The 143,111-nt window shown below is 40.6% G+C and overlaps 2 protein-coding genes, 1 non-coding gene and 1 pseudogene across 8 annotated transcripts; 2 read left to right on the forward strand and 2 right to left on the reverse strand.

Annotated features, from left to right (window-relative positions):
• Positions 1 to 2,545: 2,545 nt before the first annotated feature.
• Positions 2,546 to 88,021, reverse strand: ZYG11B (zyg-11 family member B, cell cycle regulator). Of its 6 annotated transcripts, none has more exons than XM_055341817.1 (14): positions 87,728 to 88,021; positions 68,646 to 68,811; positions 52,037 to 52,791; positions 42,148 to 42,288; positions 41,084 to 41,260; positions 39,312 to 39,376; positions 35,476 to 35,575; positions 35,166 to 35,216; positions 32,411 to 32,572; positions 32,254 to 32,301; positions 24,871 to 25,068; positions 24,685 to 24,737; positions 23,053 to 23,150; positions 2,546 to 5,272 (listed from the first exon to the last, which is right to left on the reverse strand). In XM_055341817.1, exons 1-14 carry the CDS (start codon positions 87,728 to 87,730, stop codon positions 5,082 to 5,084), a joined length of 2,208 nt encoding a protein of 735 aa, XP_055197792.1. In that variant the 5' UTR covers positions 87,731 to 88,021; the 3' UTR covers positions 2,546 to 5,081. The 6 variants fall into 6 exon arrangements, with proteins under 6 accessions (XP_055197792.1, XP_055197793.1, XP_055197791.1 ...); XM_055341818.1 differs by having other exon boundaries at positions 87,675 to 88,020; XM_055341816.1 differs by lacking the exon at positions 87,728 to 88,021 and adding an exon at positions 87,243 to 87,449.
• On the reverse strand, positions 17,030 to 17,136 carry LOC129520965 (U6 spliceosomal RNA). The gene has a single exon (XR_008666728.1). It is a non-coding gene; the product is annotated as a U6 spliceosomal RNA (small nuclear RNA).
• Positions 88,022 to 112,698: 24,677 nt separating the features above from the next.
• Positions 112,699 to 125,755, forward strand: LOC129520479 (cytochrome c oxidase assembly factor 7). The gene is made up of 3 exons (XM_055341480.1): positions 112,699 to 112,851; positions 116,087 to 116,227; positions 124,487 to 125,755. The coding sequence occupies exons 1-3, from the start codon at positions 112,746 to 112,748 to the stop codon at positions 124,933 to 124,935; spliced, it is 696 nt and encodes a 231-aa protein (XP_055197455.1). The 5' UTR covers positions 112,699 to 112,745; the 3' UTR covers positions 124,936 to 125,755.
• LOC129520439 (importin subunit alpha-1-like) lies at positions 120,746 to 123,947 on the forward strand (annotated as a pseudogene).
• Positions 125,756 to 143,111: the final 17,356 nt, after the last annotated feature.

The raw sequence follows: 143,111 nt of genomic DNA on the forward strand, positions 1-143,111 counted from the left end.
TTGGGGTGACTGGGTGACAGGCACTGAGGGGGGTACTTGATGGCATGAGCATGGGGTGTTATGCTATATGATGGTAAATCAAACTCCAATTTAAAAAAATACCAGAAAGAAAACAAATTTCTTTTTGTGTTTGAGTTCTAGTTTCAAAGTGTTTCCAAGTGTTGTGGTCCCCTGAAACTATGCCGAGGACAATCCCAGTCTTTTGGTATCCATTGAGACCTGATTTGTGACCCAGTATGTGGTTTATTCTGGAGAAAGTTCCATGTGAATTTGAGAAGTTGTATATTCAGTTATGTTTGGATGGAAAGTTCTGTGTATATCTGTGAAATCTATTTGGTCCAGTGTATCATTCAAAGCCCTGGTTTCTTTGGGGATGTTCTGCTTAGAAGGTCTGTCATTGGCTGAGATTGCCGTGTTGAAGACTCCTACTATTAGTGTATTATTATCTAGTTATCTCTTTACTTTGTTATTAATTGACACACTGGTGGCTCCCACTTTATGGACAATTCGGCAGTGTGGCAGGATACAAAAATCAATGCTCAGAAATCAGTGGCATTTGTATACACTAACAATGAGACTGAAGAAAGACATATTAAGGAGTCAATCCTTTACAACTGCACCCAAAGCATAAGATACCTAGGAATAAACCTAACCAAAGAGGTAAAGGATCTATACCCTAAAAACTATAGAACACTTCTGAAAGAAATTGAGGAAGACACAAAGAGATGGAAAAATATTCCATGCTCATGGAGTGGAAGAATTAATATTGTGAAAATGCCAATGCTACCCAGGGCAAGTTACACGTTCAATACAAATCCCTATCAAGATACCATGGACTATCTTCAGAGAGTTGGAACAAATAATCTTAAGATTTGTGTGGAATCAGAAAAGACCCCAAATAGCCAGAGGAATTTTGAAAGATAAAACCCATGCCTGAGAGCATCACAATGCCAGATTTCAAGCTGTATGACAAAGCTGGGATCATGAAGACAGTGTGTACTGGCACAGAAACAGACACATAGATCAATGGAACAGAATATAGAACCCAGAAATTGGTCCTCAAATCTATGGTCAACTAATATTCAACAAAGCAGGAAAGACTATCCACTGGAAAATGGACAGTCTCTTCAATAAATGGTACTGGGAAAATTGGACAGCGACATGTAGAAGAATGAAAGTAGAGCATTCTCTTTCACCAGACACAAAGATACACTCAAAATGGATGAAAGATCTAAATGTGAGACAAGAGGGGAGCCCTGCGTGGTTTAGGGCCTGCCTTCAGCCCAGGGCCTGATCCTGCAGTCCCGGGATCGAGTCCCACATGAGGCTCCCTACATGGAGCCTGCTTCTCTCCCTCTGCCTGTGTCTGCCTCTTTCTCTCTGTGCCTCTCACGAATAAATAAATAAAATCTGAAAAAAAAGAAACATAATGAGATACCACCTCACACCAGTGAGAATGGCGAAAATTAACAAGAAACTAGACGATGTGGATAGCAAGGGGAACCCTCTTGCACTGTTGGTGGGAATGTGAACTGGTACAGCCACTCTGGAAAACAGTGTGGAGGTTGTTCCTCAAGACATTAAGGACAGAACTACCCTATGACCCAGCAATTGCACTACTGGGTATTTACCACACGGATACAGACGGAGTGAAACGCCTGAACGCCTGCACCCTAATGTTTATAGCAGCCATGTCCACGATAGCCAAACTGTGGAAGGAGCCTCGGTGTCCATTGAAAGATGAATGGATAAAGAAGATGTGGTCTAGGTATACAGTGGAATATTACTCAGCCATCAAAGTAGACGAAAGCCTACCATTTGCTTCAATGTGGCTGGACCTGGAGGGTATTATGCTGAACAAGTCAATCTTAGAAGGACAATCATCATATGGTTTCACTCATACGTGGCATGTAACAAATGTGAAAGGGATTATAAGGGAAAGGAGGGTAACTGAGTGGGAAAAATTAGAGAGGGTGACAAAACATGAGACACTCCTAACTTTGAGAAACAAGCAAAGGGTTGTGCAAGTGGTGTTTCGTGGGGGGATGGGGTAACTGGGTGATGGGCAATTAGGAGGGTACTTGATGGTTTGAGCACTTGCTGTTATACACTATGTTGGCAAATTTAATTTAAATTAAAAAGTGTAAAAAGAAAAATAGTTAAGAAATAAAAGCTTGTTTCTCACATTTAAGTACAGTGCATTTCCAAAGTCTCTCCATACCTACTTTTGAGAGATGTCCTAACTCCCGTATGTGAGAGGCTAGGCTACTTGAAAGCTGCATTCAAGGAAAGCTCAGAGTTAAGTATATCTGATATCCACTGCACCTCCACATCTACTGTTGAAATAAGTTTTATCTCCTTTAAGTGAGAGGATAATGAAAGCTGCATTCTAGGAATGCTTGTTTCTCAGAGTTAAGTACATCGCATTTCCATTGTGCCTCTGCAGCTACTGTTGAAAACGATCTAACTCCCTTATATGAGAGGCTAGGGGAAAGCTTCACTCAAGAAAAGATTGTTTCATAGAGTTAAGTACAGCTCATTTCCATTGCACCTTCGAGATACTTTATTTTTGCTTTAATTTCAGACCATTCTTGTTTTACTCAATGATACCAACATGCATCATTATACTCTAAAAAAAAAATGTAATTCCATTTCCTTTGGTAGATCTAAACCTTGCTGCTGCTTGTGGACTGGAGTAACATTTTACCATATCTGAATGTACCAATGATTTGAGCAATGAGTGGTTCAACCCTACTCTTAAATTGTGCTTGAAACAGCACCTCTAAACCACTGAAGAGGTAACCTTGAAGGCACCAAGTACTGTTACATTCCAGTATACACATGTAAAAGGGAGGCCTAATAGATTCTAACTGTGGACACAGGTCAATTATGCCTCATAATTTTAATATACACATCTACTATATTTTAGCCAGATTCAAGACCTTACAGATGATTCTGTGCCTTAAGTTAGATACATAATTTTAAGAACTATCCCAACCACAAAGGCACTACAATGTTTCTATATGGGATGTGATCAATTATTTTGCTTTTAAGAAATATTCCACCATTACCAATGCTCAAAGTAGTAAATTTAAAATTAATTTTAAGTATTTTTGAGTCTTCATCTATCAAGTTATTCTGAATAATGGAGTTATTATTTTCTGTATCTTTTTAGCTATTTCTGAAAACAATTTGTAAAGATAAAAACCTAAGATTAGCCTCTAGGGAACATGCATTTTTGCCTTGAACAGGATGTAAGAGAAACTTCAAGCCAAACTTCTCAAACAGGTTTTCCCTTAACTATACTAGCTAAGAGACCTGGAGATAGTTAACATAGCTAGCAATTCCAAGCTAGTGTAGGCCATCCTATTTTCTAAATTTTGCCTTAGACATTAAAATCTGGAAAAAGGGGGGAAAGTTAGAAGAATTTTCCACTTCCTCTGAAATAGACCATCTGTGAAAATTTCTTGTGCCTATAAAAATTCCTTAAACCAATTAAGTCAGAAATAATCCAGAATATAATATGGTTTTTAATGGTTCTAAATACCTGTTTTCTTTTAGTTTAAGTTTTCATCCCTGTGAAGGAGTATGAAATAATTCAAGTATGATTTCTGTGATAGTGGTTTGAAATACATATATCAAAAATGTTATCAGCGTACTAATAAGCCAGCTCCTCTCTAAATAAAAATGCTTCTGAATAATCACCATGATTTAAACATACCATTTAAATCTCTATTGAAAACATTTTGGCCATCTATGAAGAAAACTGTCATCTGAAATTGTCACTAACCTTATTCACAAACTAAAATTTTAAATGGAAATTAAGTTTCTTGGTGACTTGCTGCCTCCCAGCTGTCATTATTAATATAATGAGAACTGATTCTTTACTATGCTGTAACAAGTATCATAAAGGAAAGGCAACTGTCTAAAAAATAACCCATTAAAAAATATTTCCTCTTATGCACCACAACTAGAATCATTACATTTAACAATAGCCTAGTGCTTCTCATTCAATTTTGGCAGTGAGATATGGACATCTTTCTCTAACATGAGAACGTTAAGATACATGTATTTTGAAACAAAAGAAAAATTTAACTTCTTGTGACAGAATTTACTGTTGTTAACTGTATTTTAACTGAGCAAGTAATACCATGTGTAATCTCTATTTCACTGAACAAAATGACTTTGAAATAGAGGGAAAAGAAAGGTCAGTTTTAACAAGAGACAATTTTATAAAAATTCACATTTTCACAACAGTATGATGTATAGAGATTCAGACAGTTAATCTTTAACACAGAATGCTGTAATATTTTACACTGTGATGCCTGGGGAAATATTTCTAGAGTAACCAGCAGTCTGTGTAGGAAGCAGCAGCCCATGCTCCCAGGAGTAAATGTGAAGAACAAGCTATTGCTCACTACCTCAGGAGAGGCAGGCTCTGGAAGGATAGCTTGTCCCAGTTTAAAAACTATACTATAAGAGCAGACCTTTCTCCAGTTCCTAATCTCCCCTTACTAGTTTTCTTTCTAATATATATTTTCCTGCCAGCTACCCAGGCTCCAGTCAGTGAGTAGCTTTCAAAGAGGACTCAGATTTCTGTTCTTTCATACTAAGAAGGACATCTTATAAAAGGTACACAGACACAGAATAAAGGCATTTTATACAGAAGCAGTATAAAACTTACAACTGAAGCAGTGCCAGAAATCAGGTTAACAGCTTATCTGAAGCTGCAAATTGACTGGAAGGGACCTTAAGATCAGAAAAGTCTGGCCTAAGGGTTCATGCAAACTTTATCATAAAACTGTAGAATTCCAAGCACAGATAAGTTGAAACACAGAGAGATGTGGGAAATTTCCTAAAAGGCAATGATGAAGGAAGAGATCCTTCTTGCCCCAGAAGTTAAAAATCACAAGACAAATTAGAGACTGTTCACATGGGCAGTACTGTACACCATCAATCCCAAAATGATCTTATGACTCTTGTCATAGAAACCCCTAAAACATCACAGAGGATAAGATATTGCAAATGAACCTATCACAAAAAGGATTCCTGTGGTTCAATTATCCAATTACCTATGGCTATCAATTTAGTCTAGCCTGGGGCTGCTTTTTACAGGGAGGAGGTCTCCCATGGCGCACAATGTGTTTTTCTAAGCTGTCCAGAATGGCCACAGCAATCTGTTGGACATGGGGATCAGTCTGTTCATGTTCTTTGATGTTGTATAAATGCTGCAATCCTCCTTCCTCAATCAGCATGCTGCAATACCTTGAGGCTGAAAAAGAGGAGAGACACTTAAAATTTTATTATCCCACATGCAAAAAAGTTTTTTTCATTTAAATTTTAGATATTTTGTTATTTACCACTAACATATGCTACAGCTTGATAAATACCTTTGTAATGGTGTTATGTCTATATTGCGAGGCTCCACAAATAATAAAGATTTTCTCATTCCTATATATATGTGTGTGATTCTCATATTCATATATATATATAATGGTTCTCTTATCAAGGCTACCATAACTGGGGGCAGGGGCTGTTGGTCCCTCACATCCACAAGTCTCTATTTGGTAAGAAAGGAGAGCAGAAAACTGCTTAGAGAGCTGTTTCAACCAAATTTCCTCCTCCGTATCCTGGGATGAGGAATACAACTGGGATGGAGGAAATAATGGAGGTATGTGCAAATTTAAAGCAGTTATATGGAAAAGCGTAGGCAATTACTTTAGATGGTAAAAGAAGTACTTGTATGTTCTTAAAATCAGTTTGATAAAAGTACCTTTCCATGGGGCAGGTAGTATGTTGATTGGTTAGGTTGGATAGATTTCTACCATGTATTTTACACAAAAATGGAATTGATAAACCATTTTTTATCAAAAAAATAAATAAAAATCATAACCTTAAAGTGCAGACAATCCAGAAAAGAAGATTTCTTTGATCTCAAATCACAGGTAAGATAGGTACTGTTACACTTTTATGCATTTCCTATATGTTTTTTTTAATGGTATTCATATTACACAATGCAGTACTCTTTATTTTTAAATATTTTCTTTGCCTTGTTTTCAAGTATTTCTTCTTCCATACATGACTTTTTGAAGTTTTTTAATTTTGGGGTGCCTAGGTGGCTCATCTAGGCAGTGAACCATCTGTCTTCAGCTCAGGTCATAATCCTAGGGTCCTGGGATTGAGCTCCTGTCTCTTCTCAGGCTCCCTGCTCAGCAGGGAGGCAGCGTCTGCCTCCCCCCCTGCTCATGATCTCTTTCTCTCAAAATCTTAAAAAAGATTTATTTTTAGTTTTAGTCATATTTATTAAAGCATAATTTATACACAATTTACCCAATTTAATATATAACTTGATGACTTTTGGCAAATGTATACATTTGTGTAACCACCACCACAATCAGAATATAGGATATTAAAAAAAAAAAAAAGTTTCCTTGTGTACCTTTGAGGTCAATCTCTTCTGCAGCCTTACCCGGGCAATGACTTTTCTAATTTCTATGATATAGACTATTTTTTGCCTGGTAAATAAAATCATACAGTAAACATTATTTTGAGTCTACTTTTGCTCAGCATGATGTTTTTGAGATGCATCCATATTGTTACATATATATGTAATAGTTTTAGGGTTTTTTAAAAAAGTATTTTTAAAAATTTAAGTATTAAGTACAAGTATTTTAAGTATTCCAAAGCATTAAATATGCTACATGCTTTTTATGTTCTTGTACAAATGAATATTTGTTGCATTCTAATCCCCCAGTGTTTCGTTACAATGAGTAAATATTAATTATAATTATCCTTGCACAAGGTTTTGCAGGCTTTTCAATGATCTTGAGGAAATATTTAGAATGCAGGGCAAATGCTAAACATATGCTTAACTTTATGGGAAATCACCAAAATCTTTTCTAAAATGGCTGTATAAGGGAGGAGGGGCAAGATGGCTGAAGAGTAGGGTCCCCAAATCACCTGTCCCCATCAAATTACCTAGATAACCTTCAAATCATACTGAAAATCTACGAATTCGGCCTGAGATTTAAAGAGAGAACAGCTGGAATGCTACAGTGAGAAGAGTTCATGCTTCTATCAAGGTAGGAAGGGGGGGGGGGGTGAAGATACTAAAGGCATCCAGGGGGAGGGGCCCCGCGAGGAGCCGGGCTAAGGCCTGGGGAGTGCCCCCAGGACAGGAAAACTACGTCCAGAGAAGCAGGAGTTTCCCCAATCTTCTCGGGCGGAAAGGCGCTTGCAGGGAGTTAGAGCAGGACCCCAGGAAGGACGGGGATGCCCTCAGGCTCCCTGGGACACTAAGAGCAACTGCGCACCGGGGAGAGTGTGCCCAGCTCCCTAAAGGACGGCAGCGCGCACACGCATTGACCCAGGAGCAGCTCTGAGGGGCTTGGGCGGCGGCCGGTGGAGAGGCGGCTGCGTGCCCCGGGACCAGCTCGGAGGCGGCTCTGGCAGAGGAAGAGGCTCCGTGCAGAGGGGGCTGCGCGGCTCCGGGAGCAGCTCGGAGGGGCTCGGATGGGCTCAGATGGCGGCTCCACGGAGGGGGCTGCGTGGCCGGGAGCGCGAATCCAATAGCACAGGCCCGGGAGCACAGGGCGCCGGGACACAGCCCAGGATCCGACCTCGCCCCGGGACAGGCAGAGGCCGGGAGGGCACAGGACAGCAAGGACGCTCCTGCCCCGAGCTGAGCAGATCAGCGGCCCCGCCCCGGAGCCTCCAGGCCCTACAGACGGAGAGCTCCGTAGTTGGAGAGCTCCGTAGTTCCTGCGGGGGCTGAAGCCAGGGCTCCAGAGCTGGCCCCGCCACTGGGGTTGTTCCTCCTGGGGCTTCACGGGGTAAACAACCCCCACTGAGCCCTGCACCAGGCAGGGGGCAGAGCAGCTCCCCCAAGGGCTAACACCTGAAAATCAGCACAACAGGCCCCTCCCCCAAAAGACCAGCTAGAAGGACAAGTTCCAGGTGAAGTCAAGGAACTTAAAGTATACAGAATCAGAAGATACTCCCCCGTGTTTTTGTTTGTTTGTTTTGCTTTTTGATTTCTGTTTGCTTCCCCCACCATTTTTTTCCTTTCTTTTTCTTTTTCTTTTTTCTTCCTTTTTTCTTTTTCTCTTTTCGCTCCTTCTTTCTCTCCTCTCTTTTTCTCCTTTTCCCAATACAACTTGTTTTTGACCACTTGCAATGAGCAAAATGACTAGAAGGAAAACCTCACCTCAAAAGAAAGAATCAGAAACAGTCCTCTCTCCCACAGAGTTACAAAATCTGGATTACAATTCAATGTCAGAAAGCCAATTCAGAAGCACTATTATACAGCTACTGGTGGCTCTATAAAAGCATAAAGGACTCAAGAGACTTCATGACTGCAGAATTTAGATCTAATCAGGCAGAAATTAAAAATCAATTGAATGAAATGCAATCCAAACTAGAAGTCCTAACGACGAGAGTTAAGGAGGTGGAAGAATGAGGGAGCGACAGAGAAGACAAGTTGATGGCAAAGAGGGAAACTGAGGAAAAAAGAGAAAAACAATTAAAAGATCATGAAGATAGATTAAGGGAAATAAACGACAGCCTGAGGAAGAAAAGCCTACGTTTAATTGGGGTTCCCAAGGGCGCCGAAAGGGACAGAGGGCCAGAATATGTATTTGAACAAATCCTAGCTGAAAACTTTCCTAATCTGGGAAGGGAAACAGGCATTCAGATCCAGGAAATAGAGAGATCCCCCCCTAAAATCAATAAAAACTGTTGAACACCTCGACATTTAATTGTTAAGCTTGCAAATTCCAAAGATAAAGAGAAGATCCTTAAAGCAGCAAGAGACAAAAAACCCTGACTTTTATGGGGAGGAGTATTAGGGTAACAGCAGACCTCTCCACAGAGACCTGGAAGGCCAGAAAGGGCTGGCAGGATATATTCAGGGTCCTAAATGAGAAGAACATGCAACCAAGAGTACTTTATCCAGCAAGGCTCTCATTCAAAATGGAAAGAGAGATAAAAAGCTTCCAAGACAGGCAGGAAGGAAAGAATATGTGACCTCCAAACCAGCTCTGCGAGAAATTTTAAGGGGGACTCTTAAAATTCCCCCCCTTTTTTTAAAGGCTTTATTTTTTTTTAAATTTTTATTTATTTATGATAGTCACAGAGAGAGAGAGAGAGAGAGAGAGAGAGAGAGAGAGAGAGAGGCAGAAACACAGGCAGAGGGAGAAGCAGGCTCCATGCACCAGGAGCCCGATGTGGGACTCGATCCCGGGTCTCCAGGATCGCGCCCTGGGCCAAAGGCAGGCGCCAAACCGCTGCGCCACCCAGGGATCCCTTAAAATTCCCCTTTAAGAAGAAGTTTAGTGGAACAATCCACAAAAACAAGGCCTGAATAGATATCATGATGACACTAAACTCATATCTTTCAATAGTAACTCTGAACGTGAATGGGCTTAATGACCCCATCAAAAGGCGCAGGATGTCAGACTGGATAAAAAAGCAGGACCCATCTATTTGCTGTCTACAAGAGACTCATTTTAGACAGAAGGACACCTATAACCTGAAAATAAAAGGTTGGAGAACCATTTACCATTCAAATGGTCCTCAAAAGAAAGCAGGGGTAGCCATCCTCATATCAGATAAACTAAAATTTACCCCGAAGACTGTAGTGAGAGATGAAGAGGGACACTATATCATACTTAAAGGATCTATCCAACAAGAGGACTTAACAATCCTCAATATATATGCCCCGAATGTGGGAGCTGCCAAATATATCACTCAATTAATAATCAAAGTGAAGAAATACTTAGATAATAATACACTTATACTTCATGACTTCAATCTAGCTCTTTCTACCCTCGATAGGTCTTCTAAGCACAACATCTCCAAAGAAATGAGAGCTTTAAATGATACACTGGACCAGATGGATTTCACAGATATCTACAGAACTTTACATCCAAACTCAACTGCATACACATTCTTCTCAAGTGCACATGGAACTTTCTCCAGAATAGACCACATACTGGGTCACAAATCAGGTCAGAACCGATACCAATAGATCGGGATCGTCCCCTGCATATTCTCAGACCACAATGCCTTGAAATTAGAGCTAAATCACAACAAGAAGTTTGAAAGGACCTCAAACACGTGGAGGTTAAGGACCATCCTGCTAAAAGATGAAAGGGTCAACCAGGAAATTAAGGAAGAATTAAAAAGATTCATGGAAACTAATGAGAATGAAGATACAACCGTTCAAAATCTTTGGGATGCAGCAAAAGCAGTCCTAGGGGAAATACATCGCAATACAAGCATCCATTCAAAAACTGGAAAGAACTCAAACAAAAGCTAACCTTACACATAGAGGGGCTAGAGAAAAAAACAGCAAATAGATCCTACACCCAGCAGAAGAAGAGAGTTAATTAAGATTCGAGCAGAACTCAATGAAATCAAGACCAGAAGAACTGTGGAACAGATCAACAAAACCAGGAGTTGGTTCTTTGAAATTATTAATAAGATAGATAAACCATTAGCCAACCTTATTAAAAAGAAGAGAGAGAAGACTCAAATTAATAAAATCATGAATGAGAAAGGAGAGATCACTACCAACACCAAGGAAATACAAACGATTTTAAAAACATATTATGAACAGCTCTACGCCAATAAATTAGGCAATCTAGAAGAAATGGACGCATTCCTGGAAAGCCACAAACTACCAAAACTGGAACAGGAAGAAATAGAAAACCTGAACAGGACAATAACCAGGGAGGAAATTGAAGCAGTCATCAAAAGCCCTCCAAGAAAAAAAAAAAAAAAAAAAAAACCTTCCAAGACACAAAAGTCCAGGGCCAGATGGCCCCCCAGGGGAATACTATCAAACGTTTAACGAAGAAATCATACCTATTCTACTAAAGCTGTTTGGAAAGACAGAGATGGAGTACTTCCAAATTCATTCTATGAGGCCAGCATCACCTTAATTCCAAAACCAGACAAAGACCCCACCAAAAAGGAGAATTACAGACCAATATCCCTGATGAACATGGATGCAAAAATTCTCAACAAGATACTAGCCAATAGGATCCAACAATACATTAAGAAGATTATTCATCATGACCAAGTAGGATTTATCCCCGGGACACAAGGCTGGTTCAACACTCATAAAACAATCAATGTGATTCATCATATCAGCAAGAGAAAAACCAAGAACCATATGATCCTCTCAAAGATGCAGAGAAAACATTCGACAAACTACAGCATCCATTCCTGATCAAAACTCTTCAGAGTGTAGGGATAGAGGGAACATTCCTCGACATCTTAAAAGCCATCTACGAAAAGCCCACAGCAAATATCATTCTCAATGGGGAAGCACTGGGAGCCTTTCCCCTAAGATCAGGAACAAGACAGGGATGTCCACTCTCACCACTGCTATTCAACATAGTACTGGAAGTCGTGGCCTCAGCAATCAGACAAGAAAAAGACATTAAAAGCATTCAAATTGGCAAAGAAGAAGTCAAACTCTCCCTCTTCGCCGATGACACTATACTCTGCATAGAAAACCCAAAAGCGTGGCAGCCCCGGTGGCACAGCGGTTTAGCGCCGCCTGCGACCTGGGGTTTGATCCTGGAGACCCGGGATCGAGCCCCAAATCGGGCTCCCTGCGTGGAGTCTGCTTCTCCCTCTGTCTGGGTCTCTGCCCCTCTTTCTCTGTGTCTATGAATAAATAAATAAAGTCTTAAAAAAAAAAAGAAAACCCAAAAGCCTCCACCCCAAGATTGCTAGAACTCATACAGCAATTTAGTAGCACGGCAGGATACAAAATCAATGCCCAGAAATCAGTGGAATTTCTATACACTAACAACGAGACTGAAGAAAGAGAAATTAAGGAGTCAATCCCATTTACAATTGCACCCAAAAGCATAAGATACCTAGGAATAGACCTAACCAAAGAGGTAAAGGATCTATACCCTAAAAACTATAGAACACTTCTAAAGAAATTGAGGAAGACACAAAGAGATGGAAAAGTATTCCATGCTCATGGATTGGCAGAATTAATATTGTGAAAATGTCAATGTTACCCAGGGCAATTTACACGTTTAATGCAATCCCTATCAAAATACCATGGACTTTCTTCAGAGAGTTAGAACAAATTATGTTAAGATTTGTGTGGAATCAGGAGGAGCAAGATGGCGGAAGAGCAGGGTCCCCAAATCACCTGTCCCCACCAAATTACCTAGATAACCTTCAAACCATCCTGAAAATTTACGAATTCGGCCTAAGATGTAAAGAGAGACCAGCTGGAATGCTACAGTGAGAAGAGTTCGCGCTTCTATCAAGGTAGGAAGACGGGGGAAAAAGAAATAAAGAAACAAAAGGCCTCCGAGGGGGAGGGGCCCCGCGAGGAGCCGGGCTAAGGCCGGGCGAGTGCCCCCAGGACAGGAGAGCCCCGTCCCGGAGAAGCAGGAGCTGCACCAACCTTCCCGGGCGGGCGGAAAGGGGCTCACAGGGAGTTAGAGCAGGACCCAGGAGGGCGGGGATGCCCTCGGGCTCCCTGGGACACTAACAGACACCTGTGAGCGCAAGAGAGTGCTCCGAGCTCCCTAAGGGCTGCAGCGCGCACCAGAGCACCTCAGAGGGGCTCGGGAGCGGCTCCAGGGAGGGGGCTGCGGGGCAGGAGCGCGAATCCAACAGCCCAGGCCCCGGAGCACAGGGCGCCGGGACACAGCCCAGGATCCGGCCTCCCCCGGGACAGGCAGAGGCCGGGAGGGCCCAGGACAGCGAGGACGCTCCTGCCCCGAGCTGAGCAGCTCAGCGGCCCCGCCCCGGAGCCTCCAGGCCCTGCAGACGGAGAGCCGAGAGCCCCGAGCCCCGTAGTTCCTGCGGAGGCTGAATCCAGGCTTCCAGAGCTGCCATAGCAACTGCGGCTGTTCCTCCTGGGGCCCCACGGGGTAAACAACCCCCGCTGAGCCCGGCAGCAGGCAGGGGCAGAGCAGCTCCCCCAAGTGCTAACACCTGAAAATCAGCACAGCAGGCCCCTCCCCCAGAAGACCAGCTAGACGGACCAGTGATACTCCCCCGTGTTCCAATACAACTTGTTTTTGGCCACTCTGCACTGAGCAAAATGACTAGAAGGAAAACCTCACCTCAAAAGAAAGAATCAGAAACAGCCCTCTCTCCCACAGAGTTACAAAATCTGGATTACAATTCAATGTCAGAAAGCCAATTCAGAAGCACTATTCTACAGCTACTGGTGGCTCTAGAAAAAAGCATTAAGGACTCACGAGACTTCATGACTGTAGAATTTAGATCCAATCAGGCAGAAATTAAAAATCAATTGAATGAGATGCAATCCAAACTAGAAGTCCTAACGACGAGGGTTAACGAGGTGGAAGAACGAGTGAGTGACATAGAAGACAAGTTAATGGCAAAGAGGGAAACTGAGGAAAAAAGAGACAATCAATTAAGGGACCATGAAGACAGATTAAGGGAAATAAATGACAGTCTAAGGAAGAAAAACCTACGCTTAATTGGGGTTCCCGAGGGCGCCGAAAGGGACAGAGGGCCAGAATATGTATTTGAACAAATCCTAGCTGAAAACTTTCCCAATCTGGGAAGGGAAACAGGCATTCAGATCCAGGAAATAGAGAGATCCCCCCCTAAAATCAATAAAAACAGTTGAACACCTCGACATTTAATTGTTAAGCTTGCAAATTCCAAAGATAAAGAGAAGATCCTTAAAGCAGCAAGAGACAAAAAACCCTGACTTTTATGGGGAGGAGTATTAGGGTAACAGCAGACCTCTCCACAGAGACCTGGAAGGCCAGAAAGGGCTGGCAGGATATATTCAGGGTCCTAAATGAGAAGAACATGCAACCAAGAGTACTTTATCCAGCAAGGCTCTCATTCAAAATGGAAAGAGAGATAAAGAGCTTCCAAGACAGGCAGGAAGGAAAGAATATGTGACCTCCAAACCAGCTCTGCAAGAAATTAAAGGGGGACTCTTAAAACTCCCCTTTAAGAAGAAGTTCAGTGGAACAATCCACAAAAACAAGGACTAAATAGATATCATGATGACACTAATCTCATATCTGTCAATAGTAACTCTGAACGTGAACGGGCTTAATGACCCCATAAAAAGGCGCAGGGTTTCAGACTGGATAAAAAAGCAGGACCCATCTATTTGCTGTCTACAAGAGACTCATTTTAGACAGAAGGACACCTACAACCTGAAAATAAAAGGTTGGAGAACCACTTACCATTCAAATGGTTCTCAAAATATACCCTAAAAACTATAGAACACTTCTGAAAGAAATTGAGGAAGACACAAAGAGATGGAAAAATATTCCATGCTCATGGATTGGCAGAATTAATATTGTGAAAATGTCAATGTTACCCAGGGCAATTTACACGTATAATGCAATCCCTATCAAAATACCATGGACTTTCTTCAGAGACTTAGAACAAATTATTTTAAGATTTGTGTGGAATCAGAAAAGACCCCAAACAGCCAGGGGAATTTTAAAAAAAGAAAACCATATCTGGGGGCATCACAATGCCAGATTTCAGGTTGTACTACAAAGCTGTGTTCATCAAGACAGTGTGGTACTGGCACAAAAACAGACATATAGATCAATGGAACAGAACAGAGAACCCAGAAGTGGACCCTGAACTTTATGGTCAACTAATATACGATAAAGGAGGAAAGACGATCCACTGGAAGAAAGACAGTCTCTTCAATAAATGGTGCTGGGAAAATTGGACATCCACATGCAGAAGAATGAAACTGGACCACTCTCTTGCACCATACACAAAGATAAACTCAAAATAGATGAAAGATCTAAATGTGAGACAAGATTCCATCAAAATCCCAGAGGAGAACTCAGGCAACACCCTTTTTGAACTTGGCCACAGTAACCGGAGAAGGACAAACAGTGTATGTTCTCATTCATTTGGGGAATATGAATAATAGTGAAAGGGCATATAGGGGAAGGGAGAAGAAGTGTGTGAGAAATATCAGAAAGGGAGACAGAACATAAAGACTTCTAACTCTGGGAAATGAACTGGGGGTGGTGGAGGGGGAGGAGGGCGGGGGGTGGGGGTGAATGGATGACGGGCACTGAGGGGTACACTTGACGGGATGAGCACTGGGTGTTATTCTGTATGTTGGTAAATTGAACACCAATAAAAATTAATTTATAAAATTAAAAAAAAAAAGATTTGTGTGGAATCAGAAAAGACCCTGAATAGCCAGGGGAATTTTACAAAAGAAAACCATATCTGAGGGCATCACGATGCCAGATTTCAGGTTGGACTACAAAGCTGTGGTCATCAAGACAGTGTGGTACTGGCACAAAAAACAGACACATACATCAATGGAACAGAATAGAGAACCTAGAAGTGGACCCTGAACTTTATGGTCAACTAATATTCGATAAAGGAGGAAAGACTATCCACTGGAAAAAGGACAGTCTCTTCAATAAATGGTGCTGGGAAAATTGGACATCCACATGCAGAAGAATGAAACTAGACCACTCTCTTTCACCATACACAAAGATAAACTCAAATGGATGAGAGATCTAAATGTGAGACAAGATTCCATCAAAATCCTAGAGGAGAACACAGGCAACACCTTTTTTGAACTCGGCCACAGTAACTTCTTGCAAGATACATCCACGAAGGCAAAAGAAACAAAAGCAAAAATGAACTATTGGGACTTCATCAAGATAAGAAGCTTTTGCACAGCAAAGGATACAGTCAACAAAACTAAAAGACAACCTACAGAATGGGAGAAGATATTTGCAAATGATGTGTCAGATAAAGGGCTAGTTTCCAAGATCTATAAAGAACTTACTAAACTCAACACCAAAGAAACAAACAACCCAATCATGAAATGGGCAAAAGACATGAACAGAAGTCTCACAGAGGAAGACATAGACATGGCCAACAAGCACATGAGAAAATGCTCTGCATTACTGGCCATCAGGGAAATACAAATCAAAACCACAATGAGATACCACCTCACACCAGTGAGAATGGAGAAAATTAACAAGGCAGGAAACCACAAATGTTGGAGAGGATGTGGAGAAAGGGGAATCCTCCTGCACTGTTCGTGGGAATGTGAACTGGTGCAGCCACTCTGGAAAACTGTGTGGAGGTTCCTCAAAGAGTTAAAAATAGATCTGCCCTACAACCCAGTAATTGCACTGTTGGGGATTTACCTCAAAGATCCAGATGCAATGAAACGCCAGGATACCTGCACCCCGATGTTTATAGGAGCAATGTCCACAATAGCCAAACTGTGGAAGGAGCCTCGGTGTCCATCAAAAGATGAATGGATAAAGAAGATGTGGTTTATGTATACAATGGAATATTACTCAGCCATCAGAAACGACAAATACCCACCATTTGCTTCGCCGTGGATGGAACTGGAGGGTATTATGCTGAGTGAAGTAAGTCAATCGGAGAAGAACAAACATTATATGGTCTCATTCATTTGGGGAATATAAAAAATAGTGAAAGGAAATAAAGGGAAAGGGGGAAAAATAAGTGGGAAACATCAGAAAGGGAGACAGAAAATAAAGACTCCTAACTCTGGGAAACAAACTAGGGGTGATGGAAGGGGAGGAGGGCGGGGGGTGGGGGTAAATGGGTGACGGGCACTGAGGGGGGCACTTGACGGGATGAGCACTGGGTGTTATTCTGTATGTTGGTAAATTGAACACCAATAAAAAATAAATTTATTAAAAAAATAAAATAAAATAAATTAAAATAAAAAAACTTAAGAAAAAAACAAAAAGGAAATAAAGGGAAAAGGAGAAAAAATGAGTGGGAAATATCAGAAAGGGAGACAGAACATGAAAGACTCCTAACTATGGGAAATGAACTAGGTATGGTGGAAGGGTAGTTGGGCGGGGGGTGCGGGTGCCTGGGTGGTGGGCACTGAGGTGGGCACTTGACGGGATGAGCACTGGGTGTTATTTTGTAAGTTGGCAAATTGAACACCAATAAAAAATAAATTTATAAAAAAAAAGATTATTGCTGGTACATTATCATGGTTCTAGGCATGAAATCTATAGAACACTTGACAAATTTAAGTGTCATTCTTGTGTGTAGGCCATGCTAATCTTCTCTTTATCTTTCTAATATTAGTATATGTGCTGCCAAAGTGAGCACTTAAGTTACTTTTCTATTATTATCATCACTTGGGGTGGTCTACTTCAATCGTCTGATTTTTCTCCTGGTTATAGGTCACATTTTTCTGATTCTTCTTTCATCTAGCAATTTTTTAAAAAGATTTTATTTATTTGTTTGTTTGTTTATTTATTTGAGAGAGAGAGAGAGAGAGAGAGAAAATGCATGCGTATAAGCAGGGGAAGAGGCAGAGGCAGAGGGAGAGAATCTCAAGAAGATGCCCCACTGAGCACAGAGCCCAACATGGGACTCAATATTACAACCTAAGATCATGAAATGAGCTGAAATCCAAGACCAGATGCTGAAGAGACTGAGCCAGCCAGGTGGTAACTTTTATCAGATATCAAACATGTTAAGTTTCTAGATTTTGTTGTCTTTATTTTACAAAAAAAAAAATAGCTTCCCACAATTATATGGTCAACTAATCTTCAACACAGCAGAAAAAAAATATGCAATGGAAAAGTCTCTTCAACAAATGGTGCTGAGTCTGGGAAACTAACAAGAGGTAGTGGAAAGCGAGGTGGGCAGGCGGCTGGGGTGACTGGGTGATGGGCACTGAGTGGGCCACTTGGCGGGATGAGAACTGGGTGTTATGCTATATGTTGACAAATAGAACACCAATAAAAAAAATTTTAAAAAATACACACAAAAAAACAAATCGTATTGAGAAAACTAGACTACTTTCTTATACTACACACAAAAAATAAATTCAAAATAGATGAGGGACCTAAATGTGAGACAGGAAACTATCAGAATCCTGGAGGAGAACACAGGCAGCAACCTCTTTGACCTCAGCTCAAGCAACTTGTTACTAGACATGTCACTGGGGGCAAAGGAAATAAAAGCAAAAATAAACTACTGGGACTTCATCAAGATAAAAAGCTTCTGCATAGTGCAGAAAAAAACAAAACGAAAAGCCTATGGAATGGGAGAAGAGATTTGCAAATGACGTATCTGATAAAGGGTTAGTATCCAAAATCTAAAAAGAACTTATCAAACTCAACACCCAAAACACAAATAATCCAGTTAAGAAATGGGCAGAAGACATGAAGAGACACTTTGCCAAAGAAGACATTCAGATGGCTAACATACACATGAGAGCATGCTCAACATCACTTATCCTAAAGGAAATACAAATCAAAACCACAATGAGACAGCACCTCACACCTATCAGAATGGCTACAATTAACACCACAGGAAGCAACAGATGTTGGCAAGAATACAGAGAAAGAAGAGCCCTCTTACATTGTTGGTGGGAATGCAAACTGGTGCAACCACTCTGGAAAACAGTACAGAGGTTCCTCAAAAAGTCAAAAATAAAACTACCCTATGATCAAGCAATTGCACTACTAGGTATTTACCAGAAGTATACAAAAATACATTCCAGAGGTGCATACACCCTGATATTTATAGCAGCCTTATTAACAATAGCCAAACTATGAAAAGAGCGTAAGGGCCCATCAACTAATGAATGCATAAAGAAGATGCGATACACACACATACACATACACACACGCACACACTGGAATATTACTCAGCCATCAAAAGTAATGAAATCTTGCCATTTTCCATGACATGGATGGAGCTAGACTGTATTATACTAAACAAAGTAAGTCAGAGAAAGACAAATACTATAGGATTTCACTCATATGTGAAATTTAAGAAACAAAACAGATGAACGTATGGAAGGGGGAAAAAAAGAGCAGAGGAAACCAGTTGACGCAGGAAGGGGGTTGAGCTACATGGGTAATGGGTATTAAGGAGGGCACTTGTGATGAACCCTGGGAGCTATATGTAAGTGATGAATCATTAAATTCTACTCCTAAAACCAGTATTACACTATGTGTTAACTAACTAGAATTAAAATTAAAATTTGGGGGAAAAAAGGTTAATTTATTTTCAGAGCAACTTAACCATTAGCTATTTCAAGACTTGTTTTTAAGCTTTGTTAGGACTGTCCTAGAGAAGCCTTTATTTCAGGGCTCATTTAATCTTTTCTACCACCTGTATTGAATGCCTGTGCTATTAAGTACTCTAATACTAGAGTTTCAAACAGTATTGGAACTCTAGTATTTCTAAACCCTGTGTGAGCTCCAAGTGTTATTTGGTTAGCATCTCCTTGGTATTTGTTCTTTCTTAAACCTCAAGGAGTCTTACCCTAGGCATTCACTGCTCACTAATCAGCCAAAGACTCAAGAAACACTTAGGAAGATTTCTGGAGGCCTTTCTAGATGTAGCTGTCATCTCTGCATTACTTTGCCTCATAAATTCCATAAATTTTGTCCCATACCGCAATCATACCAAACTCTTGATTTCTGTCTCCTCAGTTCAATGAAATTGCTGCACTGTATACTTGGTTCTCTTTCAGGGATGGGAATCTTTGCTTCCTTCTGCATAATGCCTAGAAAAACTTGTTTTGAATCTTTCCTACCCCACATTTTCTATTACAAATGGCTAGAGGGTTAGTCTCGTATAAGTGACTATGTCATGGCTCCAAGAGTGTAAGTTTCTACTTATATAATTTTCTATCATGTCTTTTTCACTTATAATAACATGCAAATATACTACTGTCTGGTTATTTCAACATTATTTAACATTTCTCTATTGCTGGATCTCTTGGTTAAAGTTATTTCTATTGTAAATAATAGTGTGATGAAGATCTCTTAAACAAATGTTTGGATATAATTTTAAAATTAAAAAGGTAGACTACTTAAATGTTTATTAATAGGGAAGTTGCTATTTAAATTACTCCTACATTCATTTATTATTAAGTATAGAGGCATATGTTAAGGGTTGAACTATGTCTCCTAAAAAGAGAGGTTAAAGTCCTACTAATCTCCAGTACTTCAGAATGCGACCTTATTTGGAAATAGAGTTGTTCCTACTGTAGTTAAGATGAAGTTATTAGGGTGGACCTTAATATAATAGGACTGGTGTTCTTTGATGAAAGGGGGAGATTTGAACACAGATATAGAAAACAGTGTAAAGACACACAAGGAGAAGATGGTTATCTGACAGGAGTGATGCATTTACAAGCAAAGGGATGCCAAGGGTTGGCAGCACATACCAGAAGCTAGAAGCAAGGAAGAACCCTCCCCTACAGCTGTCAGAGAAAACATGGCCCTAATAACACCATGATTTTAGACTTCTAGCCTCCAGAACTGAGAGACAAACATTACTGTTGTTTTAAGTCACCGGATGTGGAACTCTGTTATGAGCACTAGGAAACTAATATGTCATACAATAAAGATCAAGTGATTATTAAAAATCATGTTAAAAAACTTTCTAAAATATGGGAAAATGCTCATCACAATGTCTGAAATAGGTACTATTATTATTCCCATTTAACAAATATGAAAAATGAGGTCCTAGGCTTAATAATTTGCCTAGGTTGGCTGCAACATGATTTGAATCCAGGTTGACCCCTATGTGCACTTAACTTCTATGCCATACTATCTCTTAATTATTAAAAGTTGTAAACAGCATTAGAACTCTCAATGCAAACTGAGAGGTCAGTTCTATTTAAATATAAACAAAATAAGCCTGGGAAGCAAGAATGCAGAAACCTGAACTGAGCTGGAGATAAAATACTCTAACATTCGCCAAATACAGTGCATTTTACTCATTGTCTTTTTTTTTTTTTTTTTTAAGTAATCCCTATTCCCATTGGAGGGCTTCAACCTATGATCAAGAGTCTCATGCTGTACTTACTGAGCCAGCAAGGTGCCCCTACAGTGCATTTTATTTATTTTATTTTAATTAGTTTATATTAGTTTTTTTTTTTTTTTAAGTAATCTCCACACCTAATGTGGGGCTTGAACTTACAACCTCAAGATCAAGAGTTACATGATCTACCAACTGAGACAGCCAGGCACCATCTACAGTGCATTTTATTTTTTTAATTTTTAATTTTTTTTCAAATATATATATTTTTTAAATGCATGAGAGACAGAGAGGCAGAGACACAGGCAGAGGGAGAAGCAGGCTCCATGCAAGGAGCCCGATGCAGGGCTCAATCCCAGGACCCAGGGACCAGGGACCATGCCCTTGGCCGAAGGTAGATGTTCAACCACTGAGCCACCCGGGTGTTTTTTTTTAAGATTTTATTTATTTATTTATGAGAGACAGAGAGACAGAGAAAGGCAGAGGCAGAGGGAGAAGAAGGCTCCCCATGGAGCAGGGAGCCCAATGTGGGACTTGATCCCAGGACTCCAGGATCACAGCCTGAACTGAAGGCAAATGCTCAATCAACTGAGCCACCGGGTGCCCCTACAGTGCATTTTAGAATAAATTTTTCAGAGTGGCCAATCCACAGAGTAAACTTAAAAGAACACCTATACCTAAAAAGTAGTCAGAATAATAAACACTTCTATGAAAATACACTATTCTTTGTTATGTTTTATTTTCTCTTATAAAACTGTGAAAAGTCCATTCCTTGAGTAACGAGGAAAAAAGCCTAGAGATTAGAGGCTGAGTATACCATGGGACAGGCTGTTAAAAAAACTAGAGTTCTCAGAACCTGTAGGAATAAAAAAAGGAAATTTTTCTATCACAGGCAGTTTATGTTTATAAATGAACTGGGAAATTAGTAGAAAGGGTCAGAAAAGCTTCTAGGTAGAAGTTTAGTTGAGAACAAAGCAGTTTTATATGTCACATCCCATTCCCTAAACCCTCCTCCCCTACCAACTGGACATAAAAGAGCTTTTACTGAGTTGTCTTTTTGAAGTATGCACTGAATTTTCAGCAAAGAGTAAGAAAGTATCTAATAAAATTTACTGCTATTTCTTACAATACTATTGTTAAAAATAACGTTCATGTTGAGGCCGTTTTTAATATCATCCCTACTGAGGTCCTATAAAAGAAATTTATCTTCCTATGAGGATACGGAATGGTTTTTCCTCCTTATATAGAAAGAGAATCATGTAGCTGATTATTTGCAGCCCATCACAAAAAGAACATGAATTACCATGTATGGTCTACATATTTACATTCTACTATTTTCCTTATAGACTTTAAATTCCTTTTCAAATTATTTTTCCTTGATCTTGATTTCTAATTTCAAATATTGTAATTAATACTCAATTAAAGTGTTTCTACTATTAAAATGTTTCTTGTATAATATTTCAAATCATTTATGGAATAAGTTTTTACTAATAACCAACCAAAGAGTTGTAGCACAACCTTCAAAAGAGTGATACAGAATCTGATCTAAATTCTTGCTACTCTAGGGATGCCCAGGTGGCTCAGTGGTTAAGCAGTTTGCCTTTGGCTCAGGGAATGATCCTGGAGTCCCCGGATTGAGTCCCACAACAGGCTCCCTATATGGAGCCTGCTTCTCTCTCTGCCTGTGTCTCTGCCTCTCTCTCTCATGAATAAATAAAATCTTAAAAAAAAAAAAAGTTTAAATTCTTGCTACTCTAGAGACCATGGGTGCTGAGAGCAATGTCTTAAACAATGGAATTTTACATAGATGAGGGTTGGGCACTGGAATGAACCATAAACATTGGATCACCATAAAATTTTTGCTTAGCCTATGGGTCCACTGTAGGCTCCTAATCTTCATATTCCATGAGGTCAGAACAGTGCCTCATTCAGTGTCATTCAGTACCTAGTATTACTAAGCTAATTCTAAAAGAATAAATTTAGTTTATACGCTAACATTCTCTTTTTAAGTAATCTCGCTGCCCAATGTGGGGCTTGAACTCATGACTCTGAGATCAAGAGTCACATGCTCTATTGACTGAGCCAGCCAGGCACCCCTGAAGATTCTCTTATACTGTATCTTTTAAAATCTGTGTCCTTAAAAAAAATCACTTCAATATACTATTTAAAAATGGCTTTCCTGTCTAAAGAGAATTTCACCAGAAAAAGAAAAACATAGTTCTTTTTGGTACATACGATTCTTGCTGCAGACATGTTGCATGGCCCAAACTGCCCATAGCTGGACTCCTGGTGTTGTAAAACAGCCAAGTAACGGGAAAAATGGATTAAAGGACCTAAAATTTCAAAAGATAAGAGAAAAGTTATATCCTATACTTAGTGTCATTTTCTAAAGCAATAATTCCTAAGCTTTTCATTCTAGAAATTTCATCCTACCATTATACTAATATAAGTGAACCACAGAACATCTTTTCTTTGTCTTAGCCATTTGAGAAAGAAGTATATTTGGATAAAAGACTTGGTACAAAAGATGGAAAGTGATCAGAACAAGGTACTCACAAAAGTTTTTCTTTTTTTTTTCAAAATTACTCTTTTGGGGCACCTGGGTGGCTCAGTTAAGCGTCTGCCTTTGGTTGAGGTCATGATCCCAGGTTTCAGGGATCGAACCCCACAACCAGACTCCCTGCTCAGGGAGAGTCTGCTTTTCACTCCATCCCTCCCTCTGCTCATGCTCTCTCTCTTAAATAAATAAATAAATATCTTTAAAAAAAAAAAAAAGACTTTTTTCTTTGGTCTTGAAGATAAACATTTGAAGAGTAGCAGACCTTGATTTGGAAACTTAGAAAAGGAGAAGTCAGTTGATAACAAACTGATAGAGAACACCATGACGGTCTAGAATTAGCCTATTTTTACTGGTCTTCTGGTCCAAATAGGTAGAACACAAGTTGGGGGAATCAAAAAAGTTGGCAGTATCAGCATTCATGAAGTAGAGAACAAAAATAAGAATAATATTATTTATGCAGCAATATGGAGTACTTCAGGTACTCTGTAACTTAGCTATCAAGTCACCTAATTGTCATAAAGAGTTAGACATCCTATATGCACCTTAAGAAATTATTATAAACTGTTTCCCCAAACTAACCTGGTGCTACTTCTAGTCCTTTCAATGTGTCATCTTGTCCTGGACCTCTTTTCATTAACACATTATTTCTTCTTCCTAAAATCTCCTGCCTCTTAGTTATCTCTCAAAACTCAGCTCATAATCTACATCTTCTGGAAGCTTTTTACCACTTTCCAGTGCATTTAAGTTCTGTCATCTTTACTTTCATAGAATTCTATTCATATAACTAGCTTAATAGTGAATTATATCTGATTCACATTTTGTTGTCCCTCACTAGACTGTAAGGTTCTTTTATTTTCTTAAAAAAGACTTATTTGAGAGTGAAAGCATGAATGGGAAGGACAGAGGGGGAGAGAAAATCTCAAGCAGACCCCACCCTGGCTCCTCACAGCTCAAACTCACAACCCTGAGATCACAACCTGAGCTGAAACCAAGAGTTGGAAATGCAACCGACTGTGCTACCCAGGCATCCCAGCTGTAAGGTTCTACTGTGTAGGCAACATATCTTACTCATCTTTGAATTTCAAGAGCACAGAGCAAGTCCTTGGCACTTGGCTTCAATAAATGTGGAATGAAGGAAGAATTAATGAATAATAGGTAGCAGAAAAAAGTAAAAATACTTTGATCTTTTTAAAAGCCAGTAAAAGGAGAGATGCCTGAGGGAAAATGCATTATACATCTAGTAGGAATGATCTCTAAGCAAGCAAAATGACAGTTACTAGCTTTATATTAGTTTTCTTGCTAATTACCTGTATGCTACCATCTCACACTCTGGAGTTGGCCATTTCAAAATAGCTGAATGCTGCAAGACATAAGACACACAAAAAAAGAATACAATATTTATTTGGCACTGCATTATTGCATTATGAGACTCTGATAGTTTAACTATTATTAATGCTGTTTGTATGCTTCTAGAAAATACCAAATGACCCTACCAGATCATCCAGAAGAGAATTCCTCTGGCTACGGCTCAATGTCCAAGCTTGTTCCCCTCTAGATATTAAATGGGCAATAATTCCAGCTGCGAAGTAACTAACTTCCACTTCAACACTATGTAGGAGGCTACTGATGTGGTCTATAAAATCTTTCCACATTAATTCAGAATGCAATTCTTGTACTTCAGCTATATTATTCTGGAAAAAAAGAAGATATAAAAATTAAAGTCATATGAATATGATCCTCTGCATTCTAAGAAAAATCCTGCTCTACTAAAATAACTTCACCTTTTGTGCATATGCCAATACATGTTTAAAGCATTGCAATCTCTGTTCCTTCTTAGAATGGCTTCCCTTGGAAGTACATAACAACATCTCTATTCACATGGGAAACAACTGAAGCGGCTTCCAATTTATACTGTGGTTGATCTTCCAAAGGATGTAACATCTAACTTACTACTCTGGAGATTAATCCTCATTCTTAAAACTTCATTTGATCTACTATGAAATAGTAATTTTCCTCCTAACATGTTGATTCTATTTCTTAAGAGCCAACACCCTGAACCTTTGATTGTTGAGACTAGTCACTCCCTCACTTAAGTCATTCTAGAATAAATCAAAGTGAAAGGCATCTTTCAAGTATATACTTTGTAAGAACTAACAAGTTTTCTTCTTCAATATGAAAAAGAGTGAAGGTAGAAGAGACAAGTTTAACTCTAAGCGTTTTTGAATGTGTATAATCTATTTAAATGTGTATAATCTATTTTCTACCAGCATCAACAGTTAATCATTGCCCTTCTCTAATCTCACATATTCAAATAAGAAAAGGCATTTCAGGGGCACCTGGGTGGCTCAGTGGGTTAAGCATCTGCCTTTAACTCAGAGCCCTGAGATGGGCTCCCTGCTCAGCAGGCAGTCTGCTTCTTCTTTCTTCTCTGTCCCTCCCCACTGCTTATGCTCTCTCTCTCTCTCTCTCTAATGAATAAAATCTTTAAAAAAGAAAAGAGGTGCCTGGGTTGCTCAGTCAGTTAAGCATCTGCTTTTGGCTTGGGTCTTGATTCCAGGGTCCTGAGATTGAGCCCCATGTCAGACACCCTGCTCAGCAGGGAATCTGCTTCTCCCTCTCCCTCTGCTCATGCCCTCTCAAATAAATAACTAAAATCTTTTAAAAAGGGATTTCACATTCATTTTCCATATTCTTCCCTATTCATATGTTTTACACAGGATTTTTTAAAAAGATTTTATTTATTTATTCATGAGAGAGAGAGACAGAGAGAGAGAGAGAGAGAGGCAGAGGGAGAAGCAGGCTCCGTGGGGAGACTGATGTGTGACTCGATCCCAGGACCTGGCGATCACGCCTTGAGCCAAAGGCTCACCACTGAGTCACCCAGGTGCCCCCATAGTATTCTTATAGTGACAAAAAAAAAAAGAAAGTAAAGAAACAAAGACCCTATGAGAAGGACACACTTTGAACTTAAAGCCCCACAGAAGATGATGCATCACAGTGCTAAGTTACAATTTGCAATGAAAACATTCCATAATAAGTAAGAATCATCAAACATAATAGTAGACTCCCCTCCCCAAACCTCATATGGCTGCAACTCTTTTTTTTTTTTTTAAGATTTTATTTATTTACTCATGAGTGAGCACAAGCAGAAGTGGCAGAGTGAGAGGAAGAAGCAGACTCCCCATTGAGCAGGGAGCCCAATGCAGGGCTCCCTCCCAGGACCCTGGGATCATGACCTGAGCCGAAGGCAGACATTAACTGACTGAGCCACCCATGCACCCTGGGCATGCAATACTTGATCTTGGGATTCTAAGTTGGAACTCCATTTGGGGGGTAGAGATAAGTTAAAAGAAAAATAAGGTTCTTAAAAAAAAAATTCTTTCCTGCCATAAACAAGTTATTAGAAAACCAGACAAAAATATATGGAGAACTATTTTCTGACAGTGAACAAGAGGTATATAAATAAGCATGTATATATCTGGGAGAAGGTACTCATATGGGGCAGTTTCCAGGATTGCTGTGCAAGTAAAAAGAGCCGAAAGAGAATATGGCAGTTACTGCCATATTGCCAAGTTGCTGAGTTGAAGAGACAAAGATCTGTGATCAAGGTGGCCAAGGCAGCAAAAATATGTAGAACAGAGTACTAGAAAGGAAAAAGCTCCAGAGAGAGAGAGAGAAAGACACCTATAGAGGGATTCCCTCAGATCTTGCTGAATAATGAGGCAGTGAAGCTCCATGAGGCTAGGGAAAGAACTATCAGAAAGCATACATGGGGATCCCTGGGTGGCGCAGCGGTTTGGCGCCTGCCTTTGGCCTGGGGCGCGATCCTGGAGACCCGGCGTTGGATCCCACGTCAGGCTCCCTGCATGGAGCCTGCTTCTCCCTCTCCCTGTGTCTCTGCCTCTCTGTCTCTCTCTGTGTGACTATCATGAATAAATAAATAAAATCTTTAAAAAAAAAAAAAAGAAAGCAATACATGAACACATCCCCAATCACACAGTTCACATTCCCATGAGCCAGAGAGAAGACATCACATAGTAAACAAAGCATTGCATAGGAATGGAGCTAAATTATATATCAGTTCTAGGGTAAAGTCTAATATGGAGCCCTATAACAAAGCAAATAAATAAGCTTTGAAAAGAACAACTTGATCTGTGAGGAGCTTAACCGCATGCCAGAAAATAGTCCAAGACTCTTTAAAGAGAAACAATAAAATCCAGTGATAATCAATGTAAATTCCACAATGGCATCCAGCCAAAAATTATCAGGCATACAAAGAGTCAGGAAAATATGATCCAAAAAATATATATATATGATCCAAAACCAAGAGAAAAATTAATCACTAAAAATGGACTCAGAAATGACAGGGATAATAGACTTAGCATACAAAGACTTAAATCAGCTACTACAAATGTTATAAATATGATTCAGGATGAAAGGAAAAGATAAATGTGAAGAGAGAAAATGAAGCTATAAAAAAAGATTTAAAGGTAGCTTCTAGAAATGAAAAGGATACATATAATCTGAAATGAAAAATAGGCCAGATGAAATTAGCAACAGATGAGATGCTTCAGGAAAAAAAACCCCTAGTGAACTAAAAATCATAGCAATAGGAAACATCCAAGCCAAAGCACAGAAAGAAAAAAAAAACTGGGAGAAAGGCCAGTAGGTTATTTCGCAACCAATGAGACAATAATAAGCAATCTCACATACCTTTTATTGGAGTCCCAGAAAGAGGAGATGAGACAGGGTACCAAAGCAAAACAAAACAAAGCAAAACAAAACAACCCACATATATATTTAAAGAAATAAGGGCCAAAATTTTTCCAAATTTGATGAAAATCATAAGCCAAAAATCCAAAAGAAAAAAACAATGTCCATTTAAATCTCAATAGTCAGCAGATATCCCATGTCCTTTTTTTTTTTTTTAAGACATGTATCTTTTGAAAATAAAGCAAGGTTCTTTTTTATACAAACAAAACCTGAGTGGAAAATTCATTGCCAGCATACCTACACTAAAAGAAATATGTAGGTAAATAGAAAAGACACATTTCTCGTTTTTAATTCTATTTGATGGAAGACTAATGAGGATACCTACTTCTGGCCAAAATGAAGGGGGCCAGAGTTACTTTTCTATCTGAAACAACTGGAAAAACAAACATCAAACAAGTTTTCAAGACACTGGACATTAGGTAATAAGGTATATTGACCTTTAGATATGGAAAACAAGGTGAGATCTGCTTTGAGTTCCTAGGCTGTGGCATATGGATGTAGCACTGAAGCAGAACCCATGGAGTTGAAGAGATGGAGCTGAGAGTTCAGGGAGACCAAGGCAATTCATAGGACAGAATGCCAGGTAGATGAGAACTACACAGAGACAGAATCCAGAGAGCCACAGAGAACACCACTGAAACCATCTGAGAGCAGGAAATGATAAAAATTTACCCGTAAGTGACACAGGTGCTATAATTAGCAGAGTAGAACAGTGAAACAGTTATTGTATTTCTTACATTCAAAAGTTAAGCAGAAACATGAAAGATATAATAAAGACCCAAACTGAACTTCTAGAGAAGAAAATGACAATGTCTAAGATTTTTTAAAAATCCACTGGATGGTATTAATAGCAAATTAGACATTGCAGAAGAAATGATTACTGAATTAGAAGGCACAGCAATGGAAACTATCCAAATTGGAACATACACAGAAAAATGAACAAAGAAAATTAAGAGCACCAATGAATTATGAGACAATTTCAGGCAATTTAATATATGAGAAACTGTAGTCTCCAAAGTCTCCAGTGAGTTGGGGGCAAGAAGAGCAGTACAAAAAAATTTTTTTTGAAGAAATAAGGACCAAAAACTTTTCAAACCTGATGAAAACTATAAACCTATAGATCAAGAAGCTCAATGAATCCCAAATACAGGAACCACGATGTAAATTACATCAAGACACATCATAATCACATTACTCAAAATCATTGTTAATCTATATCTTAAAAGTAGCCAGAGGAAAAATCATGTACATAGAGAAGAATAAAGATAATTATGACATTAAAATTTTCATTGAAAATGAAAGTAAGAAAAAAGGTAATCAATATCTTTAAAGTCAACTTAGAATTCTATATCTGGCAAAGATGCCTTTCAAAGATGAAGGTTAAAAAAAATTATTTGTAGGGACACCTGGGTAGCTCAATGGTTGAGCATCTGCCTTGGCTCAGGGCATGATCCTGGAGTCCAGGATCGGGTCCCAAACTGGACTCCTTGCAGGGAGCCTGCTTCTCCCTCTGCCTATGTCTCTGCTTCTCTCTGTGTGTCTCTCATGTATAAATAAATAAAATCTTTTAAAAAATAATAATATAAAATAAATGTAAATGATCCAAATAGCCCAAATAAAAAGCAGATTTTTAGACTAGATAAAATAGTAAGATGCAAAGTACATAGCTGTCTACAAGAAACACATTTTTTTTTTTTGAGAGAGAGAGAGAGAGAAAGACCGTGTGCATGTAGGTGTGTATATGTATGTGTGTGTGTGACACATCTGGAAGGAGGGGCAGGGGGGAGAGAATCTTCAGTAAGCTCCATGCCCAGCACAGAGCCCAACAATGTGGGGCTCGATCTCATAATCCTGAGGTCATGACTTGACCTGAAAGCAAAAGTTGGACACTGAACTGACTGAGCCACCCAGGTGGCCCTCAAGAAACACACTTTAAATTAAAGGCATATACATGTTAACAGTAAAAGAATGGAAATATTAGTATTAGTTAATATTAGTCAAAAGAAAGCTGGGAGGACTATATTAATGGAGACAGGAGATTTCAAAGTAAAGAATATTGCCAGGGATAAAGGAGGTCATTTCATTACTTAATCAAGAGGGCATACAATTCTAACAGCTTAAGAACCTAGTAACAGAGCTCAAAATACACAAAGCAAAAATTGATAGAACTGTAGAAGAAAAAGATAAATCAACAATTATAGTTGAAGATCTCAAATTCCTATCAATAACTGCTAGAACAAGCAGGCAGAAAATCAGTAAGGATTCTTGAACAATGACAACCAACTAGACTGACTGACATTTATAGGACATTATACTAAGAACATACACATTCTTCTCAAGTGCACATGGAACATTTACTGAGATAGATCATATTCTGGGCCATAAACAAGTCTCAATAAATTCCAAAGGATTCTAATCAAAGTAGTGATTGGAGGCTGGGGATAGAGCCTTAACCTTTTTAAATACACTTCTGTACTATTTTGTTAGTGATAAAAGCATGTATTCTTTTTGGAATTTTTTTTTAAAGCATTTTTAAAGCCTTATGAAAACTCTCTAAATACTTAAACTCCACTTCTCCTCTTGAGTGACATGAACCAATTTTTGTATCTAATAATCCTGTGAATCCTGAATAAAATGATCAAATACTATGATCTATTTAATACTTCCCTATTTCTGGGCATTTAGGTCTTTTTATATTTTCTACTTATATAACTAAAGCTATAGTGAATAGATAATTCCCTATAATTCTTTTTTTTTATTTTTTTTAATTTTTATTTATTTATGATAGGCACACAGTGAGAGAGAGAGAGGCAGAGACACAGGCAGAGGGAGAAGCAGGCTCCATGCACCGGGAGCCCGACGTGGGATTCGATCCCGGGTCTCCAGGATCGCGCCCTGGGCCAAAGGCAGGCGCCAAACCACTGCGCCACCCAGGGATCCCCCCTATAATTCTTTAAATGCCAGCCCTTAGCTTTCCCAAAAATCCACTCATTGTTCAATATTTCATACTCTTACATCTGTAAAACAAACATTAAATCTATATCATTTTTTACTCATTCATCTATGCCTTCTATTATCTAATGCCTCAAGAGCAGAGAGGTCTACTCTAAAACAGCTTTTACCACACAGGCACTTTTCCTATTGTAGTGATTAAAATTAATGAAATATTTGATTCTTCACTTTTGCCTCAAAATCCTACAGGGCTCCCTTTAATCTATATCCAATATATTTATGAAATGTCTAATTTGTTAAGCAGTCTTTTAAGTAGTGATTATTAATTACCAGACACAGCATGTAAGAATATGCATAGGTTGGTGACATTTTTAAAAAGATTAATCATTTATTTGTTCATTTGTTTGTTTGTTTATTTATTTATTTATTTGCATGGGGGCGGGTGAGGGGCAAAGGGAGAGGGAGAGAGAGAATCCCATGCAGACTCCTTGCCAAGCATGGAGCCAGGCATGGGGCTCAATCCCATGACCCTGAGATCATGTTATGAACTGAAATCAAGAGTCTGATGCCTAATTGACTGAGCCACCCAGGCACCTCAGTTAGAGACATTTTATCATGAGATTTTTTTCTTCTGTTTATAAAAGTAAAATTGTTCACAGTGAAGCTTTGTATTATACCAAAAAATATATATAATAAAGTATATAACATATTTTTCCTTTTCATGTGCTGAGAATCTTAAGTGTACACATTGCTTAGAGTCTACTTTTATTTTTTTTTACTTTTTATTTTTATTTTTTTTACTTTTCTTATTTTATTATATTGTGTATATTTTCTAATGTCATTAGGTGTTTACAAATAGAGAAGCAACTTTTTTTCCTTTTTCAGATTTATTTGAGAGAGAGTGTGTGTCAGGGTGAGGGGGTGGTTGAAGGGCAAAGGGAGAGAGAAACCTAAGTGGACTCTACGCTGAGCATGGAACCCCACATGAGGTTCAATCTCACAATCCTGAGGATCAACCTGAGCTGAAACCAAGCGTTAGTCACTTAACCAACTACACCACCCAAATGTCCCAAAAAACAACTTTCAGTGTATTGTCTCAGAAGAAGAATTAATTACAGCTTGGAATTTAGCAGGAAATGTTTATATCTTACCAAAAGTCCTAGGACTTTCTGTTGAATGGATGACTCAGTTGGGAAAGACTATAAAAAGAAAGAGAAACCTATAACTACCTAAAGAATCAAATATGGTAAGTGAATACTTAAATCAATCAAGCAATGGCAAAACTATAGGCTAAATTCCCATTCTAACCTCTAGAACCCGCATGAAGAGTTCTAACCCTTGGTTTTCAATAAAATGTCTGCAAGTGGTTGGAGATTCATCTGTGAGGTTCCAAAGTGCACTCAAAGTAAACTTCAAAGTGGTGTCCACTGAATTTTGATTGGTTTTTTGCTTCACTATTTGAAGAAGTTGCTGAAATAAGGAAAATAAAATGAATTTCTCATCATGAAACTCTTATTATACTTAGTAGGGATAATGATGTCATGAGGATTGGTCTCATGGCTTAAAACATTTCCTATAAAGGTTATTTTAAGTACAAGAAACAGCTTCTTAGATCAGATTTTTCCTTCAACAAGAAAAAAGTAAGGGATCTTCAGAAATATTTTATCACTCTGATGATACCTATAATCTAATACCGTGTAAATAAAATAAAAAGCAAAATGATTAAATCTTAGGAAAACTATCTTACCCCATCAGTCAAAACATATATTCAGTTCAGATCCTGGGATAAAAAAAAAATTAGAGGGGCAGAAGAGGAAAGGAAACTAACATTTATTAAGTATCATATATATTAAAATATATCCTATATTATAGTATTGTTATGTCCATTTTGGGGGAGAGGAAACTGAGTGTGAGAAATATTAAGTAATTTGATCCTAGTCAACTTAGTAAGAGAAAATAAGAATTGGAAGAACTACTTCTAATTCCAAGTTTTCCTTAAGAAAAAAAGGAATGGACAAGTTACATACAAATAGTAAAAGAATTAAAGTCTATATTGAATTTGAAAAGACAACAGCTTTGAAATTCCATTTGTAAATTATTTCTATCATAGCCTTAACCTGAGAAATTTAAGTTTCAAAGATAAATGTTTTGAGACCTAGATAAGGCAACCATAATTCCATTTTTAGATTATAATTTGGGGGGTAAAAGGAAGTTCTGCTCAAACAGATACAAGAAAACATCAATGATCACTATTACTTAAAGTTACACACAATTCAGGAAAAAAATTTTAAGAAATGAAAACACTTAGGTGCAATTATTTAACGCAATAGCACAGTGGCTAGGAGTGTGGCACTAGAATCTGCATCTGCGTAATCTTGTTTGGCAATTTAATCCTTTGTTTCCTCATCTGTAAATTGTGGGTGAAAATTAAGAGATTAAAAAAGCTAGTGATCATCATAATCACTACTACTACAGCTGCTACTAATTCCTGCTTAAACTAAATTTTCCCCAAAACCATAAGTGGACTACTTCCTTAAAATCTTTGAATAAAAAAAAAAAATCTTTGAATATATCTCCAACCAAAATTACTAAAACAACATATAGAGCAATAAAAAGCTATATTTAAGATTAAAATGTCATCCCTGAAAATAGTAAAAAATAAATAAAATCCCTTTTTATTATATTATATATTTATTATTATATTATATAATATATATATTATATATATTATTATATTATATAATATTATATATAATATATATATATTTATTATTATATAATAAAAAGTATCCCTTTTCTACTTATCTAACATATTTTGTGCTAAGCACTTAGCATATATTACTTCAATTAATTTTTTTTTTTTTAAATAAGCTCTATGCCCAGTGTAGGGCTTGAACTCACGACCAGGAGATCAAGAGTCACATACTCTACTGACTGAGCTAGCCAAGTGCCTCCCCTTCAGTTAATTTTCTTTTCCTTTTCATTTAATCTTCTATAAGGACTGTATAAGGTAGTTTATCACCCCTAAGTAAATTTATGTGACTGCCCAAGCTAGTAAGTGATAGAATTGGGAATAAATCCAGACACACTGGCTCCACAATTCCTACTCTTTCCATTATACCACCATATCCTTCTCCTCTCTTTACATTACTCTGTTCATTCATATTGCTATTATTATACTTATTAGACCGTATTACAACCATCTACATAGCTATTCTCTCTAGTACTTCTTATGGACAGAAACTATAGATATAATTCAATGTGAATCCCTAACATCTAATAAGGTGGTGGGTACCTGATAAGTACTCTACACATAATTATCAAAGAAATTATCTTCTCATTACAGACATAATATATAAATCATAGAAAAAGGGAGCCTTTTGGGGCACCTGTCTGGCTCAGTTGGTGGAGCATGTGACTTTTTGATCTCAGGATTGTGGGCTCAAGCCCCATGGTGGGTGTAGAGATTACTTAAAAATAACATTTAAAAAGAAAAAAGAGAGAGTCTTTCATTTGACTTTTCCATCTATCATTATTGTTCAAACACTTCATGCCAGGATTTAGCAAGAAACTCTGAAGTGGATTTTTTTTTTTCCTCCAGTCCTCCCTTGTTTAGATTTATTCTCTTTAAAGCTTTTTAACTTTTCACTGTTCATTGTATCATCTCCTTAACTGTAAGCAAATAAAATAATTTGTCAGTTATTTAAATCCTCTTTCTCCCCAAAGCATCTAGAGCGATTTTATGCCTACAAGAGTCTCTAAATTTTCTTCACAAATAACAAAATAACAGAATTTTAGGTCTAGATAAGATCTTAAGGCTTATTTAGGCTCAGTGGTTCACATAATTTGAATAAGTACACAAACTGAGGTTACAGTTAGATCCTAGGTCATCTGACTTCTACTTCAGGGCTCTTTCCATCTCAGTTAAGGAATAAAGTTGCCTCTACAAAAATAAACGAAGATAATGTTTTGAAATATGAAATGTCAGAAGATACACAATACTCCCTGAAAACAATGAAAATGAAAACTGTCTAGTGGTCTGCACAGGAGATAATAGACTTACCCTGACAATGAAGAGCTCAGCACCAAGCTGTGCAGTTTGTTCTGTAGAAAGCTGAAAGCAAGCAAAAGATAAAGTAAATGTCCAAGAACTCACTAGCGTGACTTTAATACCATTCACTGTAACAGACTCCAAAGGTCAAACTAAAATCTCTGATCAACATGGAATTCTGCAATATTGAATGGAGCTTGAATAAACAGGCTGGCAAAAAGGCTTACTAACTTTTCCTGCACATAGATTTTGAGGAAAATAATAATTGTTAACAGGAAATAGTTGCCTATAGAAAATTGTTCAATAATAGGAGTTCAGGTACCTTGGCAGCCAAGATGGAAATGATAGCAACAGCCATCCTTTGCATGTTTTGATCTTCATGGTTGCAGAGCCACTGCATGACAAGCTTGGCAGCTTCAAACCTAAAAATACACAAAGGGTTTCATGAATGGATCCTGGAGGTACAGGCAGTTTCATAGCTCTAGCTGGGAACTGATGCTACAATTTAAGTAGGTAAAAAGAAAGTGGAAACTCCTCTTAACCAATAAAGAATAACAATTATACTTGAGTGTTTTGGAGATGGTGCCTCACTGTTAATTCTGACATTTTGTAAAGCAACAAGATTTTGGGAAATATGATTAAAACTATCTGGCATTTATCTTCTAGAATTTTAACATATTTCTATTCTATAGTAATTTCTATATTGTATTATTTTCTGGGTCCTTATAGTACCTATCACAATAGAAATATTCATTTATTCATTCAGATTTATTGAGTCCCTGCTTTGTGCCAGATAATGTTCCTGACACTAGAGATATAGTGAACAAAACACAAAAATCTCTCTACTCTCATACAGCTTAGTATGGAAGACAGATAATAAATCTAACAAGTAAGTAATATATGTGGTATATGCTATAAAGAAAATAAATTAAGCAGGTAAAGAGAGGAAATGAAATGTTGAGTTAAAAAAAAAAAAGAAATGTTGAGTTTTAGGTAACGTGACTAGGCAATGCCTCACTGAAACTTCTGAGAAGTAAGAGAGCTGACCATGTGGCCATCTAGGGAAAAGCATTCTAAGCAGAGGGTTAGAGACATAAGAGACCCTGAATTGGGAGTATGCCTGAAGGTTCTGAGAAATAGCATGGAAGCCAGTGAGAACCAGAGCAGAGGGAACAAGAGTAGTACTAAGAGATGAGGTCAGAGGTAAAAGTGAAGCCAGGTCATAGAGTCTTTGTAAAGAATTAGCTTTTACTTGGAGACAGAAAGCCATAGAAAGATTCTGAGCAGATATATGGCATGAACTGACTTATGTTTTTAATAGGATTATTCTATCAGCTGTGTTTAAAATAAACTTGAAGAGGGCAAAGAAAGAAGCAAAGAGAGCAGTTCAGAGGCTACCACAATAATTTAGGAGAGAAATCACTTTTAGTCTAGTCCAAGTGGTAGAAATGGAAATGAAGAGAAATGGTTGAAATTCATGATATATTTTGAAGACAGCTGGATTTGTCAAAGGACTGAATGCGGTGTATGAGATAAGGAGAGAAATCAGGATGACACCAAGGAATGTATCTGATTGTCTTATCCATAATTTCATCTTTCAAGACTTGGCTCAAATATCACTTCCTCTGAGAAGCTTTCCTTGACAAGTTTATCACTGCTTTCTCACTGCTCCTTAGCATTTTTATGTAACTCTGTCAGAGAGCTGTAATTATCTGTAGCCCCACCTGAATCCCCCATTGGCCCATGAGTTCCTTGAGGTAAAGGACCATATCCTATTCAGCACTCATACCAAGAACCCAATACAGAGCTTTATACATGGATGGTATTAATATATGTTGGCTGAATTAGAGAAATATAAATTACTCCTCTGCAAATTTCCTCAAATTTACTATTACCTCCTTTCTAGTCTCAAAGCCACCTCAGATTCTTTTACAATAGATTCCTAAGGAGCCATTCTGCCTCCACTGTTTTCCCTTCAATTTGTGCCCACACAGTGGTAATATATAAATCTGTCAGAGAATTTAGGTAGGATTTCATTCCTGAAATCACAGTATTTTTGGACTCTAACAATGGGCCGGTACTTTCAAACTTTTTTCCTGCCTACCCTGTGCTTACTGCAAAATGCATTGCCCACAATTATGATTAAGATAGTCTGACTGTTAAGAGCACGGATTCTGAAGCTCCTTGTATTTTGGGGTTTGAATTCTCGTTCTACCTAATGTTGTTGATAATAATAAAATACATTATTTTATCACAGGAAGCAATGCAGGAAAGTCCTTAAGAACATCACACACTCTGGAGACAGACCAGTTTTAAATATCACTTCTACCACTTACTAACTTTGGGAACCTGAGGCAATTTCCTTAATCTCTCTAAACTTCAATTTTCTCATCTGTAAAATAGTAAGATCTATTCAATAGGATTGTTGTGAGGATTAAGTAATATTACACAGAAAACTTAATACAGAACTTAGCACATACCAAGATTTTGATGAAGGTTTTTTTTCCTAGTATTATTATTAACTTCCTCTGTGCCTATAATGGTGCAGTTCCTATAACATAAAACAATTCAACCAGCCCTCATCTTCAGAGCAACACAGCAGGGATGTAAAAAGTAGAGGTTCTAAAGTCATTCTGGATTTAAATCTAAACTCGGTACTTCCTATCTTATCACCTGGAGAATTACTAAACCTCTCTGTGTCTCTGTTTCTTCATCTATAGAATGAAGACTACAAGAGTAACAATTTCACAGGACTGTTGTATGGACTGAATAAGCATATATAAAACACTTAGCACAGTGCTTGGCAATAGGAAGTGCTTTATACAGGTTAGTCGTAATCTTTATGATCTCAAATGCCGTCACTAACATGAAATCTTTAATGATCACCAATCAGATGAAATCTTTCCCTCCTCGTTTGGGGGCCCAATGCATTGTGTCATCCTCTTCTATGAAAAATTCTGTCTTCTGTCATACTCATTTTTCATTCATTCATTCCATCAAACATCCACTTAAGCACTAGAGACAAAGAGATTAACCAATCACAGTCTCTGACCACAAAAAAGCTCAAATCTAGCAGAGTGTATTGGCTATATCAGAGGTAAGTAAACCACAGCCTACATATAGTGATTTTATAGCTGTGGGGCCAGCTGCCTCTCTTCTAAAGTTTTATTGGAACATAGTAAAACCATTTGTTTATATAAACTTCATCTACTGTTTTGGAGGTACAATGGCAGAGTTAAGTAGTTGCAACAGAGACTCTATGGCTAATAAGCCCAAAATATTATTAGTTAACCCTTTAAAAAGTTTGTCAACCCCTAGATTAGTTGACAAGTTTCTTTAGGAGAGTGACTATGTCTTTCTTACATATAATTTCATGTAACCAGTACAGATGCTCAGTATTTATAAAATAAAATTCGTAACCTGCATGAGATATATGTAGTTATATTTTTAACCAAACTATTTATTTCAAATAGTACATAGTAAACGAAACACTTCATTCCTCAGCTGTGTCAGGTAACAGTGTACTGTTACCCAAATAAATCACAGTAACATTGCTGCTTGAGAAATACACTTTTCATGAAGTCATATTTTTTTAATACCATCATTAAAAATTACATTTAAACGAGTAAGATGACAAAAATCCCTTTTAGCTCTCAAATCACATCTTAGACAAGGGAAGAACACTTTATACTTACTTGAATCCAGCTATATAGCCTCCCTTAACCTCCATTTAAAATTTTTCTTCTATAATTCAGTATCAAATAAAAGTAATAAGAGGTATGATACAGAGAAATGACGCTGGACCTAGAACTAGAAGACTTGAGTCTTTCTAGCCTTGCAGTTACTAGACACAAAACTGTGGGCACTGACATTGACTCTATATGCCTCAGTTTCTTTAGCCTACAATAGTGTGTGGATATTCTAAAAACTGTAATATAAATTTTTAGGCAAAGGGCTATGAAAACAGGGGTCAATCTGCTATCAGGAATGTCAAAGCACTAAATTAAAGAAAATAGTCAGTATTCTCTAAGGTAATGCAGAATCCCACCCACTTGATTAATTGTGGACCTGAGACACCAAAAATATGCCAACTGGTAAGAAATGGCCCAAGACACAGTTCTGTTTTGCCCCATTTTAAGTTCTAGGGCTATCACTTGCCTGTTGAATGGAACATCTTGAAGGATCCGGTCACTGCAAAGTGAAAGGAGGCAATTCTTCTGCAACTAAAGAACCAAAAGGAGAAAAAAAAATCCTGAATAAAATACTGTTTTGTGGGTTTTATTGTTTTTGCTTTTTTTAAGATTTTATTTACTTATTCATGAGAGACACACACGGGGTGGGGGGAGGTGCGCAGAGACACAGGCAGAGGGAGAAGCAGGCTCCACACAGGGAGCCTAATGTGGGACTCGATCCTAGGACTCCAGGATCACGTCCCGGACCAAAGGCAGGCTCTAAACCGCTGTTTAAAGGCTACCCAGTTTTGGTATTTTTTAACTAGGGGGTAGCCTTTTATAAAAAAAGGAAGATCAGTGATGAAACACCAATAATTTCTTACATATTTTGTTCTGCCTACCTACTATTGAAAGATTGACTTCTACTGGACCCATATAAGTTTACTTGCACATATTCTTTGTCTTTTCTATTTGATGAGACAGGATAATAAATAAAATATCAGCTTATCTCCTTCCCTTCTGGTGGTCTTCGGGTGGGTCCTGCTTTGTCCTCTATCCACTTGTCATGGTCTCAGGGTCCTGGGATCAAGCCCTCTGTCGGCTGCACTCTCAGCTGGGAGTCTACTTGAGGTTCTCTCTCTCTCTCTCCCTCTGCCCCTTCCCCCACTTGTACAGACACATGCTCACTCTCTCTCTCTCAAATAAATAAATCTTTAGGGACACCTGGATGGCTCAGTAGTTGAGCATCTGCCTTCAGCTCAGGACGTGATCCCAGGTCCAGGGATCGAGGAACCTGTTTCTTCATCTGCCTATATCTCTGCCTCTCTGTGTGTGTCTCTCATGAATAAATAAATAAAAGATTTAAAATAAAAATTAAAATTAAAATTTTAAAAATATCTTTTTAAAAACCAACCCAAAAAAAATAAAAGCTTAAAGTTCATCCAGTTTGGCAAACTACCCTCAAGAGGGAAGCTGGCTTTAATGATCCACTCATCAATCTAGATTGCCATTTTCAGTTGGTTTTTGGCCTCTATTTTTTATTAATTTGCCAACTGGCTGCTAAGTTTTAAGAATTAAAAATATAATTTGGGGGATCCCTGGGTGGCTCAGCAGTTTAGCGCCTGCCTTCAGCCCAGGGCATAATCCTGAGGTCCTGGAATCAAGTCCCGCATCAGACTTCCCTGCATGGGGCCTGCTTCTCCCTCTGCCTGTGTCTCTGCCTTTCTCTCTCTCTTTCTCTCTCTCTCTCTCTCTCTCTCTCTCTCTTCTCTGTCTCTCATGAATAAATAAATAAAATATTTTTAAAAATAAAAATATAATTCAAGCAGCATTTTTATTTTTCATCCTGAGGATAGAACAGGTTATGTAGTACCATACAGCTAGAAGTAGAAAATCCACGTCTTGCTCATTTCTGTATCCCAGTACTCGATAGTGCCTGACCCAGAAAAGATGTGCTATGGCTATTTGCTGAAAGTACCACAACCTCAAGATTGAGGTGGAAGATGAGTTTTTTTATGGTTTGCACTATTTCCCACCAACATTTGGATTTAAATACTTTTAGGCAGGAAGTATATTCTTTACTTTTCTACTTATCTGTTTTCCTATACTCAGTCATACCATAAAATTATTACTTTACAACCTGCAAAAGCATTTGAATTTCCAGCCTTGGTCTACTAAATTGAACTATAATGGAGGATGGGACAGGATGGGTAGGGGACATTAAAAGGACTATGTGAATAGGAATCCCCACATGCTTACCTGCTGGTGATTGGGAAAATGTTCCATGGCTTTGAGCAGCAAATGGGTCACATCAGCCAGGAGTCGGACAGGCATTCCTGCAGCAAGATCCTGCTTAGTTAAGTTAAACACACAGGCACTTGCAGCAAGTTGTACTGGCAAATTCATAGGGTGGTTTCTCATCCCAGTAACCACAAGCTGGAAAAAAAATTAGTTCTCTTTACTCACATTATTAATACAAGATAACAGGGTGGTTAAGTCACTTCTGGCTCTGCCACTAACTTACTGTTATTTAACCTCAAAGATCTTTAGGTACACAATTTGTAAAATAAAAGATAAAACTATTTCTTGGGAGTATTGTGCACACTAAATGAGGCTTCAAATATAATACAGTCCTACTACATTCACTGGTTTCAAATGTGTATTAGGATTATCTTGGGGGATTATTAAACATGCAAATTCCTGTACCTCATCCAGTCCTACTGAATCTAAATTTCTCAGAGTGGGATTCACAAATATGCTTTTAAAAATAAATAATATTCCAGGACCACATTCTGATAAACACGGCCCTAAGCAATCAACAAAAATTAAGAATCTTCCTTTCCTGCCCTTCAAAAGCTATCTTGGTTAAAAGATTTTAATTGGGAAATATCATGAATTAATTATGAAAGCACAGGTGGGTCATAAGCAGCATGGGAAGGTACCTTATGGAATTCCAATATTATACTTCTTTTAAAAGTCTATATGGAAGCAATAGAATGCAGCACCATGATTCCAGTCCTAATACTTCCATTTTCTACTGTAAATGGTGAAAAAAAAAAAATCACAGTGGTCACTGGTTTTAGGTAAATATGAAGTGGAACGCATTTATATTGCTTACTGAGACTACTATAAAACGTTAATAACACTATACAACTATCTTCTCTCTCGTTTATGGTTAACAACTGAAATCATACATCATCAATCTCATTATCAAAAAAAAGCAGAAGACTAAATTCAAATTTTCACTGATTTTCTTCACAAAGCCATCATGTGTATCTCGGGAAATAATTTCAAAATTTTCATATCCAGTTTCTTATTCTTACCTTTAAAATTTCTGGCTTTGTTTTTTCCATCACATGAGTCAGGCTAAAAAGGTGAAATAGAGCTTCCCGGACGAAGAATGCCCGTTCACTGTACCGCTTCAATGCTTCTGCAATTTGAGTTTCATTGGCTTCTCCAGACACCTTTGAACACAGCCAGAAGATTAGCTTTTAGGATTTCTTCTGCCTTCTAACTTTCTCTATGTGTATAGATGGCATCCAGAATAGCTATGTAAGGCTTGAAACAAATGGGAATGATTACTTTTTCAACCCACCCAGAATAGTCATCCTATCAAGGTATACATATGCTAAAGAGATGTATGTTAGATAGGCTTAGACTCTGCTATAAGCTTGTGAGTAACATTTTCTATACTGCACCTAAAGAATTTTTTTTTTTTACCTAAAGAAAATCTTAAGATATTTCACACTATAAAGCCTTACCACATGATTAGGCTCTCATCTGTCTCAAGGTAACTCCTTAATTCCCCTTAACTCATATTAAAGCTACATTGGCCTTTTTTTCCTGATCTTTCAATAAACCAAGCTCTTTCCCAGCAAAAGGCCATTGTATGTTTGTTTTTAAAGGCCATTATATGTAACAACCCTCTCTGACTGAAACCTTCCTCTCTCTGACTAATCTCTACTCATTCTTCCCAATTCAAATGAAATGACACTTCTTTAGAGAAGCCTTCTTTCTCTGACCCACCAATCTAAATCAGGTCCCCCTGAAACATCTCCTTCATAACTATTATCATAATCCCCCCCCCTCAACTGACCCACTTACCACTGTACCAGAACAATTAGCAATATCTGTGGTTCAGAATAATCACTCATTAAATATTCATCAAATAACTGTTAATTAACTCCCCCAGATTTATCTAGCTCCCATCCAGCATCAAGATTCTGTTCAGGGACACCAGGCTGTTCAGGTAGAGCATGACTCTTGATCTCAGTTTTGAGTTTTAAGCCCCACATTGGGTGTAGTGTTTACAAGAAAGAAAAGAAAAAACGAAAAAAGAAAAAAGAAAAAAAAGAGAAAGAAAGAAAGAAAGAAAGAAAGAAAGAAAGAAAGAAAGAAAGAAAGAAAGAAAGAAAGAAAAAAGAGAAAAGAAGAAATTCTGTTCAAAATTAGGTCTATCAGGCAGCCGGGTGGCTCAGTGGTTTCAGCCCAGGACGTAATCCTGGAGACCCAGGATGGAGCCCCACATCGGGCTCCCTGTGTGGAGCCTGCTTCTCCCTCTGCCTGTGTCTCTGCCTCTCTCTCTCTCTCTCTGTGTGTATGTGTCTCTCATGAACAAATAAAATCTTTAAAAAAAAATTAGGTCTATCTAAGGAATGTCCCATTTCACAGATTCATACATTTATCTTAAAATTGTGGTTCACATAGTACTGAGTAACCAAATGCACATAATGGAGAGTGACTTTCCGTAAATATAATCCAACTAGAAAGTGAAAAATAAATTATTAGAATATCACCACTGATCTCTAATGAATTAATGGAACTAGTGTCAACAACCACTAACATCACATAATAAAAAAAAAAAAACCATACATTATGTACTTCCTTACTGAAAGAGCACAATACCTAACAGAGCTGCGAAAGTGATCAAATATGAGTCTTAATTAAGCCTCCAAATCTAGCTACTAATTTGCAGAAAATACAAAGACACAGAAAGATGAATCATGAGTATACAATCAGGAATATCCAGGGGGTGGGGATCCTTGCGTGGCTCAGCGGTTTAGCGCCTGCCTTTGGCCCAGGGCATGATCCTGGAGTCCCAGGATCAAATCCTCTATCAGGCTCCCTGCATGGAGCCTGCTTCTCCCTCTGCCTGTGTCTCTGTCTCTTCCTCTCTGTGTCTCTCATGAATAAATAAATAAAATCTCAAAAAAAAAAAAAAAAAGGAATATCCAGGGGCTGGCTCAGTTGGGAAAGCATGCTACTTTTTTTTTTTTTTTTATTTCATTCATGACAGGCACACAGTGAGAGAGAGAGAGAGGCAGAGACACAGGCAGAGGGAGAAGCAGGCTCCATGCACCGGGAGCCCGACGTGGGACTCGATCCCGCGTCTCCAGGATCGCGCCCCGGGCCAAAGGCAGGCGCCAAACCGCTGCGCCACCCAGGGATCCCATGCGACTCTTGATCTCAGGGTTCTAAGTTCAAACTCCTCACTGGGTGTAGAGATTACTTTAAATAATAATAATAGTAATAATAATAAAGAATATCCAGACTGAGACAAAGTCTACAAGTCAAAAATGCTGGATTTTTTTTAAGATTTTATTTATTTATTCATGAGAGACAGACAGAGAGAGAGAGAGAGAGAGAGAGAGAAAGGCAGAGACACAGGCAGAGGGAGAAGCAGGCTCCTTGCAGTGAGCCTGATGTGGGAATCAATTCTGGGACCCCAAGATCACACCCTGAGCCAAAGGCAGGCGCTCAACTGCTGAGCCATCCAGGAGTCCCGGGCTGGATTCTTTAATAGACAAATTATAAGGAAAAGAAGGAATGGAAAGGGAATCTGTAAATTAAAGGATATTCAAAAGACATACAATTTTGAAAAATAAGATTAACTAAATAAATGCCTAGAGATAAACAGACGGGTCATAAATCTATTTAAAAAGCAAGACATGGGGGATCCCTAGGTGGCGCAGCGGTTTGGCGCCTGCCTTTGGCCCAGGGTGCGATCCTGGAGACCCGGGATCGAATCCCACATCGGGCTCCTGATGCATGGAGCCTGCTTCTCCCTCTGCCTGTGTCTCTGCCTCTCTCTCTCTGTGACTATCATAAATAAATAAATAAAAATTTAAAAAAAAAATAAAAAATAAAAAGCAAGACATGATTATTATTAATATCAGGACAGAAGTACTTCTGTGGAAGAGAGAGCTGTGATCAAGATGGGGCATGTGGAAGAACTTTAGGGCAGCTGAACGTTCTATTTATTAACCTGAGTAATGGCCTCAAATGTGTTCATCTTATTTGCCAATTCTTTTTTTGAGGCGGGAGGTAGGGACAGAGGGAGAAGGAAAATCTTAAGCAGGCTTCATCCTGGATGTGGGCCCCACGCCATGGGGGCTCAATCTCAAACCCTGAGATCATGACCTGAGCAGAAAAAATCAAGTCAGATGCTTAACTGACTGTACCACCTAAGTGTATCTTTATTTGTACTTCTTAAGCTACACATTTGTTGTTTATGATCTTAGCAATTATCTTATTTATAAGAAGGTTAAAAATGCAAAAACAACAACAAAAAGAAACCTGTCATTCAGAGATATAATCTCTAAATTGGAAGACTCAGACTACAGTACAGATGTGTGCCAACTGACACAAGAGCACATATTAAGTAAGCATATGTAAGATTGTAGAAATAACAATGGAAGTTTTTTTAAAAAGAAATATATATTTTTAAACAATCTGTGACCATTCTTCTGTTTCTCCTCACTCAAATAGCTAACACACGTCACCCTTGTAACAGCTGCAGAAGCTGACTGAGTGGGGTAAATGAAGCTGGTACTGGGGGTATGGCTGTTCAAGGACCAGGTTAATGTACTACGAAGACAACTCAGTGACCAGCGAAGTCAGCCCTGAAATGCTATGCCCTCAGGCAGACACCCACATCCTAGCCTAGACAATAATCATTCTTATGTTCACACACCAACTACTAACTGGGTGCTGCCTGGCTGTGAGAAAAATAACTAGTGGTCACTTGAACTGCAAAGCATCTTCTCTCCCTGAGGGCAGAACAATGGATGCTTCTTGACAAATGCCTTTTAAACTATGTGAAATAGGGGCACCTAGGTGGCTCAATCAGTTAAGCATCTGACTCTTGGTTTTGGCTCAGGTCATGATCTCAGGGTCATGGGATGGAGCCCTAAGTGGGACTCCTTGCTCAGCACAGAGTCTGCTAAAGATTCTTTCCTCCTCATTCCCCCTCTGCTCCTCTACCTGCTCATGCTCTAATATAAATAAATAAATAAAATATTATAAAACAAAAACCTATGTGAAATATACATACATACATATTGGTCTTGATTATGTATTCACATTGTAAGCATATGATTATTATTGAATAATAAAAATTTCCCAAGTGTTCAGTTCTTTTTAAATTATCCTGAACTTTTTGTTAGATTTTCTTATATTTGTAAAGACACTGAAACATTATGTGAAATAAAAAAGATTGTAAGAGGGAAAATGTTTAACAATGATCTCTGTAAGCCTTCATTTACCTATATTTGGTTGATTCAACTGCTTTATAATATCTATATAAAATACAGTCTCAAGTTATCTTTGAATATAAAATTAAAGAAGTTTTGTTACTGGAATGTTAATTACTCTAAACAAATTTCATTGCATATATGTTTTATTCAGTGATCAATACTTCTCTAGCCAGTTATAAACCCCCACATCAAGTAGTCTGGCTCCACAGGACACCTGGGTGGCTCAGCGGTCGAGCATCTGCCTTCAGCCCAGGGCATGATCCTGGAGTCCCGGGACCGAGTTTTAGGCCACACTAAGGAACTCAGGAAAGAGAGACACTGTGACTCCCCAGTATTCTCCCTCTGCCTGTGTCTCTGTCTCTCGCTGTGTCTCTCATGAATAAATAAATACAATCTTAAAAAAAAAAAAAAGTAGTCTGGCTCCTCAAATTACACGTATCTTCATTTCAACCAATTTCATATGCTAGATGTTAAAAAAAAAAAAAACAAAAAACAAAAAACAAGTACCTGCATGTACTACTTACTGCAAACAATTTAAAACAGAGATGGGGCACCTGTGTGGCCCAGTCAGTTAAATATCCAATTCATGGTTTTGATTTAGGTCATGATCTTGGGGTCATGAAATCAAGTCCTGTGTCGAGCTCCATGCTCAGCACAGTCTGCTTAAGATTCTTTCCCTCTTCTTTTGCCCCCTCCCCTACTCGCCCTCTAAAACAATAAAAGAGAAAATTCCATAACCACTAAATTAAGCCTTGTTAATATTTAATATACTAGGTAAAAATACTGGGAAATATACTGAAAATATATTTAAAATAAATATAAATTTATTTATTATTATTATTTATTTATATAAATATAAATAAAATTAAAATATATAAAAAATACACTGAAATACTGGGAAGTCACAGTGTCTCTCTTTCTGAATTCCTTAGTGTGGCCTAAAATACCAAGGCATATAAAACCAAAAACCCATCCTCAAGTACTTTTTTTTTTTTTTAATTTACTTATTTATTTATTGAGGAGGGGGTGACTCAGAGAAAGATGGAAAGAAACCTAAGTGGACTCTGCACTGACCGCACAGCCAGATTTGGAGGCTGGGGGCGGGAGGGGGGTTGATTTCATGACCCTGAGATCACAACCTGAGCCAAAACCAAGACTCTGACACTTAACTGCCACTCAAGTGCCTCCTCAACTAATTAAAAGCATTACAATACTAAGACAATCATTTCAGACAAGTTTTTCAACAATTTTGCTAAACTGGATGATTTTTAAAAAGGAGATGTGGAAATCTCAGCTCTCCTCCCTTAACATGACTATTTTTCATTCTCAAATCAGTTGTTAAATGATTTAAAAGGAACATCGATTTTTGTATATAGTTGAACAGGGAAAGTTCCAATGATCTCTTTTTAAGTTTAGGTTTTGTTTTTTTAGTAATCTCTACACCCAATGTGGAGCTCAAACTCACAACCCTAAGATCAAGAGTTACATGTTCTTCCAACTGAGTCAGTCAGGTGCCCCGAACGATCTTCTTTAAAAAAAAAAAATTTTTTTTTAAACAATGATTCTCAAAAAAAACAAAAAACAAAACAACAACAAAAAAAAACAATGATTCTCAACATTGGCTGAATATTGTAATCACCTAAGGAGATTTAAAAAACACTGATGACTAAGTCCCACCTCCCCGTGGTTCTGATTTAATTGTTCAAGCTCCACATGTGATTTAACTAAAAAATTTTCCCAAGGGTGTGTGGCTGCCTCAGTTGGTAGAGCATGTAACTCTTTTTTTGGTGGGAGGTGGGGAGGAGAGAGAATGGGAGAGGAGGGAGGGGGCAGAGAAAGAATCCTACGTCCAGTGGGAAACCCCATATGAGGCTCCATCCTACAACCTGGAGACCATGACCTCAGCTGAAATCAAAAGTCGGAGGCTTAACCTTCTGAGCCACCCAGGTGCCCCTAGAGCATGTGACTCTTGATCCTGGCATTGTGAGTTTGAGCTTCACAGTGGGTAAAGAGTTAACCTAAAAATAAAATCTTAAAAATAAATAAATAGATAGATATTTCCCCTTGCTTAATCAAGATATAATTGACATATGACATTATGTAAGCTTAAGATGTACAACATGATGATTTGATACATGTATATGTTGCAAAATGACTACCATGATAAGGTTGGTTAACCTATCTGTCATCTCACATAATTACACCCTAGGTGATTTTAATTGTAGTCTAGGTTGAGAATCACTACTTCAATGTTTACAGAGGTAGAAACTAGATAATGATAGCAAATAAAAGTCGGTGTTTCATATTGCCAAGACTTCAAACCAGTAACAGTTCCATTTGTGAAATCAAACTTGTTTCACAGAGGCATTGTGGAATACAGATGTCTTACTAGCCTCAACTTTGTAACTTAGGCTAATTCAGCGGAGGGTATGTTGGCTGTAAGAAGAAATCAGCAAAAACTGTATTGCTTCTGAGATCATACCTATTATAGGATCTTCGCCTTGAAACCATTATTTAGCTTAACATACCAGGGACACATTCCTTTAATCTTTCAGGACGAAGGTCAAGATCACCTCTTCTGGGAAATTCTCCCTCAACTCCCAGCACACAAGGATTTCTTCCCCTTTTAATATTTATAATTCTTTACTACTAGACCAATTTGTTAGGCAGTTAAGTAACATTACAATTTACATTTTTATACTTTCTTCATCAACAAGCCCTATGCTAAAAAAACTGTCTTGTTCAATAACAAGTTGTTAAGTAAGGTCTTGACACTTCTTTTTGCCCTGCACCTGGCTTATGCGACCTTCAAGCCTGGCCCTGGTATCTACTTTTCCAGCCCCATCTCACTGCTCTGTGACTTCCTACGGTTGAGCTCTAGCTACAGTGCCCTTTCTTTCAGTTCCTTGGATATGCCATGTTCCTTCCTACCACACATATTTTTGCATATATTATCCTCTCTGCCTGGAATGTTCTCTACCAAGCTACTCACCCTTAAGATCTCCACTCATTCATCAATTCTTCAGAGAAGCCTTAAGTCTATTAAACATTCTCATATATAATATTGTGTATCTTCTAGATTGTTAGCACAATACAGTTTAAAGCATATATATACAGGTAGGTATCTATAATATTCATAAATATATATGTATGTGATGTATATTTAAATGTATTATATGTGTGTACATATTTAAAGCACATACACTATTGGCACATGGCATTTGATTGATTGACTCTCTCTAAATTACAGGCTCCATGAGGACAAAATCATGCCTGTTTGGCCTCACTATCAAATCCCTGTGCCCAGCACAGTGCCCAATGCACACTCTCACTTGATAAAATATTGAATGAATAAAAAAGAGTAACTCAAAATCATTTTCTACATTCTATTTTTTAAGGTCTAAGTTTACAAATAACCTAAGAACTGAGATGTATATATTTACAACTAACCTTTTCTTCTCCTTTTTTGAGTCAGTCATGATTACTCAAAAAAAGATACCATGTGGGTCACAATATCTACTTCTAGGCCACCCCTGACTCTGCTCAGGGCAGGATCAGAGGATGCGTCCACTCAAGCAGTGTAGGTAGTAGGGGGAAAAATGGGGCTCTGGAATTAGATGTAAATCCAAATGTTCGCTCTAATTAACTGTAAATTGTCAAATTTATTTTTAAATATTTTATTTATTCATGAGAGACAGAGAGAGAGAGAGAGAGAGAGAGACAGAAAGAGAGAGGCAGAGACACAGGTGGAGGGAGAAGCAGGCTTCTCACAGGGAGCCTGATGTGGGACTCAATCCCAGGACCCTGGGATCATGCCCTGAGCCAAAGGCAGATGCTCAACCACTGAGTCACCCAGGCGTCCTGTAGATCATCAAATTTCTGAGTCTATGTTTTTCATCTATAAAATGGGGGCTACTACGACCCAGCAATTACACTGCTGGGGATTTACCCCAAAGATACAGATGCAGTGAAACGCCTGAACACCTGCACCCCAATGTTTATAGCACCAATGTCCACAATAGCCAAACTGTGGAAGGAGCCTCGGTGTCCATCGAAAGATGAATGGATAAAGAAGACGTGGTTTATGTATACAATGGAATATTACTCAGCCATTAGAAATGACAAATACCCATTTGCTTCAACGTGGATGGAACTGGAGGGTATTATGCTGAGTGAAATAAGTCAATAGGAGAAGGACAAGCATCATATGTTCTCATTCATTTGGGGAATATAAATAATAGTGAAAGGGAATAGAAGGGAAGGGAGAAATGGGTAGGAAATATCAGAAAGGGAGACAGAACATAAAGACTCCTAACTCTGGGAAACGAACTAGGGGTGATGGAAGGGGAGGAGGGAGGAGGGTGGGGGGTGGGGGTGAATGGGTGATGGGCACTGAGGGGGGCACTTGACAGGATGAGCACTGGGCATTATTCTGTATGTTGGCAAATTGAACACCAATAAAAAATAAATTTATTATTAAAAAAAAAAAGAAACGACAAATACCCACCATTTGCTTCAACGTGGATGGAACTGGAGGGTATTATGCTGAGTGAAATAAGTCAGTTGGAGAAAGACAAACATTTTATGGTCTCATTCATTTGGGGAATATAAAAAATAATGAAAGGGAATAAAGGGGAAAGGAGAAAAAATGAGTGGGAAATATCAGAAAGGGAGACAGAACACGAGAGACTCCTAACTCTGGGAAACAAACTAGTGGTGGTGGAAGGGGAGGAGGGCAGGGGGTGGGGGTGAATGGATGACGGGCACTGAGGGGGGCACTTGATGGGATGAGCACTGGGTGTTTTCTATATGTTGGGAAATTGAACACCAATAAAAAATTTACAAAAAATAAAAAATAAAAATAAAAAATAAAATGGGGGCTAATACCTATCAAGGTAAAGCATTTAGAGTATATAGTGTATATTAGGAAAATACTAGTTTTTCCTTAAACTTGTCGTAATTCTATCCTTTAAGATCTGACTCAGGTACCACCTTTTCCATCAAGCCCCAAATTCTCTAGCTAGAAGAAATTTCTCCTACTCTCTTACAGCAATTACACTGATCTTTGGCTTTATACTTATTTATGACTGTATCATCATCACTCCTATCAGACTAAGCTGCTTGGAGGCAGATCCTATATCTTTTTCATCTTTGAATCCCAAGTACCAAGCAGATGAATTTAAACTATTAAGCATGGAAAACCTTAAGAAAAGCAAAATTATATCATTTTTACAGAAAAGATCTCCTTGGAGAACTTGACTTCTCAATATATATCAATTCAACAAGGTGTATCTGATCCATTAGAAATGGCATGTTTCAGTTGTTCAAAATATCGAAATATTACCATCATGAGAACTATCATTTATCCAGGGCCTACTAAACGACCTGTACTTTACACATACAATTATTAATCTTTAAAAGAATTCTATGCAATAGAATATGTTTTATAAATAAAGAAATGGAAATCCAAAGTGACATCATATCTTGGTCTGGGTCATGAAGCAGGTAAGCTAGGATTTTAATTGGGACTCTCTGACTCTAAAGAAGGTTTTTTCCACAATACAATGCCATCTTTCACAGACATGTGCCATATGTTGTTAGACATGCAGCTTAATGTAGCTTTATGCACCTAAGACGTTGGTCAGCCTGATATAATAATACATTTTTAAAGTCTAACCTTCAAATGTCCTTCGCCGGTGAGGATTTCAGAGTAACCTGCATCAGTGGCCAGCAAACCTACAAACTGCATGCTGGGCCGTTGTTGTATAAAGGCTTCAACAGCTTTATCTGTCACATGCTTTCTCCCAGAAACATCTAGGGAGACGAGGTTGGGTAGGATGTCCTTTTGTTCTAGTAAGCGAAGAGCTATGTCTGATGTAAACTGTTTATCATCTGAAATATCAAGATGATTCAGATGTTTTAGTTCCCGAACAACATCCAGTATTTGGGTAGTTGTCATTTTTAAACATTTCAAGTGGTGCATGGTTAGAGACTTGAGTCGGTCTTTGCAGGCCAGCAAAGCTGTGATGTCGGTGATCGAGGTGTTAGAAATATCCAGGCTCTCTAATCTTGGCAATGAGGCAACTTCAGCCAGGTCTTCATTATAAAAGAGAACATTGGTGATGCTTAATGCTCGAAGGCCAGAAAGCCGGCTGAAGCACCGCTCATAAGGATCTTCGAGGGAGAGAGTTAATGAGTTCAGCACTAGGCACTGGAGATTTTGCTGGATCCATTTGTTACTGCCAAGCCCACTAATGATGTCTGTAATTGTGATGTCTGCATTCACACCTGTAGCATCAAGTTCCACTAACTTGTGATGGCAGAAGGCTTTCCGGAAAGCAACAGCAGAGATCTTGGCTTTGCGAATACAAGCACGCTTTAAGCGCATCTGGTTGCCCCTGAAAATACCTACAGTTCCATCATTCAGTAGACCTGGAAAAAAATACAAGCAGCACTTTAATTTCAAAAAATGATTAAAGAATAGCTAAAATTTCCAGCATACTTTACACTTTCAGCACATCCATATAACAATACTTCATTTAATATACATAACGATTCCATGAGGTTAGAATATTATTATCTACAAATTTTAGATGAATAAACTGGGACTCAGAAAAGTGGCTTTCCAAGATCACAGAGCTCGCAAGTGACTGTAGTAGACAGTACAGATATTCACTAACATCTAGTTCCACTTGCCTTCCTGGACATGCAGACAACTACATTTCCCAGCCTACCCTTGGAGTTAGATGGGGCCATATGCCTAGTTCTGACCAACGGCCTATAGATTAAGGCACCTGAGAGTCAGTGCATGATTTCCTATGCTATCTTTTCCTGCTATGACAAATAAAGAGTCTTCAAGTTCTAGACAGTACAGATTTCTGAGAGTAGAGCCTCCATCAGCTTGGATCCAAGAGTGACTGAAGCAGAACCCTCCATGGACTTGCAGCATTTATGTACCATGAGCTAGGTATAAACATACTTTGTGTTAAGCTATTGAATCTGGGGATTACACTCTGGAAAACTGTGTGGAGGTTGCTCAAAGAGTTAAAAATAGACCTGCCCTACGACCCAGCAATTGCACTGCTGGGGATTTACCCCCAAATACAGATGCAATGAAACGCCAGGACACCTGCACCCCGATGTTTATAGCAGCAATGTCCACAATAGCCAAACTGTGGAAGGAGCCTCGGTGTCCATCGAAAGATGAATGGATAAAGAAGATGTGGTCTATGTATACAATGGAATATTACTCAGCCATTAGAAACGACAAATACCCACCATTTGCTTCGACGTGGATGGAACTGGAGGGTATTATGCTGAGTGAAATAAGTCAATCGGAGAAGGACAAACATTTTATGGTCTCATTCATTTGGGGGAATATAAAAAATAGTGAAAGGGAATAAAGGGGAAAGGAGAAAAGAATGAGTGGGAAATATCAGAAAGGGAGACAGAACATGAAAGACTCCTAACTCTGGGAAATGAACTAGGGGTGGTGGAAGGGGAGGTAGGCGGGGGGGGGGGGGGTGACTGGGTGACAGGCACTGAGGTGGGCACTTGACGGGATGAGCACTGGGTGTTATTCTATATGTTGGCAAATTGAACACCAATAAAAAATAAATTTATTAAAAATTAATTAATTAATTTTTAAAAAGAGAGAAGAAAAGCAGATCAGCTAGGGGCATTGGGACCCAAAAAATGATGTGGTGAAGTTTCTGAGTTTTTCCTGCTCCATATAACTCAGACTTAAAGTTGAAAAAGTTGGTAACCCAGAAATGCTGACATAGACCAAAAACCCCCACAAAAAACTAACAAACAAAAAAATACCTCCAAAAAAACCTCCTCATTCTAGCTAAAGAAACAAGAAGGAAGCAGTTTAGCAAAACAGAAAACATCTAGACAAGAACTACTTTACTTCAGCAAACACCACAGAAAAGATTGTGGTCTCATCTTCCCCCACACCAGCAAATGCCAAGAGGGGAGTCCAGACTTTTACCCTTCCTAGTTGTAACTAGTTGCTCCAATCTCCCCTTAGGGAGGTGTTAGAGAAGGCTGAGTAGGGAGCCAGTACTTTCATCTCTGGTGGGTGGTAAGAACCACTCTCCCCTGTACTGTCAACAGATACAATGTGGGGGACCTGGACTTTCACATTCATTTGGCAGTAATGAGGTGCTCCTCCTCCCTGCTGGGTTTCATAGAAAGCCTGATAAAGTCAAGACTTTTACTACTGCGCAACAGTAATGAGGCCACCTCACCCCAATATGGTGTCAGTGGAGGCCAACTGGGGAGAGAAATAAAGTACTCACACCTAGGGAGTAATTCTGTAAAATCCTAGTGGGGAACCAAAATGCCATCTGCTGCATCACAGTAAGGAAAAGCCCCATGTCTTGGATGTCAACAGAAGACAAGTGGAAACCAGAACATTTACCCCAATCTGGAAATAACAAGGCAATGCCGCTACCCTCCACTGCTAGAGTGGTGTCAGAGACACAAACTAAAACAGAAAGGTCTCAAAATACCCTAAATGTCCAGATTAAAAAAAAAAAAAATCACTCATCATACCAAGGACCAGTAAGATCTCAAAATGAAAAAAAGATTATAGATGTCAACACTGAGATAACAGAAATGTTACAATTATTTGACATTGTAAAGAAGCCCTCATCAAAATGCATGTGAGCAATTACAAACATGCCCAAAAGAAATGAATAATAGAAAGCCTCAGCAAATAAATAAAAAATACAAAGAACCAAACGGGGCACCTGGGTGGCTCAGTCAGTTAAGCGTCTACCTTGGGCTCAGGTCACGATTTTGAGGTCCTCGGATTGAGCCCTGTGTCGAGCTCCCTGCTCAGTGGGGAGTCTGACTGTTCCTTTTCCTCCGCTGCTCCTACACCTCCACTCCTGCTCGTGCTCCCTCTCACAAATAAATAAATAAAATCTTACAAAGAAGAAAAAGAAGAACCACCAAAGGCAAATCTTAAAGCTGAAAATAAAATAATGGTTGGATTCAACAACAGAATGGAAAGAATAATAGAATCAGTGAACTAAAAGATAAAACAATAGAAATTACCCAAATCTAAATAACAACAGAGAAAAATAGACTGAAGAACAAATTGAACAGAGCTACTTGTGTCACTGAAGTCCCAGAAGAAGAGAAAGAAGGCAGGGCTTAAAAAATACTTGAAGAAATAATGGCTACCTATCAGAATGATTCAAAAAACAGTAATAATAGCAAATGCTGGCAAATCTGTGGAGAAACTGGATCAGTTATATATAGCTGGTAGAAATATAAAATGGAACTGGGACTCTGGAAAACAGCTTGACAATTTCTTAAAACTTAACATCCAACTACCGTACAATCTGGCAATAGTATTCCTGGGAATTTACCCCTCTACATTAATACAAGACCTGCAAATGGATTATTTTAACATTATAATATTCATAATGAGATATTATATTCATAATAGCTAAAAATTGGAAACCCAGATGTCCTTCAGCAGATGAATGTCAATACAAATCAATGTATTCCAAAACATGGACTACTACTCTGCAATAAAAAAGAATGGACTGACAAACTATATTATTTATTACAACTCCATGTGAATCAACAATTATCTAAAAATACAAAGTTTAATGGGACACCTGCCTTGCTCAGTTGGTAGAGCGTGCAATTCTTGACCTTTGAGTTATAAATTTGAGCCCCACATTGGGTGTAGAGATTACTTAAAAACAAAATCTTGGGTTGTCTGGCTGGCTCAGATGTGGGGCATGCAGCTCTTGATCTCTGGGTCATGAGTTCAGGGACCCATGTTGGGTTTGGAGATTGCTTAAATAAATAAACTTAAAAAAAAAAAAATCTTGGAGATCCCGGGTGGCTCAGTTGGTTAAGTGTCTGCCTTCAGCTCAGGTCATAATCCCAGGATCCTAGGATCAAGCCCCAGATCAGAATCCCTGCTCAGAGGGGAACCTGCTTCGCCCCCCGCCCCCCTCCTGCTCTCTCTCAATATCTCTTTGTCTCTCAAATGGATAAAACCTTTAAAAAGAAAAAAAATCTTTAGGAGGTGCCTAGGTGGCTCATTGCTTAAGTGTCTGACTCTATATCTCAGCTCAGGTCTTAATCTCAGGACCGCGAGTCTACCGTGAGTCTAAGCCCTGAGTTGGATTCTATGCAGGGCACGAAGCCTACTTTAAAAAAAAAAAGAAAGGGGGGGGGGGCAGGACAAGATGGCAGAGGAGTAGGAGTCCTCAACTCACCTGGCCCCACCAACTTACCTACATAACTTTCAAACCATCCTGAAAACCTATGAATTTGACCTGAGATTTAAAGAGAGAACTACTAGAATGCTACAGGGTTTTCACTTCTAACAAGAATCATCTAGGGTGAAATTTACTTAGGTCGTGGTTGATATTCTTGACTCAGCCCGCTCATACAGCCACTCTGCACAAAGCAAAAAGACTAGAAAGAAGAACTCACCACAAAAGAAAGAATCAGAAACAGTACTCTCTGCCACAGAGTAACAGAATTTGGATTACAATTCCATGTCAGAAAGCCAATTCAGAAGCACAGTTATAAAGCTACTGGTGGCTCTATAAAAAAAAAAGCATAAAAGAATCAAGAGACTTCATGACTGCAGAATTTAGATCAGGCCGAAATTAAAAATCAATTAAATGAGGTTCATCCAAACTGAAGGTCCTAACGACGAGGGTTAAGAAGGTAGAAGAAAGAATGAGTGACATAGAAGACAAGGGCTTGGCAAGGAAGGAAGCTGAGGAAAAAAGAGAAAAACAATGACAAGATCATGATGAAAGGTTAAGTGAAATAAATTTCAGCCTCAGAAGGAAAAATCGATGTTTAATCAGGGTTCCAGAGAGCATCAAGAGGGCCAGAGGGCCAGAAAGCATATTTGAACAAATCATAGCTGAGAACTTCCCTAACTTGGGGAGGGAAACAGGTATTCAGATCCAAAGATACAGAGGTACCCCCCTAAAGTCAATAAAAAACGTTCAATACCTCAACATTTAATAGTGAAACTTGCAAATTCCAAAGATAACAAGAAAATTCTTAAAGCAGCAAGAGACAAGAGATTCCTAACTTATATGGGGAGAACTTTTTTTTTAATAAGAAATTTAATTTTTATTGGTGTTCAATTTGCCAACATACAGAATAACACCCAGTGCTCATCCCATCAAGTGCCCCCCTCAGTGCCCACCACCCATTCACCCCCACCCCCCGCCCTCCTCACCTCCATCACCTCTAGTTCGTTTCCCAGAGTTAGGAGTCTTTATGTTCTTTCTCCCTTCCTGATATTTCCTACCATTTCTTCTCCCTTCCCTTCTATTCCCTTTCACTATTATTTATATTCCCCAAATGAATGAGAACATATAATGTTTGTCCTTCTCCGATTGACTTATTTCACTCAGCATAATACCCTCCAGTTCCATCCACGTTGAAGCAAATGGTGGGTATCTGTCATTTCTAATGGCTGAGTAATATTCCATTGTATACATAGACCACATCTTCTTTATCCATTCATCTTTCGATGGACATCGAGGCTCCTTCCACAGTTTGGCTATTGTGGACATTGAAACATCGGGGCGCAGGTGTCCCGGTGTTTCACTGCATCTGTATCTTTGGGGTAAATCCCCAACAGTGCAATTGCTGGCTCGTAGGGAAGATCTATTTTTAACTCTTTGAGGAACCTCCACACAGTTTTCCAGAGTGGCTGCACCAGTTCACATTCCCACCAACAATGTAAGAGGGTTCCCTTTTCTCCACATCCTCTCCAACATTTGTGGTTTCCTGCCTTGCTAATGTTCCCCATCCTCACTGGTGTGAGGTGGGATCTCATTGTGGTTTTGATTTGTATTTCCCTGATGGCAAGGGATGCAGAGCATTTTCTCATGTGCGTGTTAGCCATGTCTATGTCTTCCTCTGTGAGATTTCTGTTCATGTCTTTTGCCCATTTCATGATTGGATTGTTTATTTCTTTGCTGTTAAGTTTAATAAGTTCTTTATAGATCTTGGAAACTAGCCCTTTATCTGATACGTCATTTGCAGATATCTTCTCCCATTCTGTAGGTTGTCTTTTAGTTTTGTTGACTGTATCCTTTGCTGTGCAAAAGCTTCTTATCTTGATGAAGTCCCAATAATTCATTTTTGCTTTTGTTTTGCCTTCGTGGATGTATCTTGCAAGAAGTTACTGTGGCTGAGTTCAAAAAGGGTGTTGCCTGTGTTCTCCTCTAGGATTTTGATGGAATCTTGTCTCACATTTAGATCTTTCATCCATTTTGAGTTTATCTTTGTGTGTGGTGAAAGAGAGTGGTCTAGTTTCATTCTTCTGCATGTGGATGTCCAATTTTCCCAACACCATTTATTGAAGAGACTGTCTTTCTTCCAGTGGATAGTCTTTCCTCCTTTATCGAATATTGGTTGACCATAAAGTTCAGGGTCCACTTCGGGATTCTCTATTCTGTTCCATTAATCTATGTGTCTGTTTTTGTGCCAGTACCACACTGTCTTGAAGACCACAGTTTTGTAGTACAACCTGAAATCTGGCATTGTGATGCCCCCAGCTATGTTTTTTTTTTTTTAATTCTATATGGGGAGAACTTTAGATTAACAGCAGACCTCTCCACAGAGACGTAGCAGGCCAGAAAGGGCTGGCAGCAATCGGAGAAGGACAAACATTATATGGTCTCATTCATTTGGAGAATATAAATAATAGTGAAAGGGAATAGAAGGGAAGGGAGAAGAAATGGGTAGGATATATCAGAAAGGGAGACAGAACATGAAGACTAACTCTGGGAAATGAATTAGGGGTGGTGGAAGGGGAGGAGGGGTGGGGGGTGGGGGTGAATGGGTGACGGGCACTGAGGGGGGCACTTGACGGGATGAGCACTGGGCATTATTCTGTATGTTGGCAAATTGAACACCAATAAAAAATAAATTTATTATTAAAAAAAAAAAGAAAGGGCTGGCAGGATATATTCAGGGTCCTATAGGAGAAGAACCTGCAGCCAAGAATACTTTATCCAGCAAGGTTCTCATTCAGAATAGAAGGAGAGATAAAGAGCTTCCAAGATAGGCAGAAACTGAAAGAATATGTGACCACCAAACCAGCTCTGCAAGAAACCCTAAAAGACCCTGACCCTGTAAAAGAAAGAGGAAGCCCAAAGAAATAATCCACAAAGAGGAACTGAATAGGTATTATGATGACACTACATTCATATCTTTCAATAGTAACTCTAAATGTGAATGGGTTAAATGATCCCATCAAAAGACACACCGTTTCAGACTGGATAAAAAAGCAAGACCCATCTATTTGCTGTCTACAAGAGACTCCTTTTATTTTTTATTTTTTTAAAAGATTTATTTATTTATTCATTCAGAGAGAGCGAGAGAGAGGCAGAGACACAGGCAGAGGGAGAAGCAGGCTCCATGCAGAAAGCCCGATGTGGGACTCGATCCCGGGTCTCCAGGATCACACCCCAGGCTGCAGGTGGCGCTAAACCTTTACGCCACCGAGGCTGCCCAAGAGACTCCTTTTAGAGGAAAGGACACCTATAGCCTGAAAGTGAAAGGTTGGAAAACAACCATTCAAATGATCCTCAAAAGAATACTGGGGTAGCCATCGCATATCAGATAAATTAAAGTTTATCCCAAAGACTGCAGTAAGAGATGAAGAGGGACACTATATCATACTTAAAGGATCTATCCAACAAGAGGACCTAACAATCATGACTATTTATGCCCCTAATGTGGGAGCTGGTACATTATATATCAATCAATTAATAACCAAAGGAAAGACATACTTAGATAATAATACACTAATAGTAGGAGACTTCAACATGGTTCTTCTGCATAGGACAGATCTTCTAAGCACATCACCAAAGAAACAAGAGCTTTAAATGACACACTGGACCAGGTGGATTTCACATATATTTACAGAACTTTATATCCAAACACAATTGAATACACATTATTCTCAAGTGCACATGGACTTTCTCCACAATAGATGACATACTGGGTCACATATCACGTCTCAATGGATACCAAAAGATTGGGACTGTCCCCTGCATATTTTCAGACCATAATGCTTTGAAACTAGAACTCAATCACAAGAAGAAATTTGGAAGAACCTCAAACATGTGGAGTTAAAGAGCATTCTGCTCAACAAAACCAGGAGTTGGTTCTTTGAAAGAATTAATAAGATAACCCATTAGCCAGTCTTATTAAAAAGAGAAAAGACTCAAATGAATAAAATCATGAATACAAAAGGAGAGATCTCAACCAATACCAAGGAAACACAAATGATTTTAAAAACACATTATGAGCAGCTATACACCAATAAATTAGGCAATCTAGAAGAAATGGACACATTTCTGGAAAACCACAAATTACCAAAACGGAACAGGAAGAAACAGAAAACCTGAACAGGCCAATAACCAGGGAAGAAATTGAAGCAGTCATCAAAAACCACCCAAGACACAAAAGGCCAGGGCCAGATAGCTTCCCAGAGGAATTCTATCAAAAGTTTAAAGAAGAAACCATACCTATTCTACTAAAGCTGTTCCAAATGATAGAAAGGGACAGAATACTTCCAAACTCGTTTTATGAGGAAAGCATCACCTTAATTCCAAAACCAGACAAAGACCCCACCAAAAAGGAGAATTATAGACCAATATCCCTGATGAACATGGATGCAAAAATTCTCAACAAGATACTAGCCAATAGGATCCAACAGTACATTAAGAGGATTATTTACCATGACCAAGTGGGATTTACTCCTGTGATGCAAGGCTGGTTCAACTCGTAAAGCAATCAGCATGAGAGATTATATCAGCAAGAGGAAAAACAAGAACGATATGATCCTCTCAATAGATGCTGAGAAAGCAGTTGACAAAATACAACTATTCCTGATCAAAACTCTTCAGAGTGCAGGGATAGAGGGAACATTCCTCAGCATCTTAAAAGCCATCTGCAAAAAGCCCACAGCAAATATCATTCTCAATGGGGAAACACTGAGAGCCTTTCCCCTAAGATCAGGACCACAACAGGGATGTCCACTCTTATCACTGCTATACAACACAATAGTAGAAGTCCTAGCCTCAGCAGACAACAAAAAGAAATAAAAGGCATTCAAATTGGCAAAGAAGTCAAACTCTCCCTCTTCGCAGATGGCATGATATTGTACATAGACAACCCAACGACTCCATACCAAGATTGCTAGAACTCATACAGCAATTCAGCAGTGTGGCAGGATACAAAATCAATGCACAGAAATCAGTGGCATCTCTATACACTAACAATGAGACTGAAGAAAGAGAAATTAAGGAGTCAATCCCATTTACAACTGCACCCAAGACATAAAATACCTAGGAATAAACCTAACCAAAGAGGTAAAGGATCTATACCCTAAAAACTACACAACACTTCTGAAAGAAATTGAGGAAGACACAAAGAAATGGAAAAATATTCCATGCTCATGGATTGGAAGAATTAATAATGTGAAAATGTCAGTGCTACCCAGGGCAAGTTACACGTTCAATACGATCCTTATGAAAATACCATGGACCTTCTTTAGAGAGTTGGAACAAATCATCTTAAGATTTGTGTGGAATCAGAAAAGACCCCGAATAGTCAGGGGAACATTGCAAAAGAAAACCAGAGCTGAGGGCATCACAATGCCAGATTTCAGGTTGTACTACAAAGCTGTAGTCATCAAGACAGTGTGGTACTGGCACAAAAACATACACATAGATCAATGGAAATAATAGAGAACCCAGAATGGGCCCTCAGCTCTATGGTCAACTAATATTCGACAAAGCAGGAAAGAGTATCCACTGGAAAAAGGACAGTCTCTTCAATAAATGGTGCTGGGAAAATTGGACATCCACATGTAGAAGAATGAAACTAGACCATTCCCTTATACAAGACACAAAGATAAACTCAAAATGGATGAAAGAGCTAAATGTGATACAAGAATCCATCAAATTCCTAGGAGAACACAGGCAACAACATCCTGTTTGAATTTGGCCACAGCAACTTCTTGCAAGATACATCCATGAAGGCAAGAGAAACAAAAGCAAAAATGAATTATTGGGACTTCATCAAGATAAGAAGCTTTTGCACGGCAAAAGAAACAGTCAACAAAACTCAAAGACAACCTACAGAATGGGAGAAGATATTTGCAAATGACCTATCAGATAAAGGGCTAGTTTCCAAGATCTATAAAAAACTTATTAAACTTAACACCCAAGAAACAAACAATCCAATCATGAAAAGGGCAAAAGACATGAACAGAAATCTCACAGAGGAAGACATAGACATGGCCAACACGCACATGAGAAAATGCTCCGCATCACTTGCCATCAGGGAAATACAAATCAAAACCACAATGAGATACCACCTCACACCAGTGAGAATGGGGAAAATTAACAAGGCAGGAAACCACAAAATGTTGGAGAGGATGTGAAAAAAGGGGACCCCTCTTGCACTGTTGGTAAGAATGTGAACTGGTGCAGCCACTTTGGAAACTGTGTGGAGGTTCCTCAGAGTTAAAAATAGAACTACCCTATGACCCAGCAATTGCACTGCTGGGGATTTACCCCAAAGATACAGATGTAGTATCTGTATCTTTGGGGTAGGATACCTGCACCCCAATGTTATAGCAGCAATGTCCACAACAGCCAAACTGTGGAAGGATCCTCGGTATCCACTCGGTGTCCATCAACAGATGAATGGATAAAGAAGATGTGGTTTATGTATACAATGCAATATTACTCAGCCATTAGAAGAGATGAATACCCACCATTTGTTTCAATATGGATAGAACTGGAGGGTATTATGCTGAGTGAAGTAAGTCAATAGGAGAAGGACAAACATTATATGGTTTCATTCATATGGGGAATCTGGGAAAGAACAAGAGGTAGTGGAAGGGGAGGTGGGTGGGGGGGATGGGGTGACTGGGTGACAGGTACTGAGGAGGGCACTTGACGGGACGAGCACTGGGTATTTTATGTTGGCAAATCAAACTCCAATTAAAAAAAATACAAAAAATTAAAAATAAAAATAAATAAAGCTTTAGAAACAAATACATAATACAAAGTTGAATTTAAAAAATCACTCTGAGGAAAATTTGAAGGCATGCTGACATGGAGTTCAGGCAATTTCATCTGATGACTTCAATTTTCTTGCTTAGAGTAAATGATAGAAAGTCTATGAAGAGCAAAGAACATATGAAACAACTGTTAGGGGATCCCTGGGTGGCGCAGTGGTTTAGCGCCTGCCTTTGGCCCAGGGTGCGATCCTGGAGACCCAGGCTCGAATCCCACGTCGGGCTCCTGGTGCATGGAGCCTGCTTCTCCCTCTGCCTATGTGTCTCTCTCTCTCTCTCTCTGTGTGTGTGTGACTACCATAAATAAATAAAAATTTAAAAAAAAAGATTTATTTATGAAACAACTGTTAGGAATACTGAGTTGCTAGCTGATCAGGGAAAAATCAAAAACTCCTGGGCAGTGCTGAGAGGCCCTATCTTTTATTATTAACCTGCCTCTTCACCACACAGGTCTCAGCCTAGTTATCACCTCCCTGAAGAAGCTGTCTCTGACCATGCAATCTAAAGTAGACACCTTCTCTTTATTCTCCATGAGAGAACTATGTTCTTTTCTCTCAGAGAACTCATCGCAAGTTGTAATTCCATTAATATTTATTTGCTCCTTAGCTATAGTTAAGAAAGAAGTCCCACTGAACTATGTATGATCCACAAGAGCAAGATTCCTGTGTTCAGTATTATACACTCAATACCTAACATAGTGCCTAGCACACAACAGGTGTTTAATAATTTTCTTCTCTGGAGCTTCCTTCCCATACATTTTATTTCTATTGGGCCTCTTCTGAACTCACTAGTAACTCCTTCCACACATACATTAAGGATTTTGAAGAAGCCTTGTACAAACCAAAAATGAAAACAGACCCTGAGTTAGGACCAACATTTTCCTGTTTACACCACAAAACATATTTACACATATTTTTAATGTTAGTTTTGTCTTTTAAGGATGAAACTTTATAGACTCCTCAGTTAATTAAGACTGAATTTAATCTTATAGTGACTATCACAGAGTCTTACAAACTTTGTTCTCAAGTCTGATATCATACACATACATGTAGTAAAATAATAGGTTATTCCTGGCTTCTCAGGGTCAATCTACATTAAGTAAATTTTTCTAGTAACTAAGTTTTAGTTTCTACATTTAAGAGTACTAGGATTAAAAGAGCAAAAATCTTTTAAAAGAGCATGAGATATAGAATCAGTCCAATGTTAAGCCCTGGTTCCAACATTTATTTCCTATTTCACAGTAGATAAATTATTCCACAAGGCTAAGACTCCTTATCTGTAAAAGATAAGATTCTTTACCTACTGTGTGCCATGCACCTATCCTAGGTTTTGAATTTCTCTCACAGGGACTGCTGTGAAGATTAAATAATATATATAAAAATAATCTTGCAAAGTGAAAACACTACACAAATGTCATTATTATATCTGAAGGAAATCTTTCTAGATTATCTTCCCCTTCTTTCAAAAATAAACATACTGAAGAATCACTTATCTTTTTTCTAAGTCCAATAATTGTACTTGCTACAATGTATTTAAGCTAAATCTTCCATTACTGTCATATTATCTAGTTGGGCTGTTAGCGGTCTGTGCCCTTTAGATTATTGTTTCTTAATTTGTTATGGTTAAAAAAACAAGGTAATTAGAACCATGTACACCTAAGAATATGCTCTAGGTTATCTACACTGATATGGGTGTTACTAGATTATCTGTGGGATGAGGTGAGCTTTAGGATCCTCCTATTCTGCCATCTTTCTCAGTACTCTCATTTAATAATATGCTCTAAATGAGGGTTCCTCAAGAGCTTCTTTCAAGGAGTGAAGTACAGAAGCCTATATGTAAGGATTTTGCCCCAAAGTATTTTTTATTTCTTTCTGGTTTAGGCTATAAACAGCTGAGATGACCAGCAATGTGACCTCCAGAGAAGTAGGGTACTACTTTGGGAGTATAAGCCCTCAGTTACCTAGAAAATCTAGTTGACTATTCAAGGAGGCAATCCATAATATTTCAAAAGATATTACTCTTTTTTTCCTCCAAAAAGTATTACTCTTTTCAATTTAATCCCAAAACAGAAGGCTAAACACGTCAAGGTGTATCAATTTAGGTTAGGTATACAATATAACACAGAGGCATTATCATTAGATGGCAAAAATCTGGGGATCCCTGGGTGGCGCAGCGGTTTAGCACCTGCCTTTGGCCCAGGACGCGATTCTGGAGACCCGGGATCGAATCCCATGTCGGGCTCCCGATGCATGGAGCCTGCTTCTCCCTCTGCCTGTGTCTCTGCCTCTCTCTCTGTGTGACTATCATAAATAAATAAATAAATAAACAAAAATAAACAAATAAAATAAATAAATAAGTAAGTAAATAAATAAATAAAAATTAGATGGCAAAAATCTTATTCTGATTCCTAGCTCTTACACATTTCCTGGAGAACTTTTAGCACCATGACACAGAATAAGCAATGATTGTGACATGAGAATCAAAGATCTTATAAGTAAAACTCTTTAGCATTGGGCTTATTTTAATAAAAACTGCTACCAATATCATTACTCCTTTGAATTGGGCAAATACGAAAAAAATCTTGAATGTAATTAAGTTAACATTTTCTAAAATTATGCAAAAGAACATACTGCCGATTCTTGTCACAATTTTAAAAGTTGTTTCACCAGTTTTTTTTGTATTTGAAAATTTTCATAATAAAATGGAAAAAAGTTCTATGATTACTTTTAAAATTTATAATATATTTTTCTATACAAAAAAAACTGGTGAAACAACTTTTAAAATTGTGACAAGAATCGGCAGTATGTTCTTTTGCATATTGTCAGTAGTATCTCTACTCTTTTTTCAATTTTTTATATTTTAATTATTACCGATCTTAATCTACATCTGACAAATTCCTAAATTGAATTTCAAACTTGTTATGTAAGAGTTACCATAAGACTTTATTTTTTCACAAATTGCTTTTTTAATTTTTATTTTTACTACTGAAGTATAGTTGGCATGCAATATTATGTAAGTTTCAGGTGAGAAGTACCTACTCTTGCTTCTTTTGCAAAGAGATTAAATAACTCAGAACACTTTTTGGTGAATAAGGCAGGAAATCACATTGGTATGATACAACTGGGGGCAGCCACTTATTTCTGACTCTCAGTTTCCTTATCTGAAGGCAGCTTGAAAGAGGTATTTCTGACCTTCAGTTTCCTTATCTGAAGGCAGCTTGAAAGAGGTAGAAAACACATTCTAATTATGCATATAGTCCCTCCAGGAAACCATCCTGGAGGATAATTATTTAGTTACACTTACTTAAAAACTACTTCCATTATTTTACCCATATAAACCATTTGCCACAGTGCTAGTAAATAATAAGTATTCAATAAATGTTGGCTACTATTATTAGCTATCAATAGTTATATTTCAAAAAGAATCCGGTAAAGTTAGACTTTAGTTAACACTTATTTTTTTTACTTATAAGATTAACATCTCTATATGTATATATATTTAAAATGAATATGTTAAGCACAGTCATTAAATTGAGACCAGAAAGAAATTAAAGCAGTGGCATAATCTCTTAAAATTGTTGTGCAGCTTTGTAAGGGGACTTTTAACCTTACCATATATAGCACCTATTGAAATTAACCCAGTTTCTTTGGCAGGCTGAAAGAATTTAAAAAGACTACAGACTTGAGCAATTTAGTTAAAATCACGGAGTACAAATGTCTTCTTTCCAAAATTATTCCAAAATGTCTCTACAGCCTTACTTCTCCCACCTTTCCTTGGATTCATACTTTATATGTATATATATAGTCACAGCAAAAGTGAAAGTATACAGCATTATCTGGCATCTAGGAACAGGGATAGCTCTAATGGGGATGTATGAAGATTGTGTGGCAGTGAAAACAGCAAAGATTTGGAATCACACATACTTTCATTTGAACTAGACCTCTACCATTTACTAGCATTATGACCTTTCAGTTACTTTCTGAATTAGTTTCCTCATCTGTATATAAGTAGGATAAAAATGCTATTTTACAGGATTTTTGAGAAAATTCAAGGAAAACATAAAATGCCTGCCATGTAACAGGCAATCAATAAATGACAGTTATTATTATTGCCACATTTTCATTCCATTTTATAGCTGTGAACTAATTTTATTAGTTAAGAGAGTATAGAGTTTATAAACCAGAAATAAAAAAGACATTATCTCAGGATGCCTCGGTCGCTCAGTGGTTGAATGTCTGCCTTTGGCTCAGGTCATGATCCTGGGGACCTGGGATCAAGTCCTGCATCAGGCTCCCCACAGAGAGCCTGCTTCTCCCTGTGCCTGTGTCTGACTCTCTCATGTGTCTCCCATGAATAAATAAAATCTTTTAAAAAAATGGCATTATCTCTTTTAACTTAAAACTTAATCAGAAATAACAAAAATCCTCAATATACATAAACAGAATTTCACAGTAAGAGTTTTCCAATTTATTTTCAAAATTTGTTTTTGTTTTGTTTTGTTTAATAAATCTTTAAAAGATTTATTTATTTATTTATTCATGAGACACACGGAGAGAGAGACAGAGACAGGGAGAGAAGCAGGCTCCTCACAGGGAGTTGGATGTGGGACTCAATCCCAGGACCCCAGGATCACGACCTGAGCCAAAGGCAGATGGTCAACCACTGAGCCACCCAGGCATCCTTTGTTTTTGAAAACAGAAGTACTGAATTAAAACTATGCTTTCCCAATTAAAAGGTCAAAAGCAGAAATTAGTTTTCCCATAATAGTATTTACTTATTTTTCCCACTGCCAGATGAGGATGTAAAGTATTTTATACCAGCAAACTTCTAAACGGATATTTTGAAAGAGAAGTTATTTTTGCCATGAGAAAAGTCAAAAAGAAGAAAGAGAAGAAAGAAAGAAAGAAAGAAAGGAAAGAAAGAAAGAAAGAAAGAAGAAAGAAAGAGGAAGAGAAGAAAGAAAGAAATGTTCCTAGATTAGAAAAGAAAAATGCTTATTTCAAATTACATAGTAAGTAGCAGGACAGACAAAAACAAATGCATTCCTTTTCCTGGAATTAGGCTCATCTGTCCTTTTCTAAGAAAATGATTAAATGGCCACAGCAGCACTTCAAAATCCAATACCAATTAACAGCACATAATTCTGGTTTACGCTGCTTATTTTATTTGTTACCATGAAAAGCCATGGTCTGAAGCAGTCGATCAGCCACTTCCTGTGGGAATACTCCAGGTTCCTGCAGACACAATGTTCCATCCTGTCTTGCTGAACAGAACTTCTCAAGGTGAGTAGTCAGGAAATTCAAGCAGATATCAAGTAAGGAATAGGGAGATGCCTCCTCCTTGGAGCCCAGGAAAAAACATAAAGGGAACACAAAAGCCAACAAGTTAGTTTCCAGAAAAGTAGAGAATAAAACATTCATTTACTTATTCAACAAATATTTTTACTCAGTGTCTACCATATGTTAGATACTATGTTAGGCAGTGAGAATATAACAGGTGACCCATGTCCTCAAAAAGAAAAGAAACATTTAAACAAGTATTTACATAACATTTATAAGTATTATATTACATACTATATTAGAGAAAGTAATAGGTAGTATGTAAGTAGAAGCAGGGTGCCCTAATCAGTCAAGGATGGTCAGGGAAGACCTCAGAGGTATAGCAGATTAATCTTCCTAAATTACTACCCATGACCCTCCCCTGCTCAAACCTTCCACAGACTTCCATGGGCCTGAAGACAAAAGATAAAATTCTTAGACTGTTAGACGATGCCTGAGTCCTTCCAACAGAGAAGTATTGAGAGATCAGTGCGCTCCTACTTTATTTTTATTTTTTAAAGACTTACTTACTTATTTATTTATTTATTCATGATAGACAGAGAGAGAGAGAGAGAGAGAGAGAGAGAGAGAGAGAGAGGTAGAGACACAGGCAGAGGAAGAAGCAGGCTTCATGCCGGGAGCCCGAGGCGGGACTCGATCCCGGGATTCCAGGATCACACCCTGGGCGAAGGCAGGCGCTAAACCGCTAAGCCACCCAGGGATCCCCTCCTACTTTATTTTTAAACAAATAGCAGCACAGGAAGACTAAAAAAGAAAGGACAAAGCAGAAGCTGGAATTCAGTGTCTAAATAATTCATCTCTCAGAAATTTCTACAGAGATTTTCCTCTTTACCAACTAGGTACACTCCAGCCAGAATACAAATACTGCTCCTAGTAAAATAGCAAAAGACAGAGGAAGGAGGTCAAGTCTGACTTCATTTGGATCATTAAGTAAAAGTTCTTTTTAATTAACTGTAATAATGCATTTTACTCAATCCAGCCTAACCCAGGTCTTTAACACACAGCTCTTTTTTTTTTTATTTTTTTTTCTTTATTTATGATAGTCACAGAGAGAGAGAGAGAGGCAGAGACACAGGCAGAGGGAGAAGCAGGCTCCACCCACCGGGAGCCCGACGTGGGATTGGGGTCTCCAGGATCGCGCCCTGGGCCAAAGGCAGGCGCCAAACCGCTGCGCCACCCAGGGATCCCAACACACAGCTCTTATTGGTACACTAAACTGTTACTTAATGCAACCCACCACTTAACACGGTTCCTTAAGCAATGTAACAGGCACTTTGACACCCTAAGCCTTTTTCTAGATTAGTACTTTTATGTGAAAAAATCTCACATGACCTTCAAAATTCAGTCAAACATTACTAGTTCTGTGATGCCTTTGTTGATTTCAAGGCAGAATTTTACTTTCAGCACCTGACAAATTTCAAATTTCACCTAATAGCTATTAGGTACTGAATGAAAGCTGTGTGGTACTAGGCACTAATGTAGCTTTATATATGTTTGCAATCTTCAAAAGAAGTTTGTGTGGGGGATCCCTGGGTGGCGCAGTGGTTTAGCGCCTGCCTTTGGACCAGGGCGTGATCCTGGAGACCCGGGATCAAATCCCACGTCGGGCTCCCGGTGCATGGAGCCTGCTTCTCCCTCTGCCTGTGTCTCTGCCTCTCTCTCTCTGTGTGACTATCATAAATAAATACAAATTTATAAAAAAAAAAAAAAAAGAAGTTTGTGTGGAACAAGGTAGGCTCAGAAAAATTAATGTAGGGATCCCTGGGTGGCGCAGTGGTTTAGCGCCTGCCTTTGGACCAGGGCGTGATCCTGGAGACCCGGGATCAAATCCCACGTCGGGCTCCCGGTGCATGGAGCCTGCTTCTCCCTCTGCCTATGTCTCTGCCTCTCTCTCTCTCACTGTGTGCCCATCATAAATAAATAAAATTTAAAAAAAAATTAAAAAAAAAAAGAACTGCAAGTTTAAAAAAGAAAAGAAAAGAAAAATTAATGTACATGTCAAAGATAAAACAGCCAGCAGATAGCAGAGCAAGGATAAAAATTGTAATAGCTATTTTTCATAAAATACTAAGCCTTAGGTTCTGGTTCAGAGTTTGTTAGATACCTCAGTTCTTTCCATTTCTACATGCTATGAACCAAGCACCATTACAAGAAGCATTTTAAAAATGAGGAAACTGAGGTTTAGGTTAAATATCTTCCTTTTATTCACATGGCCAAGAGATTGCTAAACTGCGACTCCCAATCAAGAATGAGGCAACAGTCTATATTTTTAAGCTTTTAACCTCTATGCTATCATATCATAATCATATATGCTATATGCTATAAACTATGTTAAGTGCTTTACATAATTTTTTTCATAATTTCATTTCCTTCTCATAAAAATTCTAAGTTAAATTCTATCAGTATCCCCATTCTACAAAGATGAGGACACTGAGGTTTTGAGGAGTTAATTTACCTACACTGATACAGCTAAGAAATGCCAGAGCCCGGATGACACCAGGCAATCTGATTGTAGAGTTATTTGTGCTTTAATAAATCACTACATAAGCTTCCATTTATATCTGACTCCAAATTTAGGTTTCTTTTACAATCCCATGTTAACCACTGTTTTTTATGACTGCATGTCTCCCCCACTAGACCATGATGTTCTTCAAGTTCAAGGAACCTAGGGCAGCCTGGGTGGCTCAGTCATTTAAGCGTCTGCCTTGGGCTCAGGCCATGATCTAGGGGTCCTGGGATCCAGCTCCACATCAGGCTTCCTGCTCAGCAAGGAGTCTGCTTCTACTCCTTCTGCCTTCCCCCACCCACACCCCTCTCACTTGTGTTTTCTCAAATAAATAAAATCTTTAGAAAAAAAGCGGGGCCAAGACACAACCCAGATCTGTTGATAATGAAATCCATACATTTTCCACTATACCATACCATCTCTCAGAACAATTATTAGTTCGGCACTGATATAAATTCCAAAAAACAATTGGGACCCATTGGTTGTTAACAATGGCTCAGACATGAGGTGATGATGCTGTGGATTAGGGTCGATGCAATGAAAATGGAAAAATAAATCAACGGTGAAAAATAATTTGCGGGAAGAATTAACACGAGGTGAGCATTTCTGAACCCCCGTACCTAGCACAATGAGCACAATGCCTAGCTCAACAGGCGAATGTTCTTTGAAGGACTGACCAACACTCATACAGCATACTTTTGACACATATTATCTCAGCCCTCACAACATGGTGTAGTGGACATCATTTTGTACAGGAGGACACCAGAGCTCAGAAAGAGTAACAGACCCAAACTCATCAAGTCAGAATGTGAAAGAATTAAGCCTTGAATCAAGATATTTAATTCCAAACATTACACTCTTCTTCTCATCTCATACAGCACGCTCTAGTGAGGGAGCAAGGGAGGTGGAAGAGGGGAAGCGCAGATAAAATAATAATAATAATAATAATAATAATAATAATAATAACTCCAAGATTTAAAGTAGAAGTTAACCAGGGAGAAAAAAGTGTGTGTGTAGCAGACGAGCAAGATAAAGCAAATGGGATAAAATGCTACACATTTTAAGCAATTTTGGTGATTGCTACGTGAGAATTCTTTGTATTATTTTTGCCATTTTTTATGTCTGAAATTGTCAAAATGAAGTTAGAAAATAAAAATTTAAAGAAATGGTGATTAATACTCCTATAATCTCACTGACAAAACTGGTAAAAAAAGACTAAGCAAAGGATTATTTCTTCAGAGGAAATTTGTTGTAGTCATGGAGAGTCCTGTCTGCTCAGGCAAATACAGAAAAGGAACTAATGCTCTGGTGAAAGAACTAAGCTGAATGTGCAGATTTAAATAGCATCCCCTAGTGGTGATAGCTGAATGGTAAGAATAGATAAATTCTCAGGAAGAGTGATCTCTTGAGGTAACTAAGCCCTGTAATTAACTATCCCAAGTACAGCAGGCAGAATGACATGGTTACTGAACAATGGCTAAAAAAAAAATACCCTACAGCAAATAGGAAAAACAATTCCAGTATGAAACAGCACAGCTCTTTTTAAAAATTTTTAAAAGATTTTATTTATCTATTCACGAGAGACACAAAAAGGCAGAGACACAGGCAGAGGGAGAAGCAGGCTCCATGCAGGGAGCCCATGTGGGACTCGATCCCAGGACTGCAGGTCATGCCCTGCCTGAGCCAAAGGCGGATGCTCAAACTGCTGAGCCACCCAGGCATCCCTTTAATTTTTTTTTTTTAGTTAATGTGGTGTTATCTGGAACAGGATATAACCTTGACATAGTGAGTTAGCCCAGAATGGTCCTCTCAAACACTATTGGTCAGAGTGTAAACTGGCACAATTTTTCTGGATATGAATATTTTAATAATAATCTTAAAAACACCCACACTCCAATACTTCTTCATCTAAGAATTTACCTAAAAACTAATAGATATTAACAACAGTATGAGATATTAACAACACAAAGGGGATAGATCACTTTTTCTGACAAAAAAATCCATACAAATACCTAAAATAGGAGGAAATGGTAAGCAAATCATGGTATATCAATTCTATATAATACTACACAGCAATATGTATGTTTCTGATAATTTTCAATGACACAGCAAAATGCTAAGAGTAAAATATTATTAAGCCAAATAAAAATTATATGTAGCAGGATTTCAGTTAAACATCTATACAATTATAGGAAATTATATTGTCTGAAAATCATTTCAGAAGATTAGAAAGCTACCTCTGAACTAAATATGTTGTGGTATATCTATAAAGAAGAGCAAGGGAAAGATATGAAATAAAAAAGGATAGAAAATAGCTTGAGGTCGTAGAAAGGGAGATGGGCAGAGGGTTGGGGTGACTGGGTGACGGGCACTCAGTGGGGCACTTGGTGGGATGAGCACTGGGTGTTATGCTACATGTTGGCAAATTGAACTCCAATAAAAAAAGAAAAGTATGACTTAAGAACCCAAAAATAAATAAAGAATAATAAAGTAAAAAAAAAAAAAAAGATACCTTGAGGGTAAGGGCATGTGGCATAGAGGAACACAGATGGCAGAGGTCATGTTTTACTTCTTGAGATGGGATGCCAGGTTTTTACATATTTGTTATATACCACTGAGCCACCCAGGGTGCCCTCAAAAATATTATTAATGCAAATATACATCACCACACACTAGATTAACCAAATAAAACACAAGTGATACCAATAATAAACTTAAATTAATAACAATTCATAATTAAGATACAAAACTAGCACCCATAAAAAAAAACTACCAACTGAAGACACTGGCTGATGTACTTACTACAAAGCTCTAAGAAACTACAGGAATTCCAATAAGCTACATTCATACATCTACAGTAGGAGCTTTGCAACAGTTGCAAGTATCAAACTTCTTCATAAAAGACTGGAGTCTTGGGCAGCCCTGGTGGCTCAGCGGTTTGGCGCCGCCTTCAGCCCAGGGCATGATCCTGGAGACCCAGGATCGAATCCCACATCGGGCTCCCTGCATGGAGCCTGCTTCTCCCTCTGCCTGTGTCTCTGCCTCTCTCTCTCTCTGTGTGTGTCTCTCATGAATAAATAAATAAAATATTTTTAAAAAAGACTGGGTCTTCAATAAACTCTTAATCTGCTAACTTTAGCTTTATGATTACTAAATTGTAGTAATTCTTAGTAACTTACTAAGTAGTTCTCTAGTATGGAGCCCTTAGTATATAAAAATTAATGTTTGAGGGACAGCGCCTAGGAGGTAGAAAGGATTTTTAGAACAGTTTATCATCTATCAGAAGGAGCTCAATGCCCCATATACTAAAAAGGACTGGGGTTAAGACTCGTGCCTTATCCATTTTTGCGTCCCCTACTCTGGCACAGAGCAAAAGATCAGTGTCTAGTAAGTATGTGAATAAATGAAGTACCTGATAAGCAGATTCCTTGCTTTTGAAACACTGCTTATTATAAGAACAGGGTACAGTTAGGGGTATGGGATAATGAAGACAGGGCAAAAAAAGAATAGCTCCTCAAACCAGCTTTTCTACTTGACTACTTTCTAACAGCAAGGAAATGTCTTACTGAGATATCAACTCTCTCTCTCTCCCTCTCTTCAGAAACGACATGCATGCAATTATAGCAGTATATCTTTTTGGATGGCTTTCCATTTCTTCAGAACCCAGCTCCATACCTCCCCAACAACTAAAAGGATCTCTTCCTTATCTTTTATTCATTAAAATCCTAGGTCCAGTATTCCTTCTACTAACTACAATGCCTCTGGAAAAGTCATTTCATTTTGTGCCTCGGCTTCCTTTTTCTGTAAAATGACATTTGTAATATTTTCCCCTTCACTTCCTAAGTTGTTTTATCAAATAAAATGAAGGATTTGAATATGCTTTAAGACATTCTTACCAGGGACTATTCCACAGTCTGTTGGAAGGGACTGGGGCTTCCACTGCTGCTAGTATGACAAAAAATGAAAGAGATAAGGCATCTTCTATCCTTGAAAATCCATAAAGTGTATTTTCTTTGTAATTAATCAAAAGAGAAACCTCATTACTGAGAGATTCTGGAGGCCACAGGGTCTGGTCTGTCTTTGAAGAATCTCATATTGACCCTCATTAGCTCTTCTTAAACCTTCTCATGGCTTTCTTTTATTATTAATTAAAAAAATATTATTTATTTATTTATTTGAGAGGAAAAAGAGAGCACAAGCAGGGGGAGCCAGAGAAGGAAAGAGAGAAGCAGACTCCCCACTGAACAGAGAGCCCAAGGTGGGGCTCCATCCCAAGACCCTGGGATCAGGATCTGAGCTGAAGGGAGATGCTTAACTGGCTGAGCCACCCAGGTACTCCTCGTGGCTTTCTTTTAATCATTCTTAATTTTTTTCTTTTTTATATTCTCTTTCTTTGAAGTATTTAGTCATCTATACAACACTCAGCTAAAGACATTTTTAGTCATTTCCCCATGACTTAGTTATCTATTTTGTAGGTTGTTTCATAATTTTTAAAGTTTCATCAATTACTATATTGCCAAGGTCATGGTAAAGCAGCATTTCAATACTTTAAGCAATGGCTCATCTATTTCTACCAAGCGGGGAGGTGGAGGACACTGGGAATTGTCCATATATCACAACAGACCATTCCACCGTCTGTTGGAAGGAACTGGGGCTTCCTTCCACTGCTGCTAGTATGACAAAAAAATGAAAGAGATGAGGCATCTTCTATCCTTGGAACTGAAGCCCAATAAAATGCATCCAAAAAATTATTTCTTGAATGAATTAGTAAATTACTAGATTGTAACATGTTTCAAAACTCATTTTATTTCTCCTATTGACACTACTTCAGGAAATATCTGGTATTAAAAGTATTAAAATTGTCTCCTCAGGACAGACCTTGTGGGATTCAGGATCCCTGAATATTGAGGTCTCTCTTTTGGTTAATAATAAGAAAAAAATAGCTTATGGATTATACTGGTAACAATGTCTTACAGTAAACAGAGCGAGCTCACATCCTTTATTTCATTTGATACAATAATCTTATGAAATGAAAGGAGAAATATTACAAATTTCACTTTAGAGATAAGGAAGCTGAGGCACTTTGGGACTTTCTGAAGTCCCTTTTCCAGAGGCATTGTAGTTAGTAGGAAGAATAGACCTAGTTTTGAATTCTAGGTGGTGTTACACTACAAATTATCTAGGTTTCCTGATCCTCAGTTCTGTCCTTGGTAGAATGGGGATAATATTGGTACTTATCTCATGATGCTATTATCAGGATGAGGTGAGAAAGTGTGTTTAAAACCTGTAACAGAATGCCTGACAGAGTAACTACCCAGTAAGCACTCCTTTCCTATTAGCAACCATCTCACATAAGTAATATAAATTTAAATTTCAGACACATAGGACAGCAGGTTCATGGTTATAAATTCTCAAGAGAGTTTTCCCATCCAGAGTCCATATCAAGACAAATAAGCTATTTTGTCTCCCTATACCATCAAGCAGACATTTTTTAGTCTACCTTTTGGGATCCTGGCTTTTTGTAGTTGTCTCAGTTCTAATTCATGTGAAACAGGCTCAAAATCTCATCTCCTACCTGAAATGTTCTTAAACCTGACAAATCCTCCAAGAGAAGAAAAAGCTCTAATAGTGTTTTGTTTTGTTTTGTTTTGTTTTTGTATACCTGGATGATTTTTTTTCTTAAGACTGAGCCAGAAACCAGTGAATACAAAGATTACAAACTTGATACTTTTATGATTAAAAACAGTTTATCAACATTTATCTGGAGAATTGTGTAATATTGTTCTGAAAAGTGATGGTATGGGAATCAGCCTTCCTAGTTTAAAGTGCCAGCTCTATTACTTACAAAATGATATAAACTAAGGGAAAGTACCTAATCTCCCTGCACCTCAGTTTTACGATCTGTAAAATGCAGACATTAACAGTATTTACATCATAGGATTATTGTCAGAATTAAATAAATTCTAAGTGCAAGACACTGAGAACAGGGATAAATTAACTACTCAGTAAATACTACCTATTTTTATAGAATATAAAGTCTATAGAACAAAGCTGTGTTTTGTTCACTGCTGTATTCCCAGAGCCTAAAATAATGCCTCCAACATAGTGGGGACTCAATGTTTATTGAATGAACAAATGAACAGTCAAGCACAAATTTATTGATAAGTATATTTAAAATACTTTTTCCCCTAGATAAAAAAAAGATTGTGTGTCCATAGAGAAATATTAAGTCCTAAATCTAGCCCTGAAATTAAAGCATGGGAATGAAAGACAGACAAGTGTCATGAGTTCATGGGTATAAGAAACTTCAGGTATTGGACAATCTTTGACTCCTCATTTTAGTAGTAGTCCATGGGAAATCTCTTGTTAGTTTATTGGTTTGGGCCTGGGGGCCAGGGGAGAGGAGGTGTTTTGTTTTGTTTTGTTTTTGTATTTTCTACTACTGATTCAACCACCTCAGACTTCTAGCAATGAACATCTAAGATAACCTTAGATACGATCTAAATCCTTGATCTTCTCCTTCCCCAAACACAACCAATATACAAATAAGGAAGAAGTTCAAGAAAGTAATACCAAATGCACAGATATATTGTGTTCAAAGGTACAGATATATCAAACTATGGACTATGGGGACTTATTTTTTTAAAAAAAACCATCAACTACTCCTAAAAGATCCCTAGATGCTGATAAAAATGCACGTAAGGCAAGCTTCTTACATTATCAATTCAAGGTCTGGCCAGTGTGACAAGCAGCTATGTGCTAAAGGGCAAGGAGCTACAGTTCTATCTTTTTAGATCAATGCCTGGAAAGGTAAATAAATTCCCTTCCCTTCCACCTTAACTCATGTAATAAAACAATCTAAGAAACAAAATAAAAATTCAGGTCAGTAATCACTAAGTATATGAGCAGATCATAGGAATGGGAAACTCAGAGATACTTCAGCATTATTTTTCTCTTAACTGATAGCATGAGTTTTGAAATACAATACGGTAAACAGAGAAGCCAGGTTAATAATGGAAAGAACTGGGCTTACAGTCAATTCTGGCTCTGCTACTTACTAGCTGTGTGATCTTAAGAAAATAAATTAACTTCTCAGTTTTCTTATCTGTAAAACTGGTGCTAAACTTGTCTTGATTACTTCACAAAATGGTAATGAAGAATAAGTGGGATATGCATATGAAAATGCCTTTAAAATGCTAAAGTACTATGCAAATATTAACATAAAAATTTTTTGGTGTAAAAAGTTATGTAATATATTCATGGAGATCAGAGCTCAAGTACCCTGTTCCCACAGTACCATAGGTAATAGAATGTATCTACTATAATAACTTACCTTTATCTTGCTAGAATCTTGCCATATTTTTTGAAGAGGTGTAGGGGATCATAGAGAAGAAATTTAGTACAATTTTTTCATTTTATAGATTTTTATATGGAAGCATAGTGAAATGATTTGCCAAAGGTTAGAAGTTCTATGAAAAGAGAAAAACTGATATTATATAACCAAGAACATTCAGACTTTAAAAATGTCCCTAGCAAAGGAGAATACTACATTGCACAGGTATTAAGATGCTAGAGAGCTAAGAAAAATGTTTGTACAAGGGAGAACTAGAGAGTTAAAAAGAAAAAAAAAACAGAAGATCTTTATACAGAGCTAACAAAATGTCTAAATAATTAACTACCCCTCTAGATTTACGAGTAATTGATTCTTTACTGTGTTTAAATATTCTATTCTCGGGAACCCTGGGTGGCGCAGCAGTTTAGCGCCTGCCTTTGGCCCGGGGCGTGATCCTGGAGACCCGGGATCAAATCCCACGTCGGGCTCCCGGTGCATGGAGCCTGCTTCTCCCTCTGCCTGCCTGTGTCTCTGCCTCTCTCTCTCTCTGTGTGACTATCATAAATAAATAAAAATTAAAAAAAATTAAAAATAAATAAATAAATATTCTATTCTCTGGAAGGACATCTCCACAAATTAGACAAATAATTTGAAAGTGGGCAGCCCCGTGGCTCAGCGTTTTAGTGCCGCCTTCAGCCCAGGGCGTGATCCTGGAGACCCAGGATGGAGTCCCGCAACGAGCTCCCTGCGTGGAGCCTGCTTCTCCCTCTGCCTGTGTCTCTCCCTCTCTCTCTCTCTCATGAATAAATAAAATCTTTAAATAATAATAATAATAATTTGAAAGTGTTTATACAAAAACATTGCTTAGCAATTCAACTCAAAATCATTTGGCTTCCTCCCCAACTCTTCCTCCTTTTTTTTTTTTTTTAAAGGAATAGGGAAGGTGGTGAACAAGCAGCTTTCTTTTTCTTTTTTTTTTTTTTTTAATTTTATTTTATTTTATTTATTTTTTGATAGTCACAGAGAGAGAGAGAGAGGCAGAGACACAGGCAGAGGGAGAAGCAGGCTCCATGCACCGGGAGCCCGACGTGGGATTCGATCCCAGGTCTCCAGGATCGCGCCCTGGGCCAAGGGCAGGCGCCAAACCGCTGCGCCACCCAGGGATCCCCCAACTCTTCCTCCTTAATTAACTCTTCTAGACAGAAACATACATATATCCCAGATCGAAAGTATCACTTGGACTAGTAAGAGAAACTATCTGATCCAAAATTTCTTGCCCACCAAACCTCTTTTTTCCCTAAGGGGATCTGCACAAGAGTATTCACCTTTTTTTCTCTCTTTCATAACTCACATCTCAGTTAACATTACCTTATGCTATTCTCTACAAAGTGCACACACTCTTTTACTAAACAAATATTTATCTACTTCTCAGGCATTATGCTAAGTGCTTAAAACATGAAGTTAAAAGGAACCCTGGGTGGCGCAGCAGTTTGGCGCCTGCCTTTGGCCCAGGGCGCGATCCTGGAGACCCGGGATCGAATCCCACGTCGGGCTCCCGGTGCATGGAGCCTGCTTCTCCCTCTGCCTGTGTTTCTGCCCCTCTCTCTCTCTCTCTCTCTCTCTTTCTGTGACTATCATAAATAAATAAATAAATAAATAAATAAATAAATAAATAAATAAATAAATAAATAAATAAATAAATAAATAAATTTAAAAAATTAAAAAAAAAAAGAAAACATGAAGTTAAAAAACACAGTACTGTCCTTGTCCTCAAAGAGCTCACAATCTGAAGAGATAGCCACTTTCCTTAACAAACAATACGAAGTACAGGAGAAGCATATAAAAAGGAGCAACCCAAGGCTGCTTGGAGGTAACCGAAGGCTTTGCAAAGATAGGCCTTAAAGGGATTCTGAAGGTTTAATAGTCATAGGCCTTAAAGGGATTCTGAAGGTTTAATAGTCAAAGAGTCAAAAAAGGGAGACAGGGATCCCTGGGTGGCGCAGTGGTTTGGCGCCTGCCTTTGGCCCAGGGCGCGATCCTGGAGACCCGGGATCGAATCCCACATCGGGCTTCTGGTGCATGGAGCCTGCTTCTCCCTCTGCCTGTGTCTCTGCCTCTCTCTCTCTCTGTGACTATCATAAATAAATAAAAATTAAAAAAAAAAAAAGGGAGACAGCATTCTTGACAAAAGAAACAGTGTAAGGGGGGGGAGGGAGAAACAGTGTAAGCTAAATTTAAGGGCACAAAAAACTCATAATGTATGCTCAGTGTTACAGAGCAGAAAATGCAAAGACTTTTTTCATAAAATGATTAGGTCATTAGATTAAAAGATTAGATAAGAGTCCTAGTATACTATGCAAAACAATCATTTTACAACTATTTGCTGAGCCCCTACCACGTGCTAGACACTGCCAAGAACACAGGATACAGATCTTTGTAGACCCACTGTTGTCCACATATATGGTTGCCACCTGAGTTGTGCAGTACAACCTGTGTGGCCCTAGCAATCCTATAAGGCCTCTATAAGCTAGGAGGACTCAAACTGCAGGCTCCTTAGTATGGTAGAGTGCACAATACCACACACATACCAAGTATGCTCTCTACACAATAAAATTTTGAAATATACACAATTTTCAATGTTGTTAAAATTAAGAGTGCAGTATCATTTTAAAAGTTAAAAACAGAACTATCATGTTATCTAGCTATCACACTACTGGGTATCTACCCAAAGAACAAAAACACTACTTTAAAGGGATACATGCACCCCTATGTTTACAGCAGCATTATTTACAATAGCCAAGACATGGAAGCAGCCCAAGTGTCCATCAACTGATGAATGGATAAAGAAGATGTCATAGGGATGCCTGTGTGGCTCAGTGATTGAGCATCTGCCTCTGGCTCAAGCATGATCCCGGGGTCCTGGGATTGAGTCCCACAACAGGCTCCCCTTTGGGGAGCCTGCTTCTCCCTCTGCCTGTGTCTCTGCCTCTCTCTCTCTCTCTGTATTTCTCATGAATAAAATCTTTAAAAAAAGATGTGATATATGCATTGTGTATATATACACACATACATACACAATGTAATACTATTCAGTCATTAAAAAAAGAAAATCTTGCCATTTGCAATGCCATGGATGGAGCTAGAAAGTATAATGCTAAGTGAAATAAGTCAAAGACAAACACCAAATGATTTCACTCAGTAAAATTTTAGAAACAAAACAAAGAGACAGTCAAAACAAAAAACAGACTTTTAATTATAGAGAACAATCTAATAGTTACCAGAGGGGAGAGGATCGGTGTATAGATTAAATAGGTGATGGAAATTAAGGAGTGCACTTGTGATGAGTACCAGGTGATGTACAGGAACTGTTGCCATTACAATATTGTACACCTAAAACTGTTAATTATTAAAACAAAGACTTAAAAATGAAATTAAAAAAAACTAAGAAATGCAGTGATAAAAAAAAAAAAGAAATGCAGTGATAGTTACATCCAATTTGACTTTAAAAAAAAAAAGAGAGATTTTATTTATTTATTCATGAGACACGTGAGAGAGGCAGGGACATAGGCAGAGGGAAAAACAGGCTCAATGCAGGGAACCTGCTGTGAGACTCAATCCTGGGACTCCAGGATCACACCCTGAGCCAAAGGCATCTGCTCAACCGCTGAGCCACCCAGGAGTCCCCAATTTGACCTTTCATTTATTGAAAATGAACGGTTTAGTCTTCCAATATTTTATTTGTGGAGACAGGCCTACAAGTAGCAGCCTAAAACTATTCCTTTTGTCATACAGAAATAAAACAGAATAATTTAAAAAAACCTTTTGATGTTTTAAGTATAAAAATGCGAGAAATTCACATTTGTTAAAGTCAGTTATCTATTTTAATGCCATAAACATAGTTAAATTCAATCTATATAATAATATATACTCATTTTAAAATATGACAAATAATGCTTTATCTTACATTAATGTGTCTTGTTAATAGAAAAAGGCTGAAATTTGTTTTATTATATTTTGTTCAATATACTATTAAGTGAAGTACATAAGTAATTTAAAAGTAAAGTATATTTTACTTAAAATTACTCCTTATACCAGAGAAAATCTATTTAAAAAAAACAAGTAAGTTTGTGAAGTGCTGATTCTTTTTACATGACCTAATATATGACCTTTGGGAGACCTGTTTGCAAATAAAAGACTTTGTATAGTAAATTTTCTTTAGTATTTGCATAAATCCCTAATAGCAACATATATGAAAACTAAGGGAATGCCTGGATGGCTCAGCGGTTAGGTACATCTGCTTTTCGCTCAGGGTGTGATCCCAGGATCCGGAGGCATCTGCTTTCCGCTCAGGGCATGATCCCAGGATCCGGAATCGAGTCCACATCGGGCTCCCTGAATGGAGCCTGCTTCTCCCTCTGTGTCTCTGCCCTCTCTCTGTGTCTCTCATAAATAAATAAATAAATATCTTTAAAAAAAAATAAAAAGAAAAGAAAACTGAGGCCCAGTGAGCAAAACTGCAAAAGCTATTAGTGATTCTGTGCTGCTTCTACAACTCCGTAATAATACCTCTATGGAAGATTCACTTAGCCAAAAAGTGGTGTACTTTAGCACCACTCCAACTTCATATTTTTTTTCCTTATATTCTTCCTCCATTTAAATCACCACCACCAGGGACACCTGGGTGGCTCAATGGTTGAGCGTCTACCTTTGGCTCAGGGCATGATCCTGGGGTCGAGTCCTGCATCAGGGTCCCCGCAGGGAGCCTGCTTCTCCAACTGCCTATGTCTCTGCCTCTCTCTGCATCCCTCATGAATAAAATAAATAATAAATAATTAAAAATTGAGAAACAAATCACCACCATAACAAGCCTAGGGTGAAAGTTCACACACTTATTTTCACCTGGAGTAGTGTAAGCTCTTCCCACCCCAAACCATGTTTCATATTGATTTAGAGTAATAACCTTCAAAATCTCTTATTATATTCCTTCAGACAAGAAAACCTTCCAAGATACTTTGAGTCTTTACAGTGAGGCCAAAACTCCTAAACCTAGGACTTTTTTTTTTATTTTTATTTATTTATGATAGAGAGAGAGAGAGAGAGAGAGAGAGAGAGAGAGGCAGAGACACAGGCAGAGGGAGAAGCAGGCTCCATGCACCGGGAGCCCGACGTGGGACTCGATCCTGGGTCTCCAGGATCACGCCCTGGGCCAAAGGCAGGCGCCAAACCGCTGCGCCACCCAGGGATCCCCTAAACCTATGACTTAAGGTCCTCCATGATCTGACCCTAGCCAAAGCTCAGCTAGTCTCATCTTCTCCCGTCCCCTCAATACTAGAGCCATCCATTTCCCAGAATACATCATGCCTGTTCTGGTCCCAGTTTTTATGCTTAAGCTGGTCCCTTTGCCAAGAATAACCTTCCTTCCCAAACTCTTAGCCAAACTTAAACCCCGCTTGTTAAAACCCCCAATTCAAATGTTCCTTTTTCAACAAAGCCTCCATGACTTTCTGATCATCCCCAAAGTCATTCATTCACTTAGCAAATATTTATTGAGCACATATAATGTACCAGGCACTATGTGTTTTTCTTTTAAGATTTTATTTATTTATTCATGAGAGACACAGAGAGAAGCAGAGACACAGGCAGAGGGAGAAGCAGGCTCCCCACAAGGAGCACAATGTGGGACCCGATCCCAGGACCCCGGGATCATGACCGGAGCCGAAAGCAGATGCTCAACCACTGAGCCACCCAGGTGCCCAGAAGTATTAAAGATACAATGGTGAGCCAAACAAACATGGTCTCTACCTTCACAGAGGTAGTATTTTTCTCACTGGGTTCCTATGCGGGTTAAATGACAGAAAATAAAGCACTTAAAACAGGGCCTATATATATACAATCTTGTTCAATAAATATTAGCCTAATCATACTACCTAAAAGAGTTGCCACTCTCATACCTTTGACCCTTAAACAGCACGGGTCTGAACTATGTCCGCTTATACACAAGAGTTTTTACAATATGGTCCTATAAATGTATTTGCTCTTCCTTATGATTTTCTTAGTAACATTTTTTTCTCTATCTTACAAGGATACAGTTTATAATACATATAACATATGTATTAATTGACTATTTATGTTATTAGTAAGGTTTCTAGTCAACAGTAGGCTATATTACTAAAGTTTTTGGGGAGGTGAAAGTTATACTGGGATTGTTAATTTTTTTTTAATTTTTCAATTTTTAATAAATAAGAATAAAAAGTGTGAACTACATCTTAAGCCTGTGTTCCTCAAAGTGTTGGTTACGGAACAGGAACATCAGTATAACATTAGAAATGCAAACTATCAGGCCCTATTCCAACCTAATAAATCAAACTCAGGAAGTGGTACTACAAGCCCTCCAGCTGATTCTGATTTATGTTAAAGTCTGAGAACCCTTGTTTTAGATATCTTACCTATCTTACCTACTCAAAACACAATAATGAAAATTTTGAAAAATATAAAATACAAAGCTTTAGAATAATGTTTAACTCTATTTACTGAGCACTTATTACATATATTGCACAAGGAAATAAAAAAAGAGTAGCCTCTACCGGTAATTCTCAGTTCATAATAAGCTAATATTATGCATTCTCTTCACTTCTCCCAGACATATACTCTTATTCTGCATGTATATGTTTTAACAAGTAAAGAAAATCAAGTGAGTTGCAGGCAAAGTTGAAATTATAGTCCTGCCTAATGTATCTTTTTGGTCAAATTCTCTACTATACATCCTCATTTCCTCATCTCTCCATGCTAAACAAAGGTAATCTGCTACCTATAATACATCCTAATTACTTTCTACTCACATTCGCAACAAAGCATTCTTTGCCTTCCCAGAATGATCTATACAAATCATATTTCTATTTCAGGCCCAGCTCAAAAGACACTTTTGGATCCTAAATACTCAAAAACAGTTTAAATCTTCTCCCTCGGTACTCATACATTCATTCTCAGTGGAAAGGCCAATGCTTCCAAAAACCTAGAAATTTGGTATCTGAGGCAGGACAATTTACTTTATTCTAAAGAGATTATCACATCTTACTAAACTTATTTTTTGCACCAAAAACAAAATTCTCCAATTCAGCCTTTCTATGTAGTCCCCTAGTTGTCTCAAATTTCAGTTTAAGACCATACTTGTCAGATAGGGGAATAGATCACGCATCATTCAAGCACGTGTATGGCCTGGCGCTGGGTATATCAGGAATAAGCAGGGACAACGGCTGCCTGGAAAAACCCACATTTCAGAGGGAGAAGCAGGTTACCACAGGGACAGTGTGCTGGATTGTTAGTGAAGGGCTGTTGGGGAGACAGGCACAGAAGAACCTAAGAACGCAGTCAGTTAGGGAAAGTTCACCGATAAAATGATTTTATAATAAACCTAAATAATAACCTAAAACCTAAATAATTTCCTAAAAATTAATGAGGTAAGAACAAAAATTGACTAACCTCCTAGAACACAATTACCAGGGCTTGGTTTTGATCAGAATAATCGTACTGCTCCCCGAGGCCAAAATGTAGATTGCTGTCTATGACAGAGCGATGTATTCATCAAATGTACAGCAAATCATGTGCAACCCAACTCCACAAAAAACCAACTGAAGCCTCCACTTACTTTGAAACTGGGAGGAAAACATTTGCAAATATTCGAAGTGCCCGTCAACTAAAGGCAGACAGAGCAAGACAAACAGGTGTCGGAAGGTATCGCAGACACACACTGTCACAATCGGGCCGCCAGCCGGCTTTTCGGTCTTCAGATGCCCTGGTCGGCCTCCCAACAAAAACAAACCGTTTGTTCTGAGTAATAATTAAGCCTGAAAATAAACATTCTTGAATTTCCCGACATGTACCTCTACATTAAAACACGCTCAAAATAAAAATACATTTCAAAACATGTTTGATTATTCTTCAAAGGCTAGCAGCTATCTCAAAAGGTCACGGGACGGACGCGGCCGCCACCCCGCCTCGCTCCTCGGCGCCGTAGCCCAGGATCGCCACGACCCTGGGCGGTAAGCGTCCAGGCCCTCCCGGCGCCGGCGCCCGCGCCCCTGCCCCTGCCCCTGCCCCTGCCCCTCGGCAAAACCGCTGAGGAACAAGAAAGCCTACGACCGTCTACGTGCCCGCCCCTCTGTTCCTGGGACGCAGCCGCGCTCGAGTTGCTCCCGCCCGGACCCCGGAGCCGCGGGAGGCCGCGGGGCGAACACCGAGGGACGGGAGCCGGGCAAGGAGCAGCAGCGAGGGCGGGAGGGAGGACCGCAGGGAGGACCGCAGGGACAGAGCCCAAAACAGGCGAAGAGGCAAGACGGTAGAGGAGAAACGGAAGGTCAGGTTAAAGGACGAGGAGGGGCGGCGGGGGGACACGAACGCGGCTGTCACCGGGGAGCGCTGGGCGGGGGCGCGCACGCACCCCGGCAGGCCCGGAGCGCGGGAGGACGAGCGGGGCGCCGCGGGGGGCAGGGGTGAAGTAAGCGCTGGCCGAGGCGGCCCCCGGGCAGCGACGCGCAGGCCGCGGGCCGCGGGGCGGGGGCGGCGGCGGCGGCTCGGCAGGCCGCGCTCCCTCACCATGGCTGCGCCGGCCTGGTCCTCGGGCACGCAGCCTCCGTCCTGGGCGCGGCGGCGGGCCGGACCCGAGCCCGCCCCCAGGCTGAGCCGGCGCGGGGGCTCCAGGAGGCTCCGGGCGGCGGCGGCGGCTCCGGGCTCGGCCCAGGCCTCGGCCTCCTTCCCTCACAAGCTGGAAGTGCGGCAGCCGCAGCCGCAGCCCGAGCCCGAGCGCAGACTCCGCCCCCGCGAGGCCCCGCCCCCACTGGCCAGCCGGCGCTTGGCCCCGCCTCCGCCCTCACTGCGCAGACTCCGCGGAGTCCCGACCGCGCGCCTGACCTCTGGGTTCTGCCCCTTGCCAGGCCCTTAAAGGAGCCACAGCCCCTCCAATCCTAGCTTCCCTCTAAAAATTATAGCCTTAGACATTACGTCATAACAGGAGATCGGAGCACTCACTCGTTTAAGTAACCTATAGCCCCTTGCGTTTCCGGTTCATTGTCTTTCGTTACCATTGTCAGGATTTTTGGAGACTTCCGTTCTCAGATAATTCTTGAAGCGCCTTCACACTTCAGGTGGGATCACCCGTCCTCAGCCTCTCGGTGCCCTGCTCTCAGCCTGGCCCTCGTTACCTACGGTTGCGGCCCCTGCGTAACCTCAGCTTTAGTCATTCACCCCTCCCATCACAGCCCCCTTCATTTCTAGCTTTCTTCTTTAATACCCCAGTCCAAACCTTCCTCGACTCCTCCGAGACTCAAAATCCACGGATCCTACTACCGTTTCACTACTCCTTGCGGTTCTAAAGCTCTCACTTCCGTCCTTGAAGGTCCTTGGGTTTAGACGGTCGTCCAGGGCAGCCCGGGTGGCGCAGCGGGGTAGCGCCGCCTGCAGCCCTGGGCGTGGTCCTGTAGACCCGGGATCGAGTCCCGCGTCGGGAGCCTGCTTCTGCCGGTCTGTGTCTCTCACGAGTATATAAATAAAATCTTAAAAAAAAAAAAAAATTCTGTCGTCCATCAGGAAAATAATTCCTAGGTATTAGCCTTTCTTCCTCCAATCCTGCTCTCCTTTCCTTGTGCTCACCTGATGAAACTAAGCCTAAACGTGCAGCAAGACCCAAGGACGGTGGGGAGGAAATCCAGAATTATACTGACTCGGCTCTCTTTAAATCTGATGATCTGCTATCCTCAAATAGTCCTCCGATGCTTAGCTGCATTTCTCCAGTTTTACACACCGTCCCACCCTACTAGATGACTATCTCATATCTCTTTTCAAACCTTCCTCCCTCATCCTCACTTAACTGGTAATTTTGTTACTAGTTCGCTGAGAAAACGAAGCCCCCCCCACAAAAAAGAGAGAACAGCCACAAGTTCCCCACCAGCCACCAGGACTTCCAGCCTACCTCTCCTGCTCTGCCTGTAGTTCTACTCCTGGGTTCTGCCTTCCTTTCCTTAGTAGGCCTGAGCCATTTCGCTTTTAATTGAGGTCGGACTCTTAGTTCTTCTCAAACTACCTGTACTAAAATACTTTTTTTCTCTGACCTCAAACCTCATTTTTATAAAATGCAATAAAAATTAATGACTAAAGCAACTTAAATTTAAAAAGAGACATACAGGGCAGCCCTGATGGTTCAGCGGCTTAGCGCCGCCTTCGGCCCAGTGCGGGATCCTGGAGACCCTGGACGAGTCCCACGTCCGGCTCGCTGCGTGGAGCCTGCTTCTCCCTCTGTTGTGCCCAAGATTGCGAATCCGAGAAACTACCAAGGAGCCGACACCGATGCAAGCGCACGAAGGTTTATTAGCAAGCTCGAGCTTGGGTCCAAGTATACCCGACACAGCGGAGCAGGGACTTGGATCCCGAAGTGGGTTACAGCTGGGTTTTTTATAGGCTGGTCTAGGGGACTTTCAGAAGGGATGGAGGAATTTCTCAAGTTCTGTTTACATTCTGAAATGGGGCTTTCAAGGGCATTGAGCTCTGTTCTCATTCTAATATGGGACTTTCTACCACGGGTGTGGACTCTGTTGTCTTTCTGATGTGGGATTCCCTGCCGAGGACATTGAGGACATTCTGCAGTTTTTCCTGTAAAGTTCAGCTCTTATTCACAGGGGCCTAAGATGGCTGTACTTGTGCTAATGCTAAACTTGAGGTGGAATGGCCTTGATTTTTCTCAGCCTCCACACCTCTGCCTGAGTCTCTGCCTATCCCTCTATGTTCTCATGAATAAATAAATAAAAATCTTTTAAAAATAAATAAAAATAAAATAAAATAAAAAATAAAAAGAGACATACAGAATGCAAGCCCAGATTTTTTTTTACCATATTCACCATTTTTAACTGTACAGTTCAATGGCATTAATTAAGTACATTCACATTGTTAAGCCACCACCAAACACCATCCAGCTCCAGAACTATTTTCATCTTGCAAAACTGAAACTCTGTACCCATTAAACAATAACCCCTTATTCTCTCCTCATCCAGCCCCTGACAGCCACCATTCTACTTTCTGTATCTATGAATTTGATAACTCTATGTCAGACTTTTTGTTATTAAATTCCATAGACAAAATTTTTCTGTTAAATTGCTCTAAAACCTTATAAATATTTATTCTGTTTCTACTGTGAATTGGTAACAAGCTGTCCACAGACCATCTCTAGTCCACAGATCATACATTCAGTAGCATAATGCTGAGTCCCACATGGTTTCATTTCTTTAAAGACATCTATCCAGGAATTCATCCTATTTTCTACATCATAATTTTGTTTTTCTTTCCCATTGACATACCAACACAGACTTATTTCTTCCATATCAAAAAAGTAAAAACAAAAACACCTCTCTTGACCCAGTTCTGATTCTCCAGCCTGCCTCATTTCTCTGCCCTTCTTTACGCCAAAATCTCATAAAGGTAGCCTGTGCTGTGCTGCTCAATGTCTTGATTTCCTTTCTCCCATATTCTATGGGCCCATCCTCTACCACTCCACTGAAACGTTCTTATCAAGGCCACCAGTGACATAATTTTTAACATCAATTTTCACTCTTACTTGAAACAGTTTTCAAGAGCACTAGAAACAGTTTTCTTCCTCCTTGGCTATCATGGCACTCCACTGCCCTGGATCTTCTATCTCACTAGCTGTTCCTGGCTTCTCCACATTTCTCTGACCTCCTAAACACTGCCCCAGTCAATACTTTGATATTTTATCTTTTCATTTATACTCACTCCTTGATTATTTTTTTTAAAGATCTTATTTATTTATTCATAGACACACACACAGAGACAGAGAGACAGAGACACAGGCAGAGGGAGAAGCAGACTCCATGCAGGGAGCCCGATGTGGGACTCGAATCCGGGACTCCAGGATCAGGCCCTGGGCTGAAGGTGGCGCTAAACCGCTGAGCCACCCGGGCTGCCCTCACTCCTTGATTATTTTATCCCATCATATTACTTTAAATATGATCTATGTAGGGTTAATCCCCAAAACTACACGTCCATTCCAGCCAGACCTCTGTTCTGAATTTCAGACTTAGATATCCAACAACCAACCACACATCTACACTTATAAGTCTAGTAGATTTCTAATATACATAGTAGCCACCCAATAGACTTCCCCTCAAGTCCTATAGGCCATAAGTAAGCCAAGAAATAGCAAAGGGAATAAGACTACTAATATTAGCTTTGACCAGTCATGATTTAGTCTCTATGTCTGATCTAGGAGTCACCTTACCTGGAGAGCCGGTGGTAGTGCAGGAAAATCACCATTAAAAAAATTAGGGTTCTGGGACACCTGGGTGGCTCAACGGTTGAGCATCTGCCTTTGGCTCAGGGCATGATCCTATGGTCCTGGGATCTAGTCCCACATCGGGATCCCTGCATGGAGCCTGCTTCTCCCTATGCCTGTCTCTGCCTGTCTCTGTGTCTCTCATGAATAAATAAATAAAATCTTTTTTAAAAAATTAGGGTTCTGCCACCAAGAAAGAATGGAGCCATAGCTGATCTGTAATCAATGACACAAAATAGAAAGTCCAAAAATATGTTCAAATATTCATAGGAATTTAGTATGATAACAGGAAAATTTTAGGTCAGTTAAAAAAAAAGGTAGTAGCATTTTTGGTGTTAGAATAACTGCATAGCCATTTAGAAAAAATTAACTTGGGGATCCCTGGGTGGCGCAGCGATTTGGCGCCTGCCTTTGGCCCAGGGCGTGATCCTGGAGACCCGGGATCGAATCCCACGTCTGGCTCCCGGTGCATGGAGCCTGCTTCTCCCTCTGCCTGTGTCTCTGCCTCTCTCTCTCTCTCTCTCTGTGACTATCATAAATAAATAAAAATTTTAAAAAAAAGAAAAAATTAACTTGGATCTATACCTCACACTATTTACCAAGATAAATTTCAAATACATCAAAGATTTAAATGTAAAAAAAAAAAATGAAACTGAAAAATACTTAATGGAGCCATGGGAGAAATTTTTATAATCTCAAAGTGAGGAAGGTCTTTTAAAATATATATTAAAAGGGTGCCTGGGTGGCTCAGTGTTTGAGCGTCTGCCTTCAGCTCAGGGCGTGATCTTGGAGACTTGAGATCGAGTGCCACATTGGGCTTCCTCATGGAGCCTGCTTCTCCATCTGCCTGTGTCTGCCTCTCTCTCTCTCCGTGTCTCTCATGAAGAAATTTTTAAAATCTTTAAAAATATAAAATAAAATATATATTTTTTAAAAAGTGGTTGCTATAAAAGATTGGCAAATTTAACTATGTAGAAATTAAAAGTGTTTGTAAGGCAAAAGCCACCTTAAGAAAAGAAAGATGACTATAAGCATGTTTGCATTTCGTATCATAGGAAATTAAACAAAATTTTTAAAAAATCCAAGGGGTAAAATATGCAAAAAATATAAACTGGTAGTTCATAGAAAAAGAAATAGAAAGGGCTCTTAAATGTTCACTCTTGGGATCCCTGGGTGGCGCAGCGGTTTGGCGCCTGCCTTTGGCCCAGGGCGCGATCCTGGAGACCCGGGATCGAATCCCACGTCGGGCTCCCGGTGCATGGAGCCTGCTTCTTCCTCTGCCTATGTCTCTGCCTCTCTCTCTTTCTCTCTCTGTGACTATCATAAATAAATAAAAATTAAAAAAAATGTTCACTCTTACTTGTAATAAAATAAATGCAAATTTTTTGAGAAATGCAAATTAGAATTTGTTTGAAATGCTGTTTTTCATCTATCAGATTGGCAAAGATATACAAAACTGATAAGACGGTAGTGGCAAGGGCAGCTTGATACATACTCTTCTATTTTGTTTGTGGGAGTGTAAATTGGAACAACTTCTATGGAAGACAATTTGAGGGAGGTATTTATCAAACTTTATTTTTTATTTGTTTAAGATTTATTTATTTGAGAAAGAGCAAGAGAGCATGTGATGGAGTGGGCAGAGAGGCAGACAGAGAGAATCTTCAAGCAGACTCCCTGCTGATCCCTATCAGGTGCTCCATCCCAGGACCCTGAGGTACAGGTCTGAGCCAAAAACCAAGAGTCTGATGCTCACCTGACTGAGTCACCCAGGTGCCCCTATCAAATTTTTAAATGGCCATTCCCTTTGACTCAGAAATTCCACTTCTAACAAGGTCTGTTTATAACAAAAGATTGGAAAAAAACTTAATTGTTTATTGATAAACTGTTAAATAACAATGTACTCCTACAGCACGTACTCTGCTACCACAAAGAACAAGTTCTTTATGTAATGATATAAAATTGCTTTCAAGCTCTATAGCTAAGTGAAAGAGTAGTCTTAATGTATATTGCATACTATCATTCCTGTAAGAAGTGATGGTAGTAAGACATATACATCATTACTTATATACGCAGAGAATATCCCTGGAAGAATTTAAAAGAAACTGATACTATCAATTGTCCTATTGCTGCTGGAAAGGACAACTGGATGGCAAGAGACGGCAGGAGGAAGAAGCCTATTCATAATATAAATTTTGTGACTTTTGATTTTTTTAGGCTTTTTAAAATTTTTTTATTTATTTATTTAAATAATCTATAGATCCAACATGGGGCTTGAACTCACAATCCTGAAATCAAGAGTAGCAACACTCTTCCAACTGACCCAGCCAGGTACCCCCTGTGTCTTTTGATTTTTTAACCATGAGGCTGTATTATCTATTATAAAAGTAAATAAGGTTTGAGATAATCATTTGGAGGCACTTATTTATTTTACAAGTAAAATCATTTTTTACAATGAGGAATGACTTTAACTGATGTTCCTAATTAAAAAAAAAAAAAACCCTACAGTCTTTTATTCTTGTTGAGTTAATGAGAACTAGATCAGTAGTTACTTACCATCAGTTTGATGATTATCTTGAGTTTGGTAAATTGGCCTTCTTTGGCAAATAGTTTATAACTTTAAGTGAATAAATATCATTTTCTACAACAAACATTCTAACTAATATAGTTTCTGATGTCAACTCATCATCTCAAGGTCACAAATAGAGATTCCTTGAAACTATTAAAATAAACCTTTTGATATTGGGAAGCTCTGCTCCTTTTGATAAACATAGAAACTCAACTTTTTTTTTTTTTTTTTTTTAAGATTTTATTTATTTATTCATGAGAGACACAGAGAGAGCGAGGCAGAGACACAGGCAGAGGGAGAAGCAGGCTCCATGCAGAAGCCCGACGCGGGACTCGATCCCGGGACTCCAGGACCATGCCCTGGACCGAAGGCAGGCACCAAACCGCCGAGCCACCCAGGGATCCCCTAGAAACTCAACTTTATGAGGAAAGATTAAGTATAGCTTTAACTTAAATTCAAAGACAAATGGTATATAGTTGTGTGCTATTTTTTTCTCTGTGTAAACAGAAGTTAATGGTTAATTCAGTGTTTTGCCCTCTCAAAAACACTTGTACCCTTCAAAATTCCTGCTTTGAGTTTGTGGCCTTTTGTCTTAATCTAAGTACAATCAAGGCTTGTGAGTATCTATTTATTTATCCAGAAAGTCAATTGTTTACCAAATAGGGAAGATTTCTTCATGTTCTTGAATGATAGCTGTTATTATTATTATAAAGAGAATATCAATTTATTCCATTTTGCTTTAGAAATTAGAGCCAGAGGCAAAGGGATGTGGAAAAAAGGGGCCAATTGACAGGATGTTGGGGATGGATAAACAGGAGTTCCATGATTAGTTTAAAAATGGACTTGACAATCGGAGAAGGACAAACATTGTATGGTCTCATTCATTTGGGGAATATAAATAATAGTGAAAGGGAATAGAAGGGAAGGGAGAAGAAATGTGTGGGAAATATCAGAAAGGGAGACAGACCATGGAAGACTCCTAACTCTGGGAAACGAACTAGCTAGGGATGGTGGAAGGGGAGGAGGGCGGGGGGTGGGGGTGAATGGATGACGGGCACTGAGAGGGGCACTTGACGGGATGAGCACTGGGTGTTATTCTGTATGTTGGCAAATTGAACACCAATAAAAAATAAATTTATTATTAAAAATAAATAAATAAAAATAAAAATGGACTTCATTGCTCAGACTCCTAATTTTAGAAGTGGTTTGAAAAAATAAAATAAAATAAAATAAAATAAAATAAAAGTGGCTTGAGAAAGTTAAATGGGAAAAAACAAAAGCAAAGGATTTGGAATTTCAGGACAACTCACTGATTTCAGAGGCAGGATTTCCTCTTATTTTTAATTTTCAGTGCCCTCAATCTTTAAGAGAGGGGACCATTCTAAAGGTCTTCATCTTTTGTGTAACTTTATTGGATAATGAAAAAGACTCCCATTTAAAAATAAACAAATTTCTCCTTAACAATTTAATAAAGGATTACTCAGCCATTAGAAACGACAAATACCCACCATTTGCTTCAATGTGGATGGAACTGGAGGGTATTATGCTGAGTGAAATAAGTCAATCGGAGAAGGACAATCAATATATGGTCTCATTCATTTGGGGAATTTAAAAAATAGTGAAAGGGAATAAAGGGGAATGGAGAAAAATATGGAGGCCGAGAAAAATCAAGGCCATTCCACCTCAAGTTTAGCATTAGCACAAGTACAGCCATCTTAGGCCCCTGTGAATAAGAGCTGAACTTTATAGGAAAAACTGCAGAATGTCCTCAATGTCCTCGGCAGGGAATCCCATATCAGAAAGACAACGGAGCCCACACCCGCGGTAGAAAGTCCCATATTAGAGGGATCCATCCTGGGTGGCGCAGCGGTTTAGCGCCTGCCTTTGGCCCAGGGCGCGATCCAGGAGACCCGGGATCGAATCCCACGTCAGGCTCCCAGGGCATGGAGCCTGCTTCTCCCTCTGCCTGTGTCTCTGCCTCCTCTCTCTCTGTGACTATCATAAATAAATAAAAATTTAAAAAAAAAAAGATTTCCATATTAGAATGAGAACAGAGCTCAATGCCCTTGAAAGCCCCATTTCAGAATGTAAACAGAACTTGAGAAATTCCTCCATCCCTTCTGAAAATCCCCTAGACCAGCCTATAAAAAACCCAGCTGTAACCCACTTCGGGATCCAAGTCCCTGCTCCGCTGTGTCGGGTATACTTGGACCCAAGCTCGAGCTTGCTAATAAACCCTCGTGCACTTGCATCGGTGTCGGCTCCTTGGTGGTTTCTCAGATTCGCAATCTTGGGCACAACAAAAAAATGAGTGGGAAATATCAGAAAGGGAGACAGAACATAAGAGACTCCTAACTCTGGGAAACAAACAAGGGGTGGTGGAAAGGGAGGTGGGCAGGGGGTGGGGGCGACTGGGTGACAGGCACTAAGGGGGGCACTTGATGGGATGAGCGTTGGGTGTTATGCTATATTTTGGCAAATTGAACTCCAATAAAAAATTGAGAATATATTTATTTTATTTTTTTTGAGAATATATTAAAAAAAACAATTTAATAAAGGGGATGGGGTACCTGGGTGGCTCAGTGGTTGAGCGTCTGCCTTTGGTTTAGGTCATGATCCCAGAGTCCTGGGATCCAGTCTCACATCAGGCTCCCTGCAGGGGAGCTTCTCCCTCTGTGTCTCTGCCTCTCTTCCTGTGTCTCTTAATGAATAAATAAATAAAATATTTTTAAAAATTTTAATAAAGGGGAAAACAAACACTGAGTATGATGGAAATTTCAACTGGCTACTCCTGAGTATGAGGTACATTCCAACCACTCAGAACCCAAGATTCGGGGCAGAAGTTCCCAATAAGGATCATCTATTAGGAAAAGTCCACCCTGGTTGGTGGCTGGCTACTCTCTGTGTAGAGCTAAGGACCATCAAAGGGATGTTTTCAGAGCTCAAAGTTGCAATCCAGATACAAACTCTAGCAATCCTCGCAAAGTCAGAGCAGACAGTTTTTTTACAAAGCAGTTTATCAGCCGGCCTCACATTTAATCCTCATAACAATACCCTGGAGCTGATAGAAGGGGTTACTATCTCATTTGATAGATGGGAAAACACAGGCTCAGAGATAGGAAACCCCACAAGTCAGCCATGAAAGGCTAAATCTGAGCCCAGAACTCATTCCACCGCCTCATAGCCTTGGAGAGGACTAGAATTTCTCCTGAGGATAAAAAGGGATAAAAATGGGAACCGAGGGTCTTTTTTTTTTAAGATTTTATTTATTTATTCATGAGAGAGAGAGAGAGAGAGAGAGGCATAGGGAGAAGCAGAGAAGCAGGCTCCATGCGGGGAGCCTGACGTGGGACTCAGATCCCTGGGCTCCAGGACCACACCCTGGGCTGAAGGCAGACACTAAACTGCTGAGCCATCCAGGGATCCTCCCTGAAGGTCTTTCTAATGAGGAATTAATTTGTTACTATACTGTTTCTTGAACTTTAGTGTCTATCATAATCATCTAGAGCACTTGTTAAAGCAGTTTGCTAGGATGCTCCCCCAGAGTTTTTGATCCAAAATGCCTGGGTTGAGGCTCAAGATTTTTCATTTCTAGCACATTCCCAGGAGATGCTGATGATGCTGGTCCGGGAAGACACTGAGAGAGCCACTCTTTTTTTTTTTTTTTTTAAGATTTTATTTATCCATTCATAGAGACACAGGGAGGTGGGGGCAGAGGCACAGGCAGAGGGAGAAGCAGGCTCCACGCAGGGAGCCTGACGTGGGACTCGATCCAGGGTCCCCAGGATCAAACCCCAGGCTGCAGGCGGCGCCAAACCGCTGCGCCACGGGGGCTGCGGGAGAGAGCCACTCTTACTCTGTTTTTCCTTTCTACTGTCTTCTGTCAGGTGCCAGAAGGCAAATGAGGATGATTTGAGCAGGAAACAGAAGGGTTTTATACCTCTCTTGCCTGCTGCTGAGAGACAAGTGTGCTACATCAGAATGAGACTAAGGAGCACTGTGCCAAGAGTTAGAAGAGTTGAATGCTAACCTCTGGCTGTGACATTGGGGAGGTGGGATTTAATACCTTTAAAACCATTTGGATGGGGCACCTGGATGTCTGTGTCGGTTAAGTATCAACTCTTGGTTTTGGCTCAGGTCATGATCTTGAAGTTGTGGGCTCTGTGCTTAGTGTGGAGACTGCTTCAGATTCTCTCTCTCTCCCTCTCTCTTTCATTCACTCTCTCCCTCTCTGTCAAATAAATAAATAAAATTTTAAAAGTTTTTTTTTTTTAATTAGAGAGGGAGACAAACTATGAGACACTTTTAACTCTGGGAAACAAAGGGTTGTGGAAGGGGAGGTAGGCAGGGGGTTGGGGTGACTGGGTGATGGGCAATGAGGAGGGCAACCGATGGGATGAGCACTGGGTGTTATACTGTATGTTGGAAAATTGAATTTAAAATTTAAAAAAAAAAAAAAGACCCCTTGGAACCCTGAGATGCTGAGGCCTTGGGCAAATCTTCCTTCTCTCTGGCAGCAATTTGATCATCTGTAAAATGCCCTAAGGGGATGAGTGGTCAGGATGCGTAAGGTTCAAGGTCTCTGTCAGTTCTAACATTCTGGTCTAGCTAGAATCTTGATTTCTATACGTGCCTATGCTTCCAAGGTGGACGGAGAGTAGCTGATATTTAATATAGGCCACAGGACTCTGAGAAATGAGATCCAAAATTTAACTCCTTATCTCTCCCCCAAACATGTTCTCCCCCTTCTGGTGCTCCCAGCTCAGAAGCAGATGCCCACAGATGAGTTTTTAAGGGTCACCCAGCAGTCATCTTTGACACCTTCCTTTCCCTCACCCCTTACAGCCAAGAAATCATCCAAATCCCACCAATTTTATCTCATAGAGGATCATAAATTGGCACTCCAGACATTTTTGTTCCCAGGGCAATATTCTTGCAGTAATATTCAGGATAGGTGAGATGTATATCTTTCCTTTAAAGGTGAGAGAAACATTATTGTCAAAGAGAAGAAATAAAAGGCAGATTATTGGGCAGATTAATTTTAGGAAACAGTGCACATATAAAAGTTGGGGATGTAGAAATTGTTCATGCTCTGTACCCCCTGGAAAGTCTTCATGAACCTCCAGGGGTGTGGGGTTGTAGTAACCTCAGTGGTCACTCTTCCACCCATCTTTTATATATATATATATATATATATATATATATATATATATATATATATATATAAATTATATATATATATATAAATATATATTTATATTATATATATAAATTATATATATATATATAAATTATATATATATAAATATATATATATTAAATTATATATATATATAAATATATATATATATTAAAATTATATATATATATATAAATATATATAAAAATTATATATATATATATAATTCATATGCCATGAAACTCATCCTTTAAAATGTACAACTCCAGGGCACTTGGCTGGCTCAGTTGGAAGAGCCTGCAACTCTTGATCTCAGGGTCATGGCTTTGAGCCCCATGTTGAGTGTAGAGATTATTAAATAAGTAAGTAAGTAAATAAATAAATGTACAGTTCAGTGGTTTTTAAGTAAAATCACAATTTATGCAACCATCACCCCTAATTGCAGAGATCCATACCCAACGGCAGTCATTCCCCATTCCTTCCTTCCCCTAGGCCCTGAAAACCACTAATTTCTGTTCTATCTCTATGGATTTGGCTGTTCTGGGGATTTCGTATAAATGGTACCATATAATATGTAGCCCTCTGTATCTAGCTTATTCCACTTAACATTATATTTTCTTTTTTTTAAAGATTTTATTTATTTATTTATTTATTTATTTATTTATTTATTTATTCATGAGAGACAGAGAGAGAGAGAGAGAGAGAGGCAGAGACACAGGCAGAGGGAGAAGCAGGCTCCATGCAGGGAGCCCGATGCAGGACCTAATCCCAGGACTTCAGGATCACGCCCCGAGCCAATGGCAGGCGCTAAACCACTGAGTCACTCAGGGATCCCTAACATTATATTTTCAAGACTCATCTATGTTGGAGCATGTATCAGGACCTCATTCCTTTCGTGGCTGAATAATATTCCATGATAAGGATGAGGCATAATTTGCTTATCCATTTGTTAGCTGATGGACACTTGAGTTATTTTCATTTTGGGGGCTATTATGAATAATGATGTTATGAACATGCATGTGAAAGGTTTTATGTATGTCTTCATTTCCTTTGGGGGTATACCTAGAGGTAGAATTGCTAGGTCATATGGTATCTCTATGTGTAACTTTGATCAACTGCCAATCTGTTTTCCAAAGCAGCTGCATCATTTTACATTCCCACCAGCAATGTTTGAGAGTTACAATTTCTCCACATTCTTTGTTTTTTCAATTCCTCCACATTCTTTCCCATACTTGTTATTGTCCAGCTTGTTTATTATAGACATCCTAGTAGATGTGAAATAGTAACTTGTGATTTGAATTCACATTTCCCTAATGACCAATGCAGTCGAGCATCTTTTCATGAGCTTAAAAGCTGTCTTCAGTCTTAAATCTCTAATTTGACCCCCTTCTGCTACCAAGTTATTTTTTTTAACTATATCAAACTCCTGTTAGGAGCTTTTTAATGGCTTTATATCTCCTACACAGTAAGGGCCAAACTTCTTCATTTGACAACTGAGGCACTTTCCTACCTGGCCTCTGGCAATACCTTGGGCAACAACACTTCCATTCTGTGTCTCCTAGCTCTGCTGTAGCCATATTAAACTACTCATAGTCCTTGGAATATATATAATGTTATTTTTTTCAAGCCCCTGTGCATTTGCTCATAGCATTCCCTCTGCCAAAAAACCCTATCCTGTTTTCTTCAAATATGCCTTCCACTGGGATGCCTGGGTGCCTCAGTGGTTGAGGATCTGCCTTTGGCTCAGGACTTGATCCTGGGGTCCTGGGATCGAGTCCCGAGTCAAGCTCCTACATGGAGCCTGCTTCTCCCTCTGCCTGTGTCTCTGCCTCTCTCTGCGTGTCTCTCATGAATAAATAAATAAAATATTTTTTAAAAAATGTCTTCCACATACTCTTTTTTTTTTTTCCACATACTCTTTGATACTAGGCTTCTCTTTCTAGAAATCTTTTCCTTTTTTTAAATTTTTATTTATTTTTTTAATTTTTTTTAATTTTTATTTATGATAGTCACAGAGAGAGAGAGAGAGAGAGGCAGAGACACAGGCAGAGGGAGAAGCAGGCTCCCTGCACCGGGAGCCCGATGTGGGATTCGATCCCACGTCTCTAGGATCGCGCCCCGGGCCAAAGGCAGGCGCTAAACCGCTGTGCCACCCAGGGATCCCCTGGAAATCTTTTCCTGATCCATCCCTCCATAATTAAATTAGATATCCCTTACGAGTTTCCCTCTATAGCAGTACTATCAGAGTTGTCTCCTTTGCTTGTATCCTTAACTGGGCTCTCAGCTCCTTGAGAGTATTGACTGGATTCAATTTACTTCTGTTTTCAGGACCCAAAACATGGCATGAATGGAGGAATTAATTTCATGGGATCTTCATGTCCCTCAAATGCCTTCTGGCTCAAGTGCTAAGGACTTGTTCTGGTTCCTCTGGAGAAGGTAAAGCCAGTTTACCTTTAGAGCATCTCAAAATAGCCCAGACTAGTCAGACACAAAATCTTCTTCCAGTTGCAGGAGTATGTAATAATCGAAATATATGACATTTTAAAAATGAATAATATTGGGACACCTGGGTGGCTCAGTGGTTGAGTGTCTGCCTTTGGCTCAGGTCGTGATCCCAGAGTCCTAGGATCAAGTCTCACATGGGGCTCCCCGTAGGGAGCCTGCTTCTGCCTATGTCTCTGCCTCTCTCTCTGTGTCTCTCATGAATAAATAAATAAAATCTTTTTTAATGAATAAAATTAAAAATTGATTAATATTAATCTATTTGGGGCAACCTCATCACCTACAGATAATAGATTACTTTTTTATTGTCAGTATTTATCATGCACTACTAGGAACCAGACACTTTCACTCTCACATAATTATCTTATTAAAGAGGCAACATAGAACTTGATAAGAGCATAAACTCTGGAGCAAGTCAGTCTGCCTGAGTTTCACTCATAGCTCCATAATTACTAGCTGCATGATCTTGGAAAAGTTATGTGACACTTCTGTCTCTGTTTCTTTATCTATCAAATTTGATTGTACTTACCTGATAGAATTCTAGTGAGGATTGAGTTTCTTTCTCTCTCTCTCTCTCTCTCTATATATATATATATATATATAGAGAGAGAGAGAGAGAGATCTTAGAACAGGACTTGCAAGATATGAGTGTCATGTAAGTATTAACTATTATTATAAAATCCTCCTGACAATCCTGAAAGCTAGATATTATTATCCTTATTTTACAGATGAGGAAACTGAAGTTTTTTTTTTAATATTTCATTTATTTTTTTTGAGAGAGGGAGAGGGAGAGAGAGAGAGAAAATGAGCAGGGGGAGGGACAGAGGGAGAAGCAGACTCCCTGCTGAGCTGAAGGCGACAGCAGGGCTTCGATCCCGGGACCCCAAGATCATGACCTGAGCAGGCAGTCGCTTAACTGACTGAGCCACCCAGGTGTCCCAGGAAACTAAAGTTTAGAGAGATGGTATAGAATTAACTTGATTCCCAGGCCTGGTAACTGGTCAAGGTCTCATACTTGGTGTGCACATTTTGTCATCTTTAACCTTTCTGCCACTGTCTCTCTCAGGGTGATGGGGAAAAGAAGTGGCAGCCAGTTTGGAACAATCACTCCAATCGGACTACTGAAGCCTTGTCACCAGTGACCTGTAACAGGTCACCTGCCCATGTCCTCCAGATCACACAAATGCCATGGACTGGGCGGAGGGGTGGGGCATATGTGTGTGAAATCCACTTCCCTAGGTATCCTCGCCTGTCATCTATTCAGTGCCCTAGCTCTTTCCTAGGGGGTCATATGCATGTAAATAATTTATTCTTCAATAAACATTAAATGAGGCTTTGCAAAGCCCTTTCTAAACCTGGAATTCTGTGGATGGCAAATTCCCTGACTAATGATAATTCTTTCACTATACATTCTTTTCACTGGCTCATGTGCCCAATAAATAATGTCTCCTTTGTGTCATGCCATATGCTGGGCACTGAGGACACAAAATGAGTAAGACTCAGTCCCTGGTGCTTAACTCTTACGGAGATAGACAACAGCAAGATACTATCAGCACTCGTAAAAGAGGCATAGTGTCTACCAGAGCACAGAGGAGGCATCCAGCCCAGTTGACCTGGGCTTTGAAAGACAAATACGAATTACCTAAATTAAGAAGGGAAGAAAGGGAACCACGTGTGTAAAGGCACTGGAGGATTAAAACACAATGACGTGTTTAGGCTCTACAAATAGTTTTGGATGAGGCACAAAGAGTGTATATATGGTAAGGGAAGAGACAAAGCTGGAGAGGCAGGCTGGGGCAGATTAAAGCAGGGCTTATGTGCAAAGGTAAGGAGTCCGTAACTCAACTTTAACATTATGTGACATTTGGTTACAACCCTCTTCCGGCACAACTGCTTTTTTCTGGCAGTCAGCATTCAGTTACATTTAGAAGTCCAGATTAATTTACCCATTCATTCATTTATTCAATCGTCAACATGACCCAAGGACTTGTCAATTATTATTATTATTATTTTTGGACTTGTCAATTCTTATGTAGGGACAGAAGGCCTCAGGAATAGACTTTTGGGGTCACAGCCTAAAATCTTCTGAGCTTGCACGAAAGGCACTAAATCTTAGCCCAGGCTTGAGATGATTTACCCTGAAACCCTGCCCCTTCCCTACTTTTGGTATTGGGTCGTTTGGACTTCCCTGAGCATGCTGCCATGAGCCAGGTCCGGGACACAGTATGGGAACGGCTACAATCACAACAGCTGAACCAGTGAGTCTGGGTAGTGGACAAGTGCCTGCTGGACTGAGACGCATGGAGCCTTATGAGTGAGATGGAGAAAGAAGAGAAAAGAATATTAAGCCCTCACTCTCTGGGAAATCATGGTCTAAAAATGCAAAAAGTTAGACTTGGAAGACATGTTACAAATCATTAGTCACCGGGGATACATTGAGCTCTTACAAAGTGCCTGACTCTGTGCTGGAACCTGAGACCCAGTTCCTATCCTTAAGGAGCTCACAGTCTGGTAAAATGCATATGGCCATAGTGCTTCAGGAAGTGGGGGAGATAACTGGCTAACCACAGCCCAATGTCAGCCAGTGAAGGTTAGAAAGGCATCCTAAACAGAGACAAGAGGGGTCTCTGTCTGAGCTGGTGTTATAGTATGAGCTGGGGCTAGAGAGAAGTGGGAAGAGCAACCCACACAGAGAAAACAGCCTGAGGATAGAAAAAGGTAGTAGGTGAGAGTGATTGGTTTGTCTACTATAGGTGGGGAATTGTCAAGTAGAGGGTAAGAAGGGGCCAGATGATAGGGCCTTGAATGCTGAGTTAGGCATGTGGTGGAGTCATTGGTTTCCAACATGAGGGTGACATGGTTAGATCTGCCTTTTAGAAAGACAAGTCCCTATCATTGCTGAGCTCCCGTGTGTTCCTCTGTAAAATGAAGGAGTTAAAGATGATCTTCAAAGTCTTTTCAGGGCATGTGTCCTATGAGTCTGACTTAAAGCAGTGCTTCTTAAACTTTATTGTGCATCTTACTCGAGGATCTTGTTAAAACACAGATTCTGGTTTAGTAGGTCTGAGTGGGACCCAAGAGTCTGCATTTCTACCAAGACCTCAAGTGCTGCCGACCTTTTTGTAGGAAGGATTTAGAATAAATAATCCTTCCTACTGAAGGATTTAGCATAATCCTCCCTACTTTCAGATCACACTTTCAGTAGGGAGGATTTTGAATAATCTCCAACCTATAAATTATATAAATTGTAGATTATATGATTAGACATAGATATCTTACTTAATTTTTACATTGTTTTAAGGTTTGCAAAGAGATATACTTACATTATCTCTTTGTACTGTGTTTGGCAATTCTTCCTGAAAGATAAAATAAGGAGATAGCACTTTTGTGGTTTTATGAAGCATCCTTAAAACTTCAGAATTACAGTTGGTCTGTCACCGGTATCGTGCAGGAGTTGGGATTGGGAGTCTCATTTTACAGACAAGAATGAGGATCTGAAAAGAAAATGGACTTAGCCAAGGCCAAATACTGCAGAAGTAGAAGAACAGGAATGAGACTGGAAGCCTCCTGATCCCTACTTCAGTGCACTCATTCATTCATTTAACACAGATTTATCATATACCAACCATATTCCAGACCCACCACAACATGTGAACACAACTGGAAAAAGTGAAATACATAAATGTAGGGGCAGAAGGCTTCTTGGAGAGTGTGACTTATTGTTGAGCTGTCAGCTCTAAAGATGGATTATATAGGAAAGGCATTCATTCAGGCAAGAGAGATATCAATATTAATCTCTGACTTCTGTGAGTACATTTATCACATTCTTACTAAGCCCTAACCTGCACCAGGCCTTATGTTAGATTCTGATGGCAGAGGTATGAGTCAGACAAGTCTCAAAGACCTCACAGCTTCATCTAATAGAGCATTTCACTATTTACAAGCCCTTTCCCCATCATTACTAAGCGCTGCCATTTGCTGAGTGTTTAATATGTACAGTTTTGTACTAAGCTTTATACACCATTATCATAATTATCTTAATCCTCAAAAGTCTCATTAAAATGTATACCCCATGAGGGCAGGAATTTTTGTCTGTTTCATCTACTGATGTATCCCTAGAACCTAGAAAAGTCATTGTCACATAATGGCACTCAAAAAATTGTGTTAAATAAATGAATAAACAACCCTGTTATGTAAATACAACTATTAGTCCCATTTCACAGATGAGTAAACTAAGGAGCAAGTAGGTAAAATGCTTTGCTTAAGGCCTCTCAAATAATAAAAGGCAAAACTAGGACACTTTTTTTTATTTAATTTCCTTTTTAAAATTCTTTTTGTATATTTTTTATTGGAGTTCAACATGCAGAAGTAGAAGAACAGTAGTAGAAATGATGTGAACATATAGCATAACACTCAGTGCTCAACCTCAGTGCCTGTCACCCAGTCACCCCAACCCCCGCCCATCTTTCCACACCCCTTGTTCGTTTCCCAGTTAGGAGTCTCTCATGTTCTGTCTCCCTCTCTGATATTTCCCACTCATTGTCTCTCCTTTCCCCTTTATTCCCCTTCACCATTTTTTATATTCCCCAAATGAATGAGACCATATAATGTTTGAAAACTGGGACACTTTTAGAAGAACTCAGAATTGTCCAACCCAAACAGGTTTTACCCTCTGTATATCAGTGGTTGTCAAACTGTAGCATGCATCAGAGTCACCTGGTGAATTTGTTAAACCACAGATCGCCAGGCCTCAAAGTTTCTGACGCAGTAGATCAGGGGTGAGGCCAGAGAATATTCATTTCTAACAAATTTTCAGATGATGCTGATGCTGCTGGTTCAGGAACCATATTTGGAAAACCACTGCTCTATTCCAAACTGCCTCCCAAGTTATTTATTCCTATCAGGTAAATCAAGTGGAGGTTAATGTCCAGTGGCAGATGAGGAAAATGAGGGCCGAAAAGTGACACAACTTCTCCAAGTTCCCACAGCAAGTGTGAATTCCAAGGTAGTGTGATTCCAAAGTCCTTATCATTATTTTTTTTAATAAAGTTTCTTTTATTTTTATTTTTAAAAATATTTTATGTATTTGACATCGAAAGAGAGAGAGAGCACAAGCTGCGGGGGTGGCAGAGGGAGAGGGAGAAACAGGCTCCCCACTAAGCAGGGAGTGATGCAGGGACACTGGGATGATGACCTGAGCTGAGCCCAAGGCAGGCGCTTAATCAACTGAGCCACCCAGATGCCCTGTCCATATCATTCTTGATAAACCTTGCTGCTGCAGATGATGATACATAGGCAAAGAACACAGAGGAACTCTGAGGCAGGGAAGAGAGAGGGTATTTGTCAGGAGGAGGTGAAGATAAGGTTAGAAAGGTTACCATCCAATTTGCTTCCCTGGAGGAACAGTCCATGCCAATGTTTTTAACTTGCTCTGTGCCCTGAGCCAAGCCCCTTCCTCTGTCTGGACCCCAGCCCTCCGCAGGAGCCTTTCCAGCTTGAAGCACAGTGGGGGCGCCCCAAAGACAGGCAAGGAAGTAGAAGTTGCATTGAATCCTATTTCCGACTGCACTGCTCTGGCTGGAGGCGCGAGGCCTGGCAGGTCAGGCGGGGACTCTGTGACATGTACTCACCGCTGAAACGCGGAGTCTGAGCAGGGTTGTCACCTGTCAGGCGTTTTCCTGATTTCGGGGGGAGGGAGGCTGGGAGCGCTGTGGACAATGCGGGACGGGCTTAGGGGAGTGACTGGCCACAGCAGGAAGGTCAAGACGCCTCCACAGCTCACTACCACCTGCTAAGGGTCCGCAGGAGACCCGCAGAGGACGGAGCACTGGTGCCTGGAGTGACCCGGAGAACCACCCCAGGCCCCAGCCTCCTACCCCCGCCGGCGCAGCTGCCCCGGACCTGTGGCCACGCACGCTAGAGCCCCAGCCCCGGCCTTCCACGGAACCGCGCGGCCTGGCGGGCTGCAGGACCTTGAAGACATCGCTCTAGTTCTCTGGACCTCGTTTATAGAATAGATATATCAGTGCTTATCCTGAAATGACCCATAAGACTGCGAACATGCCTAAGGAAGACATCGAGTCTTTAAAAAAATGCTTTTATTATTTTGTTGGCTTACAAACGTAGTATATCATTATAATAAAAATAAAGATGGAATACAAACACTGGAAGTTCCCTGTACATTATTCCCGTCCTCCTTTCCAGCTCTTAGCTAACTATTAACAGTTCAAAGGGGTGGTGGAAGGGGAGGAGGGCAGGGGGTGGGGGTGACTGGGTGCACTGAGGGGGCACTTGGCAGGATGAGCACTGGGTGTTATGCTCTATGTTGGCAAATCGAACTCCAATAAAAAAATACGGAAAAAAAAACTATTAACAGTTCAGGGTATCTTCCCTCGGGGTTCTTTTTTTTTTTTTTTTTCTGTGAACCTACAGAAGGTTATTTTTTAAACAACAAAAAATTGTTATACTATAGAATGTTTTGGGTTTTGCTTAACAATGCACTTGAACATCTTTCAATGTTGAAATAGATCTATTTCATTCTTTTTAATGTCTACATTGAATTCAAATCCCCTAATCTTGGATATGTTATTTCTACTGTAACAACAGTGGCAACAACAAAAACTGTAGCAAATATTTACTTGTGTAGGAATTTCTATAGGATACATTCGTAGAAGTTGAATTTCTAGGTCAAAAATATATGCACATTTTAACGACATCAAAAGCACAGTCAACAAAAAAAAATCATGGGAGTACATCACACTAGAAATTGCACTGGGGCACTTGGCTGGCTCAGTCTGTAGAGCATGGGACTCTTTTTTTTTTTTTTTAACTTTTTTTTTCTTAAAAAAAAAGAGCATGGGACTCTTGATCTCAGTCATGAGTTTGAGCCCCACGTTGGACATAGAAATTACTTAAAATAAATTTTTAAAAATATCTGCAATGCAAAGAAATCAACAGAATGAAAAGGTAATCTATGGAATAGGGAGGAATGTTTACAAACCCCATATCTGATAAAGTTAATCCTGGTGATTAACCCCTAATCCTCAAAGAGCCTGCTTCTCCCTCTGCTTATGTCTCTGCCTCTGTGTGTGTGTGTGTCTCTCATGAACAAATAATATCTTTTTAAAAAATTAAAAATAGAATTACCCTATGATCTATCAATCCCACTTCTGGCTATTTATCCAAAAGAGTTGAAATCAGCATCTTGAAGAGATATTAGCCTCCTCATGCTCATTGCAGCACTATTCACGATAACCAAGATGTGGAACAATGTAAATTAAATGTCTTTGACAGGTGGACAGATAAAACACACTGGAATACTATCCAGACTTTTAAAATAATGAAACTCTTCAATATGCTACAACATGTATAAAACTTGAGGACAGGGGCACCTGGGTGGCTCAGTCGGTTAAGCATCCCTCTTGATCTCAGCTCAGGTCTTGATCTCAGGGTCATGAGTTCAAGCTGTGAATTGGGTTCCATGCTGGGTGTGGAGCCAATTAAAAAAAAAAAAAAAAAGCAAACAACTTGAGGACATTGTGCTAAGTGAAATGAGCCAGTCACAGAAAGACAAGTACCAAGTAAGTCCACTTCTATGAGTTATCTAAAACAGTCAAATTCTTAGACTCAAATTGCAGAATGGTGGTTGCCAGGGTCTAGGGAGAAGGGGAAATAGGGAATTACTAATCAAGGGTATATAGTTTCTGTTAAGCAAGATGAATAGGCTCTAGGAATCTGTTTTACAACACTGTACATTGTACTGACAGTCGACAATAATGTATAGTATACTTAAAAATTTGTTGAGAGTAGATATCATGTTAAATGTACTTACCACAGTAAAATAAAATGCAAGCAAGCAAACAAAAAAGGAAGTGGTTACAGGATTTTGCATTCCCACCAGAAATGTATATAAGGGTTCCAGTTTTTAAACATTCTCATCAACACTTGGTATTATTTTGTTTATTATAGCCATTCTAATAGTTGTGGAGTGATATATCTGTGTGGATTTTTCTTTGCATTTTCACATGCTGGGTGTCTTTTTGTGTGCTTGTTGTCTATCCTTATGTCTTTTTTTTTTTAATTTTTTTATTTATTTATGATAGTCACAGAGAGAGAAAGAGAGAGAGGCAGAGACACAGGCAAAGGGAGAAGCACGCTCCATGCACCGGAAGCCCGATGTGGGATTCGATCCCGGGTCTCCAGGATCGCGCCCTGGGCCAAAGGCAGGCGCCAAACCGCTGCGCCACCCAGGGATCCCACATTTCCTTCTTATTGTTGAGTTGTAGGAATTCTCTATATGTTCGGGATACAAGTCCATTGTGGGATAGGCTTGCAAATTTTTCTCCCAGCCCCAAAAGCATATAAAAGACATTAAAACATTAATAAATATTACCAAATTGCTCTCTAAAGAGGAGGCATCAATTTACATTCCCACCAATAATATATTAGAAAGCCCATTTCTCAACATTCTTTTTTCTTTCAAAGCCATTTAGGTTTTGGTTTTTTTTTTAAGATTATATTTATTTATATGAGAAAGAGCGAGAACATGATGGGGTGAACAGCAGAGGGAGAAGCAGACTCCCCACTGAGCAAGGAGCGAATGTGGCTCCAACCCAATCCTGAGACTCTGAGATCATGACCTGTGCTGAAGGCACAACCGTCTCTGCATTCTTTCAAACACAGGATGCCAATCTTTGTTGACTGAAGAGATAAAAAATTATTACCATCCTTTAATCATTAGGAGGAGCATCTCATCACATGTTTATTGACCAGTGTTTTCCCTTTTCCAAGAGGTGCATGTTTTTAAGCATCCAGGGAACGTTTGTTGAATGAATGAAGAATAAATGAGATAATGAACCTAAAGCACTAAACTCATAATTAATGATCAATTAATAATAGTTGACTCTAACTCCGGAGTCAGGAGTTGAGTGCTATAATGCTCTTCAATTCCTCCCTCCAAGATCCAGGATGGTTACTGTGAACTCTAGGATTCTAAGAGGGCTGGTTTCTCCTTCTGGTCCTCTATGTGTTCAAGTAAATAATTTAATTTCTCTGACCTTCTATTTCTCTGTAACAGTCTAAACAATGTCTACAAGCTATATCATGCTTAATGAAAAGGAATATTAGATGAAAAATGAGATTAATTCACAATAAGCACGTATTCAGGTATTACTTGAATAATTAATTTAAAAAGTAAATGTGCACATTTGTGGCCTGTCCCTCACTAAATTTAGCTATCTACATCACCCTCACCAAGCTTTGCTCTATTCTTTGTTTGTTTGGCTTGTTGGGTTTTTTTTTTCTTAATATTTATGTATTTACTTAGTTATTTGAGAGAGAGCACAAGTGGGGGTATAGTAGGGGAGAAGGAGAAGGAGAAGCAGACTCCCTGGTGAGCAGGGGAGCCCAATGCAGGCTCCATCCCAGGACCCTGGAATCATGACCTGAGGTAAAGACAGACACTTTTTCTTTTAAATAATAAATTTATTTTTTTATTGGTTTCAATTTGCCAATATACAGAATAACATCCAGTGCTCATCCCATCAAGTGCCCCCCGCAGTGCCCGCCACCCAGTCACCCCCACCCCCTGCCCTCCTCCCCTTCCACCACCCCTAATTCGTTTCCCAGAGTTAGGAGTTTCTCATGTTCAAAGACAGACACTTAACCAACCAAGTCAGCCCCACTTTGCCCTATTCTTGACCCTGTGACTGGCAAAAGGGATACAGAGTGCACAGTGTCACGGGGGACACAGACTTTCATGCCATTATGGGCATGACAAGAAACATTTCAGAAACAGGAATGACTCTGAGCCAGGCACTTTGCTAAGCACAACTGCATAGATGAACTTTTAGTCCTACTGACAACCACAAGAGATTTTCATTTACGGAAGAGAAATCAGGCTCATAATTGTGATTGGTTCAAGGTCACAATTTAGTAAACGGGGGACATGAATTCTTTTTTTTGTATATTTTTTTATTGGAGTTCGATTTGCCAACATATAGTATAACACCCAGTGCTCATCCCATCAAGTGCCCTCCTCAGTGCCTGTTACCCAGTCACTCCAACCCCCCGCCCACCTCACTTTCCACTACCCCTTGTTTATCTCCCAGAGTTAGGAGTCTCTCATGTTATGTCTCCCTCACTGATATTTCCCACTCATTTTCTCTCCTTTCCCCTTTATTCTCTTTCACTATTTTTTATATTCCCCGAATGAATGAGACCATATAATGTTTGTCCTTCTCCGATTAACTTACTTCACTCAGCATAATACCCTCCAGTTCCATCCACGTCTAAGCAAATGGTGGGTATTTGTCGTTTCTAATGGCTGAGTAATATTCCATTGTGTATATAGACCACATCTTCTTTATCCATTCATCTTTCGATGGACACCCTGACTCCTTCCACAGTTTGGCTATTGTGGTCATTGCTGCTATAAACATTGGGGTGTAGGGGGACATGAATTCTTATTAAGATCTGTCTATCCTCGGGGATCCCTGGGTGGCTCAGTGGTTTAGCACCTGCCTTTGGCCCAGGGATCCTGGAGTCCCGGGATCGAGTCCTGCGTCGGGCTCCCTGCATGGAGTCTGCTTCTGCCTCTGCCTGTGTCTCTGCCTCTCTCTCTCCGTCTCTCATGAATGAATAAATAATCTTTTTTAAAAGGAAGATAATAAGAATCCCTACTCAGTAGTGTCACAGTGAGGGTCATAGTGAGAATTAAATTGGACTTTGTATCTTAGAATAGAATCTGGAACAAAGTTCAACACGGTTTAAGTGTTTGCTATTGTAACAGAATCATTACAACCTCTGCAGCTGCCGAGCTGCGGTCATCATCTCCCCACAGCCATTCCTTTCTTAGGTCGTTCAGGTTGGGGACGGGAGGATGGGGGGGTAGACCTGAGAGGAACGCACAGATGAACCAGACTTCTCATTTCATTGCACTAGAACAGACTTACAAATATTGGTTTCTGCAACCACACCTGGCCCAGAGTAGTTGCTCAGAATGTTTGCTGAATGAATAAACAAATGTCTTCCTACCAAACCGCAAGCTCTTTAAAGGCAGGTACTGCTTCCTGGCTGTTGTGTTACTGGGACCAAGGACGGTGAGGCACCCAGCAGGCACAGAGATCATCCAACAAAGGAATGAAGAAATAAATAACTGCAGACAGAAAATCTTTAAGGGCGCAAAGGTGGCGCAGAAGTAGTCCTGCAGAAAGGTTGTCGCCGGTTTGAGGGAAGGAGGGAGAGTAGCAAGAGATGCGGCGGCCGAAGGTCTTCAACGTCAGGTCGGCCGCGCTCCCGCTTCGGGAATGGCTGAGCAGCCCGCGCACTCGGCGGCACGCCCCGCCCGCGCCCCGCCCAGCCCCGGCCAGCCCCGCCCACGCCCCGGCCAGCCCCGCCCACGCCCCGGCCAGCCCCGCCCAGCCCCGCCCCGCCCACGCCCCGCCCCCGCTGCTCACGTGACCGCGCGGCGGGCGTGCGGAGCGGCTGGCTGAGCTCGGCCGGCTAGCAGGGGCCATGGCGGGCGTGGTGGACTTCCAGGACGAGGAGCAGGTGAAGTCCTTCCTGGAGAACTTGGAGGTGGAGTGCAACTACCAGTGCTACCGCGAGAAGGACCCCGACGGTGAGTGCCGCCGGCGCACGCTGCGGACACGTGGGCAGGGGCGGGGGCCGCAGGGGTCGCGGGCCGCCTTTGCGGGAGATCGGAGGGGTCCCGGCCGGGGCTCGTGGGGTCGCGGTGGGACCCTGCCGACCTGTGTGTGTTGGAGAGGAAGGGGTTGGGTTCGTCGAGGACTTGGGGGCTCGCAGCTGGGGCGGCACCTCAGTGAGCCCACGAAACTCCCTCTTCTTCTGGAGCTTACATCCTGGTGGGGGAGAATTGGACAATAAACGTAAGGAAATGCATGGAATCGCGTGTTAGAAATTTCTGAGAGTAGTGCAGTGGGAACAAGGACTGACCCTATGGGGCGTTGAGGACGGCGATTTTAAATGGTGGCCACAGGGGGTCATTGAGAAGGTGGTGTGGGAACAAAGCCGTGAGGAAGGTCGGGAGACTTATGCTAGGCAGAGATAACAGCCAGTGCAAAGGCCCTGAGGCCTGAACGTGTCCCTTGTGTTCTGGAAACATTGAGTTGACTTGCGTGTGTTGGTGGCTGGGACGCCCAAGAGAGGCCGCCCAGAGCGGCCAGTACCTTTAGCTGGTTTTCTTCTTCCTACTTCATTTTTATACGGGGGAAAAAAATGGCACTGGCCTTCCCTTCTGATAGCCTGCAGCCTGTTTTCTAGATTAGGATGTAGCTATTTCTTGATGCTGACAGACTGACCAGGGTTGTTGTGCAGTGTGATGGCTGAGCCAGGGTGGCTCGGTCCTGGGAAGAGTGGGAGTCCCTAGGAGCAGGACAGCGAGGAAGGACTTGTGGGCGAGGGCGGAGAGCGGGGGGGCGGGGGGGGGGCAGACGAGGTCGGCTGAGTGGAGGCCAGTGCGGGAGAGGAGACGGCTGCCTTCTAGGTGCTGCGGAAGGCTGCGGTTAGAAATAAGGTTGAAGGGGATCCCTGGGTGGCGCAGCGGTTTGGCGCCTGCCTTTGGCCCAGGGCGCGATCCTGGAGACCGGGATCGAATCCCACGTCGGGCTTCTGGTGCATGGAGCCTGCTCCTCCCTCTGCCTGTGTCTCTGCCTCTCTCTCTCTCTCTCTCTCTCTCTGTGACTATCATAAATAAAATTAAAAAAAAATTTAAAATTTAAGAAATAAGGTTGAAGAGGGAACCCGGGCTGCAGTGTATCAGGTAAGGCATTTAGATTTCATTGTGTAGGCAGTGGAGAGCCTTAGGTGTTTTTTTTTTTTTTAAGATTTTATTTATTTATTCATGAGACCCAGAGAGAGAGAGACAGAGAGAGAGAGAGGCAGAGACACAGGCAGAGGGAGAAGCAGGCTCCACGCAGGGAGCCCGACTTGGGACTCGATCCTGGGTCTCCAGGGTCAGCCCTGGGCTGAAGGCGGCGCTAACCCGCTGAGCCACCGGCTGCCCGCGCTGCCCCCCTTAGGTGTTTTTGAGGAGAGACTTCGTGGTGCCGCCCGCAGGAGAGTGCGCTGAGTAGGGCCGCGGGGAGGAGGGCTGCAGCGCGTTCCCGGAGCTGTCTGTCGGGAGGCTGCAGTTCCGGTAGCTGCTATCCTTTGAAGCCTTCCTGACGCTCCCCAGAATCACTGAGATAGCTGCCTAAACCGACTGTTTGCATGCTCACTCCCTAAAAATCTGTTCTCTACCCTCAAACTGATAGTTACATTTTCATCTGTCCTATTAAATGCTATCTTATTCGATGTTTAAATGACAAGACAGCCTGTTTGTTGTTGTCAGTGCGGAGTGTACCCCCTCCAGCATTTTGTTCCATATTCATCCGGACGTATACAAACATACGCTGGAATAACCTTTTAAAATGCAAATTGAATCATATCACTGCTCTTCTTAAAACCCTCCAGTGGTTTGCCTTTGACCTGCAATAAAATCCTAAACCCTTCCTGTGTTCCACAACGCCCTGGTCCCTGCCTTTCTCTCCTCATTTCCTTTTTTTTTTTTTTTTTTTTTTAAGATTTTATTTATTTATACCTGAGAGGCAGAGAGAGAGGCACAGGCAGAGGAAGAAAGACAGGCAGAGGAAGAGACACAGGCAGAGGAAGAAGCAGGCTCCACGCAGGGAGCCCAATGCAGGACTCGATCCTAGAACCCCAGGATCACACCCTGAACGGAAGGCAGAAGCTCAACCACGGAGCCACCCCAGCGTCCCTCTCTCACTTCCTACCCGTTTCCATCTCCATCCACATTATTCCGTATTTGTACTAAGTTTATTCCCTCTTTGGGGCCTTTTAATTTATTGTTTCTTGTGCCTGAGACTTTCTGCCCCCTTCCATTTCATTATCTTTAAATAGCTAGTTCATTCTTGTTATTCACACATTTAAACTTACACATGGTCCTTAGGCCCTCCTTGATTGCCCAGTTTATGGTAATTATTCCCCCAGCGTGCACAACAAACTATCTCATCCTGTTTATATCAATCATATAACGTTTATTACTGTTGAAATGCGTCTTAAAAAAATAAATCTATCTTGCCCACCTATTTACTTATTTCTTCCCCCTCCTGTAGAATGTAATTTTTAGGAAAGCAAGTGACTGTATTCCTAGCATGTACAACAGTGTAAGGTACGCAGTTGCACATAGATGCTCAAACATTTGTTGAATGAAAGTGAATGAGATGAGTATTATTTGAGATGAAGAAAAAGGAACAGAGACAGAGGGGAGAGATTGGGAGGAGGCTCACTGGGACTAGAGACTGCCAAAGAGAGTCTGTTTCTAACTCTTTTAGTAGCTTCTATTCCTAGTCTGTCTTTGGACTTCTCATTCTCAGCCTGGCTGAGGAGTATAGTCATGGGAGCACCCCTTTCTTGCTACAACAGAGACTAGCCCATAGACCATTTTGGTTTCCAGTGTTTTATTGCTGAACTTCCTGGGAAGCCCCAACCAAAGGCAGCAAAGTTTCAATCATGGAAGTCTAAGTCTTTGGCCTTGGGTGACAGGGAACAGAAAGGCTCCACCACAGTGGCTGGTGAGTGGCAGAGCCAATAGAGCGGCCGTGGTCTCTCCAGCCTGTATGTGGCTCAGTCCCTGGCTGAGGGCAGATGACACCATTTGTAGGAATGGCTGGACACCACTTGCATTCTTTGTGGTGAGATCACCTTGCCACACCTCAGGAGAACAGAGGCTGGTCCTAAATGAAAGACACACTCTGGCCTGCCACACCTCAGCCCCCCTGACTGCTGTGCAGCAGCACCAGACATGAAGAGCAGCTCTTGCCTTTTCCTTACAGGATGCTATCGCCTGGTGGACTATTTGGAAGGGATCCAGAAGAATTTTGAGGAGGCTGCCAAGGTGCTAAAGTTCAACTGTGAAGAGAACAAACACAGCGATAGCTGCTACAAACTGGGGGCCTATTATGTGACGGGGAAAGGTAAGGAGGCGCCTGCTTTCTTTGGTCATTATCATGGATAGTAATGCTGGCATCACATCCTGTTCTTCATGCTGTGCCCTCTTCTCAGAAGGGTCCTCACAGGCCCTGGAGAAGCACGTTATAGGAAGATTTGGAGAGTTCTACAGAGGGATAGAGGGAAGAGCACAGCCTTCCAAGTCAGGCAGACCTTGGGGAACGCTAATAACAGTAGTAGGACATTGAGCCAGTCGCTTTAACTGTGCCTCCGTTATATCACATGTAAGATGCAGAAAAATACCACGTGCTTCATAGGGCTGGTGTGAGGATTAAATAAGGTAATGCAGATAAAGGCATCAGCATGTGCCTGGCACAGAGCAAGGGACCAATCATTATTTCACTACCATCTTATCATTTCGCCTCATGCCCTAATTGCAGTTATCACTGGAGTAGTGAGTAGAGTTTAAATTATCACTAAATAAGAACTTATTCCAACAAACTTATTTCACATAGTTTCTATAGGTCAGGAATTTGGGCTTGGCTTACCTATATGCCTCAGGTCTCTAATGAGGTTGCAGTTAAGACATTAACCAGGGAGCTAGAGCTATAGTCATTTGAAGGTTTGACTGGAGCTGGAGTTTCCAATTCTTTTTTTTTTTTTTTAAGATATTTATTTATTTATTCATGAGAGACGGGGGGGGGGGGGGGAGGGACATAGGCAGCGGGAAAAGCAGGCTCCATGCAGGGAGCCCGATGTGGGACTTCATCCCGGGTCTCCAGGATCACGCCCTGAGCTGAAGGTGAGCGCGTAACCACTGAGACACCCAGGCATCCCTGGAGTTTCCAATTCTAAGATGGTTCAGTCACATGGCTTGTTAGGAAAAGCCTTTCCAGCTATTATCGGGAGACCTCAGTTCCTTATGAGAGGGATCTCTCTGTTGGCTGCTTGTGTGTCATTATGACACAGCATCTGGTTTCCTCCATAGTGAGTGATCCAAAAGAGAGAGCATGATAGAATCCAGAATGTCTTTTATGACCTAACCTTAGAAGTCACATGTTTTTCATTTCTATCACAGTCTGTTTATTAGAAGTGAATCAGTAAGTCTAGCTCACACTAATAGAGAACTAACATCCTACCTCTTGAAGTAAGGGATATCGAAGAACTTATGGGCATATTACAAAAACACCACAAATAGGAAATATGATCTTTGACAGGCAGCTATTTTTTTGGTCACTACAGTATGAGCTTCTTGAGAATTATCACTCGTTCCCAGTGCCCAGCGAAGCCTGGTTAGGATATTCAGTGAGAACTTCATGAAGAGTGTGTTGTTTTAATTCTCTAGAGTTGTGTGAACTATTCCTGCTTTCACATAAGATGTGGGATCTATGGTAGTCTCTATTTTGAAGTTTAGCATTAACAGGAATATCAGCTTCCCTTGATGGAGCAGAGATACATTTTTTTGACCTAGTAGTTCTACTAGTACCCTATCCTAAGGAAATGACTGAAAATGCAAATAAAAGTTAATGTGAGGGACATCTGGGTAGCTCAGTCAGTTAAGCATCCACCTTGTGATTTCAGCTGAAGTCATGATCTCATGGGTTGTGAGATGGAGCCCCATGTGCAGCTCCACACTCAGTGGAGAGTCTGCTTGGAATTCTCTCTCCCTCTGGCCCTCCCCTGACTTGCGTACATGCACTCTTTCTCTCAAATAAGTGTGTGTGTGTGTGTGTGTGTGTGTGTGTGTATGTATATATATATATCTTAAAGGGGCACTTGGGTGGCTCAGTCAGTTAAGTGTCTGCCATCAGCTTAGGTCAATGTGGAAAGATTCCCTGGTCTTACTTATCTAGCAAAATTTTCTTTTCATTGACTTACAATTTACAAGTAATACATAAGTGCATTATATTAATGATTTAAAAAACCCCAAAACCTGTGTGCCAACAGTAGTAGCTTCATTAAATTATGTCCACTGGATGGAGTGTTATTTAGCCCATTAAAAAATAATGTTCCTAGAGAATTTTTGTAGCTATGGGGAAAAACTTACAAAATATGATATAAATTTTTTTTTTTAGTGAAGAAAGCCAAATACAAATTTATATATGTGGTTTGAACTCACCTATATGATGCAGCATGCAATACCAAAAATATTCTAGCTATTAAGTCTCTGGATTTGTGTCTTGGTAAAGTATTGGGTTCTTTCTGTCTTTATTCCTTTTTTTTTTTTTTTTAATCTCCACACCCAACTTGGGGCTCAAATTCACAAAAATGAGATCAAGAGTCACATGCTCTATGACTGAGCCAGCCAGGCCTCCCCACCCCCCTCCCTGCCTTTCTAAAAGTAATGTTTATACCATATTTTATGGTATTTCTTACAAGGACTTTGAGTTACTCATTGAAGTAGGGAAAACAAAAATGGCTCTACAGTGATTTTCTCTTATAAGACAAATTTATGTGATTACTGGTTGTACATTGAAGACTTTTTTCCTTCTTAAATGTTCCTTTATTGAGCACACTGTTACTACCTTCAGTGAAACAATGAATTAGATATGGACCAGGAGCAGGAAAGGACACCAATACCTGTTACACCTGGGAAAGCTTGATAAGCATCTTCAAAGAGACATATACAGTCCTGTGGGGGTTCAGTGCTGGAAGTGTGTGTTCAGTGCTGACGCAGGGGGTACTGTCACAGAGTAAGCATAGGCAGCATTGAAACTGAGACTTGAAGGACAGAGTGGAGTTTGTTTGGTGGAGATGGAATAGAGTCGTCTCAGGCAGAGACTGTGTCAAGGTGAAAGAACACAGAGTGTTTAGAGATTGGTAGTTAATCCTGTTAAACCGACATTCTTAAATAAATTTCTCTAGCTATTCAAACCATAGCAGTCACAGAAGATTCTGTAGCTGATCTTTGCTACTTAAGCCCTTTAGGAGTGCTGTTTAGCAAATCTTGGACCCTGACATGTCTAAAAGCCAAAACTGTGAGGCACCTGGGTGGCTTACTTGCTTAAGCATCTGACTCTTGATTTTGGCCCAGATCATGATCTCAGGGTTGTGAGATCAAGCCCCATGTCAGGCTCCACACTCATTGGGGAGTTTACTTGATTCTCTTTCCTCTGTCATTCTCCTCTGCCACTTGCCCCCACTGTCATGCATGTTCTCTCGCAAATAAATAAATATTTAAAAAATAAGAAAATAAGGAACTCCTGGGTGGTGCAGACTCTTGATTTTGGCTCAGGTCGTGATCTCCTGGGTCACAGGATAGAGCCCATGTTGGGCTTCATGCTTATTAGCATGGAGTCTGCTTAGGTTTCTCTCTCCCATGTGGTGGCTTAGTCAGTTGGGCATCCAACTCTTGGTTTTAGCTTAGGTCATGATCTCCAGGTTGTGGGATCAAGCCCCATGTCGAACTCTGTACTGTATGTGGGGCCTGCTTGGGATTCTCTCTCCCTCTGCCTGTGCTCCTCCCTGCCCACTCTCTCTTTCTGTGTCTAAAATAAATAAATAAATATTTTATAAATAAATAAGTAAATAAATGCCAAAACTGTTGACTTCCTCTGCCTAGTTCTGATCCAAAAATTTTCCACTCTTTTTGCTTTTGCCTTCTTTTCCTTAAAAAAAAAAAAAAAAAAAAAACCCACCTAGTGTCTTTTCTTGACACAGACTGGTTACTAAGGTAGCTCGGGGTAAGGGAAAGAGTCTGAGGCCAAAGAACCCACTTTTATTTTTTTATTTATTTTTATTTTTATTTTTTTTGAGATTTTATTTATTTATTCATAGAGACACAGATAGAGAGAGAGAGGCAGAGACACAGGCAGAGGGAGAAGCAGGCACCATGCAGGGAGCCTGATGTGGGACTCGATCCCGGGTCTTCAGGATTACACCGCGGGCTGCAGGCGGCGCTAAACCGCTGCGCCACCGGGGCTGCCCAGAACCCACTTTTAGAAGGTGTAACATCAAGCAAGACATTTTCCTTTTCTGAGCCACAAATTCTTTGTTGACAAAATTAGGGAATTTAGTCTGTTCATACCTTCCTTTCTGAACATCAAATGAGAACAGATGTGGCGGCTTTGTTAAATTGTAAAACGTTCTAGGTGGCTCGGTTGGTTAATCATCTGACTTCCACTAACATCATGATCTCAGAGTCCAGAGTTGGGCTCTGCCCTCAAAGAGGGAGTTTACTTGTTTACTTGTTCTCCCTTTTCCTGTGCCCCTCCCCCTGCTGTGCTCTCTCCCTCTGTCTCTCAAAAAAATAAGTAAAATCTTTAAAAAAAATTGTAAAACATTCTGTCAATGTGAACAGGTCTGACAGTTTGGTTGCTGCAAAAGTTACTTTGGATTGTATACCTAGGGTGTGCATACCTAAGGAATGTTTTGGCCAAATATTTTCATACTTGAAATCAGCCTTGAACTATTTTTTGAAGCAATCTAAATGTCCTATGAAAAGAAATAGTAGTTAACTCTGACACACAATTCTTTGAGGAAATATTATGCAGCCAGTAAAAGAGAAATTAAGAAGGGTTTCTAACAGGGAGTGAAGAAGGCTCATGGTTACCTGTGAAAACAGACCAAATTGGGGTGCGTGGGTGGCTCGGTCGGTAGAGCATGGGACCCTCATCTTGGGATTGTGGGTTCAAGCCCTGTGTTGAGTGTAGAGATTATTTAAAACAAAACAAAAAAGCAAAACCAAACTACGTAGCTAAGAGGAAATACACCAAAAATGAAGTAGTGGTATTCTTTAGGTCGTGCTAACAATGGATGATTTTTGTTTCTCTTCTATTTGATTAAGAACCCTCAATTTGGGGGCGCCTGGTAGCTCAGTCGTTTGGACATCTGACTCTTGGTTTTGGCCCAGGTCATGATCTTGGGGTTGTGGGATCAAGCCCCATGTGGGGCTCTGCGTTGGGCATAGAGCCTCTTGGGATTCTCTCTGTCTCCCTCTGCACCTCGCCCCGCTGCTTGTGTGTGCTGTCTCTCTCTTTCTCTCAAAGAAAAAAAAGTTTGCTCTTCTAAAAAGTGGAATTACTTTAGAGGACAAGATGAAAGTTCAGATTAAGTTGATGATAATGCAAACAAATCTTTAATCTAGACCATTCTTATATGCTTCAGACTACTCATAGCTGATGTTTATTAGACATTCCTTTTTTTTTATTATTAGACATTCCTACTTGGAGTCCTCATTGGCATCTCAAACTTAACAAATCAAATATGGAATTCTTTTTTTTTTTTTTTAAGATTTTGTTTATTTATTCATGAGAGACAGAGAGAGAGAGAGAGAGAGAGGCAGAGACACAGGCAGAGGGAGAAGCAGGCTCCATGCAATGAGCCCGACATGGGACTTGATCCTGGGTCTTCAGGATCAGGCCCTGGCTGAATGTGGCGCTAAACCGCTGAGCTACCTGGGTGGCCCCCAAATATGGAATTCTTAATTGTTTTCTTCTCCCCCACCCCCAATATATTATGTCCCTGTTATCTTCCAAGAGATAACCCTTAGCAAGTGTTATCTCTCTCTACCTAATAGCTCAGGGCCAGCTTATCGCCAAAATATGTCTCAAATCTGTCCTCTCTCCCTCTCCTCTTACCATTTTTTTTTTTATTGGAGTTCAATTTGCCAAAATACCAGCATATCACCCAGTGCTCATCCTGTCAAGGCCCCCGCTCAGTGCCCATCACACAGTCACCCCATTCCCCCACCCACCTCCCTTTCCACCACCCCTTGTTCGTTTCCCAGAGTTAGGTGTCTCTCATGTTGTCACCCTCACTGATATTTTCACTCATTTTCTCTCCTTTCCCCTTTATTCCCTTTCACTATTTTTTATATGTCCTCTTACCATTCTTAGGCAAGCCACTCTCCTCTCCTCCTTGGATTACAGTTAGGAGATTAATGCAAATCCCTGATCCTCTTTCCATAAGGCAACTAAAATGAACTTTTAAGAATATAAACCATGGACACCTCTTGGTACTGAGCTATAGTGGATGTGTTTGAAGGCAGCCAACCCACAGCCTATACTTTCTGTGGAAGTCTGAGCTGGCCTTTCTCCCATTGTGTTATAACCAAGTCTACCAACAACAGTCCCAATTCACCAGCTGCCCACCTTAACAGATTCAAGAACAAGGGGGAAGACAGTATAAAAATGAGGCGTTGCTTAGTAGAAGTTAAGGGGGACCTGAGAAAAGCTAAGAAGGAAGACTTTGCTGAAAAAGAAATGTAAGTTCATTTCTTGATAATGCTACTTCTCCACTGCAGGAAAACTATAACAACCAGGCATTGTAAATTGGTCTGTTGATAACATTGTCAAAGACAATAAATAGCAACAATTTGGAAAGCCACCTGCAGGCTACTCAAGATGCTAAGAAATTGCTTTCTGGGGAAACACAGCCCATATAGACATAATCTGGGCTGGTTTGATTCTAAAATTTGCATCCTTTTGGGGCAGAACTGTTCATAGTCCCATTCAATTGAATCTGCTTGAGCCCTCACTGACATTGCTTCTGGGATATCAGACAGACCAAGGCTGTGGTAGATAGAGGTGCTATCCTAGCATTCATTTCTCCATTGACATCTTCCCTTGCTCACATAAGTGAACAAGCTGTATGAGCTCTAGGAAACATTGTACAAAATAGTTCAGTTTTCTGAGACTTGGTTATCAAATATGTTGCATTTGACCCACTGTTGGCCCTTCTTGCAGTTCCTGATATGTCATCTTTAGCATGTGGTTACTTAGAAAAGCTTATCTGGATACTTTCAAATTTTTGTTGCAGCAAGGATCCTGCACTTCTCTAGATGCTATTGAGCAAATTCTTCCTACTTTAGTTCATCTCCTGCATTGTAGTGACCCAGAAGTATTAGCAGATACTAATGTTAGAACCATTTCTTACCATACTCATGGTCCAAATGAACAGATTGAAACGGTTGTGAAAAGAGGAGTTGTGCCCTAACATGTGAAGCTTCGAAGAGCTCCTAAATTGCTAATTGTGACCTCTGTGCTAAAAGCCATAGGAAGTATTATCACTGGGACAGATGAACAGACTTGTGTTGTAATAGGTGTTGGAGCACTTGCCATCTTTCCCAGCTTGTAATGAGTCCCCAAACTAATACTCAGAAGAAAGCAATGTGGACGGTGTGAAAGATGACATCTGGCTTCTAGGACCAGACACAGTAAGTTGTGAATCAAGGATTAATTCCATTTCTCATTGGCATTCTAAGGAAGACTTTAAGACACAAAAGGAAGGAGCCCCTGGGTGGCTGTCTCTTGGTTTTGGCTCAGGTCGTGATCTCAGGGTCATCAGATCAGATCTCAAATGGGGCTCCACATTTAGCATGGACTCCACTTGGGATTCTCTCCCTCTCCCCTAACTCACTTTCTTTCTCTCTAAAATAAGTAAACAAAATCTTTTTTTAAAAAAAAAGGCACAAAAGGAAGCTGTATGGACTGTGACCAACTATACAACCACTGAGCCACCCAGGCTGCCCATTTAGATATCTTTCAAGCTGCTAAGAAACTAGGTGAGATCGAGAAACTTAGTGTAATGGATTGAAGAATGTGGTGGTTTGAACAAAATTATAGCTCTACAAAACAATGACAATGAGTTGTATGCAAAGCTTCATTAAGCTTGATTGAGAAGTATTTTTCTGTAGAGGAAGAAGATCAAAATGTGCCAGAAACTACCTCTGAGGGGATCCCTCGGTGGCTCAGCAGTTTAGCTCCTGCCTTTGGCCCAGGGCGCGATCCTGGAGTCCCGGGATCGAGTTTCACGTCGGGCTCCCTGCATGGAGCCTGCTTCTCCCTCTGCCTGTGTCTCTGCCTCTCTCTGTCTCTCATGAATAAATAAATTAAAAAAAATCATACATTGTGTGGTTGTTAAATATCTGTTTCATTAGACTATAAGATGCACGAGGCTAAGGACAGTGTCTGTTTATTGTCCAGAACCTAATACAGTAATTGGCAAATAATTTGTATTCATTATACATTGAAATTAATGAACATTGAGCAAAGTGCTTATAACATCACATGTTCTTGCTGTAACCCATGAGGTAGCTATTACAATCTCCTTTTTACCTCCTTTAGGGGTATCCTGTCTCAGAAGATATCATTTGAACAAAAAATTCCAAGGCTAAAGGAACTGGAACGTTTGTGCATCATACTAGGCCACCTTCCTTTCGTGCTGCCTTACTTAGCTCAAAATATATGAACTTTATTCAGCAATTATTCTCTAACTTTGGCCTGAGACATTCAGGTTCTGCCCTGCCTTGGGTTTATTTTCTTTTCCCCTTTCCTTCCCCCCAGGTGGACTAACCCAGGACCTGAAAGCTGCCTCCAGTTGCTTTCTGATGGCGTGTGAGAAGCCTGGAAAGAAGTCTGTGGAGGCATGTCACAATGTCGGTCTCCTGGCACATGATGGACAGGTCAATGAGGACGGCCAGCCTGACCTGGAGAAGGCTAGAGACTACTACACAAGGGCCTGTGAAGGCCACTATGCCTCCAGCTGCTTCAATCTCAGTGCCATGTTCCTGCAGGGTGCCCCTGGCTTTCCCAAGGACATGGGCCTGGCATGTAAATACTCAATGAAAGCCTGTGACCTGGGCCATGTCTGGGCCTGTGCCAATGCCAGCCGCATGTACAGGCTAGGGGATGGTGTAGATAAAGATGAGGCCAAGGCCGAGGTACTAAAAGATCGGGCCCGGCAGCTGCACAAAGAACAGCAGAAAAATGTCCAGCCTTTGACCTTTGGGTAGTGTGGGCTATATTTCTAGGCAACAGACCGCTTGAGGCTGGCACCTCCTATGTCTTCTGCAGCCCTTGAAGGTTAACCTGCTGGAGCAGGAGGAAGACTTGGGACTTAATGTCAGTAGCTCTGGTTACAGAAGACCCATTGCCCCAGAGTGTCACCTACTGGGTTGTAGCCTAAAATGTTTATTTCAGTCAGTATGCTTTTTCTCCGTTGTGTTCTGTGAAGACACACACATTTATGGGATTTTCACTCTCAAAGTCTTACAGCTCAGTGAGAAACAGCAACCTAGAGAGCCATAGAGATTGTGGGGAGTATGGAGGGGAGAAAAAGCTGGAAGTTGGAAAAATCAGCAGCCACTGGTGCCTGAGGGAATCAGATGTTAGTATTATTATTTTAGTTGGGAGGGCTTGAAAATCAAAGTATCTTGGTTTACATAAATAGAGGGCTTGAGGCGCTAAGAACAAGTCAAATAGTCACGACTGCCACCCTCTGGCTTCTGTAATCATTGGTGTCGGCTTCCTTTTTGCCTTTAGTCAGATCCTCAGTAAATTCATAGAGATTGGGAGGGATGTGCAACATAAAAGTTAGCGGTCGTTTGTGTCAGGATTGCCAAAGAGGATGAAATACAAGCCTTCCCTTAGTTTTGCAATTTGCAGCTGACGGCATCTCCAGTCCACTTCCCCTGGCATTGCTCATCAACCTGAAGGATGATTCTCAAGGCAGCTTCCACTAGGGATTTGTAAGCAAGGGTTTTGTGACACATTTTGTCCCTTGGAACTGAGCCTTTTTAACTGTCCCTGTGAATAAACTATTTTGATCGATTAGTCATCTGTGTTATTAGTTTCTCTCCAGATTCTGGATAGGGTGGAGATTATGTTCTTCATGGTTCTGCTTTTTCTTTTAAAAATTTGCTTTTTAAATTAACGTCCTGGGATCCCTGGGTGGCGCAGTGGTTTAGCGCCTGCCTTTGGCCCAGGGCGCAGTCCTGGAGACCCGGGATCGAATCCCACGTCGGGCTCCCGGTGCATGGAGCCTGCTTCTCCCTCTGCCTATGTCTCTGTCTCTCTCTCTCTCTCTGTGTGTGACCATCATAAATAAATTTAAAAAATTTTTAAATAAATAAATAAATAAATGAATAAATAAATAAATTTACTTCCTAACATGTCACTAGGGGGCGATCTTGTCATTTTCCTGCAATAGCAGGTCTGCTCTCACCACCTACTATTTCCCCGCCTTCCAGTTGTGCAGCTGTCCTAGGAGGAAGGCTTGCTGTGTGGATGAAGGTTTGTAAGCACAGCCTGCCAGCTTCTCAAGTTGGTAGAAGAGAGGGACTTTCCCAGGAGCGGACAAGAAATTTTAAAAAGTGAGTTTATGTTTTAAATGTGAAGTAGCTTTTGTGTAATGTTTACTTATTTATTTATTTTTATTTATGATAGTCACAGAGAGAGAGGCAGAGACACAGGCAGAGGGAGAAGCAGGCTCCATGCGCCGGGAGCCCGATGTGGGATTCGATCCCAGGTCTCCAGGATAGCGCCCTGGGCCAAAGGCAGGCGCCAAACCGCTGCGCCACCCAGGGATCCCTGTGTAATGTTTAAAATAATCTCTGTAAGCCAATAAACATGATGCTCAGCATCACTACTAATTAGGGAAATGCAAATCAAAAGCACAATGAGATAATTACCCCACACCTGTCAGGATGGCTGTTATGTGTGTATATATATATTTTTAAAAGACAAGCATTGGCAAAGATGGGGAGAAATTAAACCTTATACATTGTTGGTGGGAGTGTAAAAACATAGCCACTATGGGAAACAATATAGTGGTTCCTCAAAAAATTAAACATAGAATGGCCATAGGACCCAACAATTCCATTTATGGGTACACCTGTGTTCATAGCAGCATTCACAATTGTCAAAAGGCAGAAGCAATCCAAAGGTCTATCAGTGGGTGAGTGGATAAACAGTATGTTTATACATACAATGAAATATCACTCGGCCTTAAAAGGAAGGAAAATCTGACACATGCTATAACTTGGATGAACCTAAAAGACACACTAAGGGAAATATCCATCACAAAAAGACATAGTGTGTGAAACATTTACACAAGGTGTCTAAACTCAGAGTAGATAGAATGGTGATTGCCACAGGCTAGGGGGAGGGGAAAATGCAGATTTATTTAATGGGTATAGAGTTTGAATTTTGCAAGATGAAAAAGTTCTGAAAATTACTTGCACAAAAATGCGAAAGGTTTTTTTTTTTTCTAAAGTTTTTATTTATTCATGAGAGACAGAGAGGTAGAGACACAGGCAGAGGGAGAAGCAGGCTCCATGCAGGGAGCCCGATGTGGGACTCGATCCCAGGACTCCAGGATCATGCCATGAGCCAAAGGCAAATAGATGCTCAACCTCTGAGCCACTCAGGCTCCCGAAAATGTGAAAGTTCTTAACACTACTGAACTGTGCATTTAAAAATGATTAAGATGGTAAATTTTATGTATATTTTACCACAATTTTTAAAAATGTAAACATTGAATTTTTTTAAAAATGCAAGGTTTGAAGTTTTTGTTTATAAAAGGAGTATGTTTTCATGAAATACAACATGGATTGGGACATGGCAGAGAAAACAATTCTTGCAGTCCTGTACAACCTGCTAGCATTCTTTGGCTAGAATGCACCACCAATGTGGTGCTTAATACTTTTTAAAGAATCACATCTTTTCAATTAAATCATTAGGTTTGTAATTTTGAAGAGTTAATTTGATTTTTGGTGGCAGATTTGCTGGGTTATTTTTTTATGGAGCAGTTCCTGCCTGGGACCCAAGGTGCCTGCCTTCTTTGGATCATATATTGAGATGGGACTGGAAACAATGGTTTAGCATTAACAGTTTCAAAATGTAACATTTCACAAAAGTTATTAAAATGTAAAGACTAATAATTTACTGTCCAGAAAGGTTGCTCTGGGAAGGAATGGGTAAGAGCCAGCATGGTTGAGTTTTTCACTTGTGCAGCCTTTGAGACAAGGTTTGAAAGTGGGTTTTCAGATTCTAGTCACAGCAAGCGACTCATTACTGTGTCCTCTGGCTAGCAGGCATTTGAATCATCATTAGCAACTACTTCTGATGTTTTTCCTCGGTGCCAGGCTTGGGCTGGATAGTCTAATGAAGAAGTTGTTTCATATAATTGACTAGTGGTTTGTGTTCTCATTAGTGTTCTCACTAAATTTCACAGTGCAGTGCTCAGCGTTATGAGAAGGGGAAGCAAGAGTCTCAGAGAAGGAGGGGAAGACCGGAGGGTCTGGTGATTGGGGTTTCATCTTGTGGGTCATGCAGAGTCACTGAAGGGTTAGGGGCAGGAAATTAGATCACCCTAGTGGGGAAGGTAGACTGGAGAGCAATGTGGGGGTGGGAAGATGGTGGAATCAAGCTTGGGGTTAAAAAAAGAACCCAAACTCCTAGCCTGGGCACTTGTGTGGGCAGAGAGTGCCATTCATATGGATTTGGAGCCTGTGAATGGGGTTGGGGACAAAAACTTTTTTTGAACTGTTTGGTTCAAATTTTGAACTGTTTGATTTCTTAATTTAGAAATTTCATTTTAATTTGTTGAAGTTTTATGAAATTGCTTGAAAAAATTTTAAGAGGTAGGGGTCCCTGAGTGGCTCATTTAGTTAAGCATCTGACTCGATTTTGGCTCAGGTCATGATCTGGGAATCATAAGATTAAGCCCCCCCCATCAGGCTCTGTGCTCTGTGGGGACACTGCTTGAGATTCTCTTTCCCCCTTTGTCTCTTCCTCTGCTCTCTTTTTAAAACCTTTTCCCTGGGATCCCTGGGTGGTGCAGCGGTTTGGCACCTGCCTTTGGCCCAGGGTGTGATCCTGGAGACCCGGGATCGAATCCCATGTCGGGCTCCCGGTGCATGGAGCCTGCTTCTCCCTCTGCCTGTGTCTCTGCCTCTGTGTGTGTGTGTGTGTGTGTGTGTGTGTGTGTGACTATCATAAATAAATAAAAATTAAAAAAATCTTTTCTCTCTTTTTAAAATAAATAAATTAAAATCTTTTCCCGTCTCTCTTTTTAAAATAAATAAATTAAAATCTTTTCCCCTCTCTTTTTTTAAAATAAATCTTAGGAAAAAAAAATTATCTTCCTCTGCCCCTCCCCAGCTTTCTCTCTCCCTCTCTTAAAAAAAAATTGAGAGGTAACATGGGAGAGGGACAATGCCTAGATTTCAGATGCTACAGATATGGGCAACTCTGGATTCGTCAAAGGCATACTAAGCATGAGTGATTAGGGCACCTAACAAAGAATGAGAAAATATAAATTAATGCAATTATTTTTATATTTTGTATTTTATTTGTACATGTATTATGTACAAATCACTTTGTAGGGAAAAGTGAAAACTTTTTTCACTTCCTGACATTGATTTTACACTTTAGATTTCTCATTTTAAATTCTTTATTAGGGGACGCCTGGGTGGCTCAGCAGTTGGGCATCTGCCTTAGGCTCAGGGCGTGATCCAAGAGTCCCAGGATCGAGTCCCACATCATGTTCCCTTCATGGAGCCTGCTTCTCCACTTCTTATGTCTCTGCCTCTCTGTGTGTCTCTCATGAGACAAATAAATAAATCATAAATAAATAAATAAATTCTTTATTAATATTGGCAGGATGGGGGTACTAGTCTTTTGGAAGTTCTTCGGTCTAAAGGTTTTTTGTTTTGTTTTTAAGATTTTTTAATTTGTTCATTTGAGAGAGCACAAGCAGAGGGAGAGGCAAAGTAGACCAGGACCTGGAGATCACGACCCGAGCTGAAGGCAGAGAGTTAACTATCTGAGCCACCCAGGTGCCCCGTTAGGTCTAAAGGTCTTAATTTGGATTCTGATCTGGATTTTTGCCTTTTATTGACTTTGTGACCTTGCACAAGTTATCTGACCTCTGAGTCTTGGTTTTGTCACCTATCACATGGGGATAGCAATGCCTTCTAGGGTTGTTAGAATTAAATAGGAGCTCTCTCTCTCTCTCTTTTTTTTCTTTTAAAGATTTAGTGTGCACAAGCAGGGGGAATGGCAGGAAGAGGGAGAAGCAGGCTCCCCGCTGAGCATACCCATGCAGAGCTGGATCCCAGGACTCTGTCATTATGACCTGAGCTGAAGGCAGATGCTCAAACAGCTGAGCTACCCAGGTGACCCTAAATAGGCGGTCTTATCAAAGAATGAAAAATTTTAAAGATTTTTATGGGACCATATTTTATAATTAGATAATTGTTTTCTTTCCATGTGGCGGTGTTAACTTGTGAGGGAGTCTAGCTTTTAAGACAGCCTGCCTTTGCTGCCATTCTTTTAATATCCAGGGAGCTGATGGTGAGGCTCTCCAGAGGTATTCAGGGCATAAAACAGCTGCTGGAGACGGGCCTGGAGAAGAGGTGGGGGTGGGACCTGCCTCCTGCCTCCTCCTCCTCCTCTATTGCCCCAGTGGAGAGTCAGTGAGAAGACTTGCACCTGCTGGGATCCAGAGTGGAAACTATTCCCAGCTGGTGCCCCTCCCCAGGCTTTAGGAATGGTGATTGTATTACAGTTTATAAATCAGGCCTCCCCACTGTCTAAAGGGGAAAGGCCAAAATTCTTTGCCTAACATATAAGTCTCCCCACCCCCATGATACAGTCCCTGCCTCCATATTTAGCTCCATCTTCTTCCTAGCTTGGGAGCTGCTTGTAGTCTCTGTACTACTGCCAAACAAAAAAGGAAAAAGAGAAAAATGAAAGAAAAAAGTGACAACAAAACACCCAGGCTGTTTCTTACTGCCATGCGTTTATGATCCTGGCTGCTCTCTCTGGAATGCCCTTTTACCTTTTATTTTTTATTCTTATTTATTTTATCACCCCTTCCAAGTCCTGATCCCCACCCCTGACTGCCCAACATTGAGGATGGAGAGCAAGGGTCCCTGCCTCATTCTACTCTCTAAGTAGAATACTCTTCATCTTTAATAGTCTGGAAACAAAAAAAAAAAAAAAATAGTCTGGAAACATTCCCTTCACCACTTAGACTGGTTAAAGGCTTTCTCTGCCCTGAATTTCATCCGTCACAGTGCTGATCACTGTATTCTACATCCGTGTGTTGATGGTCTCCGCTTTTCACAAGACTATGAGTTCCTGGAGAATAGGGACTTGATTGGCCTCATCTCTATCCTCAGTGCCCAGAATGAGTCTGGGCACATGCTAGACCATCTCAGCTGCTTGCTGAGATGAACAGCACAGTGGGCACCCAAGCATTCTCCGACCACAAATCAGGCCCAGGCTCATCTTTGTATCTAGGAACCGGTGTAAGCCACAGGGGTGCCCTGTTTTTGAAGCTGCTTATCAAGAAAAGTTCCTGTCTAAGCTGGAATTGACACATGATAGCTTAGTACTTTTGGGGGGGCTGTGTTCAGGAGGGTGTCTTTTTGTTTTCTTTATTTTCTTTATTTTTTTTTTAAGACTTCTTATTTTAGAGCACAAGCAGGAGGGGCAGAGAGAGGGAGAGAGAATCCCAAGCAGACTCCCCGCTGAGCATGGAGCCCAAAATGGGGCTCAATCCCGAGATCATGACCTGAGAGGAAAATCAAGAGTCAGTCAACTGACTCAGTCACCCAGCCGCCCCAAAAATCTGGTTTTTAAATAAGTAAAGCCCAGGAGATTCTTGCACATACTAAAGCAGATGATCCACTCACGTAGTTTATGGTCCTAGCTCCTTGGTTTGGCACTACAACCCTCTGGAGTCTCGGCTCCACAGCTTCAGGGCTTTGTTTTGTTTTGTTTAAGGTTTCATTTATTTATTTGACAGAGGGAAAGCACACGCAGGGGGAGCAGCAGAGGGAGGAGGGGAAGCAGGCTTTCCATGGAGCAGGGAGCTGGATGTGGGGCTCCATCTTCCATGACCTGGGACTGTGACCTGAGCTGAATGCAGACGCTTAACCAACTGAGCACCCAAGTGCCCTCTCAGCTTTTTATGCAGCAGTTCCACCAAAACATCTGCTATCTTTCCCCCCTTGATACAAGCCTAGGCCATTCCTAATAGTCCTTCCAAACTCAGCCCAAACATCACTACCTCCAGGAAACCCTCCTTGATCCCCAGGGTCTGTGGTGCTCTGACAATGCTTGTACTTCTCGTTTTTTTTTCACTGGGTTTGGGACAGACTATAAGTGCTTCAGGGGTACAGGGATTATGTCTGACTCATCACTATTCCCAGTCCCTAACTCAAAATCTAGTATAGATAAAGTACATAAAAAATCTTTACTAAAGGAAGGGGAAGGGACTCTGGGGCACAAATTCTATCATTCAGTGGATCCATTGAACACTGAAAAGGTAGCAATTTGGAGAAGAATATGGATTTAAATAATTTCTCTGCCATATATAAATGTGTTATGCTACCTCTCTGAGCCTCTTTTTCCTTATCATTGAAGTAGGAATAATGTTTACTTTTCAGGACTAATGTGAAGGCTGAAGAGTTAAATGAGATAAAGTAAGGGACATGCTTAGTTCAATGCCCGGCATATTATAATTGTGTAATAAATCACTGGAAGACTATTTTCTGGAAGTGGAGCCAGACTTGTTCTGTACAGTTCCAGAGAGCAAAACTAGTCCTGGTGGATGGAAGCCTCAGGAGGAGGTGAGCTTCCTATCGGAAGGTTATGCAAACCAAGAGGAGATGCCCACCTGTCACGGTGGTTGGAGAAGAAAAGGATTCTTCATGAAGATTGGGGTCAGGGGTGAGTGTGGTGAAAGATGGGCGCCCTATAAGGCATTTCCATTCAGTGCCCTCCATAATTCATTACCCAATCATTTTTTTAAGATTTTATTTATTTATTCACGAGAGACACAGGGAGAGAGAGGCAGAGGGAGAAGCAGGCTCCATGCAGGGAACCTGATGCGGGACTCGATCCTGGGACTCCAGGATATGCCCTGGGTCGAAGCCAGACACTCAACTGCTGAGCCACGCAGGCATCCCAATTCATTACCCATTCAATCAGCATTGAGAATGAGCTGAATGTGACAGGTTCTTTGTCATTTAGGAGCTCACATCTACTATGTACCAGATGCTCTAATCCTCTCAGCAGCCCTCTGAGGAGCTCTCAGACAAAGAAACTGAGGCTCACATAGACAAAGTGATTTGTAAAGAGACACAGACCCAGAAAGTAGCACAGCTGGGATTAAACTGGAGTCCTGCCTGTCTCCTGACCCTTTTCCCCACTTCCTGAGGCTGCCTGTTATCCAAAGGTTGAAAACTCTTTGCAATCTCTAGTAGATCTCCAAACACCACCCAGGGCTCATCTGGGCACCAATTAGATGCCAATGAACAAGAGTTAAAAGGCTGAAGTCAGCTCTAGGAAGACGTGGTCTCCCTGCAGAATGCTCTGTGCCCCAAGGTTCTCTCCAGTCGGGGCCATGTGGAAAGCCCAGGAGAACTTGCTGAGGTCAGATCTCACTGCTCACATAACCAACCAAGCTGCCTGGGCCAGGGCTTTCTGAGGGAACTTGAAACCCAGCTGAATTCCATCAGCTCCAAGAATAGCAGCTGACCCTACCCTCCCTGGGCCAATGGCCTTCAGTCAGGTTTTAGGAGGTCCCAGCAGACACCAGACGGTGGCAGCACGCTTGGACCGTGAAGCAGCACTAGACTAGAGTAATTACAGCTATATTCACTAAGGGCCCACTGTGTGCAGGGCACCTCCTGGAGGAGGGGACATCCAGGGATGTCTACGAAGTATGGAACCCATTTTTCAGATGAGGAAATTAGAGGCTCAGAGATACTGAGAAATTGCCCAAGATCACAACAGTATGTAGCAGAGCAGGATTCAAACCTATGCCAGTGACCCTGCTTTTGTGAAGAGAGAAGAGTATTCTTGAGGCCGGAGAATCTTGGGAAGAGATGACAAATTGCATTAGCTTTCAAAGTGATATTACTCCAGCAGGGTGGGGCCCAGGCACTTAGAACCACAAGGTCGGAGAGGCAGTAGAGATGATGGAGAGGATCTCCATTTGCTTGAACAATGGTTTCCTCATCTATAAAATGAGAATCACACCCATATGACAGGTGGAAAAGAATAAGCATAGACTTTGAGCCAGGTAGATGTGGATCAGAATCCTGACTGTGGCATTTTCTAACTATGAAACCCTGAACAAATCACATCAGTGCCTCTGGACTGTTCCCTTATTCATTTGTTCCACAAGTGGCTTTTGAACACCTGAATATGTGCCAGGTGTTACTCTAGCAGTTGGGGATATGTCATAAAGAAAAAAAGACAAAAATCAATACCCCTGTCAAACTTAAATTCTAGAGTTCTGAAAAATATTTCATTAAATTGTCATGAGGATCAAACCAAGGAATGTACAATGGTATATAATGTGTCTGGTAATGTAATGGTGTCTGGTGAATCTGTTTGATTTTTTAAAGATGTAATTTATTCATAAGAGACACACAGAGAGAAGCAGAGACATAGGCAGAAGGAGAAGCAGGCTCCCTCTGGGGAGCCTGATGTGGGACTCGATCCCAAGGACCCCAAGATCAGGACCTGAGCCAAAGGCAGACGCTTAACCACTGAGTCACCCAGGTGCCCCTTCTCTTCTGCTTCTGCCTTTAGATACCACAGAGAAGGACCTTGAAGGAACAAAACAGAGGAAAAGGATGACCAGAATGAAAGGAGGTGTGCTACCCAGGCATCCCATAAATGCTCAATTTAATGATATGATCATTACGATGTGAACATGTCTGGTCAGTGCTCAGTGAAAGAACACTTAATTTGATACTGAACCATTTCATTTTAGTAGACAGGAAAACAGATCAGAGAGGACATGAAATACCTCCAGTTGCCCAGCAAGGCAGTGATAAGTCCCCAGATCCTAATCTGGTATTTGTTCTACCGTCCACTAAATCCATAGGACTGTCTCCGACAAAGGGGGCCAGTGGGGAAGTGGGCAGACTGAATCTTACAGCCAGGGATGTTCAAGGCATTCAAGGTAGACCAGAGCCCGTGTGAGCTTTAATTCTTGGTGCTAGATGCTTCCTGTTTTTCTCAGGTATGCCAGGAGCTTTCCAGGCTCAGCCTCTTACCAGTACATGGCTGGATGGACTGAAGGTGGGGCGGGGTGGTGAAGAGTCAGAGAGAGACAGGGTGGTGCTCACGGCTGGTTTCATGCACACACCACCTGTACTTTTTCATAGAGCCCTGCACTTGGTTTAATGCTCCACTGTTATAGCCTATAAATTCTTAATAATTTCTTAACAAGGAGCCCCACATTTTCATTTTCATTTCACTGGGCCCTATAGGTTATGTGGTTTCTTTATGTGGGTTCTGTGCTCTGGGGTGAGAGGCAGCAGCCCCTGACGTACAGTGGTCCTGGGACTTGTTGGAGGCTTGTCAATCCCCATGGACCAATGGCTGAGTCACCAACAGACAGGAAAGAGGCCAGATCAAGCCTCTGCAAGTCTAGTCTGTGACCAAAAATCTCTAACAGACTGGAATGGGGCAAGGGAGAAGACAGGCTTTCAGAAGAGATTCTGGGGGCAGAACTGGAACCCACAGAGAAGGGGAATGAAGTGGATATCAGCTCAGTGTGAGAAAGTGTTTCCTAACAGTCAAAACATAATCATAATGTGTAAAATATACCTCAATACAGCTGTTAAAAATATAATCATAATGATGGCAGTTAACATCAACTGGGTGCAAAAAAAAAAAACCATCAACTGGATGCTTACTGTGTGCAGAGTTATGCTAAGCACTTCATTGAAAATATGAAGGATACAGACTCCTGGCTGCCTCAGTCAGAGCATGTGACTCTTGATCTTGGAGTCATGAGTTCAAGCACCACATTGGGCATAGAACTTGTTTAAAAAAGAAAAGAAGAGAAGGCTAGTAGAGTGGTCAAGAACACAGGCTCTGGAGCCGTACTGCCTGAGTTCAGTCCTGGCTCCCCTGCCTATTTGCTGTGTGAACTGGGGCAAATTACTTGAGCTTTCTGTGCCTCCTTTTCACCAACTGGAAAATGGGGATAAGAATGGTACCTACCTCCTGGGGTGATTTTTATTAGAGTTTACATATAGAAAACACTTATAACAGTGTCAGCTATATGCTAAACACTGTATGTGTTTGTTACTTATTGTTTTATTTTTTTAAGATTTTATTTATTTATTTATAGAGATGCAGAGAGAGAGAGAGGCAGAGACACAGGCAGAGGGAAAAGCAGGCTCCAGGCAGGGAGCCTGACGTGGGACTCGATCCCGGGACTCCAGGATCACGCCTTGGGCTGCAGGCGGCGTTAAACCGCTACACCACCGGGGCTGCCCTTATTGTTTTATTTAATCGTCAGTACAATCCTATAATGTGGGGCAGCCCCTTGCATGGAGCCTGCTTCTCCCTCTGCCTGTGTCTTTGTCTCTCTCTCTAGCTGTGTCTCTATGAATAAATAAATAAAATCTTTTTAAAAAAATCCTATAATGTGGGTATTATTTAGCATGATTTTCATTTAATAAATATATAAACTGAGCCTTAGAAGGCGTAAGTGAGGGGCTCCTGGGTGGCTCAGTTGGTTAAGCATCTGCCTTTGACTCAGGTCATGATCCTAGGTCCCCACATCTGGCTCCCTGCCCAGCGGAGTCTGCTTCTTCCTCTCCCTCTGCCTCTCCCCTGGCTCTGTGTGTGCACTCCCTCCCTCTCAGATAAATAAATTAAATATTAAAGAAAAAAAAGAAGAAGAAGAGGTAAGTGACTTGCTGATTACAGAGTAAGTGGTTGAGCAGGGATGTGGCCAATAGTCAAGGAGGTTTCAAGGAGATCCCACCTTAGTAGTTAGGTCAGACATCATGACCATTATGCCCAGTGCATAGACCAGGGTAGGTATCTGGTGAGTTTTTGGTAAAGTAATCGAGTAATTATTATTTATTTCCTCTCTGAGATTCTCAGAGAAATGTGCACTCAGCCTGGAGAAGGGTTCAGGAACCCAGCTGCTTGGGATTTCTTACCGATTGTTGGCCTTGGCATAATTATCAAGTGTGTCTCACTCCATGCCTTCTGAAATCATTGCCGGTTTGCTCCATCCTTTCATTCTGTGGGCACTACCAAAGCTCCAATCTCATCATCTCTCTGGGCTCTGAACTCAGCACCACTGTATACTAATCCTGGTCTCTCACACCTGTACAGCACTTCACAGCATACAGAGTGTTTTCATATTCAGTGGTTCATTGGTCTGCGTGGCAGACAGTTTGGTACTCATGCCAGGCCTCTGAACAGACCTCAGCTAGCCCAGGCTACTCACCAAGACCAGCACAAATTGTGGAGGGGTGTGTGGTCTGGACACTGTGGGAGCTTGGTGAGCTGTTATTCTTCAGCTGGTGTTTGGGGATCTTCCAAGTCAAGGAGTGGACTGAGAGTAGCAAAACCCTCACCAGGGTGTGTTCATGGCCACTCACACCTAAGACCTCTGACTCAGACCCAGTGCTTGGGGAAAAATGTCTGAAGGCAGGCAGTCGGGACACCTGGGTGGCTCAGTGGTTGGCCGTCTGCCTTTGGCTCAGGGTGTGATCCTGGAGTCCTGGGATCGAGTCCTGCATCGGGCTGGAGCCTGCTTCTCCCTCTGCCTGTGTCTCTGCCTCTCTCTGTGTGTGTCTCTCATAAATAAATAAATAAATAAATAAATAAATAAATAAATAAATAAATAAATAAATAAATAAAATCTTAAAAGAAAAAAAAAAAAAAAGGCAGGCAGTCCCTCGGCAACTCTAGAAGTTTAGAAACTATCCCCTCATGAAGTTGGAACTGCAGAGGGATGAGTCCTAAACCTCATCCCCGCCAAAGAATATCCTTCCCAAATTGCCTGTAGGACATAGAGTGGAGCCAGCATATATCTATGTTTGACAACAATGAGAGCAAACACTCTGTGCCAAATATTCTCTCAAGTGCTTCATAAATATTAACTCTTTTAACTCCCACAACAACCCTATGAGATAGGTAGTATTTGTTTTTAACTTACAGAAATTCAATTTTACTTGCTGTGAATAAAAAGCAACAGATGGGAAGAGAAAGACCAATAATATATTAAATAATATTTCACTCACTCAGTTTATTCCCCAGAATGGTGTGTTATCAGAGAGGTAAATCTGCTGTTCCTTGCATTGTATGAGTTCCTACATGCCTCATAAAAGCCTCAGTGTGTGCACATTTTGCCACATCATGTGTGACTCTAGTGTTTGAGGCAAGCCAGTCTTTCCTGATATGCCACCAAAGAAATAGCAGTCTGTTCTATTACTAGAGCAAAAATTGGTTGATAGACTCCAGAGCCCAAGTGGGCTTTACTTGTTGAATGATTGAAAGGATTTCCAAAGATAATTTTCATTATACATGACACCTTAGACTCTTGCCAAGGTAATTCACAAATATAGTAATCAACAATCTCAGTTTGGGATCAAAGGGACTCATGGGATGCAAGACTTCCAGTGTTAAAACAGAAAATGTTGAGGCAACTGGGTGGCTCAGTCTGTTGAGTACCCAACTCTTGATTTGGGCTCAGGTCATGATCTTAGGGTCCTGGGATCAAGACTTGAATTGGGCTCCATGCTCTGTGTGGGGTCTGCTTGAGATTCTCTCTCTCTCCCTCTATCCCCCCCGCCCCCGCTCTCTCTTTCTAAAATAAATAAATCCTAGAAAAAAAAAAAAACAAGAAAGTGTCAGGCCAACTGGCATGAGTTGGTCACTGTACTACAGAACACATCTCTGGGTTTATTGTGAGGGAGCCTGTGGAGGCCATGGTTCCATTACATCATTCTTTATGAGGATCTCAGGAGAAAATCTTGTCTGGTCTTCATACCAAAAATAGTTATATGTCCCCTGAAGAGTAAGTGGTTTGTTTTTATCTCATGAACACTGTGAACTATGTAAGTGAACAGGTTTCCCTTTTTGCCTTGGCTGCTGGAAGTCTTAGAGCTAAATATATGGGATATAAATTTAGCTGTTGTAGGTCACTATGTTCTACACTTTTTGCATCATTCCAGGCTCCACTTTGTCCCTGCCGTGTTTTTTTCAATCTTATCCCATCTTAAACTGAGATCTTGTTTTATTTTAAATGTTTTTCTGGATTCAGGCAGGTTGAATTAAACAGTTCTTACCTTAGAGTTCATGAACCCTGCTGAGGGTCTGAAATGATATGTAAAATTTATGTGTATATATAAATATTTTTTTCCTGGGGAAGAAGGAGCCACAAATTTTAATACTTTATTAAGAGAGTTTGTGTTCTCCCAAATATTAAGAGCCATTTGTAGAAGTGAACCAAGAAACAAATAAATGCTTTTAATAGAAGGAAATTGGAAGGTTGGGGGTTCAAATCGTAGTGCTGGTATTTTAAAATGTTGGAGTGGTGGCAAAGAGGAATGTTGGTGGGGCAGACTGTTGGAATGAATGGCAGAGAGGAATGTTGCAGGGCTGGAATGTCACCCATAATGAAATGGCAAGGCAACAGAATGCTGTGTGCTGGACGTTAGTGTGTTAGAATGTTAGTATGTTCTGGAATATTGATGTAACTGGGTCCCTAAAACACCTCCTTCCACATGTCCTAGCATTCTCCTTGCTTAGTTTTACCTCCATGTTAGGCCTCTGATTCAGACTCTAACTCCCATCCGCCCTAGCTTAGTGCCCTCCAACGGCTCAGGAAAGACCCACTGGCTGCTAGAGCTTCTCATTTATGGGCACCTGGCTGGCTCATAGGCTTTTGTCAACTTTACGCTGAGATGCATTTTCCTTTCTGCGTTTGTCCACTTTCCTTTGAGATATGTCTCAAATACCTCGCACATTGAAGATGTGTATTGAAGGTCCCTGGACTTATTCACTTCTGTGTCCTCAGTGCCTCAGTCAGGGCGCACCCCGAGGGCATGCCAGTCTGTGATTACTGTAGCCTGGGTAAGCTGCTGGCCAGAAAGCTGTCTGTGGATGGTGCTCTAAGGACTGGAGTTCACTTTCTGGAGACGTTAGATTGAAGGCAACTCAGGATCCTTGTAGTTGGTCAGGAGCAGGGGCAGCCAGGTCAGAGTTAGTTGGGAGAGAGTTGAGGCTTCATTATCAAAGAAACTGGATCCAAAGGCCAAATCCAGGAATTAGGATGGGTCAGAGACTAATGGTCCTCAGCCCGGAGTTTAGAATGGGAAAAGAGGAGGAATTGGGATAAGGGCTGGGCTCCTGGGTGTCCTCTCCTCCTTTTCTCCATCCATCCACTCAATTAGCTAACATTTGCTAGGGCCTGTCTACAGCAGACTTTTCCATACCCTGGAGTTAACAGTCTGTAATGAAGGAGACAGGTGCATAGACAATGACAACCCAGTGTGGTGGCTGATGTGACATATATAGGAAAGCCATAGGGGCTCTGGGAGACCAGAGTAGGTCCCAATCTAATGTAACAATAAAAAAATTTTCCTAGAGGAGTGCTATCTGAGCTGACTCTGAGAGGAGTCAGGAGGGGTAGGAAGGGGCATCTGCATGGTGAGAAGGCTGCTGCAAGGCCAAGGCACATGGAAACTCCCCAGTGTCTGCATGTGGGCCTCAGTGGAAGGCACTAATGATCAGACTGTCCAGTTCTTTGGGCCACATGAGTTTGATCTAATTGCCTTCAGATTCCCTCCTCCCAACTATTCTAATAAGCCACAAATTTAAGTCTGTATCAGTCCGTTCCAACCAGGATGAGTTCATTGGCTTCTAAAGTTTGGAGACAGGGGATCCCTGTGTGGCGCAGCGGTGTGGTGCCTGCCTTTGGCCCAGGGTGCGATCCTGGAGACCCGGGATCTAGTCCCACGTCGGGCTCCCGGTGCATGGAGCCTGCTTCTCCCTCTGCCTATGTCTCTGCCTCTCTCTCTCTCTGTGTGACTATCATAAATAAAAATTTTAAAAAAATAAATAAAGTTTGGAGACATTTTCTGATTATGAGAGAACAGATTTTCTGGAGGCTCAAAGCTCCTACCTCTCAGCCATCCTGCTGCTGTGTCCTTCCTTCTGGGCCCACACCTAAGCCAGGCTCTCGGCCCAACGGCTGAGGGAGCTATTTACCCCCTTCTGTCCCCCGTAACTACTCCAAGTTTCAAATGAGCTCCATGGCGGTGTGGGCAGCCCCCTATGGCCGAGGCAGGGCACGGGGTGCAGCGCGGCTCTGTGTGGAGGCCCCGGCCGGACCGCGTGAGCTCGAGCAGGCTTCGGCTCCCAGGCCTCGGCTTTCCTGGCAAAGGGAGAAAAGACGCGAAGACTCAGAGGCTTGTCTGCCTCGGCGTCCACGCGAGTGCTGAATCCCGGACGCCCTGCTCTCAGCCCGCTCCTTCGAAATAGAGGCCGTGGGCCGGGCACACCTGGGAAACAGGAGGCCCGGCCATGACTTGGGCTCTGACTTGCTTTTGAGCTTGAAAGAGCCCTAACCTCTCTGAGCCCCTGTGTGCTTATTTGGTAACCTGAAGTCACACCTGGCACACAGGTTTTGTGAGGCTGGAGCCAAAGGCATCACGACGATGATGATGCTGAAGCCATCTGCTGCGCAGGAGTCAGTCTCTTGGTATAAATGACAGGTGTAGGTATTGCCAGGAAGTTAGGGGCCAGGCCCAGAGTCCCAGGGGGTGTGAACAAGTCTTTGAAAGCCTTCCCCACGGCTGAGCACACATTCACAACAAGAGCTGTTATGGGGGGAAAGGGAATTGGTATTTGCTGGCTACCTACATGTATTTGTTCCTTCCATTCCTGTGAGGTGTGTGTAGGTGTCCCCACTTACCTGCCAGGTGACCAGCAAGTAAACCCTTCAGAGACACGATCTCTTCATGCGTAAAATACAATATTCCTCAACTCAAGGTTGCTAAAGACTTTAGTGGATATCGACTGTGCATGGCTGCTCAGCACCCAGGTACGTTGCCTACCTGGAGGAATTCCAAGCTGTATGGAAGCTGAAGGAGGCAGCAACTCTCCCCCTGACCCCTGTGGGTCTGGGCAGAGCCACATCGACACCCCCACCTGGACCTTGAGTCCAGCAGGAGTTAGGCAGGTGGGTGAGGACGAGATCGCGTCAGGAGGCTGTGGGACCAGAGCCCAGCAGCATAGTAGTGGGCAGCAGTGGCTGTGCGGTGTCAAGTGGGGCCTGTCCTAACCAGACAGCTCCTGTGGAGGGTGGACGGCTTCGGCTGTGTCCAGCTACCCCTGATTTCTGTCTGGCTCCCTCATCTCCCCAACATTTCAGTGAGCCATCCAGCAGCCTTCCAGTAAAGCTTATTTTTGCTTTGTTTTGCCAGGGATGGGTGGTTTCAATTATTTGCAACTGAGAATCCTGACTGATATAAGGTAAGCCATGTAACATGCCAGACATGGTGCCCGGCATGCTCTAAGCACTCAAAAACCACACACACACACGCACTCACGCACACAACCCCCCCACACACACACACACGCATGCACACGCATGCACAGAAACCAAAGTTCAAGGGCGCCTGGGCGGCTTTGTCAGTTAAGCATCTGCTGTCAGCTCAGGTCATGATCTCAGGGTCCTGGGATCAGGCCAGCCCTGCATCGGGCTCCCTGCTTCTCTCTCTGCCTCTCCCTGCTCCCCTACCCCACAGTCTCTTTTGCTATTTCTCTTTCTCAAATAAATAAAATCTTTAAAAAGAAAGAAACTATGGTTCAGAAAAGTAAAATGACCTGCCTAAGGTCGCACAGCTAGGCAGTGGTGCTGGTATGGGGCTGCCCATGAAGGTTGTAGGGGTTTATGGTATTTAGATATCACTTTACATCACAATGCATCATTTTCAAACAATTTACTGTTGATACATCGGTTCAGAAGCTTCTGAATATGCTGGGAGGCTCACGGGGCCAAAACGTTTTCTTTAAATAGAGAGGAAGGTGTTAGCTCAGTGTAACCCCATTATCTGTAGTGGCCTGGGAGCCAGGTCTCAAGGCCCAGGGCTGGTGTCTGGGTGGTGTCCACACGTAGAGGCTCACATGTGCCCATGCTGCTACAGCTGGTGAAGCAGCCCCATCTAAATACGTGGATTTAGCTGGTGCGTTAGCGACCTGGGGTGAATCAGCAGCTGCCTGTGAGGCCATCAGGGAGGAACACGATGTACCAGAACCTGCAGAAAGGAATGCTCCTGCAGCTACTTACCTACTTACCCTATGCTAATGGGTGAGGGGGAATAGGAGGAGGGTGCTTGGA

Source organism: Nyctereutes procyonoides, unplaced genomic scaffold, assembly GCF_905146905.1.
Source record: "Nyctereutes procyonoides isolate TBG_1078 unplaced genomic scaffold, NYPRO_anot_genome, whole genome shotgun sequence".
Taxonomy (NCBI): Eukaryota; Metazoa; Chordata; class Mammalia; order Carnivora; family Canidae; genus Nyctereutes; species Nyctereutes procyonoides.

Bases quoted from the DNA above. Each gene is read 5' to 3' on its own strand.
- ZYG11B (XM_055341817.1), bottom strand. The intron at 41,261-42,147 runs GTAAGAATAAGA...TTTTTTTTCCAG, and splicing joins CAAAGCCAGAAATTTTAAAG to CTTGTGGTTACTGGGATGAG. The intron at 32,302-32,410 runs GTTAGAATGGGA...TTCTTTTTATAG, and splicing joins TCTTCATGCGGGTTCTAGAG to TCTTTCCCAACTGAGTCATC.
- LOC129520479 (XM_055341480.1), top strand. From the start codon at position 112,746: ATGGCGGGCGTGGTGGACTTCCAGGACGAGGAGCAGGTGAAGTCCTTC. The intron at 112,852-116,086 runs GTGAGTGCCGCC...TTTTCCTTACAG, and splicing joins CCGCGAGAAGGACCCCGACG to GATGCTATCGCCTGGTGGAC. The intron at 116,228-124,486 runs GTAAGGAGGCGC...CCTTCCCCCCAG, and splicing joins CTATTATGTGACGGGGAAAG to GTGGACTAACCCAGGACCTG.